Below are 144,179 nucleotides of genomic sequence, written 5' to 3'. Positions count from 1 at the left end.
ATCTATGGCCAAAATTGCTTTGCGAATGCTGCGGTCCAGAACATGACGCTCCCAGGCTGGATAGCGGTTCCTACAAAGGTCGATCTTGATGACGTTCTCCTCTAGGCGTGGAGCACGAGAAGATGGCGTTGATGGCACTGTGGATCGGACCTGAAACACTGGCATGCAGCCATCTCGCTCAGAATACTTGTCGTGTCGTTCCAGAGTTGTGGTAGCACCTCGGTTCGAACGCAGTGAATTGGTGGCACCTTCTGATGGCAGAGTGGAGAACTGAGCAGTAGGGTCCAGGTCAAGGCCTTGGCCACTTGGTGAGTGTCCAAAGCGTGGCCCGTTCGGGTGAAAAAAGGCATAGTACATGAGCATGAAAACAATGCCGGTGAGGAAACTGCTGAAAATGACGCAGAGTGCTGGCACTGCAAAGGCGTCAGTATTTTGAGGAAATCGGTAGAGATACCACAACGCACTGAGAGCAGTGTTCTCCATCAAGATTACCAGGTAATAGATAAAAAGCCGACACCTGCACAGAGACATGAGACATAATAACAACAAATAAATGCAAGTATTTGCAAGCAACTATCACTAAAATAAGCTGAAGGTCTCACAGATTGTTTCATGTAAGTCAGAGTTGTCAGTACTAAATGCTAAAGTTGAAACTAGCTCAAGAAACAGGAATGGCTGAATTTCTTTTGCATGGTAGTTTCAACTATTGCACTTACTGCAACCAAGCGCTTATAAATTTAAAAATGACAGAAGAGTTAAAGCATTGTTTAAAAATTGAACCACATCACACTGATGGAGAACGTCTTCACCTTGTCCGTCCTTCCTTGACGTTGAACCAGGAAAAGATGTAGATTATGCCCACCACCATGTCAAACACAATCTCTTCCCACTTGCTGATGCAGAAGTCTGTCTCACAGTGGACAATCCAAAAGGTCATGATGCACCAGTGCAGGACGATGAAGATGCCAAAGTAGAGTTGAAATACAGACGCAAACAGAGCAAAGGTGATAACTCGGGCTGCTATGGTGAAGAAGTGCCAACAGAACTGGATAATCACTGCCAGATAGCTGATGGGCTTCTTGTCATCCCGAGACTCTCGCAGGGCCTTCTGATAGGAGGCCAGGGCCCAGGCCATAGAGACGAGGGAGGCTGCAGCTGTCATTCCTAAAGAGACAGAGAGAAAACAACCGTTTTCACAACCACATAACGGATGGATTACAGAAGCACCACATGATGGATCTGTCTGGCACAGGCCCCCGCTGGAACGAGACAATTCTACTACAATGGCTAAAGCAACGCACAAGTCACCAGAGCTCTTTGTGTTACTCGTGCACGAGGGAGAGAACTGTGACGGGCGCCGTTCCTTCCGCTCGAACCCCAGTCGCTCTCGTCAGCTCCCTCGTAGCACTGCTCTTTATAGAGATGGAAAATGTGACGTCATTTCTGGGGTAAAACCGCAAAGGATTGTAGGTACGAGTGGCAAGTGGTACTAGTGCACGCAGGCTTTCATATGAAAACAGTCACACAGTGATAAAAAGAAACAAAGAATGGCAAGAAGCTGTTGTATTATTAACTGCAATAGTCAAATGACAGCCAGGGGAAGCCGACGGGTAAAGAGATCGTTTTTATCGGATTCCATCGTGGAAGAGAAATTGTTCAAGTCATGTTTCCGAAGTACCAAAGAGGCGACGGATGGCCTGGATTGCAGCCATTCGAAGACCAAATATAACGTCCCAGAACACTGCAGCTCACAGGTTAGTCTGCTCCAAGCATTTCAACATTTTTTGTTGATGTAGGTTACAAATAAATCTTATATTGATTTGAATTCGTTGCTTTGCTGCTTTGTTCACTGTGGTTTTGTGGACTAATGTTTGTTGTGTTTTGTAGGAAAACCAGCCTACAAAATGCTGGGATGTGATCCAGACTGGGCCCCTCCATCAGCCTGGGTCAGACCGAGTTTAAAGCTGCTAACACAGCCAGATTTGATCGGTGAAGAGAGAGCGCGAGATCAAAACAGCCACGAAACGTCTGCATACATGTGCCCAAGTGTTGTATTGAAGCAATCAAGTGATGAATAACGGTTTCAGTATGTTGTTTTGCATTGTTGATTTGTTTTTCACCGAAGCAGCTAATAAAGCTGATGGATTTTTACAACGTTGCCTCTTTCCTGTAAGATTCTGTAACAGAACGAAACAATAATGCCAGTTATAAATAAAGACAACAAATTGAATGAATTACGAAACACTCGTTTTATTTCTACTAGATCTGAAAATGTTGTGTAACACTACAACCTGAAAGGACAAATACATGGTGTTGGTCTGTAACAGCAGCTGTGAGATGGAATCGTCCAAATCACCAAAGTAAACTGGCCCTGGGCTTGTTGCAGGATCTGAAGTTACTAAACATGTTGAGTGTGTGCGCTCACACTTAGGACCACATAATAATAAATGTGTGCGTGATGAAAGTTGTGCAGCATGCTAACGTGCTTACTCCACTCTGTGCTCGTGTGGGTCTGACCCTTCCACTCCTTTCAGTTTTTCCTCCTACTTTTCTGTCTTCGTACAGAGGTGCCGTGTTTCTGTCGTTTTGTACAGAGCTGTTTTTGGGGGCAAATAAAATGCAAGTAGGGATTAAAACCACAGAATTAATGATTAGCGGTGCTGGAAATACTAGCGCTTGATGCAGTGTTTTGACTTTGCTGCCACTCGTACCCACAATGCAATGCACGAAAGTCACGTGGTCTGTCGATCTCTATTGTGGTTATATGAATATGCATAGGTTCATTAACATATGACGTCTTACATAGGCATACATGAGAACAAAGAGTACCTTGTCTGTGTGTCGTGTAGGTATGTGTGTGTGTGCGTGTCAAGATGTGATCCTGTGAATGACTCCCCAAAGCTGGTCCCAGGAGTCCAGCGGTCCACCTAAACAAAAGGCACTTATACTTAAGCAGATACATAGCAGGTGTCCTCCTATACCATAAATCAGTAAGAGAAGGTACGACCTCAAGATGTATGTGTATGCCAGAGCACTCTGGGAGGCTGTGAAGTAGTCAGACTCGAACGTCAAGGAAGGTGGTGGGAAGCCGACTACGCAGACATTTCAGATTTCCAGAGGTGAGCAATTTATTTACAGTGAACTTAATTTAATGTGTAACTTAACAACCCCCCCCCCCCAAAAAAAAAAAAAAAAAATCAACCTCCTCTCCGCTCCTCTCCGCTCCACTGCAGCTGGTAGAGACTGGCTTTAAATAGGGCCATCAATTTCCCTCCAATTGCCCAGCCAGTACCACTCACTCAAACTGAGGGATCTAAAGCTCTACACAGATGATCTAAAAACACAAAACCTCTACACACTTCTAACATGCACATTTACACAACTAAATGGCAGTGTTAACGAAAGGGAAAACATTCAACAAATCCCTTTAAACCTTAACACAAACAAAAGGAAGCATCTCTATGGAAAAACAAACCCCTCCACTTGGTTTGACCTGCTGATGTCATGTGTGACATCATCAGGACTTTAAAATGAGGAAATGCCAGGCGGGCGTTTCCCCACACCTGACCCTCATGAAGACTGAAAAGACAAACAAAGTAAGTATGAACAAATGACTTAATCTGTAACATAATAAAATATAAAGAAACATGTAACTGAGTATTTGCCTTAATTTGCAGCATGTTTGATTTTCCGGCAACAAAACGCTTCCACAAACAAACCTGGGATAGTGAGTGAAGCAATGTTACTTGACAAATAGCAAATCATAGCAAATACATAGAAACAGAATAATGTGTACAATGTGCAAAAAAAGATAAACACATATGGGACAAATGGAGAGCATTGCAACTGCTCCTCCACTTTGTCATAGAGGCACACAGAGTCTTTGCAGGCTGCTACGGATCAGACCTCTATCATTACGCATTCCATTATAAAACTCTAAGCATATATGAGTAAATTTTTCTAAGCATAAATGACAATCAACAATATAAACCTGACACCACACTTGGAAAGATGAATGCAGCAGGTACAGATACTGCTCCAGGGCATTCTTATTCCACCTTGAATCATTTGCATAATTAGAACCTTTGTTCTCATGATTTGGTGCAATATAAATAAAATATATATAAATAAAATTGAACTGTAACACATCTTGTCATGTTCAACAACATAACAAGATATCCAACGTCTTTGTCTAGAGAAACTCATTGGTTGTTTTTGCAGTAAGCGTTTCATCATGTGCATCTTGTTGTAAAAACCCTGATTTGTAGACTTTCTCCTCCAGAGTTTTCTAGTCATGGGGTAGATGCCGTAAATGTTTTTTTCTTGACCAAGTAAAAGTTCTTTGATTGTTCTTTTTAGCTATTTTTTAGCACACACTTTTCTTTGGGCCTCATATTTCCAGATTCAGTGCAAAGCTACTAAAAAAAAACCTCCTGATCTTTCATCTGCTTCACAGGTTATTGCATAATTAGGAAATGGACATTACATGACCATGACACTGCAGCAAGTCTTGCACATCCAGGATGATGAACTAAGCACCGGGTGAGAGAACTGGATGTTTAACTACAGCCATTTGACTGAAAAGGTTTGAAAGCTAACGGAATCAGAGAATTATTCATTTATATTATTGAGAATTAAAGTTCAGAGTGCAACAAATCAGAAATACTGGTAAAACTCACAAGCAGGTTCCCAGTCAGACTTGGCCATAACACCTTGGATGTGCCTGTGAGGCATCCTTGCCTGATGTCTGAACCACCTCAGCTAGCTTTCTTTGATTTGGAGAAGCTCATTTCTACCAAGACCATAAATGAGGGCTAAATAAATGGCTAAATGAAGCCAACAAAATCAAATAATCTGCAAAAACCACAGTTGTGATCTTAAGTCACCTGAACCACAAACCCTCTGCTCGCTGGCTGCACCTAGAAATTCTGTCTATACACAGAATTACAGACAGAATTCCAATTCACATGTGACTTTGAAGAATCATTTCTATCCATAAGATAGCATGTACACACAAACAAATAGCTCTGCCAGCTTCAGCTACAATCATGGCGATCGTGGCTCAAGGGTTGGGAGTTAGTCTTGTAACTGGAAGGTTGCCGGTTCGAGCCCCAGCTCTGACAGTCTCGGTCGTTGTGTCCTTGGGCAAGACACTTCACCCGTTGCCTACTGGTGGTGGTCAGAGGGCCCGGTGGCGCCAGTGTCCGGCAGCCTCGCCTCTGTCAGTGCGCCTCAGGGTGGCTGTGGCTACAATGTAGCTGCCATCACCAGTGTGTGAATGTGTGGATGACTGAATGTAGTGTAAAGCACTTTGGGGTCCTTAGGGACTAAGTAAAGCGCTATAAAAATACAAGCCATATATAAAAATGTTTGGCATCAGTATGGTCACACAATTGTGCAGCATTGTTTGAATGTGTGTGGGGCTACTACCTTGCACAGCCTGGAGCTTGTGTGTCTGGATGATAATGCACAGCTGAAGCACCAGTTGTGGAGCGCTCTCCAGAAAGGTTGCCAGTAGATGCAGCATGCTCACATCTGCAAACTCATAGACCATCCTCCAGTAGTAACGCCAGCGCTCCGTCTCAGCACCCTGGCGACTCCGAACACCCAGGTAGATGGTGTGGAAATACCTGAGGGGAAAAATACAGTGCTTGAACATCCACCATGCATGCTCAAACATTCAAGCACAGTACCAGTGTTGGGTAAGTTGCTTTAAAATAGTAACTTAGTTACATTACTAGTTACTTCTCTCAAAAGTAACTCAGTTACTTCAAGTTACTCGTTACTTTCAAAGTAACTAGTTACTAGGGAAAGTAACTTTGGTTTTACTCAGAATTCTCTTGTTAATGTGTTTCTTCCATAACTTTGCAGTCTTCTAGCTTGCTTACTTGCCACAGTGCACTGTGCCACCTACCAATAGAAAGGAAAAGATAATGTGCATATTTCCACGAGAGAAATCCCACGCCTGGACCGTTGTTGACCGCCGCCATGATTCTAGCCTACGTCACAGCGTCATGTGCGCCTTTTACATCCAACACAAAAACTGCAGTCGTGGTGCTTTGATTGTACTCAGAACTCTGAAATTCTGCCTTCTGAATAGGAAGATGTAGGTAACACCAGACTGCAGATGAGCTGCATACAGGGCTGGACTGGGACAAAAAAATCGTCCTGGGCATTTTGACTAGAGACCGGCCGCCATTATAGGAAAAATCATAAAGCCTTTGAATGAAAACAAACACTGCTGTGACAGTGATGTTCACTGTTTTGATGGTATATATGTATCAATCTATCAATCGTTTGTTGTAAGATTCAGATAATTATTTTTTAAAAGCGAGACATTTTAAATGAGAATAAGAAAGAAAAGTATTTCTTTGTGCCCCCCTTTCCCTGTTAGTGCCCTACATGCCCCCCTGGCCACACTTTGCTAGACCCGCCCCTGCACAGTTACCAGCTGTCAGCTGCTTAGAAAAGGATCCTGGGGTTATTTGTCTCTCAGAAACAGTTCATAACTTCCCTTCAGCTCATCCATGTCACCTAAAAGGTAAACCTGTTTCTCCATCACCTGTTCAGCTCTGATGATTCAGTAAGGACATCTCCTGGTTTCATCTTCATGTTTCCCTCTCACCACATATCCAAACCATATCATGACCAGCAGCTTTTTTGCAGCTGTGGCTCCAGCAAACATCAGCTGATACTAGAAATTAATATTAAATAAATTCGAACAACAGCTGATCAAGCTTAAACGTGCTGCTGTTGTTTAGCGCGACATCCGCTGGTTTCCTCTTTCTGCGCAAAGTGAGCGATAAACAAACGAGAGAGCCGATCAGCTGATCATTGATCAGTTTCATGACTGAAGTAGAAACGGGAGAGGGAGGGGAGAGAATGAGAGAAGAGGCAGCTGTGCAGCAAAGACACAGAATAACTCCAGCTTTGTGCCTTTTTCATTGTAGCTGAAGTCCGGGACAAACTGTTCCTTTTCACCTCAATAAGAAACGCGTAACATTTTCTCTGAATACCAGACGGGACGGTTGGCAACTCTAATAACTTATGAACAAAATAAAGTTCAACATCATTAACATCATAGCACCACCCAGCTGTATAGAAACTCCGTCATGCTAGCTAGCACGCAGTACGGAAAAAGTCAGAATAACGAAAATAAACTCCACCTAAACTTGATTTATATCTGACCCAGAGAGACTGCAGGTCATAACTTCTTACCTGAAGTTCAGTTCACACTTGGACCTGCGGCCGCCTCGGGTCTCTTTTCCTTCATCCACCTGCTGGCCTCCACCACTTGCTAATGTTACTGAATCTGTGGAAGCTCCGCGACAGCCACCACACGAAGTAACGAGTAACGACCCTATCTAAATCCCAGTAACGACTAACGCGTTCCTGATTTTGGCATAATAACTAGTTACCGTGCTCGTTACCACAATAATAACGTAGTTACTGTAACGCGTTATTTAATAACGCGTTAGTCCCAACACTGCACAGTACATCAACTCTTCTGAAATCCAAACTTTATAACTCACCTTCTCTTGGAAGTACCAAATGGAAGGAAATTTGGACAAATGTATATAATAATGTTATTAATTTCTAACAATAGAAACATTGATAATCTGTAACACAAGGCTGCTGCTAACTGACATATGAAGACAGTTAAAGGTTACTTTTGATAATCTATTCTGGTTCTATAGCATAAAACTTCATGGCAAAAATATTACTGAGACGTCTCATCCAGATCATTCAATGATTTTGTGGGAATCCGAATCAGAAAGGGTTTTAATGCCAAATGTTGAGCAGGTTTACACTTAAATAAACAGAAAAATTAAAAGTGCTAAGCAGATTAATATATACATGTGCGCAGGTGATGATCAGTGCAAAAATGGAACAGATGCACAGAACACAGTATCGGGTCATGTGTTTGTGGTGTATTGTTCATGTGTCCAACAGCAGAGGGAAAGAAACTGTTCCTATCCGGTTGTTCAGTCTGACGTCACTAGCCGTGTCGGGACCTAAACTCCGCTGCAGGTCCATATATCAAACGATCACTATGGCATTACTGAGAGTTGAAAAACTGTCTAAAGTCTTTCATCTTTAATAAAATGATCAGCGTTCTGCTCTACCAGGTGTAACAATTGAGTTTAACATCCAGGCATCCATGAAAACGGAAGTTATGACATTTAGCAGGAAGTTAGCTCGCTAGCTTCTATCTAAATACAATATAGCATGTCCTGACTGCGAGGTTTTGGAAACAAATTCAAACATACAGCTCTGCTGTCACTTCCAGCATAAATGAAGACAGAAAACTAAACAGCAGTGACGTTTGTAGGGTTACTGAAGTTTGGCTAGCTGATATATAATGATGTGCTACGTGACCGCTAGCGACACAGCTATGTTAGCATAATATAAACAAGCTAACTTTTTTTCCACTCGATAAAAGTTAACGTGAGTGTTCTCGGTGGTCAGGAACAAATGTAATCGCATGGCAGGATGCTGTAAAAGGACCAAACTTCAGCCAGGAGAACAACTGAGATAATCCAGCCACAATACGAGGTTAGTCATTCATATACTGCTGCATGGGCTGGGCTGTAGTTACATCCTAAGGTTTTAAAAACTGAGCTTAAATAAATGATTAGTGGTAATAAAAGCCGAGGGAGGTCAACAGGGATCACTGACTGTTTTAGGAGCTTTTTGAGATTAAATAGAAGAAAATACATAACATTAAACATGTTAACAACACAAAAGCCATATTAAACGCAGACTACTTTAGGCCCGGAAGTAGGATTCGTCACGTCATCACTTAACGACCGGATAGGAACCTCCTGCCTGAGGGGAGCAGGTCAAACAGACTGTCCAGGGTGAGAAGGGTCAGCTGTCATCCCAGCTGCACACCCCAGTGTCCTGGAGGTATACAGGTCCTGCAGAGATGGGAGTCTGCAGACAATCACCTTCTCAGCAGAGCGCACAAAACACTTTTCACAGTGTTTTTGCTTTATTTTGTTGTACTAACAGAATCTCCCAGTTTAGACTTTTCACTTGGCCTTTAATGTTTCCTGGATGCTTGCTCTGATGTGCATCACCTGTTCCTTCATGACCCTTAACAGCTTTTTAAGCACATCTCTCTCACCACACACACACACACACACACACACAGTGTATATACTGTATTGTGCTTTTCTTCTCTAACTGAGCACTAAAAATAATTTTACTACTATTGTTCAAACACCCAAGCACCTTCTGTTTTTATCCTTTAGCACCATGTTTTCATACAAATTGCCCTCAATGAAGCAGCTTGGGATTCGGTATCTTACACAAGAATACCTCAACACACAGACTCACACAGCCAGGCACTGAATCAATAGACAACCCACGCTATTTAATTCAATATATTTATACAGCGCCAAATCACAACAACAGTCACCTCAGGGCGCTTTATATTGTAATTGTATTGACATGCATAGAAAACCCCAACAAGCACTTTGGCGACAGTGGGAAGGAAAAACTCCCTTTTAACAGGAAGAAACCTCCGGGAGAACCAGGCTCAGGGAGGGGCGGGGCCATCTGCTGTGATTGGGGGAGGTAGACAGGATAAAGACATGCTGCTCTCCCTCCCATTCTACTTTTAAATACTCTAGGAACAACAAGTAGGCCTGCAGAGCGAGAGCAAAGTGCTCTAATAGGGTGATATGGTACTACAAGGTCATTAAGATAAGATGGGGCCTGATTATTTAAGACCTTGTATGTGAGGAGCAGGATTTTGAATTCTGGACTTAACAGGAAGCCAAAACAGGAGAAATCTGCTCTCTTTCTAGTCCCTGTCAGGACTCTTGCTGCAGCATTTTGGATTAGCTGATGGCTTTTCAGGGAGTTTTTAGGACATCCTGATAATAATGAATTACAGTAGTTCAGCATTGCTTTTTTTTCCTTTTCTTTTTTTTAAGTAAAGCAACAAACTATTTCTCCAGGCTAAATGATGATCTTCTAAATTTGTGACACGCCATTTCCTCTCCAGCTTACAGATTATCTGCTTTAGGCTACGTGTTTGAGAAGTACAGTGGTTCCTCGCTATAATGTGGTTCACCTTTCGCGGCCTCGCTGTTTCGCAGATTATTTTGGTTGTGCAATTGTGCATGTTTTTTTCTTTTTTCTTTTTTACAGCGCATTGTGCTCTGCATCCTGATTGGCTGTAGGTAGACCATTGCCAATTATTCTCGTGCCGTGTCTCCTGTACAGTACAGAATGCATTCAGCTTGTCAAATTCACATAAATCTTCGATCGTTAGCAGTGTGACTCTGAAGTGCTTTATGTTTGTAAGTTTTCTCCACAACAAACACAACAACGTCGGCGAAATGTCGTCACCTGCTGGTGCCTTTGGTTTCATTCTATAATACTGGACTTACTTTTCTACAAAGGTCTTTGAGAGTGTTTAAACAAGATAGAAAAGTGTGAAAGCGTTCATGCCTGTCTGAGAAAAGTGTATAAAGTTTGTAGTGAGGGCTTTTACAGCCTTAAAACATCAGAAATAACTGTAAAAAATAAAGTTGGCTACTTTGCAGATTTCAGCTATCGCGATGTTTATGGCAGGATGTAACTCCTGCCATAAACAAGGGACCACTGTATACCACGGAGTCAAATACTTGGTTTCTTGATTTGAGGCCTTAGTTTTCACAGGAGCTACAGTATCCAGAGTCGTACGTAGTGAGGAGGTGAAATTATTAACAAGATAATCGACCTCTGTTGGGGTAGTGTTCAGATAGCTGCTCTGCTCTGTGTTGGTACAGGGCATTGAAGATGATAACAGTGGGTGGATTATATTCTTAAACTTAGTTACAGCGCTTTCAGAAAGACATCTACTGTGATAAAGTCTACTCTCCACCGCTGTGTAATCAATTATTGTAAATGTAAATGTTATCAGGAAATGATCAGACAGGAGAGGGTTTTCAGGAAACACTGTTAAATGTTCAGTTTCTATGCCATATGTTAAAACAAGATCTAGAGTGTGATTAAAGTGGTGGGTGGGTTCTTTTACGTTTTGAGAGAAGCCAATTGAGTCTAATAACAGATCAAATGCCATGTTGAGGCTGTCATTTTCAGCATCTACATGGATGTTAAAATCACCCACAATAATTATTTTATCTGAGCTGAGCACTAAATTAGATATAAAGTCTGAGAAATCAGACAGAAACTCTGTGTAAGGCCCAGGTGGACGATAGATGAGAACAAGTAAGACTGGTTTCTGAGTTTTACAGCTGGGGTGGACAAGGCTAAGCATCAGACTTTCAAATGAATTAAAAGTCTGTCTGGGTCTTTGGTTGATTAATAGGCTGGTTGGAAGATTGCTGAAGATTTGGTGCAGATGTGGATACTGTATTGTTCTTTCTTTGTAAATGGCCTGTATTTGTATAGCGCTTTACTCAGTCCCTAAGGACCCCAAAGCACTTTACACTACATTCAGTCATTCACACGTTCACACACTGGTGATGGCAGCTACACTGTAGCCATAGCTGCCCTGACTTAAATATAAACACTGATTGTATTTATATTTAAGTTGTTTTTTACTGACCGGACACAGCCTGAGTCTCATGCTGATCAGTGCTGGTTGGGTCCCAACAACAGACTAGAAACAGGCTGACCAGGGTAAATGAGATGTGTCATCTTTTATAGGTTATTAGTGTATATATGTTGATGATACCTGATACTCACCACAGGAGGGAGGAAAGTTTTTCTACAGCACAAGAAACCTCTGACAGAACAAACCACAACCTGGATCTACCCACGTGTTCACCAGGGAAAGAAAAGTACGGTCGCAGGACACCAAACATGTCAAACAGTAAATGTGGCTGTAGCCGCAGATATGAAATTCTGAATTAGAATTTGATAAATTCTTGATATAAAGCATTATAACACATCCAATTTAACTTTACAAAAAAAGAGAGTGAAAATCTATTGTGTTGGGTTGCAGCATGGACAGAAGCACGCACACTGCAGCTCAACCTTTCCTGTCTTTACCTGAAGCAAACACTCTTTTGAAGAAATGCATCATTACTACTTTTCAGCTTGCCTCCAGCCTACATTTTATTCTCTCTCTGTCTGTGAAGCATTCATTTCCATTGTCTCTTTCCCATTACCACTACCACCAAAACACACAGTCATTTAGCAGCATGCTAATGGACTGTGAAATTAAGTTGCAGTAAAGAATTTTAGAATTGAATCTGAGCTGATAGCATTTAAGCTGCAGTCTATTCATGGTCAGATGGACCAGACACATGGTGAAGCTGTGGCTCCAGAGGAGACTGAACGGTTGTGTACTAGTGACCTTTTCACTTCTTTGGTCCTAAATGATGAACCTTTATCTAAAGTTCAGGATTGGGACCACACCCCAAACATATTCTCTCTGTCTGTGTCTGTTGTGTTCTCATATCTGTGTTTTATACATTGCCACATTATGTGGCACTCACAGTACATTTCCAACCAGACTTTTTAAAGTCTTATAGTCTATCTGCTTTTCTTTAATCATCTTATCATGGACCTCCTTCTCTCAGCCTATCAATTATAAATATTTCCAGCCCAGATCCTGCAGATCCTCTCCAAACCATTCCACTGAGCTTTAGCAGGTTTCCACAGAGATGCCACCAAATACTGCTGGGAAAGTAAGCTAACAAAATGACACTGCAGTTCATAACCTGCTCAGTAACCTCAGCTAGCAAAACTTTCTCTCTGCTCCAGTCAAAACCTCTGATTCATTTTGATTTGATTTGATATTTGATTTGATTTGATTTACCTTTATTAGTCCCACAAGGGGAAATTTCATAAGGCTGCCGACCTATTGCACGCAATGGCGGCACCATCTTACCCTCCGACCATACATACATTACACAAAACATCACATGGGGAAGACAGGTCAGAGAGGTATAACAATGGAAAATGCACCACATGAGGAAAGATAAGGAGAAAAAAATAACTCCCCTCAGACTGAGCTCCAACAGGGAGATCAGTTTGAGGACAGAAAAAAACACCTCTGCACATGAAAAACTCTTAATACACCAAAGAAACACATGACAAGCAACAGGGGGGGTAAAGGGTGAGAGACAGCCAGTATAGACAGCACATCCGGGCCTGCGTGCGCTGGTTCCTTGATCCCCGTCAGCATCGGAAGGGAATAAGCGTCAAAGGCGTTTGGAAAGGGAGGGGGGAGGAGTGTACAGGAACATCTGTGCCGAGTATAACCTGGAAGTCCCGAGGTCAAAATGGGAGTTATGACAGCCAATTTTATCGTTTTTTTCCTTTTCAAGCGTAATCCGACTTCACCTGGCTGCAACACTGATGTTGTTGTTCACTGACAAATCAAGCTGATAAGAGATCTGGAGCTGATTCCAAATGCTGAACACAACCAAGGTGTCCATCACTTTCATCATAGTGAAAAGGTACCAAATTCCAAATATACCAACTATGGAAAATGTTGACGCAAATGAATGAGAAACCCAACTAAATCAATCAGAAAGACAGAATAAACTTTATTCGAAGCCAAACAATCAATCAGTGATCATACTCCTAAAAAGCAGGAATGCACTGGTAAACTCAACAACAAAAGGTAGGAACAGTGCAGGAATTTCTCGCTTGTTAAGAGAAATGCCTTGCTAACACTGAGCCAGTTAAGAATACTCTTAAACAGGCAGGTGTATGAGTCTATAACTAAGATGTAAAGACAGTGCAAATCCACAATGACACAAAGTACGCTACAAAGCAACCCAAGAGTTTCTGAAGAGAAAGACATTTTTCAGTCACCACTTTTTCACAGCTAATTCAACACTTTGGCTAAAAACTCGAATTAAAACCTGAATTTTAATCATATTTTCATTACTTGATTAAAAACACACTATGTTAGAGTACAGAGGCAAAATCCAAAGATTGTGTCATGGTCCAAAAAACGACTAAATCAAACATTGAAACACTCGATGTCACATTGTTAGATGGGTAACTCGCAGCCCATCACAGGACGTCATCACTTTTTAGCACCACCTTACTCTCTGCCTATTGGCCCTTACAAAGGTGCAACGTTTCGAACCACCAGCCACGATGCAGTGAATGTGTCCACTATTTTGTATTTGTATTGTAGGAGAAAAAGCAGATGTTCTCTGCAGTTATGCATGTTTCTGTCCACAGGGGGCACCATCACTAAAAACATATTTCTTTATCGAAATTGTTGCATAACAGGGTGAAGAAGGTGTAACATTAAATTGATTTGAATCATTCTGTATTTGCAATAGTATCCATTTGAAAATGTATGTCAATGTGCAAAGCTTTACAGTTTCAAATGATTTCTAAAAGGTTGCTATATCCAGTGTCGGCAATGACTGCATGAATAAACATCTATTTATTTATGCCCTCAGAAAGTAAACAAATCAGCAAATAACACAAGAATAACCCTAACAGCTATTTCAACCCCTGGAGTCATATAGTTGTAATAGAGAAGTGTCATCCTGCAGTATAACAAATATATATATATATCTGGTGTTATGTACTTTAGGTAGTTTATGGATAAACTGCTGTCAAAGATTTCATATAACTGCGATCTTATTTTCATGAAAGCATAGAACTGGGGCCAGCAGTTTATTTTACAGCCTGGCTCACTGTCCATGTGCAGACTGTAGCTTTGCTGTTACAAACAGTCGACTCTGTAACCACACGAGCAGTCCCCCTCCTGCAGGAGGAGGAGCATGAATAATGTAAGCAGTCGATAAATAAGCCTTTGAATGTGAAACCCACAACAGACACACGGTTTCACAGAAGCTAACCTAAACTGAACCTGATTAAGCTTTAAGCCAAGTCAATGACGGTTCATGGTATGATGAACCGTGGACAGTTTTGTAGGTTGAAAACATCGATACAGTATTTTAACAAAAATAACATCATTAAGATTAGCCAAGAAGTCAAACAATGGTAAAGCAAATATGAAGCGTCCGTCATTGAAACGGTTTATGCAGGAAGGCGTCTTTGGGATGTTTAGAGTTTAGAATTTAGTTTGTATCTTTCATTGTTTGTACATGCTGCCTTAATTTAGATACGCTGGTATCAGGTCAGTTTGTTTTTCAAAGTGCTCTTGAATTAAACAAAGAAATTGTGTTCACTGCTGCGTATTTAAATTTACAATAACAGATTACACAGCAGTGGGGAACACATCACTGTGGCTGGTGTCTTTCTAAAAGTCAATTCCTCCACTGTTATCTTGATGCCATGTGCCAGCACAGTGCAGAGCAGCTACCTAAACTCTCCTCCCACTGAGGATGATTATCTTGTTAATAGTCTTAGATCCTCACTGCATGTAGGTCTGGATACTGTGGCTCATCTCATCTCACTAATGTAGAAAATCTTTTAGCCTAGAAAAACTGTTGCATTTTAAAAAGGCCCTCTGTAAAGCCAGAACATCTTACTATTCATCACTGATTGAAGACAATAAGAACAACCCCAGGGTGTAGCCAGGCTGACACTCAGAGCTCTGTTGAGCCAACCATCCCTTTAACCCAAACTAGTAATGACTTCATAAAATTCTTCAGAAGTAAAATTTCAAACACTAGAGAAAATGATCCATAATCATCCCACAGATGAAACATTGCATCCCGCTATTATTTATTAATTATTTCTTGTTATTGAGTTATATTCTTTCTCTCCTGTTGATATTTCTGGGTTAACTTCAGTAATCTCTTCCTCCTGTCTATTAGAGCAGGTCAGAGAAGGCCTACCTTTAGTCAAAGACTCATTCTTTCAATATCCGTTTTAAGAAACCTGACCTGTCTGACAGTTTTGCCAAGAGGATCTACCCCAGAGGAGCAGAGGGAGGCCCCAGATGGAGTGCCCACAGCCAAAAGGCAGGAGCACCAGAGAACCAGGAGCAGGAGGCAGCAGACTCCAGCCGAAGTCGGCCTCCCAGCACGAGCTGAGAACAGGGCCACAGGACCCTAGGTGCCCAAGAACTGCCTGACACCTGGCGGGAACCCCAGCATGCAACAAAGAGGTCAAACCACTTCAGACCACAGGCCTGAGGGCCAGCAAGTACCCACATCCAACAACCAGTGGAGATGGAAACCTCCCCACACTCAAGAAGAGTGTCCCACAGGGACCAAGGCCTAGTGAGCCACACACACACACAACAAAAAGATTGTTGACTTATGTACCTGTGCATTTTCAAATGTCTGTGTTTCAGGTGCTGCATGTTTGTTTTCCTTACAGGTGCCGTAGTTGAAGAGACATTGTGCATTTCTACTTCTACTCTATCCTTTTACTGCCTGTCCTGCCTTAGACATGGTCATACTGTGTACTACGTATAATGACTGAAATAACACAGATAGAAATGACAAAATAATCAGATAAGCCCTGAACAAGAGGAGCCTGTAGAGAATCTAAGGAGCTGTTCTTGGCAAAACAAAATGTGTTTGGCACAACAGTGGATCCAGATCATTCCACCCCCAATCAAAGGACTTCCTCTCTACACAGACTACACAAACAACCATCACTACTCTGTAAGAGTGAATTTACGTGCAATCACCTACACTGTAAATATATAACAATATTGTTTTCTATGTATACATTTGATATTGAAGCTGTTCAGATGTTTATGGTGCCACAGAACTGTGCACCTTACCCCCGTTTTTTCCACAGTTGCTCTGAATTTCATTGTACGTGTGTAGTGACAATAAAAAGCATTCAGATCTATAATTCTGATTGCAAAAGCTGTCATATAGGACAGGATTAAAAAGCAAACAAACAAACAAAAAGAAACAGCGTGAGACGCCCATGACACTTTTAGTCATTTTGAAGGTATTAAAGCATATTTGTGACCACAAGCTTTGATCTGTAGATATTTCTAAGTTCAGCTGATCGGGATTAAATCTTTCCTGCATAAAAGATTTAAAATGTCGATATTCAAGAAACCTGTTGTTGCCGATTCCATATTTTAAAATGTGTTCCTGATAAAGTTGAATAACATGTTCTAGATTTCTTTTATCCACTCCTGATGCCATGACAGAATGTTTTTTGATTCATTTTACTCATAAATATTTGGATTGTTCCAAATGGGTTTACAGGAGATAACTGAAGACAGAACAGAGGGTTTATGTTAAGCCATAAATCAATTATGATGCTTGATACTGTTCTGTTCTATTCTAGGCCCAGCCATGGGATGTATAAGCAGCTTGAGTTAATCTTTCTGAAACATAAAAACTTGGTAGCTCTCGACCACCACTGTGTTTAGACTTTTCAAACTTATTTGTGATGGTTTATTTTTCCATAAATATTTTCGGATCTTTGAGTCTAGTAACTTAAACCAGGCAGTGGAGGGTTTGTACGGGATCAGTGAGAGACGGTATTTTATTTTCATTTTAATTGTGGTAACTTTTCATATGCTTCAATTTTAAATACGATGAACCTGTCTCTATGAATGGGATACGTATTACAAGCCTTTAAGGTGGCAGTAATTAAACAATTACTTAAAAAGTGACCACTTCACCCAGCTTTTACTGATTTAACCGATCGTCTGCAGAGGAATGGTCTATTTAAAGAATTTCAGTTAAGTTTCATCGTGGAATTGAAACTGCTTTAGTGACGGTTCCTCGAGTAGACTCAGCTCTGTCCTGCTGGACCTCAGTGCAGCATTCAAAACTGCAGATAAAAGCATGCCAAAGATTTTAAATGTGCTGCAATGGTCTGAATTTCATCTAAATGGACTGATTCTTCTACTTCATCTGAGCACTCGAAGCGCTTTACACAACCAGCCCTTCAGTTTTTTTGCCCTGTAAGTTCTTTCAGGCATATTTGTTATGCAGACTGGATGAGATGGGGAATCACCAACCTTCCAATTAGTAGGTGACCTGCTCTACCACCTGAGCTGCGGCTGGTTGTAGCTCAGGTGGTAGAGCTTTAAACTCCACATAATACATTCAAATGTTTTCACGTAAACAGCGAGTCTTCTTCACACATACAGCTTTATTATGGCATTCCAGAGTTCTATGCTAATACCAGTTTTATCTACAATATATATGCTTCCCTTTGGCAGTGTTAATTAAAAGGCATAGCATAGCATTTAATTCCTTTGCAAATAATATCGATCTTATCGATCCGTGAAGTCAGATATGTCATGGTCCTGGGTGTTTCACAGGACAACACAATTAGTTAAACTTAAGACATAAAGACCTGGATGACCTCTGATTTCCTGCTTCTAAATTCAGATAAAACTCAGGTTATTGTACTCGGTGTCTAACTAGATACTCTGTCATTCAATGCACACGTTAAACAAATATGCAGGACTGCTTTCTGGCATTTGTTCAAGCTCACTAAAATTAGAAACGTGTCCTCTCACAGTGAAGCTGAAAAATTCATTTACGCATTTATTACTTCTAGGCTAGACTATTGAAATTCATTATTAAATAAAAACTCCCCGAAAGCCTTCGACCGATTCAAAATGCTGCAGTAAGAACCAACAGGGATTATAAAGACAGAGCATATATCTCTTATATTGGCTCCCTGTTAAATCCAGAATTATCTCTGCATTTAAAGGTCTTGAAGAATCAGGCTCTATCTTACCTTAAGGACCTCAGTGTGCACTATTTATAAAGTTATTGGATGGTGAATAACACCTTAGGTCCTCCCATCTAAAGTTACCATTGTGTTTATAATGACAGGCTAATATACTCTCTACATAAGGATTCATATAAGTCACAGTAATTCTCTTGGAATTTGTTCTTTTCCAACAGATGTTGAAAATGATAAAGTCCCACAAACTGTTTGTATATCAAACAACACAAAGTCCAAACCCCGTCTGAGATTTGGCTTTACAGCCCTGTGTCTGTCCTTCCACATTATACGTTGTAATGGTAATCGCCTTTATGGGTCCGGCACAGAAACAGCCGCCTTCAAAGAAACCGGACTGCATGATTTTTTTCAAATAAAAGAGTCAGACATTTTCAAAAGGAACTTTATGTTCATTTTAACCAGAAAGTTTGGGTAAAGGCTTGCAAAACACATTGTGGGAAAAAAACAAAACAATGAGAACTGATATCCAAAAATGTGTCCAAAATACAACCTTTCCTTTGTGGTTACTTTTCCAATACAAAACAGATGCATTAGCCTACCTGTGCATCAAAGGTCTGTAAATAAGGGCTCCGCCCTGCTCTGCACAAACACAGAGAAAGCAATCTCACCATGGAACAGGGCCTTTTCTGACAAGGCCAGTATAATACTTCACGATTTTAAAGAAAGAAATCTTTCTTCCTTTGTCGTTGGAGATATTTGTTATTTAGGTTACTTAGAATCCACTGTGAATAAACAAACACCAAACAACCTCGACAAATGATTTGTCCAGATTTTAAGGTGTTACTCTGACTGGTTTCAGGAAGAAGGCAGAGCCTCACAAACCGACAAATATTCAATTCAATTTTATTTATACAGCAGCAAATCACAACAGCAGTCGCCTCAAGGCGCTTTATATTGTAAGGTAGACCCTACAATAATACTGATTCAATGCAGAGAGGTCTATTAACACATAGTGAGTGAGAAAGGTGACTGGAAAGGAAAAACTCAATGCATCATGGGATTCCCCCAGCAGCCTATGCCTATTGCAGCATAGTTATGCTGCAAACTATATACTTATACACATACTTCACTCTGAGCTGAAAATGCATAAACCAATTCACAAGTTGCAGATTTTGTAAATCTGCATCGTTTGAATCTCTCTGCTGTTCGAGGAATAAAGGAGGAAAAATGTTAATGTTAACGGAAATAAAGTTTGTCAGAGGTGATTAAAGTGCCACAACACCTTCTTCCTTCAGGTCTATAGGTGCAAACCTTAGAACGTGTACAACAGATTCAGTTTAGTTCAAACTGTGAACGTATATTACAATGGTCTACTACTAATGAATGAAACTTTTCTTTCAGCCTTTTGCCTTTAGTAGATAGTGTAGTAGTGGAGAGTGGACGATGAAATGGGAGAAAGACACACAGCAAAGGACTTAAGCTTGGACTCAATATATCTACATTTGTTTTAAAGGACAACAGAAAGGAGCCACAACATTTTATGTTGTACCACAAAGGCACCACTACCTTTGTGACTGGGAGGCCTGGGCTAGTTTCCCGTGTTTTTAACACAGGGTGGAGAGGTAAACACAGGAACATGTGTGTGGGGGGCTAAAGATGGCAGCTGGTCCTAAAAGCAGCCCTCTGCTCTGTCATTTAAATATTTTAAACACATACATTTGCACGCCAGCCCAAGGCCTCCATCCTACCTCCATATCTGGCCCAGCTGCATGATGTGAATGACGGACTGGCCGAACCACACACAGAAGGAGTAGTAGGCCGAGCGTTTCCTATTCCTGTTTCCCAGCGCTGTGCTCGCCGTGCTGTTAGTGGTGGTGTTCTTGCTGGCGGTCGATGCCTGCCTCTGCGGCGTGGCCGGGTGGTGTTGAGCAGTAACATCACCGTGTGAGGCCGAGCCGCTAAGCAATTTATTCCCATCCATGAGGGAGCAATCGGTGACAGAATCGGCACCGTCCTCGGTGCTGAAGTCGTGGACGAACCATCTGAAGCTAAAGAGCTGGACCGAGAAGGAACCCAACACAACGAAAAAGAGCGTCGGGCCGAACCACCAATAGTCGTGGCGGAGGTAGTAGTCGACCGACAGCCACACGTCGGTGCCCACATCGGCCAAATAAACGGCCACGGCGGCTACGATCCACAAGCAGTCCCACACCGTATATTTCTGCTGCCCTTTTCCCAGACGAAGGCACGTCGAGTTTGAGCCTCCCCCACCGCAGCACCGCGACTCCCCGTTGGCAAAATCCCCGTCCCCGGTGCCCGCAGAGTCCAGCTGGCCGCCCGGGTGGAGTCCCTGCACCGAGCCAGAGTGCTCCGAGTTTTGCAGAGGGGTGAAGGCCACGTCGCTCTTCTTCATCTTCAGGACCCCGTCCGATTTAGCAGCCATTATCAGTATCTTGATGTATTAGCTAGTCTATTTCCCCCGGTTGCTCCCCGCCTTAGCTCCTCTGCTCCTGCCTCTCTCCGTCGACACCCTTGTGCGTGTGTCTCCTACTCCTCCTCCTCCTTTCTGGGCAGGACTAGCTCGTCCACACTGTCGTCTGGTCATAATACAGAATGAAGACAAAAGTGAAGAGCGATCGAAGCCCCGTGCTTGGTCCGGTATTTTCGTCCATATCAGATTTGGACTGGCCCTATGCTTCGAGGATCATTCGCTCACATACAGCGCACACGAGGACGTTTCCGCTTTGTGTCCTTCTAAACGGCTTCCGTTTCCAGCGCTTGTAAGTCACCGGAGCTGAGGCTGATGTTTGGGATGGAGATGGAAGCAGGAGCTAAGCGACAGGAGGACGGCTGCAGCCATCTGCTTGGCACAGACTAAAAACTATGACATCATCTCCCCCAACCCCCTCGACTCTCCCTCTCTTTGCTGTTTTCCGTCTCTCGGCAGTTTCCTTATCATTTGAGCGCTGTTACAATACAAAGACTCTCCTAAATCAGCCATGAAGAGCAAACATGTCCCTCTCAGTGTAACTAAAAGCATGCAGCTGATATGTGAACCAGGATAGAAACATCCGGAGGCCTGAACACGGTTTCAGCACCATGGACAGATCCAGCTGTTAACTCAGCAGCATCTGCAGGACGTTGCGGTCCATGCTCTTACGGGAGGTTTGCCTCCCACTCAAACCTTCCACATACTGTGGCAACAAAGTGGGAAGAACACAAGGACATTAACTACTCTGAGAAATATGGACAGGGCAAAGCAAATGTTTTCGTTTACATGGAGAGTTCTCACTGACCTACTAAGGAGAAAGCACTGTAAGGGCAACATTTCATCTTTTAATCTCTTGCTCCTTACCAGTTGTTAAAAAGGTAGCCTAAAAAAAAAAAGCATATAAGGAAGACTTAAAGTACACTTTGACTAATGAGCCAGTGTCACATAAAAGGCACTTGATTTTCATATACAACATTCAAAGTCTGGTGTGGTAATTCCTATGAAACACCACAATTAAAAATACAATAAATATGTGTCAGTGCTCAATCTAAAAAGAAATATCCCATGGTCACTGAGTGGAGGTGCTTGTGGGTCATGGAGTCACCGCTGAGTGATATTTTACAATGAAACATCAAACATCATGTTTATCTTACTCAAATCTTCTTTTCTTTTTTTTAAAGCTAACCATGCTTACATTGAACAGAGTATGCACTTAGCCCTTGTAGACAGTCATAGCTACACTGTGTATAGTGCAGGTGTAGTGCTGCTGACCTCAGCTGAGGATGTTGTCGGGCAGTGGAAGGAATACTTTGAGGACCTGCTTAATCCCACTGACACATCTTCTGAAGCAGGACGAGGGGATAAGGGGGCGGCTCATTCGTCACTGGGGGTGTTGTCACTGAGGCAGTTAAACCAGGCTGTTGCTGGTTGACATTCCTCTACAATGTAGCATGGATATCTAGGGTGGTACCTCTGGATTTGCAGACTGGGGATGTGGTTCTCATCTTCAAGAAGGAGGACTGAAGGGTGTGCTCCAACTATAGGTGAATCACATTCCTCAGCCTCTCCAGGAAAGTCTATAGCAGGGTACAGGAGGGTGAGTCTGTCTGTTGGTCAAACCTAGGGTTCAGGAGAAACAATGTGGTATTTGTCCTGGTTGTGAAACACAGGACCAGCTCTTTATCCACTCTAAGATATTTGGGAGTTTGCCCAACCAGTCTACATGTCAGAGAATTCTACTGGAAGTACTTCAGCAGTATGGGGTGTTCGGCCTGTTGCTACAAGCCATTGCATTTTTATTCAACTGTTGCAAGAGCTTGGTTCACATTGTCAGCAATAAGTTTCGCTCCATCAGGGCTGCCCTTTGTCACTATTGCAGTTCATTTTTATTGAAGAGAACAGAATTTGTACTTTTAGCCAAGTGGGAAAAGGCTTCTACTTGGATCATCTCAGATTCTCTTCTCTGCTTTTCACAGATCGTGTGTTTCTGTTGGCTTCATTAGGTGGTGGCCTCCAGCTCACACTGGAGTGGTTCACAGCTAAATGTGAAGTGGCAGGAATGAGAATCAGCACCTCCAAGTTTGAGGCCACGGTCCTCATCCAGAGTGGAGTGCTCACACCAGGTCAAGGATGAGTTGCTGCTCCAAGTGGAGGAGTTTAAATATCTTGAGGTCTTATTCACGAGTGAGGAGAGAGGGGAGCAGGAGATCGACAGATTTATCTGTGCTTAGCTGCAGTGATGCAGACCCTGTACCAGCCCATCGTAATGAAGAGGGAGCTGAACGTACAAGCATAGCTCTTGATTTACCAGTCGAGCTATGTTCCTACCCTCACCTATGGTAGTGACCGAAAGAACGAAATTGCAGACACAAACAGCGTAAATGAGCTTTCTCCAAAGGGTGGCTGGCCTCTCCCTTAGGGCGAGGAGTTCAACCATCTGAAAGGGGCTCAGAGTAGAGCTGCTACTCCTCCAAATTGAAAGGTGGCAGCTGAGATGGTCCGGGCATCTGATAAGGATGGCCCCTTGGTGAGGTGTTCCCAATGGGAGGAGGCCTCGGGTCAGAGAACGGCTTGATGTTCCCCCAGACATGAGGTCTGGGCTTCTGTGCTTAGGCTGCCGTTCCTCTAATCGCCCCCGGATAAGCGAAAGAAAATGGATGGATAGTCATAAGAAATGCAATTCACAGTAGTAGTTTTAAAAAGTATTGTATGCTTACAATACAATAAAATACATATACAATCTCCTCAGTTACAATAAAACTAGATATCACTGCCACTGGCTCCAGGTCAGTGCTAGAGAGCACCGCCTTCAGTCCTCTGAGTGACTCGTCAAGTTTCAGGAAGTTACCCACGAGCTAACTTCAAAATCAAAAGTTGAAGATAATCCTTTTAGTTTGATGAAACATTGTTACTGTTAACTAACATGAGAGTAGAAGCATTCAAACAATCATGACTGTTTATCAAGCCAGGATTGGAAATTTAAGGTGTAGAGAGAGCTAAAAACGGCAGTATTTGTTTTTCTGCTTTGAAAGATTAAATTAAATGTTTTCTATGTTTATGATTGTTTATCATCACAGAAATTGTTTTCCTGCTCTATTTACATTATACATGCTTCCCTTAGGCAATATCATTAAAAGGCATAGCATACATTTTCATTGCTATGCAGGTGACACCCAGCTCTATGTGTCCATGAAGCCAGATGTCTCTTCAGTATCACATGGAAGTTGGTCACAATGCCTGTGACCGGACTGGCAGATAAGTGTGGTGGTACCCCTTCTCAAGAAAGGGGACTGGAGCATGTGCTCTGATTTCCGAGGGCTCTCACTTTTCAGCCTTCTTGGAGGGGCTATGCCAGGGTGCAGCAGAGGGTTCCATTTGTTAGTTGCACCTCAGATTCAGCAGGAGCGATGTGGTTTCTGTTCTGGTTGTGGCCTTATCAGGCAGTGACCTCCAGCTTGCACTAGACTGGTTTGCAGGCACGTGTGAAGCACCCAGGATGGGAATCAGGAGGTCCAACCACTGTTATCAGCTGCCCATTCCAGGTTGTTGATGAGTTGTTTCCCCGAGTGGAAGATGTTAGAGAATTGTGGATCAATATGATTGTCATCGTGCAAGGTGATTAGGTCTTTAGCATGAATGCTCACCTGTTTCCTACACAGACACACATACACATATCACATCACATGCTCATAGACACACACACAACAGATGTTCACATGTGAGTGTTTTATCTGTTGCATGATTAATGAGATGATTGTGTGACCACCGAGTTAATAAAAGAGCTGCGAGAGGGGGCCGGAGTTTGGAGTTGTCTGGGATCAGGTGAGGAACTCGCAGCTCCAAGACCCTGGTCCGATCGGCTCCCCTTGCAAGTTAAAATGGATCGCGCTCTGTCTTGCTTTGTTCACGGGAATAAGTCTCTGAGTCAGCGAGGTCTACAAGTATAGACCTAACAGAAGAGTTTAAGTATCTTGGGGATGTGAGAGCAGAGCATGAGATTGACAGATGGAGTGAGATGGATGCTGTTCTAGGCTGTTGTGAGCATGAAAGTGAAACTGTCAATTTACTGGTTGATCTATGTTCCTACCCTCAACTGTGGAGTAGGAACATAACTGAAATAATCGTGGCTGTTATTAAGTTGGTTAGGAGCTCTGGGTAGTAACTGAAAGAATGAGACTGAAATACAAGAGGTGCAAATGAGCTTCTTTCGACGGGTGAGGTAGTAGGCTCTCCCTTAATGATGGGGTGAGGAACTCGGTTATAAAGGAGGGGCTCAGAGTAGAGCTTCCACTCCTCCACATCAAAATGTTGTGAAAAGTTTTCTTAACCCTGCGTCCTATGTCATAGTGAGAGTTTCAGTGAACGACTGCCAAATGCTAGTACTCCAGCCTAACATCATATATGCAAGACCTAGAAATGCTGGAGCCTTCTTTGGACAAAGAACCACTCAACGGTCCTGGACGCTACATCTTGGGTCTAGCACAGAGCTCGTACCCTATATTCTCAATGGTATGGGATTGTATTGATGACATACGACACACACATCTTACAGAACATGTTTTTAGCATGAATGAAAATGATAACGATTCTTCTGATCACTGTTTCCGAACTGGATTTGTTGTAAAATCACATAAATACAGGCTCTGCATAATTTGCAGATTGTCAAATTTTATTTCCATTCACGGCAATATTTAATACGGTTCCTCGAATGTCCTGTTTAGAGTCATGTCTGTGACTGTTGCTACGCACCACATCATATTGTATATGTTGTATGGTTCATCTGCTTCGTGTGTAGATTAACCAGATGATCAGCATAAACATTACCAAACTGTATAAAAAGGGTATCAGTCATGTTATGAATGCTTTATTAGACACAGTACATGACACAGAATACACTTTCACAGGGACTTATGTTCTTGCTTATTACAAACGGCAGCTTTTAAACTCTCAGTATGTTATTCATTTGGTCAAACCATTATCTGTCTGTCAAGTGTAAGCATTCTGATTTTTACATGCAACCTACCACTCTCAAATGGCCAGTAAAAACAAAGTTGTGGAAATGTAGCATTTTATAAGAAAGGAAATAAAAGATGAATTTTTATGTATCAATAGAACTTGTTTACTTTCTGCAGTAACAGCCTTTGCAAAACATGCAGTCACCTGTGGATTCTGAGTTTACAATCCTTCATTTGTTTTCATCCCTGCAGAGTGGACAACTTTTATTCTCTTGGCTCTTAACTTACTTAAGATTAATTAGGTTAACTTACTTAATCACTAAGTAAGCTCTTATGTGAGCTTACGTAGTGATGCAAGCACTTATAATTTCAATAAGATGTTAATTTGCTCCAATCAAATCCAATGTTACAGTCAAGCTGATTTCAATACATCTTTCAATAAACTTTGGTAACGTAGTAAAACAAAAAAAATATATCGCTACCTTAGTGATTCATTTGCTGCTGAAGCCAATTGAAAATAAAAGTATTTGCCCTTGTATTCACATCTGTGTATTATATAAGTAAGGCTACGTCTCACAGCTGGGGAGTGAAACAGCGAGTTTGAGAAAAGAGGAAAGTTTTGTTTTATTTGGTTGGCACAATAAAAAGATCCAGCCGAAATACTGGCTGTTCATTTGAGGAAAAAAGAAGCAAAGCCTCAGTGTACAGTACTGTGTAAACGTCTCAAAGCAACTCTCACTTCTTTGAATTTTGCGAGGAAAATGGGAGCAAGTGCAGTGATTTTTGAAACGTATTGAAACACACATGGAAGCCAAAAACAACGTCTGTACAATTCTAAAGTCCAAAAGCTGAAACGCGGCTTTTGGAACTAAACTCTGTTGATATTCACTACTGTACCTCCCTGATATCCTTCGTCCATATTGATGATGATTTAAGATCTGTTGCCACTCATTTCAGTCCGGTTCTTGTGTAGTTCGGCCTTTTCTCTGTTTCCCTTCCTTAAGAGAAACAAATCACGTAAATCACTCAGTTCCTGTGTCGGAGCTTTGACAGATTTTTCTTCCTTTTTTAGGACGTGATTTGTAGATGTTGTTTATCTGCTGTAGACAGTTTTTTGTAATTCCCTCGGCCATGATGCTGTTCTTTAGCAATCACCTTGTTGGTACAGAAATATTATTCTATGCCTGTCAAAATGTGATATCTTTGGCATTTTTCACAGACATACCTAAAGAAGGGGAAACACACTGTGTTTTTGGAAGGCTGCAAGTGTGCCTACAAATATGATTTAAAATTGATTTCTTTGTGACGTAGTTTGATATGTGAGGACACATCACTGGTTCATCTCTTGAGTTAGGAGCATTTTTTATGCTTGAATGAGTTATAGGTCAGTGTTACATAACTGTAAGTGAAAAGCAGGCAACATCCAAACTTCGAAAAAACTTGAGAAAACCTGAAGAACTATTGCTCAAGAAAGTCTCTCTGCGGAAGAAAAATGTAAAGAAATGTTGTTGCTCAACAGTTTTACACAAAAGAACATTCAGCTGATTTAAATGATTTAGTCAGAGCTTGTCTCATGTTCCAGCTCACATACGTTGATTTTGAAATGTGGTTTTCTGACAAAGTCAAACTATTTATTTACACTATCACAGAGGTATAAGTGAACACTAATACATTGTCCACCTGAAAAACAGGGATCTTCTGGATCATCTTGTCTTGTTGCTGAGTTTTAAGTTGAACGGTTAATGTAGTTACAAATGATATAAAACAGGAACTGAGCATCCTCTACTTCTTTCGTGGCACCTTATCACCGAGCGGTACTTCATCCATCAGTTTCTGAAAAGACACCACAACGGTGATTTTAACATACCTTATAGTCATGCAGATGGCCAAAACACAAAATACATTCTGGTGAAGCAAAGATGCTCTATGAAACACACAAAATGTCTTTAGAGTCAGTATTCAGTAGGGATGGGTACCGGTATCCGGTGCTACGATGGCACCGGTTCTGACATAAACGGTAGTAACCAGACCGAAAAGCAGCGCACATTTCGGTACTTTTTTTTGGTGCTTTTTTTCCTGAGCTGTGATACACTTCTAGCCAATCATTTTACGTTTCGAGGATAGTAGGCGGGCCCAGGTACGTACGTTCTTTTAGAGCAGAGCTACAGATTAAAAATGTCCAAGGCGAAGCGGTCAAAGTCTGGTCTTGATATTTGATAGCTTGCTGCGAGACCTCACACCGAGCACATCTACTGCGGGTGGGTTGCCTGTTATCGGACCCGGAGCAACATCCCCCAAAAACACGAAGAGGAGAGTCCTGGCCCCTAGCCCTGCCAGTGTAGCAGAAATGATGAGGATGATGATGCAGCAGCAGCCGTTCTTCTCTGCGTGAGTAGCTTAATGTTGTTCGTGTGTAATTTACGTTGAGTAGGCTAACCACGTTATTACATTAATGCATGTAAGGTGAACTAGCAAACATCATCATAGCTACATGCGGCTGTCTTCTTGTTTGATGGCAGATGCTCCCTTCACCCTGGCCAAAAAGGCTAAAATGACCAAAGAAAAAGTGGAAAACAGTTAAACATGAGAGGTTTTTGGACAAAATTTGTGTTTTTTCCATTGTTTAAGCACTGCTTCCAGCCAAGAGTGATGCCATATATGCCCCATAGCTGCAGAAAAGGCTAACATTGTTATCTTTTTACAAAAAACAGCTGAACATGAGAGGTTTTTGGACCAATTTTGTGTTCTCTATTCTTTAAGCACCGGTTTGAGCACCGTTTGAGCACCGGCACCGTTTCAAAAGTGCCGGTTTGGCACCGTTATCGGATAAAACCTAAACGATACCCATCCCCAGTATTCAATGTAGGTAATAAAAATACAAAATCATATTTCTGGGGCTACAGCTGCTGTGAGACAAAGCTCAATAAGCCAATTAAAGATTCATTCTCTGGCCAGCGTCTGTACCAGACACAAAAAAACATACTGTATAAAAACCAATACAATACACACGGATGACATAAGTACAGCAGCATCAATAATATGATGAGTGTGGATGCAAGTGTTACGGCTATATAAACAAAACACAACAAAACCAACCACGCTCACGCCTGCTTATGAAAACTAAAACAGAATATTTAGACCAAAACCTTTCAAATAACACCCAGCCTACTTCTAACTGGTGTGTCATCTTTTGGAACCCACCACTCAGTTAACAGGGAACAGGGAGAGGGGAAAGCTCACTGTGCTACTTATACAACCACTTCCTCATTAACTCGATGTCATTCATTTTTTCATTTAATTTTGGGTATTAAATTTTACCATTAACTGTGAAGGGTCCCCATTTCTGCCTGAACTCTGAGGTGGTTAATGAAAATATTCTACCAGTTGGTGTTTGCATGCTGGTGGTAGAAGTCTAACAGGGCAGTCTTACATGTCCCAAGTTGCTCAGTTAGGTTAGGATGAACTTTGCAGACTTGCTTTTTGTGAAACCAATTCTACATCTTTATGGTTAACGTGGCCGCTGCGGTCAGGATAAAAATGTTTTATATTGTAAAGGTGATAAGTTATTTACAGTGACCATTCCCAGAAACCAATGGACCTAAACAATAGCAGAATAACGATCCACATCTGAACTAAAGATGGCCAGCATAGCAATGAAATGAAATGATGAACTTATGTTCAGCAGTGAAATGTATATAGGTAATGATCCTCACCTCAAGAAGCCTGGTGTAGTAGGTGAAGGTGTCCTCCCCGTCCCTGTGGGTGTCCTCTACCTTGTACCTCCTGCAGGCCAGCAGCAGCTCGTTTGAGCTGTAGAGCGGTGCTGGGTCAATGGAGTGGCTATTGATCAGGCTCACCAAGTACTCCCGGTAATGCTTCCTAGAAACCAGCACACCACCAAAAAATTATTTATATATCAAGTGATATCAATGATCAATGAGTCTTAAATAGGGATTAAAAAAAATATGCCAAAGCCAACCAGAGTTGCTCATTTTGTGTGAATACATATATAAAAATTCCCCTCTCGCCCCTGCGGGCGGTTTATCCTTCAAGCTCGGGTCCTCTACCAGAGGCCTGGGAGCTTGAGGGTCCTGCGCAGTATCTTAGCTGTTCCCAGGACTGCGCTCTTCTGGACAGAGATCTCCGATGTTATTCCCGGGATCTGCTGGAGCCACTCGCCTAGCTTGGGAGTCACCGCACCTAGTGCTCCGATTACCACGGGGACCACCGTTACCTTCACCCTCCACATCCTCTCGAGCTCTTCTCTGAGCCCTTGGTATTTCTCCAGCTTCTCGTGTTCCTTCTTCCTGATATTGCTGTCATTCGGAACCGCTACATCGATCACTACGGCCGTCTTCTTCTGTTTGTCTACCACCACTATGTCCGGTTGGTTAGCCACCACCATTTTGTCCGTCTGTATCTGGAAGTCCCACAGGATCTTAGCTCGGTCATTCTCCACCACCCTTGGGGGCGTCTCCCATTTTGACCTCGGGACTTCCAGGTTATACTCGGCACAGATGTTCCTGTACACTATGCCGGCCACTTGGTTATGGCGTTCCATGTATGCCTTGCCTGCTAGCATCTTGCACCCTGCTGTTATGTGCTGGATTGTCTCTGGGGCATCTTTACACAGCCTGCACCTGGGGTCTTGCCTGGTGTGATAGACCCCAGCCTCTATGGATCTTGTGCTCAGAGCTTGTTCTTGTGCTGCCATGATTAGTGCCTCTGTGCTGTCTTTCAGTCCAGCTTTGTCCAGCCACTGGTAGGATTTATGGATATCAGCCATTTCTTCTATCTGGACATACCATACAAGGGCCTGTACTTCCATGATGGTTACTCTTGTTGCTCCTCTGATGTACTTATTGGTTGTTTCATCCTGGACAGGGATTCTGACACTCACTAGTCCTTGGGCTCCTTCCTTGTGATTAGCATACAGTCTCAGGGTGCGGGACTTGGGGTGAAACCCTCCATGCATGATAAGGGCTTCCTTGTTTTGATGTCAGTGGCTTCTATCTCCTCCTTTGACCAGCATTATCCCAGCAGGGTATGTGATGACAGGCAGGGCGTAGGTGTTGACTGTCCAGATCTTGTTCTTCCCATTACGCTGACTCCTCAGGACTCACCCTACTCTCTGCAGGTATTCAGTGGTTGCAGCTTACCTGGTGGCCTCTTCATGGTTCCAATCTGCCTGTGAGATTTCTAGGTACTTGCAGCTGTTCACAGTATCTGCAGTGTTGCCTTCTGGTAGTAAAATCATTGTCTTGATGTCAGTGGCTTCCATCTATCTATTCTTTTTTATTCTTTTTTATTTTTCATTCACTATTAGCATACAGCTTGTTGCCATCCATGTAGAGGAGGTTGCTGACGATTGCCTCATTTCGTAGTCAGTCTCCCTAGCATGTTATGTAGAGGAATTCACCAAGGGGGTTCAGGGCTATGCAGAATAGCAGTGAGGACAGGGCATCTCCTTGGTAGATCCCACAATCGGCTCGAAGTTGGCCTCTAGTGTTGTTTAACACATCCCCAACAAATTCCTGATTCAGGGATTCAGGATCGATGTGTGATGCATTGAGTAACAGGCTTTCTTGTGGTCATTCCAGGCAGTGCAGAGGTTGGTCAGTCGAGTCTTATAGTCTTGGGTGACTGCTCTATCTACCAGGAGCTGGTGTTTTGATGTCATCAAGTGCTTGCTCATTGGGGGTTATGTGATTTTTGGGATTTCTTTTTAACTGTAAGGTCTTTAACTTATAATGTAAACCGCATTGAGGCAAACGATTTAGCACTATAAAAATAAAATGGAACTTAACTGAATCATTTTTATGCATGGTTTAACAAGAGCAGTTCAAGTATTCTGGGACACAGACAGAGGACAAAGAACTGTGAATTACTTTAATTATCAATTCCCTTATTTCTGTTTGTGTTCAAAAAGTTTTTAGCACACTTTTTTTTAAACTATAGTGTTTTGAAGCCATTTGAAGCAACCAACAAGGGTCACACAAGATTAAAGACAAGTGCTCCTTATGGACTGCCAGAGACTCTGGGATCTAAGGAACATATTACAAGCAAAGCAAATACTACTCATTAAAAGCTCCATACTCGCAGAGTCCAGCATGTCCAGGTTGGGTCTGAGCTCCACAGGCTGCATCTGACTGCTGCCCGCCCTCATCTTTTTGCTCTATTACTCCACACAGATCTAAAAGGAAGAGAGGTACCCATTTAAAAATATAGAAAAACATCTGTGAAAATCAATACAAAAAATTCCTTAATTGAAAAATTCATTATAATATTCAGAACTCCATTAATTCAGCCAGGTTTCTTCCTGTTAAAAGGGAGTTTTTCCTTCCCACTGTCACCAAGTGCTCGCTCATTTGGAATCATATGATTGTTGGGGTTTTGTTTTCTTTGTATTATTGTAGGGTCTTTACCTTACAATATAAAGTGCCTTGAAACAACAACCGTTGATTTGATTTGGGGCTGTATAAATAAAACTGAATTCAGATGTATTAGTATTAATTTGTATGAACATTTCCTAAGATAGCCAGTCATGGTGTCAAATCAACAACAACGTGTTACATTCTTTAAAAGAATGACTAAGCTAGCCAGGACAGAGTAGAGATTTATTTACTTGCTAAATCCTGTCCTGTCTGCCAGCTTTTTGATCTGAATGCACTGTTGTGGGTTTATCTGTTTATTTCTTCATTTCTATTCATCAAGACATAATAGAGTTACAGTTGTGACATTATAAGTGGTATACTGTATGATATCTAAGGCAGGACAGGCAGAAAAAAAAGGGGGGGGGGGGGTTTGATAAAAGGATGGAGCATAAATACAAATGTTCGTGAGTGTGAACGAGAGAAAGAGCGAGAGCCCAAAGGCTGTCAGTCCCAGAGGGCCAGAAGTGACCGGCAACCAGCCCTGCTACGGGCCACCCACCCCCGTACAGTCCCAGGGCTCCAGGTGCCTAATAACCGCAGTATAATGAAACAGGTTACATTTTCAAGAACGCAAATATAAAAAGATTACCCTACAGAAAGCATGTCCCAGCGCCTAGAACAGGGGTGGGCAATCCCAGTCCACGAGGGCCGGTGTCCCTGCAGGTTTTAGATGTGTCCATGATCCAACACAGCTGATTCAAATGGCTAAATTAGCTCCTCAACATGTCCTGAAGTTCTCCAGAGGCCTGGTAACGAACTAATCATGTGATTTCATTAAATTTAAAGTCTTAGCTGTCACCTATAGGCCAAAGCGTCCCAGCTGCAAACTTTTTTAAACTGGTAGAAGAAAAAGACATTTGATGAACCACATTTCTCTTTCTGTACAAAGAGGAACAGACAAATGTGGAGTAAGTTTGCCAGAAGTGGAACAAATCCAGTTTCTTTGCAATAAGAAAGGATTTACAGAGCCCACCAAATTCCCTAAAATACAAATGGTAAATGGCCTGTATTTAAAACACTGATTACTTGGATTTGACTTTTTCAAAAACATCTTATTTGCATTTCACCCTTAGTTACTATAACGACCCAAGGGTCCAGCGCACCCTGCCTGGGATAGAGTTACTGGGAGTGGATTGTGTGTCAGTCACAGGCACTGGTCCTGGCGCTCCGATCCAGGCTTCTGACACTGGTACTGGAATGTCACCTTGCTGGTGGGGACGGAGCCTTAGCTAGTGGGTGAGGTTAGGAACTACTTACTAGATATAGTCGGGCTCACCTCAAAGCATAGCTTGAGCCCTCGAACAAGCTTCCTGGAGAGGGGTTGGACTCTGTTCCCCTCTGGAGAACTCGCTGGAAAGATTACATTATCACAGTCTGCTGTCCCCATGACTCAAACCCAAATAAGTGATTGAAAATGGATGGATGGATGGATGATGTGCATTTTGAGATACTGGTTTAAGTATTATCAAGCATCCCTGGTTCAAATATTCTAATCAAAGGTGGACGTTTGTCATTGATTGAACACCCTAGAAAAGATACAAGGTTTCAGGCACTCTGTTTAATTCCCAGATGAAAAGCAGAGTTATTTAGATTAAACGTTATGCACTTCTCTACTTGAGTTATAGCACTTACAAGGTTTTCAGAAAACACTGGGATTCAGACGTTTTAGTAGACGCATGGTAGGAATTTTGAAATCTTAGTTGGGCGTCCATGCCGCCTGCTCAGCATCAGCCTTTTACAGCTGAGTAGTTTAAAACACAGAGTTAATCCAGCTACTTCTGTCAGCAGTCACATGGTTTATTTTACGAGTTTCAGTCAGAATTCATTCGAGCAGAGGAAAAGCACTCGTGAAGGTTACAATGATCTTTCAGTGGCCTCTGACAGTGGACTCAACTCTCTGATTCTCCTGTGCCTGCACCTCTTTCACCTCTGCTGTATTTAATCATCAGTAATGACTAAACTTGGGCTCTCTCCTATAGTGTGTCTTTCCCTGTGCTGTTTTCCACTTACTTGTGGGGCCGTTGAGTGTGTCCTCACTAATATGAATGCCATGGAGAAAATATTAGAAAGAGCACAACTCCACAGCATCATCAAAAGTATTGAAACAAAAACTTTGATGGAAGAAACAGCCTACCTGTCTGAGTTCCAGGAGGAGGTTCAGTGTTGAAGGCAACTCCGTTATTCTGTCACGAAGATAAGATATGATGAGACGTAAAACAGGCACTGACCAGATAAACACATGAAAAAGAACGAAGGGTCTTTAGGATGACAGCAAAAACACAGAAGAGACAAAACGAAACGAGTAACGGCTCTAAACACGCTAACATCTCTGTCATGGGCCTGGGTCACATGACCCTGTGTTTTGAGTTTCTTGTGTTTTTATGTCATTTTGTGTTATGGTTTAACCCTTTAAGACCTACCATAGAACCAAGTCTGCCAGAGCTTATATTATATTTTTACATACTGTGGAGCCACTTTTGGGAGCATTTCAAGTTGCTATACATCAATACAACCATTAGAGCCAAAATTCTAATAATATGTATTCATTAAGTGCATAGTAATTACATTTATTGCAAAAAAGTGCAATAAACTACAAAAAATTTAAAATCATTTTTGTTTATTTTAACATATATTTCTAGTTAGAGAAATTTAAGAGGCTTATCCCTCAAAACTGTAAATACAAAAATGTTGCACAAAATAGTTTCCACAGGAAATTTATTTTGAGTGTCTTCATAGTTTTATTTTTGAAATACACCAATTTTTATATACTGCAGGAAAAACAAAAATAAATATTATGATGCAAATTTGCAAAAAAGCAGCATATGCATCAAAATAAACTATTTCCAGCAGTGCAATATGAGTCTTAAGCATCCCAGAAACGACACAGAAAGTCATAAAGTCAAAGATAACTTTTAAAAACACCAGTATAGGCTCATGAGGCCCTGATGGTAAAAAACTACATTTCTGCAAAATGACATCACTTCCGGTTTCGGGCAGGTCATGGCGGACATGTGATAGTTCACACTGACGTCTATTCCAATGTAGGAAGTGTTATGAACAGCTGATCAGATCGGCAAAGCGTGTTTCTGGAATATTATGTTTTTGTTCCTGCAAGAGCTTTTTATGCAGTTTTTGCAAAGCTTTATGTGGAAGGAAACCGTGACCGAGGACAAGCTGATGGCATCAGATGTAAGTACAACTCCTCCGGTTTCATATGCAAAACAAATTATTGCGCTAGCTTACGTGGTTGCAGTGCTACAAGGATTTAAAAGTAATTATGCAAAACGGAGCGTGCCCGCTCTGACCGGCTCTAAAGGGTTAAGGTTCATTTTGTAGTCCTGAGTTTATTCTATGTTAGCTTTTTGCACATTTAGGCTCCCCTTGTGTCTTTGTCCTCTGTGTCCTCTCTGTGTCTGTGTTTATGTGTGTTTGTGTGTCCTTGTCTCTTGTTTCCCTCTTCTCTTCCCATCCTTGTGTGTCATTCCACAGTTACATGTATGTGTGTTTACCTGGAGCAAAGCCTGCAGCCTGGATGGTTCCCAGTCTCTCAGATAGAAGAGACAGTCTCTAGGATGATGGGCATGCAGTCCAGACACCGTGCACTGGTCCACTGCACAGGTCTGATGGGAAACAAAAGAGAAAACGACAGCCATTTTTATTTTTCCCCTCAGTCTGCTCACGTAACACTGAAATTAATAAAAATTAAAAAACAAAAGGAAACTGTGACCCTTCACTAAACACTAATAGTGTTTTTAAAAGACAGGACATAAAAATGTGCAACTGAACTTCACACGTGTCATCATTTCGTCCACTTTCCCAGATGAAATACACGCAAAACTAAATTGTAATGAATGCATCAATGCTGGTTTCTGTTTACTGGAAAGATGTTGATGAACTTTTGCACCAAACACCAATGAATTGAACAAACACCGCAGCTGCCAACAGCTGTTTTGAATGTCTCATGTGAAACAGCCAAAAACAAGAAAACAAATCTGTGTGCTGCATTCGTGTCATCAGTGAATTTATGTCGGAGAGCCTTTTCCAAAGCTGCTGAGGTCAAAGGTTACACCTTCAGAACAAGAAATGCTGTGGCCCAGATCAAACATGAGGATCAGTGCCTCGTCTGCAGCGTTATGAAGTGCTTACTTTTGTTTCAGTCACTCAAGATTTCACACAAAACAAATCAAAAACAGTGTTTTAATGATCACATGCTGCTCTCCTTTTTTAGGGATAAAAAATAAATCTAAGAGAAAATTGCCAAAGTTGTACACGTGTTTTCACTACCCACAGTCTGTGTGAAATAATCAGATGTGGACTGGTTCTTTTTCTACTTCACCTGAGGACTCAAAGTGCTCTATAGAACTGGCCTAATTCACCCACTTACACTCTAATGTGTACATCGGAGAGCAGCGGGGTTAGTACCTTGCAGAAGGGCACTTGCATGCAGACTGTTGCAGCCAGGGACTAAACCACCAGCCTGAGCATTAGTAGATGACTACTCCACACCTCTCTGTCACACATGTATCCTAGGTAGAGTATCACATGGCTCAAATGACTCCTTGGAAAATGACACCATGAAGAGGACTGTATGTGACAGACTTACAGTGTGGAAAGGGTTGTTGCAGCCACTGCAGAACTGGTAACGACACTGTGAGCAGCAGAAATGCATGCAGCCTCCTTTAGACAGCGCATACTGAAAGCGACAGTTAGGACAAGCTAGAAGGAGGGAGGAAGGAGAGGACACACAGGTAGCATTACATTCAAGAAAACCATTTTAGTCTGACGTACTTTCAACACCTTTCCTGACATAAATGAGTTAACTTTACTTATATATACTTGTTACACAGTTAATGTCATGGATCTCAGCACTCGATGACCTTGCTCTGTAAGTTTATATGGCTGAGCTGCTTTGGCTCCTAAACGCTTTCATTTTGTAATAATAGCACTTAAAGCTGATTGTGGAATATTCAGGAGGGAAGACTTTCACCAGCTGACTTGTTTCAGCAGTGGCATCATGTTACAGCATCACACTCAAATTCAGGGAGCTCTTTAGAATAACACAAAGGCAAACTGCATGTCTAGGTGTCATATACCTGTGGCAACAGACTGAGCACACCTGAATTCAAACAGAGGTGCGGCCCAATACCTTTGTTCATATACTGTAACCTTACTCGGTTACACAGCATGGACAGGAGGATAACAACGCATGCATAAATGTGCATGTTTGTGTACTTACACCACAGACCTGTCTGAAACATACATAGACATCATGAGACATAGTTTGCAGAGCAGCAACACAACACAGAGTGCATTATGGGCTGTTCATGGGGCGATCGTGGCTCAAGAGCTGGGAGTTCGCCTTGTAATCGGAAGGTTGCTGGTTCGAGCCCCGGCTTGGACAGTCTCGGTCGTTGTGTCCTTGGGCAAGACACCTCACCCGTTGCCTACTGGTGGTGGTCAGAGGGCCCGGTGGCGCCAGTGTCCGGCAGCCTCGCCTCTGTCAGTGCGCCCCAGGGTGGCTGTGGCTACAATGTAGCTGCCATCACCAGTGTGTGAATGTGTGCGTGAATGGGTGGATGGATGACTGGATATGTAAAGCGCTTTGGGGTCCTTAGGGACTAGTAAAGCGCTATATAAATACAGGCCATTTACCATTTACCATAATGCTAAGACAGAGATATGCTCAGCTCTGTAAGTGTTTGGTTTCAGATTTGTACGTCCCACAGAAAGCTTCTCATGGTGGGTTTTTTTGGCCATGGATGAAACAAACTTCACGATGAGTGAAAACAAATGAATATCATATGAAACTGCATTTTATTTTTTCAATACAACATCCTATGACATCACAATGATGCGCCACCGTGACAGGCTCATGTCATCATATAGTAGTTATGATGCTTTAATGATAAAACGTTAAAGTTTGCTCTTGTTTTCCACTTTTATCAGAAAAATTACTGGCAGAAGCCAGGACTAAACACTGAAGTTCACACATGGCATCAATTTGAAAGACTTGAGCTGAGTGTGGTAGCAGGGTTTCGTTTGTGGCTGCACTGCAGCCAGCCCGGAAACACAAAAGATACAGCAAAAGAAGTGTTTGTGACCACCCCTGTGTTGTGTTGTGTTAACCAGCAGCACAAAGCTTGCCATAGTGGCGCTATCAACTACATGATGAGAGATGTTGGACCCACAGCATGTGCAGCCAGTCCAGGCATCGCTGTGAGGTGTGTCAAAGCTACGTAGAGCCATGGCAGTGACTGAGGGCAGAGTCAGGGCTGCGGGTCTCTCCCCTGCCCTCTGGGGAGGCCCAGACAGCAATGCTGAGCCTGCTGTTGCCCTCGTGGGGAGAGTTTGGGAACATCTGCTCCACAAGATCACCGCCGCCGGTTCAAGGGCTGTCAGATGGAGGCAAAGGATCACACGTTTGCCTACGCTTGGAGGCTCCGTGTCATGGCAGCCAGGTAGCTGCAGTCAAACCCTGGGAAGGAGGAAAAGGTGGCTGCTGGAGTTTGTCGTCAAGTACCAACTCATTGAGAAGACAGCAGAATGGGTCCTCGGCCATCGGCCAGGGAGCCTTGATGCAGCAGTGACTTTGGTGGACAACCAACTACTACGGTGGATGGAGGACCCTGGGTGGATACAGTCGTCGGTGGGGAATCTGCCTGTGCCGGCCCCGAGGAGAAGAATCCTCGGCTCTCCTCCAGCACCACCGACTGTTGCGCCCCACAGAAACTCCCTACTGACCTGTTCTCCTCTGCTTCCCCTCTGCAGGTCCTGGGAGCTACAGGCACTGGACCCATCTCACAGGAAGTCACACAGACGACAGGGCAGGAGTGCTGGTGCGGGCATCCACACGGAGTGCCCACTGATGGAGGTGGGACAGGTTTTCCGTGTCACTGGCCTCCCAGCACCTTCCCCTGGCCTGGGAGTGACGTACAACGTTCCAGTAAGGCACCAAAGGGCTGTACACCAGGCTATGGTGGACTCAGGCTGCATGCAGACCTTGGTCTACCAAACTCTGGTTTGACTCTGGGTGTTGTTGGAGAAAGAGTGGGTTTAGATCCCGTGTGTGCAGCCATAGTGCCCGTTGAAATTAGGTACAAGGGCAAAAAGCATGGAGTCAAACCTGCTGTTAGCTCATGCCTGAATCTTGGGAGGTGGGGGCTATGATTTCTGGCTTAGTTCAGTGGGTTCAGGGGTGGGAGGCTGGGTAATGTAGCTCCCATCCATCCATCCATTTTACACACCAAAGTGTTCCCAGGCCACCCGAGAGATATAATCTCTCCATTGTGTCCTGAGTTTGCCCTGGGGCCCCACTGAGACATGCCACGAGGAGTCATCCTTGTCAGATGCCACTACCACCTCGACTGCCTCAGCTCTGGCCAGTTGGTTAATTATGCCTCCCCTTTCCTTAAGATATGTAGTATGCAGTGGTCCCAGCATACTACATATCTTAACTAGGGGTGCAACGATACACAAACTTCACGGTTCGGTTCGGTTCGATACTTTGGTGTCATGGTTCGATATTTTTTTCAATACAAAAAAAAAATGTTCATGCTTTTTTAATTTGTAATTTATTAAAATTATAAATATATATTTTAACTCAAAAGTACAGTTTTTAAATTTAATGTTGCTGAAACAACAAAGTAATAAAAAAAATAAATCTAAGATCGAGAAATCACTCATCTTTGGAAAAGAGAGTTTATTACAGAGAAATGGCTCTTTCCAAAATAAAAGCTGTACTATACACTTCTTCTGGGCTATATTCTCAGCAGCATATTAAACATATCAGGTCCCCATAAGGAGAATCCTGTGCTAACGGCTGTCTAAATGACTCGGGTAAAGTTTGTAGCATGCGTGCTTGTTGTTTTTGTCTGCTTCCACTTGTCTTTGCACTAGGATGATGTCGGAGTAAATGTGCAGTCATATTCGTTGTGTTCCCACTAGTGCTGTCAGCGTTAATCTGAAATGACGTTAACGCCACAACACGGCAAATCTCCGTTAACGAGCTACCGCGGATCGCCCCGTGCGTGGGGCTGGACGGCCAACACGTTAACGAGCTAACTGCGCTAACGCACTAGTTCCCACCAATGTAATTGAGCATTGCATGGCACATCCAACATACTGTTTTACTTTTGACCTTCAGGGTCATGCTTCACATGAAGACCAAATTAGTTCCAAACGCCAGATCTGAATGAGGGTGGGGGAGGTTCAGTTTGCTATGTTGCTATGAGCTTAGCTTCTGTCTTGCTAGCTTGCGCTGTGCTCAGTGGATCTGCGCTCGACAGTGCAGCCTAGGCGGATAAGTCGAACGCAGATCCACTGAGCGCTCAACACAGACAGCATCGTCAGAAGAAAAGTTGATAAAATAAATTAAACATTTTGTATTGTTCGATACATATGCGTACCGAACCGAAAGCACTGCATCGAACAGTTCAATATCGATACGAGTATCGTTGCACCCCTAATCTTGACCTCTTAAGTACCAACACCCCCAGATACGGGGGCAAAAGCGAGGAGATCGCATTTAGGGTTAGGCATGTATGCTTAAGAGGTTAAGGACAGTCCAGTCAGAGGACTGGAAGTGACAGCTGAAATAACTGGAAACACAAACGCAACAAGCTGACCGCCCCCGTGTTGTGTCGTGTCAGGTGAACCAGCAGCAAATTTTTAGAAAACTTGACCTCTGCCCTTAACCTTAAGGTTGAGGTAACCAGGATTGTCTTGCCTCATTTTCAAGTTATCACATTCACAAACTTGGCTGCCCATGCATCACAGGACTTTAGTGAAGAGGACTCCATGGGTTACGTTTACACAACTAATCAGAGTTTGTGTGTGTTCATATGTGTGTACTTACTGATGCCGTTGTCTCTGAGGTATCCAGCCAGGCCCTGTCTCTGATATTCTGGATCATTCTCTCTTTTCCAGGACTGGAACTGTTCACAGGACAGACCAGCATGCTGAGACTCCCACTGCACACAAACAATGTTTACCAATGAGTACAGAACAGAGCATATAAAAATGAATTACTATTGTAACAGTTACATAGAAAGATATTTATAAATCACATAATATTTCATTTTCTTTTAAATTAGAAACATTTATAATATTTATAAAGGCTTGGATTGCACACAAGCACAAGTCTACGAGGACTACTTCACAAAATAAAATATTAGCCCAGGGGTGTCAAACTTATGAGCCCCATCTAGCCCATAATATAATTATATATACATCCCACCACGTGTCACTTATTAACAGCCTGGAGGCAGGGGTGAGACTTTATTTTGATGGGCACACCGTGCTGCCCATTACATTCCTAGACAGACTGGGATCATACCATTAGGTGAAAGAAGGAAGGGGGGGGAGTAAGTATAGTGGTACAGCCAGGGTCTTTGAATCAGACGTCGTGCATGAGATCACTCTGCAGCTTGTTGTCTCAGTAAATGATTTCAAATTCTCAGATGAGTCCACATTTCCATCTTTCACTCGCTGCTGCCACATCTCAAGTTTTCTGACAAGTGATGTGAGTTTATCTGCCAGATGTGGGAGCTGAGCGTTTGTGCCCTGCATCTGCACATTCAGTTCATTGAGTTTCAGGAACATGTCACTGAGGTATGCCCGTTTCATGAAAACGTTGTTACAGTTAAATCTGTTGGTAAGATCACTGCCCTCTTCATTCAAAAACATGCAGACCTCCTCTCGAAGTTCAAAGAGCGTGGACGGCACCGTCCCACGTAACAGCAGGTGGAACTCACTGTGATGCAGAGCTGTGGCCGGAGCCCGTTTCTTCACACAGTGAGGAGAAAATCCAGGCTTTCACAGGTCGTGTTTTGATGCAGTTGACTGTGGCGACGACATCACTCATTATGTCATTCAGCTCAGGACTCAGCTGTTTAGACACTAGTGCTTCGCGGTGTATCTTACAGTGCGTCCGCTGCACATTGGGGGAGACGTGTTCGATTAACACTTGCAGCCCTCCTGGCTTCCCAGCCACAGCCGTCTGTGCAGATCCCCACACAGTCCTCGATGTTTTTGAACAGTTTCTCTGCGCTGGCTCTGGCAGGAACTTGTTTGCAGAAAAGCAATTCCTCCCTCAGCATCTTCATCAATGAATCTGACATACGTTATCAGCAAACAGTATTAATTCCTCCGTAACTGTGTGCGGTTTTTCACACAGTGCTCGGTAGGCAACTTTATAGGAGCTGAGCTGAGCATTGCCAGCACAGATGCAGCTTTAGTAAAGAGACACTGTTGAGCAGTTTTTGTCTGAAAAGGTCAGCTGACTTGTCTTTGTGCTCTGGATGTTTTGTCTCCAAGTGGCATCTTAGCTTGTTAGGCTTTAAACTGTCACAAGCTTGCACTTTAAGACAGACGACACACTGCTGCCTCTCCTCATCACCCACCGCTGTGCAGGTGAAGCCAAAGGCGAGATATGCTTTATCATATTTTATAGTCTTTGGCTTGGAAGCAAATTTGATGATGCTTCATCCCCGTCAAAACCCGTCCATTATGCTAGCAAGGCCCAAGCATTCTTTTTTCTTTCTTTATTCATACCAGCCCCCCCCCATCGCACACTGTTATTATGTTTTCCCCACTGTGAGGGGGAAATGTAATGATTCCTTCAGTTTCGTATTTTTGGACTATTTAGGACATAACTTTAATGTTAAGGTTCTTAAAAGAGTTGTGAAGAGCAGATGTGCTTGGAATGTCATATTTTTATGGCTTAACAAATGGATAAGACTGCAGCTCTGCAGAAAAAGTGAAACCAAACATAAAGTGGTAAGAAAACAAGAATACACAAAGAGAAACTTACAGGCTTTTTACAGTGAGCACAGAAACTGTTTCGACATTGAAAACAGGTGACCTTCAACTGGTCTCCATCATAGATGAATCCATATGAGCACTGAGGAGAACAAACACGAGAAGGGAAAGGAGAGGACAAGATAGAAATTTCATTGTACAATAACACTATAACGCAATCATAGTCCATGAAAATGACTTCTTGTATTCGGTTGAGTTGTTTAAGTAAAAAGGTGTTTTTAATTAAATCATTTCAATGGATCTTGAAAGCTCCATGACACAGAGTGCACAGACTCTCATGTAGTTACCAAGCACTCTGCAAGCAAGAACACAGGGTAAGATTAATTCATTCATTACAGCCTTTTCAAAATAAATTGCTGAACTAATAACTGGCAATGAGTCAGTCATATTGTTGAGGAAGAATTTTGTCCCACTCTTTGCAGAATTGTTTTAATTCAGCCACATTGGGGTGTGTGAGCATTTTTAAAGGTTATGCCAAATAGGAACATTTTTCTTCATTTGTAGATATTGACCCTGTGCACGAGAAAATGCTAACTTCCTGGTTTGAGACCGGATGTGGGGTTGTATATTTCCGGTAGCTTTACTTTGCGGTCAATCGCTACTGCGAAGATATCCTCCAAAACCATGTCCAAAACTCGAAAACAGAAAGATGGCGTTAAGTTACAAAGAGCAGAGGTGGGAACACTCACCGCTGTTGTGTTATACAAAATCTAATGATCAGTTTTGATGTTTAAAGCGTTTAGATCGATCAGTTGTTTACATCACTCAACACAAGCAGAACTGCATCACTGCAGCAGAAGACACATCGTCCACATTCAGAAGCACATCTCTGTATCGTGACTGGTCTTATGATTTAAACAGGCAAATGTTCAGCATTCAAACTACAGGTGAAGAATAGTCAAACCAGATGTTTCCCCGTTATGTCGAGATCAGCTAGTCAAGTACACACCTACACAGCATGTTAACAAACCCTGAAAAAAGCCACACAAAAAAATGAATGACTGCTGGTAACGGTTTCTATACATTAGTATGTACGAAGGGTATGTTGTGACTTGCCTTCAAAATTACAGCGGTCCCTCGCTATAACGCGGTTCACCTTTCACCTCGCTGTTTCGCAGATTTTTTAGTGCAAGTTTGCACGTTTTTTTTTACGTCACATTGTGTCCTGCGTCCTGATCGCTGCAGACGATCTCCTCCGTGAAGTCTCTCCTGTACAGTACAGAATCGCTGCATCCATCGCTAGCAATGTGACTCTGAAGTGCAGTGCTTTATGTCCACGATGTCCACCAAACGTTTTGCACCGTCAAAAAATAAAATCGGCTACTTGATTTCACCTATCCTGGTTATTTTTAGAACATAACACCCGCGATAAACGAGGGACAGCTGAGAAATATAACATTTGAATCCCTTTTCTCTTTTGCTCTGAGGCGCAGGAAAAAATATCAACAAGTCGATGAACATCATTTACAGATATATTGGGTAAATGCCCGAGACATCTATAGAAATGTAAATCGCCGCTTGATTCATTCATTTGCTTAACTTGTTTTGGACCGTAAACCAGGCGCGAATAGGACACCGGAAACAAAGCTCCCCACAGGAGTTTCCGCACCGGAAGTAGCATATGCTAACGTGCACATAGTCCATTGGCTCTCATTATGGTTTACTGGAGTCCCAGTGCCTCTGAAATGGTTCTGTACCCTGTTCCAGACTGACAGACATCAGTGACTTTGTTTCTCACCTGCTTTCCTTCTCATTTTTAACCCTGTCATGTCTAGTACAGCAGTGAAATTGGGGAAGAGGTAAATATTTTTCCCAGCACTGGAGTTACATATAGAACCTTCTCCCTGTGAGCCATTGTGATGGGAGTGTTGGGGTCTGTTTTGCATCTGTGTCACGGACTCTGAAGTTAGTGTTCATCCTCCAGCTTCACTGTGTTTATGTCATGCTAAAATAGCTGTGTCGCTAGTGATCACGTAGCACATCATCATGTACCAGCTAGCCAAACTTCAGTAACCCTACAAACGTCACTGCTGTTTAGTTTAATGTCTTCATTTATGTTGGAAGTGATAGCAGAGCTGTACGTTTGAATTTGTTTCTGAACTCCCTCAGTCAGGACATGCTATATTGTATTTAGATGGAAGCTAGCGAGCTAACTTCCTGCTAACTTCTAACTCTGTCAAATGTCATAAATTCCGTTTTCATGGATGCCTGGATGTTAAACTCAATTGTTACACCTGGTAGAGCAGAACGCTGATCATTTTATTACAGATGGAAGAATTTAGACAATTTTTCAACTCTCAGTGATGCCGCAGTGATCGTTTGACCTATGAACCTGCAGCAGAGTTTGGGCCCAGGCACGGCTAATGACGTCAGACTTAAAGACTATAGCTTCCATCTGGGAAAAGTGAGCTCTTCACTGGTCACCAATTCAATTTCAAAGTTTGCAAAACTACTTACTGCACTATTGTTTCATATAAAGAAAATTGAATCTTTAACACATGTGAAGCATCAATAATCCAAAAACGTGTACTCAAACTTGCATCACTTTTAAATAGAAATTAAGTAATTACATTAAGTAACTTGTTCATTGAGATTTTGTTGCAAATATTGATCCTGTACTCACGTGACAGCACCAGAGAAATTTGGGGTCCTTGATTAAAGCCTGCTCTGTCAGCTTCTTGTGAAAAAGCTCGTAGACTTCTGGCTCTAGACACTCTCGCAGCTGTGAAGACCAAGTTTTAGAACGTTAACTTCACAGAATGTACATGTAAAGACTGATTTACCTGTCACGACTAGTCCTGTTCTTCCTGTAAAAACATTTGTACAGAGTAGAAGATCTCTGGAAGATCTTCACCAAGTATGGTGTCGGTCACTCTTTCCCAGGTTTTACTCATACTGCAAACAATGCGTTGTATGTTTGTCACTCTTAAATATGAACACCTTTAATAAAATAACACAAGTAAAGACAAAATGCCGTTTCTAAGTGACGTGTTTCTTATTAAGAGGAAAAAAATCCAGACATACGGCGGTGGGTGAAAAAACTCTTGCCCCCTAATAACTGGTTGAGGCAAAAACTGCAATCAGGAGTTTCAAATAAGTTGTTAGGATGCCTGGGTCGTTGTCCCAGGGTTTTTGAGTTTATTATATTATTTATTATTTCTAGTCTTGCTTTCTTTGAGTTCTGTCTTATGGTTTATGTCTGTCTTCTCTAGTTGCTCTGTCTCCCCTGTCAGCTGTATCCCCTTGTCTAGTTGGCGTCTCTGTGTATCCTTAGTTGCTATATCCCCGTGTCCAGTCAGTGTCTGTGTCTGCCCTGGTCCCACGTCTCTGTTCCCTCTGTTGCAGTGCGTGCGAGTCTGTGTCTTTAGTTCAGTTTGTGTCATGTTTCCTGTTTTATTTTGAAGGTCCTTGTCTGAGGTTAATGTATCTGGTTTTGCTTCCCCTTGTCTCGTTAGGCCTGATTTGCCCCAGCTGTGTTTCCCTCCTGTTATTCATTCCCAGATTGCTCCCTCTGTGTATTTAAGCCCTGTGTTTCTCGGTGTCTGTGTCGCGATTTACCGTTTATTTTGCTGTGTGTTCTGTCAGTCCTCTGGTTTAAGTTTAGTTTGATTTTTTCCAGTTATGTTATATTTTGAGTTTTACATTAAAGCTGTTTTGAGTTCACGACTGTCTCCGGAGTCTGCACCTTGGGTCCTATTCCTGTCTGAACACAGCCACACATAACATAACTGGCATGAGTCGTTAACAGCGCTGTGGAGGAATTTCGGCCCACTTGTCTTTGCAAAATTGTTGTAATTCAGCCAAACTGGAAGGTTTTTGAGATTGAACCTTTTTAAGGTCGTGCCATGGCATCGCAATCATGTTCAGATCAGAACAGTGACTCCAAAGTCTTCATTTTGTTTTTCTTCAGCGACTCTGAGGTGGACTTGCTGGTGTGTTTCGGATCATTGTCCTGCTGCAGAACAGAAGTGCACTTCAGCTTGAGGTCATGAACAGATGGCTGGACATTTTCCTCCAGGATGTTTTGGTAGACAGCAGAGTTCATGGTTCCATTTACCACAACAAGTCTTCAGGTCCTGAGGCAGCCCCAGACCATCACACTACCACCACCATATTTTACTGTTGGTGTAATGTTCCTTTTCTGAAATGCTGTGCTACTTTCACTCCAGATGAAATGGCACATCACACTTTCCAAAAAGTTAAAGTTTTGTCTTGTCAGTCCGGAGAATATTCATCAATCATCAAGATGTTTTCTGGCAAAACTGAGACGAGCCTTTATGTTCCTATTGAGTCAGTCCTGGTGTAACTTTGGTCAGCCGGCCACTCCTGGAAAGGTTCACCACTGTTCCATGTTTTCACCATTTCTATGTTTTTATACTTATTTTTTATACAAGAGATATCAATTACTTATGTTCTCATTTGTTCCTGAATTTCCTTGGATCACAGCAGGATGTCTGGTCCTGTTTAAGTCTTATTTAAGAGATTTCTTAAAGTGCTTTTAATTTTTAATCACTTTTTCCACACAGGGCCACAATAATAATAATAATAATTATTATTATTATTATCATAACAATAATACTAACACCCTCATTTTGTGTTTACTTGTGTCATCTTTGTCTAATATTTAAATTTGTATGATGATCTGAAATATTTCAGTGTGACAAACATACAAAAAATAGGACCTCAGGAATGAGGCAAACACCTTCTCACACCACTGTGAATAAAAACTGGTGCTGACAGTCACAATCACAGGTATTAATATAATATTAATACTTCATTTCACCCTTTGTCTCCAGTAATAGAAATATAAAGATTCCAGACCTCAACACTGATTGTAACGCACTAACTCTAACACAGGTGTTCCACAGACTGACCTGGACATGCACTGCATTAGGACATAATGATATGACCAAAATGAAAGTGATTACTACCCCTCTCTTACAATATTACTCTCATGAATGTAAAAAAATCGGAATAAAAATTAAAGTTCTGTATAATTAGTAAGCCTAGAAAAACAATATTGCAATAACTAAAGATACATGTCGTGTACATGTTCAGGTTTTTGATATTTTATGGGCAGAACTATAATCGATGACATAAATAATAATCTGAGAAAGGAATGAAAATATGTTTTACTGTTAAACAGGAGAAAAAACATAATCAGTCCCTCCAAAACTTGCAGGAAACAGCATTTTGAAACTGCTGCTCAGCAGCCTGTAATTCATTTTCAACCCAAACAGCAAAGTTAGATGTTGTTTGTCAACTGAATTTTCTGGCAACCAAACGTTTGTGTACAAGAATGTTGGTACATTAACCTCTTGTATATTTTGTACATTGTCCAAAATATTGGATTGGAAATAAACTCAAAGAAGTAGAGACACTAAATCGTACCCTGCTCAGCTAACAGCTAACAGAGTGAAGCCAATGTTCTGCTCATTAATATAACATCAAGACATTTAATCCATTTTAGAAAAGCTCTGCAGAGAAACAACAACTGAGCAAAGAAAAAACAAAAAAATGCAGTTCATTGTTTTACTGAACTGTAAGTGATGGCAGGCTTTATAGTTGTGGTTGACAAGATGACAATGTAGCAGTCAGAGAGAGGAGAGACATTCTCATTCCTTTCCCGGTTTATTTGCTTCCTACCTGGATGTCCAGGGTGGAGAAGTAGCTGTTGAGGTGTTCGGGGTCATTGATGTCAGGCTCCCAACAGACTGGACACACCATGTCTCTGATGTGTTTGTCCCTTACAGCGATGGTAAAGTGCTGCTGAAAACAACCACAGCACACAGAGCACTGACACGACGTGAGAGACTGCATCTGAGAAGGGGAGGTGGGAGGAAGTAGAAAATCAAGAAATGGAAATCATTCAGAAAATTATTTAGTGACTCAAAAGCATCTGTCAAGTAACCCTAACTTTGCTGTGAGGGAAAACCGAGAGGCAGATGGGACATTCTTTGGCGAGCACTCGCTTGATAAATTCCCTGTCGTGGGACTCTTGCACTGCCTGCACCACATCTTCTAGGGAATAGGGGGCGCTGTGCTCCAGAAGAAGCGACAGTGCCAGCTCACAGCGACCCCAGCTGGGTAGATCGTAGACTGCTAGAAGCCACCGACATACACGCTGAAAAAACAATAAAATCATGTTAAAATAGACTTCACATTTTCTACCAGTAATGCCAAACATGGTGTCTTTGTAAAGTACTGTGTAACAGTTGCAAGTCACTCCTCATTTCTGTGAAGAGAAGCCTGAAGGCTTCTCTTCACTGGCTTCCTGTTAAATCTGGAGTCTTAAATAACTAATCCCCAAAAGTGGATTTTGTTCATCTGGACGTAGCGTTTTCAGTGGGAGAAATAATTTGTTACTCATCCAAATGACTTCTTCAGTCTCAGCTGACTGATCCAGCTAAATCCAGTGGAGTGGTTTGGTTTAAACTAGATTAAAGCCAACAATGGTCTTAAAAAATTCTATATTTTAAAATAAAATGATCTCCTCCTTGAATCGCTACCTTATCGTGGTGGAGGGGTTTGTGTGTCCCAGGGATCCCAGGGGCTATGTTGTCTGGGGGCTTTTGCCCCCTGGTAGGGTCTCCCATGGCAAATTGGTCCTGGGTGAGGGACCAGACAAAGAGCGATTCAGAAGACCCTTATGAAAAGAATATCGAGGGAACAGTTTAACCTGCCCGGGATAGGGTTACCGGGGCCCCGCCCTGGAGCCAGGCCCGGGGAGGGTGCCCGAGGGCGAGCGTCTGGTGGCCGGGCCTTAGTCCATGGGGCCCGGCCGGGCACAGCCCGAAGAGGAGACATGGGCCCATCCTCCCGCAGGCCCACCACCCGCAGGAGGCGCGCCATAGGGGTCGGGTGCATTGTGTGCCGGGTGGCGGCCAGGAGCGGAGGCCCTGGCGGACTGACCCCCGGCTGCCAAGACTGGCAATAGGGACATGGAATGTCACCTCTCTGGTGGGGAAGGAGCCTGAGTTAGTGCGTGAGGTTGAGAGGTACCGGCTAGATATAGTCGGGCTCACCTCTACGCATGGCTTGGGCTCTGGAACCAGTCTCCTAGAGAGGGGCTGGACTCTGTCTCAGTCTGGAGTTGCCCCTGGTGAGAGGCGGCGGGCTGGGGTGGGTATTCTAATATCTCCTCGGCTTGCTGCCGGTACGTTGGGGTTTTTCCCGGTGGACGAGAGGGTTTGTTCCCTGCACCTTAGGGTCGGGGAACGGGTCCTGACTGTCATCTGCGCTTATGCTCCGAGTTCGGAGTACCCAGCCTTCTTAGAGTCCCTGGGGGGGGGGTGCTGGAGGGTGCTCCACCTGGAGACTCTGTTGTCCTGCTGGGAGACTTCAATGCTCACGTGGGTAACGACAGCGAGACCTGGAGGGGCGTGATTGGGAGGAACGGCCTCCCTGATCTGAACCCGAGCGGTGCTTTGTTATTGGACTTCTGTGCTAATCACAGTTTGGCCATAACGAACACCCTGTTCGAACATAAGAGTGTCCATAAGTGCACGTGGCACCAGGACGCTCTAGGCCGTAGGTCGATGATCGATTTTGTAATCGTATCACCAGACCTGCGACCATATGTTCTGGACACTCGGGTAAAGAGAGGGGCTGAGCTGTCAACTGATCACCACCTGGTGGTGAGTTGGATCAGGTGGCGGGGGAGGACGCTGGACAGACCTGGTGCACCTAAACGCGTAGTGAGGGTGTGCTGGGAACGTCTAGCAGAGGCCCCAGTCCGCGAGATCTTCAACGCACACCTCCGGCAGAGCTTCAACAGCATTCCGAGGGAGACTGGGGACATTGAGTCCGAATGGACCATGTTCAGCGTCTCCATTGCCGAAGCTGCTGCATTGAGCTGCGGCCGCAAGGTGGTTGGTGCCTGCCGTGGTGGTAATCCCCGAACCAAATGGTGGACACCAGAGGTGAAGGGAGCCACCAGGCTGAAGAAGGAGTCCTATCGGGCTTGGTTAGCCTGTGGGACTCCGGAGGCAGCCGACAGGTATCGACAGGCCAAGCGGAATGCGGCTCGGGCAGTGGCTGAAGCAAAAACTCGGGTGTGGGAGGAGTTCGGAGAGGCCATGGAAAAAGACTTTCGGACTGCCTCGAAGAGATTCTGGCAAACCGTCAGGCGTCTCAGGAGGGGAAAGCGGTGCTCTACCTGCACTGTGTATAGTGCTGGCGGAGCGCTGCTGACGTCGACTGAGAAAATTGTCAGGCGGTGGAAGGAATACTTCGAGGACCTCCTTAATCCCACTGACACGTCTTCCGAAGAGGAAGCAGAGTCTGGGGATGAGGGGAATGACCCGCCAATTTCCGGGGGCGAGGTCACTGAGGCAGTTAAACAACTCCTTGGTGGCAGAGCCCCTGGTGTTGATGAGGTCCGCCCCGAGTTCCTGAAGGCTCTGGACGTTGTAGGGCTGTCCTGGTTGACACGCCTCTGCAATGTTGCGTGGAGATCAGGGGTAGTACCTGTGGACTGGCAGACCGGGGTGGTGGTCCCCATCTTTAAGAAGGGGGACCGGAGGGTGTGTTCCAACTACAGGGGGATCACACTCCTCAGCCTCCCTGGGAAAGTCTATGCCAGGGTGCTGGAAAGGAGAGTTCGTCCGCTAGTCGAACCTCGGATACAGGAGGAACAATGCGGTTTTCGCCCTGGTCGCGGAACACTGGACCAGCTCTTTATCCTCTCGAGGATACTTGAGGGTGCATGGGAGTTTGCCCAACCAGTCTACATGTGTTTTGTGGACTTGGAGAAGGCATTCGACTGTGTCCCTCGGGGTGTCCTGTGTGAGGTGTTGCGGGAGTATGGGGTGTCTGGCCCATTGCTACGGGCCATTCGATCCCTATACAACCGTTGCAAGAGCTTGGTTTGCATTGCCGGCAATAAGTCGGACTCGTTCCCGGTGGGTGATGGGCTCCGCCAGGGCTGCCCTTTGTCTCCGGTTCTGTTCATAATTTTTATGGACAGGATTTCTAGGCGCAGCCAAGTGGCGGAGGGCTTTCGCTTTGGTGGCCTCAGAATCTCATCTCTGATTTTTGCGGATGATGTGGTTCTGTTGGCTTCATCGGGTGAGGGCCTCCAGCTCGCACTGGAACGGTTCGCAGCCGAGTGTGAAGCAGCGGGAATGAGGATCAGCACCTCCAAATCTGAGGCCATGGTTCTCAGCCGGAAAAGGGTGGAGTGCCCACTCCGGGTCGGGGATGAGTTTCTGCCCCAAGCGGAGGAGTTCAAGTATCTCGGGGTCTTGTTCGCGAGTGATGGGAGAAGGGAGCCGGAGATCGACAGACGGATTGGGGCTGCAGCTGCAGTAATGCGGACGCTGCACCGGTCCGTCGTGGTGAAGAGGGAGCTGAGTGTAAAAGCGAAGCTCTCAATTTACCGGTCGATCTACGTCCCTACCCTCACCTATGGCCACGAGCTGTGGGTAGTGACCGAAAGAACGAGATCGTGGATACAAGCGGCAGAAATGAGCTTCCTCCGAAGGGTGGCTGGCCTCTCCCTTAGAGATAGGGTGAGAAGTTCGGCCATCCGGGAGGGGCTCAGAGTAGAGCAGCTGCTGCTCCACATCGAAAGGAGCCAGCTGAGGTGGTTCGGGCATCTGGGTGAGGTGTTCCAGGCATGTCCCACCGGGAGGAGCTTGTGAATCATGATTCACGAGTCAGTAAAGTGATTCTCAAGTATTGAACGATTCGTTCATGATTCGCACGTCACTATTTGAGAGTGAGAGTGACACACCGAGAGCCGGTCTGCAGATGTCTGTGAGCACACAGAGCAGAGATCTGAGCGAGAGGGGCTGTTATTGTGTGTGTGTGGATAATAGCAAACACAGAAATTAATTTTGTTCACTCGAATCGACTTTTCTGCACTGAAAATCATTTTCTCCTCAAAATACAACATTTGCACTTGCATTTTTTTTATACATGCACTCACAATAGAGACACAAAAATAACGCTGTAGAGTTTTTCCTTCCCACTGTCACCAAGCACTACTCATAGAGGGTTTTCTCTGTATTACTGTAGGGTCTTTGGCTAACAATATAAAGCACCTTGAGGCAAATGTTGTTGTGATTTGGAGCTATATAAATGAAAGTGAACTGAACTGGACCTTAACACTGAAAATGGTCAAGAACAAGGACAGGACTGAAAATGAGCGAAATAACAGCAATGTCCAAAGAAAACCTTTAAATGGCCTTCAGAAAGACAATGACCACTTTAAAAAATGCCAAGAAATCCCGACTCCTTGGAAGCAAAATATAAAGAAATGAGGATGACCCATTTGAAAAAAACCTACAAATTCCAAAATAAAAATCCCCGGTGTGGCCATAAACTAAAGATCTGGGCTTTAAACTGGCCCCAGCGTAAACCAGTGAGTGACATCACACGGCTGTGGTTTTACCTGCTTGTCAGGATGGTGGATATCGACAGGAGGCTCAGGTTTCTCACTCCAGATGCGTTTGTGGAAGGGCTCCAGAAGTGGTCGTTGTAGCAACGCCAAGGCTCCTCTTACCTCACCACCACTCTGCCGTAAAACCTCATGACAGTGACTTTCATCACTAAAGCCGAGTGCACACAGCTCCTTTACCTGATAGGATAGAATGAAGAAATATAATTGAATGTCTACACAGAGGGTGGAGTCATGAAATATCAGGGAACAATGCTAAACGTTTGACCAAACATCACCTTGGCGAGTCGGTCTCTCAGAGCTTGTTTGGCAGCTCTCTCTGTGTCACCCCCTGCTGTAAGCCAGGCTTGTTTAGCTTCTGCTCTGGAAAGCTGGATCACACTTTCTGTTTCTGCAAGATCTACCACTTTGCCAGCCTCCTTGGTGAGATCCTGTGTTATGTTATTCTGTGTAGCAGGACAGTTTCACTTTCAGAAAACACAGAACTATAGTCAGAGTGATTTGTCAGGTTTAACAGGAGGTTACTGACTTTGTCTTCAGTTGAGGTCTTATCTGAAAATGACTGAAAGGACGATGTCGCCACCAACATCCTGATCTGGTCTAAAAGCAGGGGAAGTTCAGTCTTTAACCACTTGCAGGGCAGGATGTTGCTGTCCCCAGCTACCCTCATGCTTGTGTATACTTCCTCTGGACTCACTCCTTTCTTCTCCCCATGCTGACACAGACATGAAGATCAAACGAACTTGTGTTAAGACTAGAGATGGACCGATCCGATATTACGTATCGGTATCGGTCCGATACTGACGTCAATTACTGGATCGGATATCGGAGAAAAATAAAAAAGTGTAATCCGATCCATTAAATATCAAAAAAGCACCTCACAAAACTTGCGACATGGCGTAACTCGGCTCATAACCGTAGCACATCGCAGCAGAACGGGTCACGTGATAGAGCGGCTGTGTGTATTTGCAGCCTCGCTAGCAATCCGGCATTTCATCTCCGAGGAAGTGATCCCAGAGAGAAGTAAAGCAAGTGTGTAAGTTCATCTCTGAGTGTTTGTAAAGCATTCCAGCGTTAAGTTTAACAACCAATATATGGAGCGACTGCCTCTTCTCTCTCCTGCTGCTACTTCAATCGAAACTGATCAATGATCAGCTGATCGGCTTTTCTGTCGCGAGTCCGTCTCTCTTGTTTGTTTATTGTTCACTTTGCGCCAGAAAGAGGAAACCAGCGGCTGAACAACAGCAGCACGTTTTAGCTTGATCAGCTGTTGTTAGAATTTATTTAATATTACTTTCTACACCAGGATCTTTTTCTACACCAGGATCTTTTTCTACAGCTGACGGCTGGTAACTGTGCAGGGGCGGATCTAGCAAAGTTTAGCCAGGGGGGCCGATAGGGCATGAACAGGGAAAAGGGGGCACAAAGACATACTTTTCTTTCTTATTCTCATTTAAAATGTCGAGCTTTTAATAAATAATTATCCGAATCTTACACCCAAAGTTTTAATCTGATGTAAAATGTATAGAAGTCTATTACTGTATATAGTAACTATTAAGTCTAATATACCCTAGTAAGCTATAGTACTTTTTCCTTTGGAAAGATACCATCTGTGCAGTCTGCAGTTCTGTTAAAGAAAGATGTTGAATCTATTTAATTGTTCTTGAAAAATAATTGATTTCTGTGTATTTTTTTTTTAAACTGCATCAAATTATAGTTGTTTACGCCAATTAAGCATTATGAGGTGGGGGGTGGTTCCCTTTTTTTTTTTTTTTTTTTTGCTGGGAGTTTGCAACCCTATTAGTTAGGTTGCTTAATATTTCTGCTAAGTACTCTTCAAAATACCAGAATAGGGAGGATGGAGCAGGTTTAAGTTTATTAGATTGATCAGTTTTGCTGAACTATGAAATATTTTGGGTGCAGTGTATTTTTTACATACAGGTTTAACAGAATAGCTTTAGTGTGTTTTTTTTTTTAACTTGAGTATGAACTTATACAAAAAGCAGCAAGATATTAAAAAAACAGTTTTATTGATTAAAAAATACACTATATCGGATTCATATCGATATCGGCAGATATTCAAATTTATGATATCGGTATCGGTATCGGACATAAAAAAGTGGTATCGTGCCATCTCTAGTTAAGACATGAAAAGAATTCTGTATGCAGATATAATGACAGTACGGTGACTTGCTCTGATTAGTTGAATCAGCTTTAGCCCCTCCTCCTTTATCAAATTCTGCCTCCAGGAGTCCAGATCTTCAGGAGCAGGTTCCTTCGGTTTGATCGGCAGAGCAGGGACACGTCTAACAGGAGAGGGAGGGCGGAGCTTCACTGGCAGCGGTGCAGGCTCTGGGCGAGCCAGGTCACACATCTCACACACCATAGCCGGAGAGTAGTTCAGATATGTGCAGAACTGACACACCCACTGGAGCAGAGTTACAGGAAGAGAGTCACTAACCACGGTGAACCATACTTGCCAACCTTGAGACCTCAGAATTAGGGAGACATTGGGGAGGGGGGCGTATATATATATATAAAAAACATGAATTTTACAGTGTTTATTTAACGGAGAAAATAACTTAAATAAGTTAAAAATAATTTTAAGTTATCTTAAGTGACTTATATATCATGTTTAACCTGAGTAGACCGCGGGGGGTCTGAAAACGATGTGCTGGGAGTTTGCTGTTCTCTCCGGCTCAGATATTTGAAGTTTACTCAGCTACATTCTCGCCTGAAAATATGTTAAAAGTTTATTTTACGACCCAGAAAGAGTAACAAGAGTAATATTGAAACTAAGTCGCTGCCGCCATTGTTGGAAATCGGAATTGGAATTGGCTGGACCGCACTATGAAATCTGGGATATGGTTTTTTAATTTTGTTGTCCCGGTGGAAAATCGGGAGGAATGGTGGCTTGGGGAAATTTTTGGGAGGGGCACTGATATTCAGGATTCTCCCAGAAAAATCGGGAGGGTTGGCATGTATGCGGTGAACAGCCACAGCATTAAACGGCTGATGAAGAGTTATGATCAGGAACGATAATCATATCTAACTCACACTATTAAAGCCTCAAAATTACAACCGTAAACCTGACAGTGATCACTCACCTCTGTACATGTAAATTATTGTACTGTAGTGTAGGTCTCGGTACAGGCATGAAATGTGGGGCCTGCCTGGAAGCCCCACTATGGGGCCTGGGTGGGGCCCCTGTAGGGAAGCTCCTGTCTACAGTATGAGCATGTGGCACTTCATACTGGCATACTGGGGTGGCTGTAGCTCAGGAGGTACAGCAGGTCATCTACTGATCGCAAGGTTGGTGGTTTGATATTTGATGAATAAATTGGAGTCCTCATCATGTCATGTGATTTTCTGGCTTTCTTTCTATTATTGTAGGGTCTTGGCCAACATAAAGAGCCTCTAGGCAACTGCTGTTGTGATTTGGCACTATAAAAAAATGAATCCTTAAACAGATGTGACTTAAACCACTGCAGCGCAGTACCTTTAATAATTACAGCATGCTCTAATCGCTGTAATGAAATGTTATTAGCAACAGATAGCTAGCAGGATGAGCGCAGAAATGTGACCACACTCACACACCTAACCTGACTGTCAGGGTCACCGGGCATCCCCAATACTGGTGCTGGAGGTCTGGGTGGGGTTATGGGTGGGTGCGACGGGGTCACTGGAGGTCGCGTCGCCAAACGAGGTCGTTCACAAACCTCACACAGAATACTACTGGCTGCATTCACCATAGTGCAGCTCTTACACTGCCACTCTAAAAAAACAGCGACAAACGTTATTACTCAAACTGAGCTTTACAACAAAATTCTTACAGAAGCCTTTGTGAGAATTACTCTGTTACAAAGGAAAAAAATGATCACGACAAATAATGGAGGTTTTTAATACACACTAAACATAAACAGATCTACATGTAGATCTTATGTGTAGTTTTTATGAATATTTTATGTTCTTTATGAATACTAACTAAGATAATGACAACATAGTATAATAATAATAATGGCGTTTTCCTGCTTCAACAAGTCGTAGATTACTTGTTTATGTTCTGCCCGACAACTCGGATCAGAACTGCCAGCAGGGAGGCTGCAGAGCGCACCCTGGTGGACAAAAACTATGTTATAATAACACTGGTAACATGGTTGAAGGAGGTTTCCTCTATGCAGTTACTAATATATTGACTATTGGCCGGGCTATGGTTCAAACCAAGAAGCTCCATGTCATTTGGAAACAGTGCAGCACTGTGCCAGCCATCAGTTTCTATGTTGAGGAAAAAAACCCAGAAAAATAAAAGATAACAACATGCTATTGCTAGAGCCTGAGATACACCAAAGGATAACAGACCGATGATAGTAGCAGGCTGACATTCCTCTTCTTTAGAGCCAAGGGGTTCCAAGCGAGGCTGCTCACACTCGTCACAGAGCACATCCTGGATAGAGTTGACTTTAGTGCAGTGAAGGCAACGCCAGGTGGAAGAACTTGAAAAGTAAAAAGATCTAGTTTAGGATGAAAAAAGTTAAACCAGCAATAGTCGTATATATGTATGTGTATATATATGTATATATATATATATATATATATATATATATATATATATATATAGTCGAGATGAAATATTATTTTACATCCATAATCCTTATTATTGCTGTTGCATCATTTATGATTTATCATTATTGTCATTTCATGGACACATTTATTGAAACTGGTGAGGTTATAGTAAAGTCTGTATTTCAGGTGTTAGCATAAGCACATAATAATCTTTCATTGCAGGGGCAACTGTAATCATGTTATACACATATTGCATAATTAAAGGGTTGAAGCTCGGTCAAGTTAATTAATGGTTTGAAGCTACGGGCAGCGCAATGTCTGGCCGATCAGTGGAGCAAAGTTCAGCTATTGAAAGGTTGCCTACATGTTTACAGTATAATTTACTACATATTGCCTGTGTGCATTCAGCAGGCTGCACTGGAGTTTGCCTGGTCACAGATGACGTAGAGGGGGGTCGTGCACTTAGATTAACGACACAGACACATAGCCTGTCTGGGTAAACTGACTGCAAGTGTTGTTTAAGTCTGGACAAGTAGAATAAGTCTGGACAAGTAGAATAACAGGATGCATCTGGAGGAACTGAAAGAGGAACTGTTCTGTTTTAGTGACGCGAGGTACTGGTCATCATAAGTATAAATCACCTCCACAGGACAAGACTCAGCAGTCCATCTGCATCTTAAGGATAAAGGACACTCTTTGAGGATGCCAATGTTCACATTTTGGACAGAGAGGACAGATGGTTTGAAAGAGGAGTGAAAGAAGCCATCTATGTCCACTGTGAGCGACCATCTTTGAACAGAGGCGGGGGTTTACGACACCAACTCTCTGCCATCTATAATCCAGTTTTGAGATCCCTTCCCAGACGCCTTAACGCCCACTCACATCCTGGGCCATCTGACCTCAGGAATTCGCATGATAAGGTGGGGCCAGGTTTCACAATGAACACACCCGAAACTCTGGCTGATTGGGACCCACACCCAGTTTCACACCTTGGCTCAGGCGATTAGAGGATCATCAGGGGGTCCTTTTGTCCCTCTGTGGGGGGAAACTCCCACTAGGTTTATATCTGGGACTCTCCACCATTTGACCTTAGAACTGAAGAAGCTTCTCGGATGAGAGGTGAAACGTCTTAAGCAACTTAAAGAAGTCCAGACGCTTTTCTTTGCAAGCTCCTTTGACTACGATGACCTGGATGACTGAGAACCTTCACAGACACAAGTATAAATATTACACCCACCTATTGTAAGGGGAGATGGAGCTTGATGTTTTGCAGAGCCTATCTTCACCACATATATGTGTTTTAATAAAATAATTTGTGTTGACCCACTATGGACTTTCAGTCGTATGTCTCTTCCTCAAAATTCGAACCGCGACAATATATATATATATATATATATATATATATATATATATATATATATATATATATACACACACACACACAGTGGGGCAAAAAAGTATTTAGTCAGCCACCGATTGTGCAAGTTCCCCCACCTAAAATGATGACAGAGGTCAGTAATTTGCACCAGAGGTACACTTCAACTGTGAGAGACAGAATGTGAAAAAAAAATCCATGAATCCACATGGTAGGATTTGTAAAGAATTTATTCGTAAATCAGGGTGGAAAATAAGTATTTGGTCAATAACAAAAATACAACTCAATACTTTGTAACATAACCTTTGTTGGCAATAACAGAGGTCAAACGTTTACTATAGGTCTTTACCAGGTTTGCACACACAGTAGCTGGTATTTTGGCCCATTCCTCCATGCAGATCTTCTCGAGAGCAGTGATGTTTTGGGGCTGTCGCCGAGCAACACGGACTTTCAACTCCCGCCACAGATTTTCTATGGGGTTGAGGTCTGGAGACTGGCTAGGCCACTCCAGGACTTTCAAATGCTTCTTACGGAGCCACTCCTTTGTTGCCCGGGCGGTGTGTTTTGGATCATTGTCATGTTGGAAGACCCAGCCTCGTTTCATCTTCAAAGTTCTCACTGATGGAAGGAGGTTTTGGCTCAAAATCTCACGATACATGGCCCCATTCATTCTGTCCTTAACACGGATCAGTCGTCCTGTCCCCTTGGCAGAAAAACAGCCCCATAGCATGATGTTTCCACCCCCACGCTTCACAGTAGGTATGGTGTTCTTGGGATGCAACTCAGTATTCTTCTTCCTCCAAACACGACGAGTTGAGTTTATACCAAAAAGTTCTACTTTGGTTTCATCTGACCACATGACATTCTCCCAATCCTCTGCTGTATCATCCATGTGCTCTCCGGCAAACTTCAGACGGGCCTGGACATGCACTGGCTTCAGCAGCGGAACACGTCTGGCACTGCGGGATTTGATTCCCTGCCGTTGTAGTGTGTTACTGATGGTGACCTTTGTTACTTTGGTCCCAGCTCTCTGCAGGTCATTCACCAGGTCCCCCCGTGTGGTTCTGGGATCTTTGCTCACCGTTCTCATGATCATTTTGACCCCACGGGATGAGATCTTGCGTGGAGCCCCAGATCGAGGGAGATTATCAGTGGTCTTGTATGTCTTCCATTTTCTGATGATTGCTCCCACAGTTGATTTTTTCACACCAAGCTGCTTGCCTATTGTAGATTCACTCTTCCCAGTCTGGTGCAGGTCTACAATACTTTTCCTGGTGTCCTTCGAAAGCTCTTTGGTCTTGGCCATGGCGGAGTTTGGAGTCTGACTGTTCGAGGCTGTGGACAGGTGTCTTTTATACAGATGATGAGTTCAAACAGGTGCCATTCATACAGGTAACGAGTGGGGGACAGAAAAGCTTCTTACAGAAGACGTTACAGGTCTGTGAGAGCCAGAGATTTTCCTTGTTTGAGGTGACCAAATACTTATTTTCCACCCTGATTTACCAATAAATTCTTTACAAATCCTACCATGTGGATTCATGGCTTTTTTTTTCACATTCTGTCTCTCACAGTTGAAGTGTACCTCTGGTGCAAATTACTGACCTCTGTCATCATCTTAAGTGGGGGAACTTGCACAATCGGTGGCTGACTAAATACTTTTTATATATATATATACACACATATATAGTTGTAAATTCTGAGGATTACTGCACCCTTGTAAGACAAAGTACATTTTGCCAAGAACTGCTTATCCTGACCCTTCATTGCTCCTGTTTTTGGATGAAGTTGATGACGTGACAGCTGTTCGATGGTGGTTGGCTCTCTCAGGGTAGGAGTGATACAGTCTGTCACAGTCTGAGCACAGCCCCTGGAGGCAGGTGAGGCAGTGGGCTGAGATGCGAAATATTCCGCAAATAGCGCAGTTCTCTGTGAAACAAAACAACAATGACACAACACTGCTTTCTGCTATAATTTGTACCCACTCACAGCAAAGATTCACCATTGTTTTGCAATGTAGCACATGATACGCTGTTAAATCTAGACTTAGAAAGTGTAAAAATACAACGTAAAAATTCATAATAACTGGAATCTTTCCTTCCAGAAGTTGAGGCTCAATTCGCACATCTGGCCTTCAGGGTAAATGGACTGCTTTTCTAGGCCTACAGACTGAAGCTATATTTCCAAATCATATGTCACACACTCACATCCACATTATGATGACACATTGATGGAAGTTGAGTGTCTTTAGCATCAAGACTGAGGAAGTCAGACATCAATTTGTCAGCTAACCTGGATGTTTGCTTGAGAAGGTGGAAAAGACCTGAATGGACCTGAGGCTTTGGTTGTTGGCAGAGAGCGAGTGGCTGCGGTTGCTCTCCCTGGAGGATCGACGGTATAGGGAAAAAGCTAGAGACTTGGTCTGGCTGTCTGCATGGCGTGACGAGATCACAGCATCAGTGTTGAGTCCCACATCCTAAGAAAAGAGAAAAGTGGCTGAACGCTGGCTTTAAAACTAGAGATGGTTCACTGATGGTCTGATAGTATATTAATATCAACATGGCTTCATTAAAAATGCAATCATAAAGACAACGTATGTAGATAATAAGAGGATGCCAATAAAGCTGGAAATCTGAAAGTCTCTATTTAAACTGTGGATGTATGGACAGAATTCCACCCCTCACTTGTGAACAAGACCCCAAGTTTGTCTAGGGAGCTTGGGAAGAAAAGCGTCTGGAAGTTTCTTGAAGATGTGTCAGCTCTCATCCGAGAAGCTTCTTCAGTTCTAAGAGGAGTTGGCGGAGAGTCACAGATTTTTAGCCCTACTGGGAGTGTCTGTAAGAGGGCCGTGGATCCCGTATTGTTCCTCTGCCTAATGATGGTCGTTCATCTTTGAACAGAGGCTTACGACACCAACTGTCTGTCATTTTGGATTATAGCCCACTCACATCTTGGGCCATTTCATCTCAGTACCACAATAGGGTGGGGCAGGGTCTCACAATGGGTTCACCTGAAACCTTAGTTAAAATGCAGGAGTTAACAGACACCCATTTTCACACCTAGGCAGAGGTGGTCCTCGACCCTCTTAGGGATACTCCCAATAGGTCTTAAAAATCTGGGACTTTCCACCAAATGCTCTTAGAACTGAAGAAGCTTCTCGATGAGAGGTGAAACATCTTCAAGAAACTTAAAGAAGTCCAGACGCTTTTCTTTCCAACATACCACGATGACCTGGATGACTGAGAACCTTCACAGACAAGACCCCAAGATGCCTAAACTCTCTCATTTGGGGCAGCAAGTCCCTGCCCTGGCTAATTCTAATGCTAATTCTCATATCGAACACTATCGAAGCTGAAAATCTCCACTTGAGAAAGCCAAAAAAGCCAACTGTTTCAAAACCACAAAAGAGCAAAATAATTATTAATTGTGGACTATAAACATTAGGTCACTCTGTTTCCATTTGTAAAAAATTAACAATTGATCAAAACCTGGTTACAGGAGCAGGTATTAAGGTTCAACATACCCAAGTCAGTCAAAATATTGGTAAAGTTTATTTGAAGGTTTATTTGAAGAGTGTAAGTCAGCATTTAAAGGCAAGAGTGAAACTAATGACTAATCTGACAGAGGACTCATCTCTGTGCTTGTCCTGTTAGACAAACGTATAGCCACATCGACCCACAGTACAATTACACCCAGCCCGAATAATTATATTATATCATTTCAATAATTTCAAATGTCAATTATTAATGGCCTGTTGGTATATGGCATCCGAATCTTCAGCCCTGCTGAGAATCTATGTAGCCGGGGTCAGACTTCATTTTCATGAGCACATAATGCGGCCAATCACATTAAAAAGACTGAGTGGGATCATACCACGATGTGAAAGAAGGAAGGTGGGCAGACGTCCTGGAGACAGCAAGTGTAACGGTACAGGCTGGGTACGCCGAGAGACATGGGAGAGGGATTTGAATGCAAGCATCTCAGGGAAAAATGAGCAGCATCTGGCCGCATTTCAATGATACTGGAGACTACAAAGCTGAGTGCAGAATTTATAAAATTAGGAGCTGGCTTAAGTAATACATGTTTTTATTTCCACCGTGGAGGACAAAAAGGTTTCAAAGTTGCCGGGCCTTAAACCTCCTGTGTGTTCTCCCTACTAGTATGAAATGCATCAAAACAAGGCTTTTATGAAAACACTGAATAAAAATTGCTTCCGTGAAAAAAATCAAAATTTACAGTTCAGTATTCAATATTACATAAACTACATACAAAGTGTCTTTGATTGGCAGAGATGCAGAAATGTGTGCATGTACCACAGAGCCATGGCTCAGTGTCCTAGTATCTAAGTACTCCGACTTCAATGTGTTCATGAAGCCATTTACAATTCTTGTTTGAGCTGCTGCTCACCACAAGCAAGCGCAGGCATACATTTTGGACTTTTCACAAGTCTTACAGCTTTTCCTACTGATACAAACTTCCCTTATAGCCATGCATACTACACAAAGTAATTAAGCAATAAACAGTAAAATAACAGAAACCTTCCTGTTTCTATTTTCTACTACAGAAATTTTAGTTTTGATTAGTAAGGTACCAACCTTAGGATTAGTAGATGACCTGATCTACCTCCTGAGTTACAGCCACGCCTTAAAAATCTGACAAATATGGTGTCTAATCAGGATGGCATTAACTTGGATTCTAGTAACACTGTGAGGAATCCTGGAGTAGTTTTGACCAGGATATGTCCTTCAATGTGAACATTAAACAAATATGTAGGACTGCTTTCTTTAATCAGCACAGGGCAGGGATAGCTCAGTAGGTAGAGTGGTGGCCCTCAATCCATTTTGGACAGAGAGGACAGATGGTTTGAAAGAGGAGTGAAAGAAGCCATCTATGTCCACTGTGAGCGACCATCTTTGAACAGAGGCGGGGTTTACGACACCAACTCTCTGCCATCTATAATCCAGTTTTGAGATCCCTTCCCAGACGCCTTAACGCCCACTCACATCCTGGGCCATCTGACCTCAGGAATTCGCATGATAAGGTGGGGCCAGGTTTCACAATGAACACACCCGAAACTCTGGCTGATTGGGACCCACACCCAGTTTCACACCTTGGCTCAGGCGATTAGAGGATCATCAGGGGTCCTTTTGTCCCTCTGTGGGGGGTCACTCCCACTAGGTTTAAATCTGGGACTCTCCACCATTTGACCTTAGAACTGAAGAAGCTTCTCGGATGAGAGGTGAAACGTCTTCAAGCAACTTAAAGAAGTCCAGACGCTTTTCTTTGCAAGCTCCTTTGACTACAATGACCTGGATGACTGAGAACCTTCACAGACAAAGAGGGAGCATATTTCACCCATACTGGCTTCTCTTCGATGGCTCCCTGTTACATCAAGAATTGAATTTAACCCTTGTGTTGTCCTTGGGACATTTTTGTCCCTGAGGTGTAAGGAAATCGGGAGGACATTATGAGGGTTACATTCACCACACGTGAATTTGTTTAGTATGTAAAAGATGGATGAAGCCACTGTGATGTCATCCAGTGGTCTTTGGACTGTTTGTTTTATGGAGATAACTGTTTAATCTCGGTTTGCTGCTTCATTTGGTCCCATTTCCTTAACCCTCACAATGTCCTCCTGATTTCCATACACTTGTGGTCCTCAGGGACAAAAGGACAACACAGGGGTTAAGTAAATAAGTGATTTATTAAACGATGAAATACAGATTTAAACAGTTTAGTGGGGATGGGATAAAGTAAAGAGATGCACCTGAAGCTAGGCGAGTGGCTCCAGCAGATCCCAGGAACAACATCTGAGATCTCTGTCCACAAGAGCACAGTCCATTAACAGCAAAGATACTGCTCAGGACCCTCAAGCTCCCAGGCCTCTCGGAAAGGACCCCCAAAAGACCAAAGGATAGATAGAATGTATATAAAAAGCATGACATTAAGAAGTGCAAGTTGAAATTGCAGGAAGTAATTTCAACATTAGTGGATGGAGACAGGGTGGGTTTAATGTGTGTGGGAGCAGAGGGTCTCTGAGGTGTGCTTATTGTTGTTGGTGACTACTCTACTGTGATTATTATTATTTTAATGTGAGAAAGTGGTTTATGGAAGTTATATAGTGATGTATTAGCAAATGTGAGGAGTTCAAGAGATTAAAAAGAAGTAGCTGGTTCCTTATCACAGCATGAAGCGCTCCCAGTATGGAAAGTCATCATGTTTATAGAGGGTCATCTATTCTATAGGGAGTGCACAGTGTGGCGTAGGTCAGCACAATCTTAACTAAAAGGTCACGAGCAGCCTCTCCTCCAGTTTATTCCTCTTTAAAACACCTCATACCTACATACAGACAAATGGAAAAACTTCTAAACCGGAGGTTAAAGTAGTAAGGACTGGACCGAGGAGGAATTACAAGCCTGCTACGCCTACACAGCCTGGAGTGTTTCTGAAGCTGCAACCGGGGGGGGGGGGGGGGGGGGGGGGACGACCAGAAACCAGAGGTCCAGAAACAAGCTGAGCAAGGAGATCAGGGTAACTAAAGGAGTTACAGTGAAAAGCTAGAAAACAGCTTCTTAGCTAATGACCGTGCATCAGCTTTAAGAGTTGTGAGAGTGCCTGTGCTGTATATATGTATGATCTATAGCAATCAGAAATATTGTGTGAAGGCCAAGAAAAATGCCCGAAAAATGTTTTTTCCCAAGTGGATCATCACGGCTTTTGCCTTCCTTCTATCTTAGTCCTGAGTCTGTTGACTCAGTGGTTTTGATTATTATTATCTTATGTTTCAGGTTAATTCTTAAGGCTTTCTTGTTCTTAGGGTTTGGTTTCTGTTTTGTATTTTGAGCGCCTTTGGTTCTGTGTCTCTGTGCCTGCCCTGGTCCCACGTCTGTGTTCCCTCCCTGTTGCCATGTCTGATGTCTTTGCGTTAGTCTTACGTGTCTTGAGTTGAGTCTGCGTTGATTCCTGTGTCTCGTTAGCTTTGATTTGTACCTGCTGTGTTATCACCTGTTCCCCATCCTCTTGTTGTCCGTCTGTATTTAAACCATGTGGTTCTCTCTGTCTGTGCCACATCGTCAACGTCCTCCATGTTCTGGTGAAGTTCTAGTTCCCAGTTCTGCTCTCCTAGTCTATGCTTCCTAGTTCTAGTTTCCTGAGTCTAGTTAGTTTTAGTTTGTGTTTGAGGTTCTTCATTTGTTTTTTGTAAAGTTTACTTCTAACAAAGAGTGAGTCCACATCCTGCCCACACACAGCACTAGCCTGACACCTTCCTTCTTTCACATAATGGTATGATCCCAGTCATGACCTGCTCCAAATGACATGCCTCGTGCTTTCTTGGCATATATAATTTTTGATCACTGCTTGCTTGAATCCGAATTATTAAGCTTCATTTCAGCGTAACTGTGGTCAGCACAGTAGCGAGCTCTTTTTGATGACACCGGTTTTATTTCCTGCAGTTTGAGAGCCACCAGTTTAACCACTTAAATGTAAGAGAAGAGACTCACCTTGTGTCTGAGTGTAGGAATGATTCTCTCATAGAATTCAGGATGGGGATGAGCCTCCTGAGATCAAACCAAACAAGTCATAATTAATGAAAAAACTACAGTGCATGTACAGTAGTGTGTGTGTGTGTGTACACACACACACACACACACACACACACACACACACACACACACACACATATATATACATATATATATATATGTTTGCAATAGCTTGACATTTGAAAGTATGTCCTGTTAATATATCTCTCCCAAAGATGGAACAGTCATTCTCCTATCTGATGACGAGCCACTCTCCATGCTGCATCATAATTGACTCGTGTTCCTCAAACCAAACATCATAAAAGGAGTTGAGCGGTTCATTTCATCCACAGAGTTGCTTCACTTGATGCAGTCAGTATAAAGTCCTCCAGGAAGTGATGGTGATGAGTCAACAACTAAGTTATGTTTCTTTTTCTTGTTTTGAAGCGTTTGCCATAATTCTGGGTTGCTTCATTCATGATTTTTACTATATGATTAATAGGAAATGAGAACACTGTTTTTTCCCCTCAATTTAATTTGTTTGATTTGTGCATCTCTGAAAGATTGAACTGACTTTTGGCACAACTATAACAAGAGTTTCCAGTTAATCACGTCACTCTTAGTCATGAGCCAGTGACCACAGAATAGCCTCCTTGCTGTTGCTGGGAAATGTGATGCCAAGATTGATGGATATACTTCTGCTCTTTTATAAGGTAATTCAAATATTAAGGTGGTTATAATAATTTGTTACGTCATCTTCATAGCTATATACACTGTCACCACCAAAAAAAGGTCACAAACTCTAATATTTCGTTGGATCGTCTTTAGCTGTGATTACGGCACGCATTCGCTATGGCATTGTCTCCATAAGCTTCTGCACTGTTACAAGATTTATTTCCATCTATAATTTTTCACCAAGAACTGCTTTGCTTTGAGGATGATAGAGTCTGAAAGCCTTCTCCAGCACATCCCAAAGATTCTCAATGGGTAAAGGTCTGGATTCTGTGGTGGCCAATCCATGTGTGAAAATAATGTCTCATGCTCCCAGAACCATCTTTCACAATTTGAGCCCGATGAATCCTGGCATTGTCATCTTGGAATATGCCCGTGCCATCAGGAAAGAGTATAGTATAGTCAGTATATTCAGGTAGTCAGCTGACCTGTTTTGGAGCACATCGTGGCTCAAGAGTTGGGAGTTCGTATTGTAATCGGAAGGTTGCCGGTTCGAGCCCCAGCTTGGACAGTCTCGGTCGTTGTGTCCTTGGGCAAGACACTTCACCCGTTGCCTACTGGTGGTGGTCAGAGGGCCCGGTGGCGCCAGTGTCCAGCAGCCTCGCCTCTGTCAGTGCGCCCCAGGGTGGCTGTGGCTACAATGTAGCTGCCATCACCAGTGTGTGGATGGGTGGGTGAATGGGTGGATGACTGAACGTAGTGTAAAGCGCTTTGGGGTCCTTAGGGACTAGTAAAGCGCTATATAAATACAGGCCATTTACCACATACTGTTGGTGAACCTCGACCTGACCAACCAGACCCCGATCATAGCACTGCCCCCACAGGCTTGTACAGTAGGCACCAGGCATGATGGGTGCATCACTTCATCTGTCTCTCTTCTTACCCTGATGTGTCCATCACTCTGAAACAAGGTAAATCTGGACTCATCAGACCATATGACCTTCTTCCATTGCTCCAGAGGCCAACCTTTATGCCCCCTAGCAAAGGGAAGCCTTTTTTTCCGGTTTGCCTCACTGATTAGTACTTTTCCTACAGCTACACAGCTGTTCAGTCCCAATCCCTTGAGTTCCCTTTGCATTGTGCGCGTGGAAATGTTCTTACTTTCACTATTAATCATAGCCCTGAGTTCTAGTGTTGTCTTTTTCTTTGATTTGACTTCAACGTGTAAGTGATCATGATCATTCAGGATTTTTTTCCGGCCACATTTCTTCTTCTAAGACGATGGGTCCCCACTATCCTTCCACTTTTTTATAATGCGTTGGACAGTTCTTAACCCAATTTTAGTAGTTTCTGCAATCTCCTTAGATGCTTTCTATGCTTGATGCATGCCAATGATTGACCCTTTTTAAACACACAATCATCTCTTCCACGACCACAAGATGTGTCTTTCCACATAGTTGTTTATGAAATGAGAAGCAACTCATTGCATCAGTTAGGGTTAAATAACTTGTTGCCAACTGAAAGATAATCACCCACGCAGTAATTTTCAAGTAAGAGGCTCATACCTATTTGCTTAGTTAAATCTAGGTGGCAGCTTCTTTGGGGGCCAGTCAGTGTATATTGTAGGGTCTAACTTACAATATAAGGCCTTGAGGCGACTACTGTGTTGTGATTTGGTGCTGTATAAATAAAATTGAATTGAAATATAAATAATAACATGAAATACTTTACTCTGGCTGCAGGTTATTCTGATGTCTGACGTAGAGTTTCCTTATCACAACCCTAGTTGTGTTGAAGTTTGGAGGAACTTCAACCAGAGTTTGAGGGTTAGAGCCAGACTGCTGAAGCAGCCAGCAGCACTCATACTCAGTGCAGGGCTCGCAAAATCGCAAACCCAACGTCCCGGGGCTAGCAATTTTTCCAGTCGGGCTACCAAAATCCATCTCAGCCCTGCCCGTCAGGCTATCGTAGGAAGGAAAAATATATGTCAATGCTTTTGCATTCTTTCGCAAATGTAGCTGGGTAATTATGTCATTGGCATTGATGAGCCACTGTCAACATATTGAAATCGCGTTTGAATTTACGCTAGTTTTTTGCTTTCACTTTCACTTTGCGATCACGCAAACTGTGTATATGTCACACAGTGGAAAATTGTGTTTTTATAGTTTGTTTTGGATCAGACTGTGTTGGTACATAGTGTCGATTTTATTTGCATGATTTTATTGTAATAGTGATATTGCATGTTTGTTTATTGATATTCCTATTGCATGATTTTATCCCCATATTTATAGTGTGTGTTTAGTGTTGATTGAACAATATGCTTTTTTTATTCCACTGTGGATTAAGCGGACAATTGTAGGCACCTGTGAGGTTGGGGCGTTCCCTGAGGTGGCCTTTCAGCCGCCAAACTGACTTAAGGGAGATAGTGAGCGCAAAGACTGAAAGAGAGACACACGAAAAGTGAAGAGCTGGAAACAAAACGTGTGCAAGCCAGCATATGAACAGAAGGACCTCCGGCCTGACTGTGGGGCGCCACGAGACATTCGGCGATCGGCCAGCATAACCCGGCGATCCAGTCCCGACGGACAGAATAGCGACCGTGGGAGGCGACGCGTGAAATCCACAGTAGGGCAGGGGTACGCCTCTGCCTGCATCTGTGAGTATCGCTTTCCCACTGTTGGGCGCTAGGCGTAGCTTTGCCGGGGAAGGGTAACAGCGGCTGCGCCGACAACGTTGCTGGCCCGTGTCTGTTGTTTCAGGGCGGAGCTACGAGGGAGGCCGTGCGAGGAGGTGGAGAGTGGCTGGACTGCACGATTGCGCACAGTCAGGTGGAGATAGGAGCCTCCTCCCTGGTCTTCTGCTGGCGAGATTCCCCATCCCGGAAGAGGAGTTCCTCTCCTGTCTCTTTCAGCTCAGGAGAATTTGCCCGCGTGTTGCTGGACTGTGAGAATTAGGACCCTGGGGGGAGTTTTTAGCATAAGGAAAAACATTCATTTAGCTTTGTGTTTTTAGTGTTTAATCATTCCTGCCGGCAGGGTTTTTAGCAGGTTGCAAACACTATTTTTATTGTATACGGGGATTTTAGCTTGTATTCGGGGCTCTGACTGTGTTTTATCCTGAAAATAAATGGTGTGTTTGAAGCCAGCTAAGTTTCTGTGCTCTGAGCGCTGACCCACTCACTCCCCTTTCTGCTTGTATGTATACAGACGTGGTGGTGAAGATTTAGGTCCACCAGTTTAGCGGCTACATATAGAGAGCGGCAGCACTGATTGGTGAGTGACAGATCAATTGCACACCAATTCCTCTGGCATCGTCTTACCAATCGTTAGATTACTATTCAAACATGACAAGTGAAATCTCCTGCAGCAAGCTTAAACATGTCATAGAGGTTCATTTCGCAGAGAATCGCTGACTGTTATGTAAGTACGTGTGTAAAAGCAGATGAATTTATGAAGGTATTTTAGTTCTGCAGAGCCAAATGAGACAGGTCAGGGTGAAGACGGGACAGCAAAGAAAAGCTGATCACAAAACAGAAAACTTATGACAAATCAGACAATGAGGCAAAAAGAAAGCGCAGCTTTTTTTGTTTCATGGACAAAAGAATTTCTGTGGTTGGAATATGATGAGCTAAATAACATGATGTTCTGCCAGGTGTGTCATGAGTTTCCCTCCATTTCTGAGTCGACAAGCGCCTTTGTTACTGGGACCAGTCATTTTAAGAAAGACCCCATCAGAGCCCATGAGAAATGCAAGAAATGCATTATTGCTCAGTCTGCAGTATCTTTCCCAGAACAAAAAACAATTGCAAAAAACATACTAACAATAAACAATAAACACAGACTGATTCATGTTCTACAGTTCTTACAAGTTCATAGAAATTTCTGTTCAATTAGAACCAAGTATTTGAGTTGATGATTGTAATTTTTATACAGTTGTTGTAATTTGTGTTTTAACTTTTTTTTGATTGATGTTTTGTTTCCTTTACAATATTATACTTTAATGCAGCAGTCCCCAACCTTTTTTGCGCCACGGACCGGTTTATGCCCGACAATATTTTCATGGACCGGCCTTTAAGGTGTCGCGGATAAATACAACAAAATAAAACTAGTACCAGTACCGAAAAAAGAAGATTTATTCATAACAGACGTGAAAAGACCCAGGAAAACCGAGTTAACGATAAAAACGATAACAAAATAACGCTGAAAACCGATAAAACCCTGAAAACTATACATTTCACACCTGAGCCTCAACTCTCGCGGCCCGGTACCAAACGACTCACGGACCGGTACCGGTCCGAGGCCCGGGGGTTGGGGACCGCTGCTTTAATGTATAACATTGTAAAGGAAACAAAACACCAATCAAAAAATTGCTCTTTTTTTTAAATTCGGGCTACTTAAATTTATTTTGGCTACCAAAAGCTGAAGAGTGCCTGCCCGAAAGGCTACTAGGGATTTTGAAATTTTGCGAGCCCTGCAGTGAGTGAAAAGTATGTGACCTGTTTCATGTGTCTGTATCCCAACAGTCAGAAGTCAACTTCACATTTAAGAGTTGAACATTTGAAAGAGCCAATCCCCTCGGCTCCAGACGTGGAATTCACAAAATTGGCCGAGTTTATTCTGCTGTAAGACACTTGCCTCCAAAATTTAATTTGGTTTTGAATAACATTCATTTGGGATCACTTTTTCAGAGGTGAGATCTCCACAAGTACGGTTTTTATGTTATACTGGAACCATTGATCAATGATATAAACACTGGACAGCTAAGGGCTAAGTCTTCCATTATCTGGGGAGCAGTTCTATGGTACAATCTCACAAATCACTGGAGATAATCTAGGGATACACAAACGTCTTGGCTTAAACGAGTCATTCAGGAGCCGTCATTTCTGTTGCCTTTGTTTAATTGAGAAGAGTGATTCTTAAACCGTATACAGTGAGGATGATCCTTCGTGGAAAAGATGTGTTTGAAATGCATTGCCAGTCTCTCCAGGAAAACCCAAGTTTTTATATGGTTTGAAAAAACATTCACACTTAAGTATTTCAATGTTTGTAATTCCGACTTATTTGATATAATGCATGATATTTTTGTGGGAGTAGCTCAGTACGAGATCAAAAAGCTCTTTGAATATGTCACGCATCACTTAACATCAGAACAAGACTTGCTTTCCAGGATTTAGGGTTTTGATGATGGAGTGATTTTGGAGAGTGCTGGCAGTGGCATTGGTTTGAGTTCTATTCAGTGTCTTGTGACATTATTATTCTTGCAGGACATGAAAACTGGAATTTGTTTTTGTTGTTGTTACCTCAAATAATGAACATAGTTTTTCCACTTTCTATCACAATGACAATATTTGACTGCATTAGAATTTGTTGACCACCACAAACTATTTATCCACATAGAAACTTGATACGTAAGCATGATTCTATGATCCATTATTGGCCCCCTTATTACACATGTGGAGTATGAGGTTTGAAAAAAATTGGGAAAAAGGGCTTAAAATACTTCACTTTACATGCAATTAATGCAGAATTTATAAATGTTTTATAAATGTAGAATTTATAAATGTTTTATAAATGTAGAATTTATAAATGTTTTATAAATGTAGAATTTATAAATGTTTTATAAATGTAGAATTTATAAAGGTTTTCCTATTATAAACCCAGTACAGATTCATATACAACATTCAACTTTTCCCGATATTTAGGAACACTCACTGTTTCCTCAGGGAAAAAGCAAAGAGTTCACACTGACCAAAAACAAGAAAATGCAACAAGAGACTTTGTTACATATAAACTAGGGCTGCCACGATTAGTCGAATAGTCACGATGATTGTCGACGACTGATTTAATAGTCGACGCATCGTTTGAAGCTTTTGTAAGATCCTGAAAGACGCAGGAATAAGTAGCAGGAGTTAAGAGTGTAATAACGGACTGAAACAGAAGATGGCAGCACAGCACGTACAAGGATGCCAGCTGCCGTTAAACCCCGAAGAAGAAGAAGAAGCTGTGTCCCAGAATTCATAGCGCAGCCCTGCTCAGTTTCCAACAATGGCGGCAGCTAGTTAGTTTTAATATTACTCTTATTATTCTTTCTGGGTCACAAAATAAACATTTAACATATTTTCAGGCGAGAATGTAGCTGTGTAAACCTCAAATATCTGCTCAGTTTATCAAGACACCGCATACTTTCAAAAGTGCTCCGACGTTTTTGGAGACGTCTGTTACCCACTAGCTCGATAGCTAGCCGGGGGCTAGGCTCACTAGAGCCGTGAGAACACCGGACTCCCGGCAAATCGTTTTCAAACCCACCGCCGTCTTTCGCTACTCAGGTTAAACATGATATATACCGTATTTTCACGACTATAAGGCGCACATAAAAGTCTTAGATTTTCTTCAAAAAGTGCGGTGCGCCCTATAGTGCAGTGCACCCTGTGTGTTGTTGTTGTAAGGAGGACGTAGTAGAGAACACCATGAGAACGCTAAAGGGGGAAGTGTGGGCGTTGATTGTATACAAAAGAACAGGTATGTGCGTTATGCAGAACCTCGTTGTTTTAACAACCCTGAAAATGGAAAATAGACACGCTTATGAAGCACTGTTTAAACTGAAGGCCATCAGCTACGCGGAGGAACATGGAAATCGAGCAGCCGCGAGAGAATTTAAGATTAATGAATCGATGGTTCACAAGTGGAGGAAGCTAGAAAACAAGCTCCGACAGGTCAAGAAAACGCAGCTGAGTTTCCGCCAGAGGTGGGACCAAGTCATTGTTTTGCAAGTCTCAAGTAAGTCTCAAGTCTTTATCCTCAAGTCTCAAGTCAAGTCTCAAGTAATGTCAGGCAAGTCAGAGTCGAGTCTCAAGTCACTGGTGTAAAAGTCCGAGTCAAGTCACAAGTCTGAAACTTTGAATTTCAAGTCCTTTCGAGTCTTTAAAAAAAACAAAACGAAAAAATAATGTTGCAGTTATGCTAAATGTAAATATTAGACCATGTAATTTTAAAATCTGTGTTTTTCTCAACACATGACAAAATAGTGAACTTAGAAAATATACACAAATTGTGAAATTGCACCTCTTTAAAATGCAGCTCAATTAAACCTAGCTCCAAGAATAATTTTCACCGACAGTTCTGAGATAAGCTGCATGTTATTCTTGGATGCGGTTGTAGGACCAGCTTTAAAATCGCATGACAAAAATATCATACACATTAAAAAAAACTGTATCACCAACGTAGCCTGGACAACATTTGCTAGTTAGATGAAGTCAGCTATCTCATCGTAGCATATTTATATGCATATTTATAATCATACGGTTCTTGGAGTGAGTGCACACACTCATGAAGTTTGGTAACTTCAGGTCACTGCAACAAGCCCAGGTACAGTTTACCGACGGATGGGTGCAGGACCTTGAAATGCACCGTGTAGAACGAAAGACCATCGTACGTATCATAAGTTTACCAGTCTCACAAATTGTCTTCATAAATACACATTCCTTAACCGTTTATTAATAGGACCTTTGAGCTCAACGGTAATTAATTAGTAGTGGAAATAATTTCTGGTAGCATCACAGAAATGTAGCAGTGACAACAATATTGTATGCTGTAATCGTACTGGGCAATTAGTGATACAAAAAACCTGTTTTATCCTGTGAATAAAAGCATATGTTTTTGTCAGTGTACCATAATAACAGAAGCGAAACGCAATATTGTGTCAGGACAATTCACTATTTATGCACAATAAACAAAGGAGCATAGCGCGACAATTTCTGTTCAGCGCCAGACTTGCTTGTAACCTATATCACCAATTATGTTATGAAAATGACGTATTAACTACTAAAAAACACTGACCTTCGTGTAAATGCTTGGAGCAGACTAACCTGTGAGCTGGAGAGTTCTGGGACGTTATATTTGATCTTTGAATGGCTGCAATCCAAGCCATCCGTCGCGTCTTTGTTACTTCGGAAACATGGCTCGAACAATTTCTCTTCAACGACGTAATCCGATAGCAAAGCGAACAATAAATGAAGAAGCAATTCATGCCTTCAATTTCGATTTAGCACAACAAGATTGGAGTTCGGTGTATGAAGAGTCAGATGTGGACAAGGCTTATGATAATTTTCTAGATATTTTTACTATGTGGTACAATAAACATTGTCCTGTAAACGAACACATGACAAAGAAAAAAAAGATAAAAAGTCCTTGGCTCACAAAAGGAATTATTAATGCTTGCAAAAAGAAAAACAATCTGTATAAACAGTTTATCAAAGTAAAAACAAAAGAAGTGGAACAAAGATATAAAGCATATAGAAATAAATTGACTGATATTATAAGAACGAGCAAACAACTTTATTATAGAAGAAGATTATATGAAAATAAAAACAATATAAAAGGAACTTGGGATGTGTTAAACAACTTAATTAAACAAGGATCTTCTGGAACATCATATCCTGAATATTTTACTGATGCAAATGGTGAAAATCACAACATGAGTAATATTGTCGATGGGTTCAATAAATTCTTCATAAATGTTGGCCCTGAACTAGCAGCGGACATCCCGTGTCATAAAAATGAAAATATCAGTAATATAAAATCAAATCCCTTTTCACTGTTCCTCTCAGCTACAAATGAGCAAGAAGTAATAAATATCACATTAAAATGTAAAAGTAAGTCTTCAATGGATTATCATGACATAAATATGTCTGTAGTTAAACAGGTTATTCTGAATATTGCTAGTCCCTTAACATATATCTGTAATTTATCATTTCAGTCCGGTTGTTTTCCAAAAAAAATGAAAATTGCGAAAGTAATACCACTATATAAAAGTAATGACAAACACAGTTTTACCAATTATAGGCCTATTTCTCTACTGCCTCAATTCTCAAAAATTCTAGAAAAACTTTTTAATTCAAGATTAGAAAAATTCCTTGAAAAACATCAAATAATAAATGTTGGTCAGTATGGTTTCAGAACGCAAAGAACCACTTCAATGGCGATAATTGAGGCAGTAGAAGAAATTACTGATACACTGGATAAAAATAAATATGCAGTTGGTATTTTTGTTGACCTCAAAAAGGCCTTCGACACAATCAATCACTCAATTTTACTGGATAAATTGGAAAGATATGGTATTCGAGGGAAAGCTGGTAACTGGTTAAAAAGTTACCTAACAGGTCGGGAACAATATGTTAGCATAGGGCATTACCATTCAGAGAAACTTGGTATTACATGTGGTGTTCCCCAAGGGTCAGTGTTGGGACCAAAACTTTTCAATGTATACATAAATGATATTTTTGATGTTTCTCAAGTACTTAAACTCATACTGTTCGCAGATGACACCAACATATTTTTCAGTAGCGATGATTATACTGATCTTGTAATGACTGTAAACAGGGAGCTAAAATTAATAAAAAAATGGATGGACATAAATAAATTATCATTAAATATAAATAAAACTAAAGCAATGTTTTTTGGTAATTTAAAATATAATATAGAATTACCAATTATCATTGAAGGTGTACCAATTGATAATGTGAGTGAAAACAAATTTTTGGGAGTCGTAATTGATAACAAAATTTCATGGAAACCCCACGTCAGACACATAAAAACCAAAATTTCCAGAAGCCTCGCAGTTTTGAACAAAGTGAAACAATTCCTTGATAAAGATGCACTTCGTACTCTGTACTGTACCCTGGTTCTTCCATATCTTACATATTGTGTGGAAGTGTGGGGAAACACATATAAAAATACAACTAATCCATTAGTCACAGTACAGAAACGAGCACTGCGTATTATTCACAAGGCTGGTTATCTAGATCATACTCACAAATTCTTTCTTCAGGCAAAGTTACTTAAATTCCAGGATCTGGTTAATTACAATACATCCATAATTTTGTATAAAGCTTTTACTAAACTTTTACCGGCAAATTTACAAACTAGATTTGAAATTCGAGAAAAGGTTTATAATGTGAGAGGCTTTGGAGAATTCAAATTACCCAGAACTCGAACAACCCGTAAAGGCTTTTGTGTGTCTGTATGTGGTGTGAAAATCTGGAACAGTCTGAGTTTACAATTGAAACAATGCAAAAATATTCATAGATTTAAATTTCTCTACAAACAGTTGGTCTGGTCACAGTATACTCAATGATGGGTTTTAGTGTGCTCTGTAATGTCTGTCCTCTTACCATTGCTGGTATGGATTCCAAAATAAAAAATAAAGTGTGCGTATGTATGTACATATATGTACTTGTGTGTGTAGATATATATGTATGTATATGTATGTGTGTCTGTTACTTGTAGTTATTACTGCCTGTTACCTGTGGTAATGCAATTTATAATTTATATATTCTGTATTCAGTTATGAAGGCTCTAATTGTTGGTTGCGAGCTGCCGCTTAGATGCTTGTATCTGCCCGGGGCTGTTGATGGGTCTGTATGCAATGATGGGCGTAGCTGCGGGAAGTTTATTGTTTTTTTTTGTTGATGAGTGAGTATAGGGGTGGGATTTAATAAGTTTTCTTCATCCCACTCCTTTTTCAGGCAAGTTTTGTTTTTTGTTTTGTGTATTTTATGTTCAATATAGGTATTTGTTGTGCCTGAAAATGAATAAATAAATGAAATGAATGAAATGATAACAACCGATCTCTTTACCCGTCGGCTTCCCGTGGCTGTCATGCGACCGGCTATTGCAGTTAATAATACAACAGCTTCTTGACATTTTTGTGTTTCTTTTTATCGCTGTGTGACTGATTTTAATTGAAAGCCTGCGTGCGCTAGTACCGCTTGCCACGAGTTCCCAGAATCCTTTGCGGTTCTACCCGTGAATGACGTCACATTTTCAATCTCCATATAATATGCATGTTAAATTTTATATTTGGGGTAAAATATCAAGTCTTTTCAAGTAAACCGGTTCAAGTCCAATTCAAGTCCCAAGTCATTGGTGTAAAAGTCCAAGTCAAGTCACAAGTCTTAGAACATTTTTTCAAGTCAAGTCTAAAGTCATAAAATTAATGACTCGAGTCTGACTCGAGTCCAAGTCATGTGAATCGAGTCCACACCTCTGGTTTCCGCGGACATAAGGCGAGGTGGCCCGAGTTGGAGGAAAGACTCGAGCGGTGGATCATCGAGCAAAGAACGAGTGGGAGAAGCGTTTTGACGGTCACCATTCGACTAAAAGAAATGAAAATTGAACATTTCCAAGGAGGTCCGTCTTGGTGCTTTCGTTTCATGAAACGGTGCCATTTTTCCATCCGGACCAGGACTACGGTAGCGCAGCAACTTCCAGCGGATTATAAGGAAAAGCTGGCCATCTTCCGCTCCTACTGCAGCAAACACATCGCCGCCAAACACATCCAGCCCAGCCACATCACAAACATGGACGAGGTGCCGCTCACTTTCGACGGTGAGTCACACTGTGGAGAAGCAGGGGACCAGCACGGTAGCGATACGCACAATGGTCTTCTTTTACTGTTGTGCTTGGCTGCCATGCTAATGGACAGAAACTGCTGCCTATGGTGATTTTTAAGAGAAAGACTTTGCCTAAAGAGAAGTTTCCAGCAGAAATCATCATTAAGGCAAATGAAAAGGGCTGGATGGATGAGGAAATGATGAAAGAGTGGCTGAGGGAGGTGTATGTAAGGAGACCAGGTGGTTTTTTCCACGCATCACCATCGCTGTTGATCAATGACTCTATGCATCTCACAGCCGATGTGAAAAAACAAGTGAAGCAAATGAACTGTGAGCTTGCTGTTATTCAGGAGGCCTGACCAAGGAACTCCAACCGCTGGACATCGGTGTGAACCGGCCGTTCAAAGTAAGGCTGCCAGCGGCGTGGGAGTGATGGATGACCGATGGAGACCACAGTTTCACTAAGAGTGGAAGGCAGCGCCGGGCGAGTTACGCCACAATTTGCGAATGGATTGTCGATGCTTGGGCTAACATGTCTGCTGGCACTGGAGCAGCCAGTAATCGAAACGCTAACCTTCCAATTACTGGATGACCTGATCTACATTGAACTGACAGATCTGGTCAAAGCCAACCTTTTAAAACTCTCTTTGGTTCTGCAGCAAACTCACGTCGGCACAGGGACAACTAGTAATACGCATACAGAAAGTTTACACAAACCTTGATAAGCATTTCTAGTTCCATTCTCAGGCTCATCACTTCCAGAGTTACCGCAGCAACTCTGCCCACATCAGGATCTGTAACATCATCAGGGAAACTGAGTCCATCTGGCTGCTGATTAGAGTAACCATAGAGACAGAGTACAGCGCGTCCTCCCTGGGAATATAACAGACAGGGTAGAAGGTAATGAAATGTTAGTGGTTAGTACCAGCAGCGGTAACTGGAACATTTCTGTCACTTCCTACTAGTCTGCATCAGTAGGACCGGGCATTTTCACACAGAGCTATGATCACATCAATCATAAACATTAAAACAAGAGAAAGAGGAGTCCACAACTAATTAGTCTCAACCGGGCAAACATCACACAATTATAATAGAAACATAAATTATTTTGAACACTAAGACACACACAGCTGAACAGCGTGCTGAGTGATTACAGCTAGCATAGCAGTCTGTTGGCACGGGAACTGTCACTACATTGAAGAAGAGTAAGGACAGATGGAGGGTGAAGGAAAGAGATGCTGCCATTAATCTGTGATTGGGGAAGGAACTGCGCCTGCTGACGAGGTTTTGTACCTTAAAAAAATGCTTGTTTTGCCATCATCTTTGGTGGTGGTGGACTTTCAGTGTGGGTGGGTCCACCCACCTCCTCCACACACACCAACAAGAAACTAGGAGAGGTAAAGGCTGGCTTTTGATGTCTTAGCAGGAAAAATGTGCACCTGCAGCCCTCAGAAGCTCATTACTCTCATCTCCTTGGTCATTGTTGAAATTGCTTCCTTGTGTTTGTGTTTATTTGCTGATCTGTGGAGATTTTCTCTTAACTCTTCGTTCTCCTTTTGGAGTAACTCATATGTCTCATACTCGCTTATTTGACCCTCCGAGAGTGTGTGCTCTACTTTGTCAAGTTTCTTGTTGCATCCATTCAAGTTTCCTGTCATCGAGTGAAGCTAAAGCTTTGTCGGTCACATAATAATCAACATTTTATGTTGTTTTGCCTCTTTGCCACTTTCCCACTTCATTGTTTGCATCTAATTCTCACATGCTCCCTGGACTGCTCCACCGATCTGTCAGCTTTTCACCACAGCCAATTTTCACTCCTCTTTTCAGTAAAACTTGACCTCTGACCTTTCAACCTGGCAACTGAGGCCATTGTAATTCAACCTTGTTGTTGATGGTATTGATTTGAAACTAATTCACAAACTCGGGAAACCACACCGTTCGCCACCCCGTCAGCCTTTTACATGTGAGGGGTAAAAATGTCTGTATCTGTCTCACACAGCAGCCTGACAGCCAATGAGCTCTTTGTATTCTTTCCCTTCATTCCTTTCCTTTTTTTTTTCCCCTGTCCCGTTTGCTTTCTTAGCCGTCAGAATTAATGTCTGAAAGCCAACAAAGATACCCAACGGATTTACTTTGCAAAGTGGATCCGCACAGCCTTGCCGTTTGGGTCCATTCGATCAGCCTTTGTTTTTATTATTTATTTTATTTTCAGTTATTACAGACGGGATAGGAAAGGGAGAAAGAAAGATGAAGGAACAGAAAAACAGAGGGGAAGAGGGACAGTGAGTGATAATACTTTATCATTACCTGGATAGCATCAACTGTGGCCCTGAACACTGGGTTGTTGTGTTTTACAGTCCTCCAGTACTTTGGCCTGTTGGGATTTGTCAGATTACAGCCATACTTTTCGAGGATGTTAAGCGCTGTAGATAAGCGCTGAAGAGATCCAAGAGTCTGCAAAGGAAGCAGACACATTTTAGCATCAATTTTAATCTGAAACGTGGCCTGTATTTGTACAGCGCTTTACTCGTCCCCAAAGTGCTTTACACATCCAGTCATAGAAGAATACAGTTAAGCTGAACCCACACTGTTTCGGTTGTAGTGGTGTGACATACTACAACACTGAACACATTCAAACATCTATCTTCCTGTCGACCCTTACATCACATTTGTAACTGCCTGTGTGTGGGGGGCGGTGTACCCGCCGCAGTCACATTTAAGATAAGATAAGATAACCTTTATTAGTCCCACACGTGGGAAATTTGTTTTGTCACAGCAGGAAGTGGACAGTGCAAAAGTTATGACGCAAAAATTAGAATACAATAAGAATAAATACAGTACACAGCTGTACAGAATAGAATAAAATAATATACTATATACAGTAGAATAAAATAGAATAAAAATATACAATAAGATAAAAATAGAATACGAATGCTATATACAACTGAGTAAAAATACAACGATGCCAGAAAAGATTATTGCACTTAGTGTTATTGCACATGTGTGGATGTGTGTGTTTGTTCAGTTAAAGTCTTTGTTGTGGAGTCTGACAGCAGTGGGGAGGAAAGACCTGCGAAATCTACTCACGTAGGAAGCCGTTGCAGTACTCAGCGTCACCACTACTGAGCGTCGTCACTCGGACAGTTTTGCTACATAAGTGCTATAGGAGTAGTAGAAGTCAAAACCAGAAGCCTTTGTCGAGTGTTCAGAGTGTTCAGGTCATAAACTCAGCTGTCTGTATGTCTCTCAGCTCCTGAGCTGGAGCATCATTAAACCAACAGGATCACACAATCATAGACAATCTCAGGACACCTTTGACACGTTCATTTTTGGGACTCTGGCCTTGTGAAGAAGTAAACCTGATGATTTAGTATAAACCTCTTTGAAAGCAATCATTTGAAGTGCATGCCTTTATCAGGCTCTCACAGCATGTCGGGGGAACTCTGGCCCCCTCAACCTTCGCTGAGGTTTTCAAAACTTTTATTAAGCTCCCACCACAGCATATCAATCAGGCTGAGGCCTGGGCCATTGCAACATCTTGATTACATTCTTTTTCATTCATTGTGTTGTCTACCTGCTATTCTTTGGATCAAGTCACGATCCAAACAACAGAGTGTGAGATGTAGCCAAATCCTGAAAATCTTGGTCTCAGTCTGGATTGAGGTTAGACATATTTCCAGATGGGACTAATAAACATGCAGTTGATCTTTCTCACCTCCTTCCTGTTTCTGCCAAAGCTGTTCTCTATGACCATCGTTTCTGCAGCAATGTGGTGGTATTTAGAGCAGGGTGGTAAGGGCAGATTAGCCATGGCCACTACCCCAGCCCGCAGATCCACCACTCTGCCCCCAGAATACAGACACACTTCAGCCTGACTCCGCACATCCTGCAGCTGCTCAGAGAGGGACGCCATTCTGCACACACACACGGTTGATGCATGCCGTTTAGTTAAAACAACAACAAATAAATCTGACGACATGCATGCACAGTATCTCAGATCAGTGTATTCAACATGAAATATGAATTCCTTTGGTCTCATATTACTGCACAAATTGGCACTTTTGTTTTGTTTAAAGTGAACTTTTTTTGGAGTGCTCTTCTCTGGAAGTTGGCACAAATGACTGTAACTGAAATGCTGTTGTGCTGCCATGCCCACATCAGATTACGTAATTTTCTCGAGTGTTCCTAAAAAGTCCTTTTTCAATTTAGTCGTTTAGATAATGCAGTAAAAACTCTTTATTCCAAGTAAGTTACATTTGTCATTGAAATGTCAATTCAAACATTCTGCTGTGCTGTTGCTGTTCCTACCATCTCTGACTTCTTTATATTTGACTTCTAAAGAGACAGACTTGCTCAGCAACAGTTCTTCAGGCCTTTTTCAGAGTTTGACTTTGACATTGGCCTTTTTCAGTCATGGCAGTCCAACCTTGTACCTGACCATTTTCACTTTTGTATTATTTAAAGCCTCTGAACTGGAAGAGTGGCTGTCAAGACACCATTCTTGAGAAAGAGAATTAATTTTTACACAAAAACTGGAATGATGAATCCAAATGTCAAATGTTTGGTTCACATCTCGAGTATACAAATACACCAGTGAGTGCCTAAGAGCCAAGTGTAAAACACGGTGGAGGCTTCGTCATGGTTTGGCGCTGCATTTTAGCCAGTTGTGCTGGAGATCTGGTCTAAATGTGTGATGGAATGATGAATGCAGGAAACGTACTGTCCACTTTTAATCTGCCCTCTTGAAAGGTTCTTACTGGGAACAGCTTTCATAGCATGCATGGACTGAAAAACCCCACACAGTGGAAACGATGTGGGATCATCTCGACAGAGAACAGAACAAAAGGCAGACACATCTGTTAATATGGTTTAAGAAGCCTAGAAACTTCTATGAGCCGCTAATATGGTTCAAACTGTACAAACTCACTTTTTGCTTTATATGCTGCATTATGTGTTGGCACATGTTTCAGTAAATCACTGTATCCACATTTTCCCAATTAAATATAAAGAAATTGGGAGTTTTACACAGTCCTGATGATAAAAGTATATTTCACATGATGTTATCAGACTCCAGGTGCTAACACGTATTTGACCACAACACAGACCGGTGACTGTCTGCAGGTGTTCACTGCATCCCTGAGCTCCGGCTCCATCCGTGAGATGAGCTGGAACAAGTCGCTGAACATGCAAAGCTGCTAAATCTGTTTTCACGTGCAGTACAATTGAGTGCACTTTGCTCGAAGAGCTTGTTCTCTGATTGCAGACCTCCTGGTTACAAAACAAAGACGCAGAAGGACGATGCGCTATTTCCAGTAGTCAGTGCAAAGCAGCAGGTGCGCCTATGATCAGCTCATAGCGGCACAATGTCCTGTAAACGATTCATTATTAATGATTAAAGCAGCAAAGCTGTTATTAGCGAGGATCGGCACGGTGAGCCCGCCTCCTACCTGTGCTGCTGTCCGGCTGCACTGCGGTGGAATCACTGTTACGGCACAAATGTCTGTTTGTACCGCCGAAGGAAGCCCCGCAGAAACGGCAAAACACTCCCGCAACAGCGCGGTGTGCAACTGCTGTACTGGAGACACAGCGGCAGGGCCTCCCTCTCTCCCCCTCCCTCATCGGGCAAAACGTGGAAGCGGCGCAGATTACGTCACCAGTGGACCCTCTGCGGCGCAAACGCAGCAGCGCCAGCTGCTTTCACATTCACGTTAAGGATGCTGCACCTGATGTCTCCAGGTTATTGCATTATTGCACAAGGAAATGTTAAGTGACCATCCTGTCAGGCACAGTCAAATGTGTTTGTTGCAGCAGGCTGTAAACATGCACAGTGTTTTCATGAAGGCCAAAAATGTAGCATTAAATATTCAGTCCTGTTGATGGGAATCGGAGACGATGGATGGTCAGTGTTCCGTTTATTTACTTTTTTCTCTGAGTAGTTGGTCTTTCTCTTTCACACTGGCCACTTCCTAAAGAGCAGAAGGAAGGTGCATCTGTCTCTTCAACTCCTCCCAGTTGGATGCACGTGGAGTACTTCCTTAGGGAGGTATCAGGTGGCATTTAGGTGCTCCAACACCTCAGGTTTATCACCTCATTCTGTGATAAACCCTCGCACTACCACTTATAGGGATGCCTCCCCTGCTCTTTGTGATAAATTCTTAAAGTATTACTCTGAACAAATCTCAGCTCTAAGGGCTTCTCATCCATCTCATCCATCATCAGTTTTAGACCCAGTTCCAGCTTCTGAATGCTTGACTGTCCTTCAACAGTTTGAGCCAGTGTCTTATTCTGCTTTAAAACATATAATTGATCATCTCAAAATCTCTGGTTCCCCGCATGATATTCTTCCTTCTCGTTTCTTTAAGGAAGCTTTACATATTATTGGTCCTTGTATCTTATCTCTGCTGAATGCATCATTGTCATCAGGTTGTGTACCGTCTGTCTTTAAGCATGCTGTTGTGCAACCTATTATGAAAAAGAAAAATCTTGACCTAATTGGTCTCACCAACTACAGGTCAATCTCCAAACTCCCTTTTATTTCCAAAATATTGGAAAAGGTAGTTCTAAAACAACTTCAGGCCTTTTTAGATGCAAATGGTATTAATGACAAGTTTCAGTCTGGTTTGAAACCTCGCCCCAGCACAGAGACAGCCTTACTTAGAGTTTTTAATGATCTTCTTTTAACTGTTGACTCTGGATATTCTGTGGTCTTAGTTTTACTTGACTTGTCTGCTGCTTTTGACACGGTTAACCACAACATTCTTCTATCAAGATTGGAACATGTTGTTGGTCTCAAAGGTTTTATCTTGGTTTAAATCCTATCTCTCAGAGAGGTCGTTCTCTGTTGCTATGGGGCAACACTCCTCGGCTTCTGCCCCTATGTATTGTGGTGTGCCTCAAGGGTCCGTGCTCGGTCCTGCTCTCTTCTCTTTGTACATGTTGCCCTTGGGATTAATTTTTAGTAAATACAACATCTCCTTTCACTGTTATGCCGATGATATCCAGATTTATTCACCTTTGAAATCCGATGTGACTGCTTCTTTGCAACCTCTGTTCAACTGTTTGCATGAAGTTAAAATTTGGTTATCACATAATTTTCTTACATTGAACGAGAATAAGACTGAAATCATAGTCTTTGGTAGTCACACTCCGCTAGACCAGTTAGCTGATGCCCTTGGCCCTCTCGCTAGCCATCTTTCGTCCACTGTAAGAAACCTCAGAGTGTTCCTGGATGGCTCTTTTAAACTCGAGAAACACGTCTCCACTGTGGTAAAAAACAGCTTTTACCAGTTGCGTCAGATTTCCAAAGCAAAGCCGTTCCTTCCTTTAAAAGATCTTGAAACGCTTATCCACACATTTATTACATCCAGATTGGACTACTGTAACTCCCTCTACTCGGGCCTCCAACACTCCTCTCTTTGCCGGCTCCAGTTAATTCAAAATGCAGCTGCGCGTCTTTTAACAGGTACGAGAATTCATGAACACATAATAATAATAATGGATTGGATTTATATAGCGCTTTTCAAGGCACCCAAAGCGCTTTACAATGCCACTATTCATTCACTCTAGCATTCATACACTGGTGGAGGCAGCTACAGTTGTAGCCACAGCTGCCCTGGGGCAGACTGACAGAAGCCAGGCTGCCATTTCGCGCCATCGGCCCCTCTGGCCAACACCAGTAGGCGGTAGGGTAAAGTGTCTTGCCCAAGGACACAACGACCAGGACAGAGAGCCCAGGGATCGAACCGGCGACCTTCCGGTTACAGATACGCTTCCCAACCCCCTGAGCCACGGTCGCCCCGTCCAATTTTAGCCAAATTACATTGGCTCCCTGTTAAATATCGTATAGATTTTAAAATTCTTTTGTTCACTTTTAATATTTTGAATAATTTAGCGCCCAGTTATCTTTCTGATTTACTCCATTCATACAATCCCAACAGAGCACTTAGATCGTCCAATCACAGGCTCCTAGCACAACCTAGGACTCGAATGAAGTCGAGAGGCGACCGGGCCTTTGCATCCGTGGCACCCAGACTCTGGAATAACCTCCCCGTTCATATTCGCACTGCCGAGTCGATCCAGTCTTTTAAATTACGTCTTAAAACTTATTTTTTTACTTTGGCTTTTGATTCAGTCTAGTTGGCTGTTTTAGCTTGTTGCGTTGTTACCTATTGTTTGTTGTCCTCTTTTATTGTTTGTTTAACTGTCTCATGTTTTTATTGACTGTGAAGCACTATGGTCAACACTGTTGTTTTAATATGTGCTATATAAATAAATTTTGATTTGATATTATTCCACGCTTTTTTGTCTTAATTATGATCATTATCTCATATAATTATTGAAACATTCATTTTAGTTTAGTAGTATTTAATAAATTATAAATACCATCAATTTTACATGTAATGAAAGTACAGGATATATGAACGCTGACCTTTGGTTGTTTGTTGTTTTTGAATATTGAATTACTTGTTGTTATGTAATGAAAACAATCACATTAGTGGGAGTGGAAGGCTGGCCTGTTTCTGCCAAACAATAAAAACTCAAAGATTAGAAACTTGAGGACATTATTTCATCGTTTCAGAAAGACTCAGCCAACACATGAAAACCGTAGGAGTTAGAATTACTGTGATGCTGCAGAAACATTTAATTAATCTAAAAGTAAAGTACTATGTTTGAGCAAATAAAGTTGAAGTGTTTTGATTTGCAGAATTTGTAGTGGTTATATTAGCAAAACTACCTGATGTGGCACAAATACAGACACAAAAATACACACAACAAGATGAGGTCACATGACCACATTTATTTGTCTTGCATTTTGATAACTGAATCAAAACTCTTTATCATTTACTATCATTACACTGAGCTATATATAATAACTCATACTAATCATTGCACAGGCTACAATTCAATAAAGTATATGAGGATGGACGAGTGGGGCATTAAAGAAGTGGAGCTGGCAGGACAGATCGAGAAGCTTTACAGTTGTATGTTTACTGTACACAATCTGAATGAACAAATATAAATAACAATTCTCCGACAAATGAGTGGAGATGAGGTTGTGAAAGCCATAACGCTGTTCTCATGCTTCCCGACCTGCAGCAGCGACAAACCAACATTTGTTAGAACCGGTGCTCTTTTTAAACTTCTCTGAGTTTGTCTTGATCTACGTTAGGCTGGATATATACTTGGGAAGAATTAACATTTAGTTAATGTTGTGCAATTTATCATAACATAAATCTAGCTGAGTCCAGTTGCACGACATAAAAAGCCGTGTTTTTAGACGTTATGTCCGTTTGGCTGTCAGTAATCTGCTGCTGCACTCGAGTCACACACCGAACGTGCTGCTTTCAGCTGATGAAATCAAATGACAGTGTGGCACTGTGAGGTTGGAACGATGAGCTATGGGGTGCGATAACGTTGATGAGATAATAATACAAAGTTGTAAAGGTACGCAAATCCAGAAAATGTGAGGATTTTCATTTAACTACATCTACTGCACAAGGACAAAGAGACAGCACGAGAAAAGAAGACAAAGAAAAAGTCGGGCCACATCTAACAGTTTTTTTCACCTTCTCATAAATTATCTATTTATGAAAAGGCACATATTTTTAAAAACTTCATGTACTGAGATGTTAAGAACAACACACAGCTCAAAGTTTTAACCAACAACAAAAATGTGAAACAACTGATAAGCTCATCAGGGAACACAGATAAGACAGTACCATTCCCCTGTTAGCATGTGACCTAATCACCACCTGCTCACTCTGCTCTATTCACACAGTTAAATGTGCATTTGAATCTGTCAGGTTCATTCACATGAATGCAAATCTGATCTTTAAAAACACAAACAAAAGAAAAATGTCAAAGGTTCCCAAAGATAATGCTTAAAGTGACGTCAGGTCTTTTTACTCAAGTGACTCCCTGCAAAGGGAACTATTGTTCTACCTTTATAATACAGTCAGCACCTAAAGGTCACACAGACACACTCCCTCTATTTATCTCTCTGCACTCATCATATTACAATTATTCTTGGTTTAAAGCGATGTGTCTTTGCAATAACTGAAGTCCAGATGCTTGAGCCTGCACCTCCTCTCACTAAGAAGACCTCGTTTGTCTCTTTCCACATGGTCTTACTCTGGCAGCTGTTGTATAACTCGTGATACGACGAGTACAGCTGCTGAATTCTGCTAGCATGCTGACATCGATGCAAGAGATTTTCAGAAGTGTGGTCAAAATAGCATGCTAGCTTGCATGCTGCAAAATGTGACCTGTTGCAGAAAGATATCTAGTTATCTCTGACATGCTGTTCCATGTATTGGAACATACTTTTTTGTGTCATATTTATTATACGCTTAAAGCATGGAAGACAAATGGTTAATAGCCACAGTATTTTCTATCAGACAAGCCATTTGAGTCGTCTCACTGTAAACCAACAGCTTCCAGTTTTCTAAATTCTTACTTTAAGTCACATTTTGGCCGTTTTTACTCCGGCTTGCTGTTACCGTCTCAGTGAACATTTTTAACAGCGTGGCCAAAAACAGCCTGTTGCTGTACGGCACTCAAATCAGACACATTCTTTGAAACATGCTAAGACTAGCTAAGTAAACAAGGGCAATTGAATATGACTCCTGATGGCTGACTGGTTGGCCTTTTTATTTTTTTATGAAAGTCTCCATGTTACCAGATCTCATTCTTAGCTTGGTGAGTACACTAGCAAGATTAAAACGATTAGATAGGGCTGATGTTATGATAAGACACTAGTCTCACAGAGACAAAAATAAAGAAAGAAGACAATGGTTGCTTTTCATGAACTCTACTTCCACAACTCATTTTCCTGAATACACTATGCGCCTGGCCACTGTGTTGATAAAGAATCCAAAAACAAAGTCAGATCTGAGGTTCGTCAAACCTTTATCACGCACACAGTATGTGTGGGAACTGGGAATTAAAGCAGTGTATGATGAACCACAAGTGAGTAATCATGGAAACTGTGTGAGGTTTCCTTTCTGTCTTTCTGTCTCAAATCGTGTGTCTCAGTATGGGTTTGTATTGTTTTTGACTAATGTTCGTTGTTAGGATATTTCATGCTGGACATTGGTGGAAGCCCTGGGACAGACTGGTGGCCTGTCCAGGGTATACCCGACCTCTCACCCGCGACAAGGGACAAGCAGTAGAACATGGATGGATGGAAATTTGTGCAAACAGTGAATATAGTAGAGATTGTATCTCCATTTCACATATTTAGGAACAAGAAAAATGAAAAGAAAAATACAACAAAAAGTAACCAAGAACAAAAACAACAACATAAAACTGAAATATATAGAAATACTTAAAGTTAGAGCATAGATCACAGTGCTCAACAGCAGATACATATGTTCTTTTGGACAATGCAGTACTATGTGGGACTTTTGTCTTGTATCATGTGCTTGTGGTTGTCCCGTTACAAGAATGTAATAATGAGTAAGGAAGATCTACAACACAGAATAATGACTGATCATTGATTTTTCTTGCAAGTCTTGCAAAAGATAGATTTTTAAAATTTGTAAATATAAAAAATATAATTTCCTTTCACGGTCTGTCTTTCCTTGGTATAACTGTCCATTCAAATCCGGCCTTGGGGAGCAAGTGTTAGGAAACTGAATATCTGACTCTTCAGGATAGTCCCGAACATTATCATTCAGACAAGGCCTAAAACACAGGTCAGGTTGCCACTGTTCATGTCTCATTTAAACAAAATCAGTCAGTAACACTGACACCACACGGTGTCACTTAGACTCAAGTTCAAACAGTGCCCAGTCAGGCATGCGTGTGCTTATGAATGTCCTCCAGTAATAAAGTCATGACAGCAGAACCAAGGTCAAAAAAGGAACGACCGTTCGAATGTGTCGTGAGATCGGAAGAGTTGCAGCTTTTATGATAGATTTGTTTAATGTCTTTGTCAAAAAGTCCAGTGCTCACACACACAGCATCTGTCACAGGTTATTCCTGGTACTTCCTGTCAAGCATCCCATCAGCCTTTGCTTTGCCTTGGCCCTGTCTGCATTTTTCTTTAAAGCTCACATGCTCGTTTCACAGGGCGGCGTTCGGCTTCCATCCAGAACAATGTGATTTTCTCGTTTTTCTACTCTCTGTTCTGCTTCCTCTAATCCTCCATCGGCCACTCCTTCCTTACTTACTAGGTCTTGGGTGCTGTTGAGTGAGCATGCTTTTGACAATGGACTAGCACCACCACCCGAGGCAGCAGTAGATCTCTCCATGTGATTCCTGCCCAGGTGGCTTAAGCCAGTGAGCTGCCCTTCACCTTCTAAGCTCCTGCCTGCTGAGCTTTCACCTCCCCCCTTGGGGGTGCTGGGACTGATATATTGCTGAGCCAGGGATGGAGATTGCAGGATAGCCAGCGGAGACTTAGTTTCCTGTGTTGTATAACTGGGAGATGGAGAAAACCTGGAAACCAATTCGTCAGTAAGTAGTTGAGCACACTTTGCAGAGCCAGTGGGGATGGGTGTCGCCACAGGTGTCATCACTGTGTTTTGAGGGCTGCCGTGATCTTCCAAAGCTGTGCCGGTGCTATCATAGGTCATCCCAGAGCTTTCTGCACTCTGTGAGAACAAATTCAGATCCCCAGTCAACCTTCCTTTGGGGTTAGATGTGAACTCATACAAACCCTCTTTGATGAATGTCATTGGCTGAATGCTGTCAGGGCCCTGCTTTACCTCCATATTGCTGATCTGACTTAGGTCCAAGGGAGGTGGAATACACTGATGTTGAGTACCAGCTTGACCTCCTTCAACACTGGGGAGCAGTGAGCTTCGCTCCCCTCTTTCCAGTGCAAAATTATCCGCTGCAGTTGAAGATTCCCTGGAACAACTGACTTTAGGTGATGCTTGCTGGGCCAGAGTGGATGAGAACTCTTTCATCTCAATCTGTTCTTCTCGAATTTTTTCCTGCTGCTCTTGAATGGCTGCTGTCTTGTTGTAAGTATCTTCTAGCCGCTTTGCACTGAGGTGTTGAGGAGTAGTTTTATTCGACGTGGGCTTGAATCGCTCTGGGGAGCCCTGCCGGGCCACTTCTTGGTATTGTTGAGACCTGCCAGGGCTACCTGCCTCTGCATTGTGGTAGTGCTTGTGGTAGCTCCAGCGACTGGGTGACAGGTGATTTTCAACGGGACATTTACTGTCCTCTCTTTTTTCTACCAACACATCTGTTAATTCCATACTGCGGGCAAAAGCATCCTTTAGGTTAATAGAAACAATGCTTCCACTCCGTTTTGCTCGTTCTAGAGCTTCCCTCCTCTTGATGGCCTTCTCTTGCCTCTTCTGCTCTCGGTAGAACTCTGAGAAGTTGTTCACAATGATTGGAATAGGAAGAGCAATGACAAGCACGCCTGCTATGCAGCAAAGCCCTCCTACAATCTTACCAAGCAGGGTTTGTGGGTAAATGTCACCATACCCGACAGTCGTCATAGTAATGGTTGCCCACCAAAACGAAGCAGGGATGCTGGTGAATTTTGTAGCATCTTCATCCTTTTCAGCAAAGAATACCAAGCTAGAGAAAATCATGATGCCCATGGCTAAAAACAGGATCAGCAGTCCCAACTCGTTGTAGCTCCTTCGTAAAGTGAAGCCCAAAGACTGGAGCCCTGTCGAGTGCCTGGCCAGTTTCAGAATCCTCAAGATCCTCATAATACGGAAGATTTGAACCACACGCCGCACATTCTGGAACTGCAGCACGCTCTTGTTAGATTCAGTTAGACAGAGGGTCACATAGTAAGGCAGTATTGCCAGCAAATCAATAATGTTCAGTGGTGCTTTCATGAAGACCCACTTATTGGGTGCTGAGAGCAGCCGTAACATGTATTCCATGGTGAACCAGGCAATACAGACGGCTTCGACGTGGGCTAAACTGGGGTTGTCACTGAACTGGCCAAATTCATCTACAACCTGCAGCTCTGGCAGAGTGTTGAGGGACAGTGAAATTGTGGAAATGATGATGAACAGGATGGAGATCATGGCCAGGATCTGCAAGACAAAAGCAGGTTATTACATTAGCTGGGCATAGTGTTAGCTTCATACATGTCTTCTATTACATCTGTTTCTGTGCCTGTAAACAGTAACACGTTCTTTAATAAGACAAACCCTGTTTGTTGTTACTAATCACTGACGTGTACATTCTAGAGTAGAAGTTTCTTAGACTACATGAGACATTTTTGAGACTTTTTTGTTACCCTTCATGGTGGTACCAACTTTGTCCTGAAGGTGGTGCTATTTGAAAAGCTACTAAAGGTCAGGCCTTTTTGATTAAGGCCCTTAAGAAGATTTAGCTTTGGAAGTTGTGCATCCACAGTGACAGTCAGCCCTTAACTTTCATCTGTTCATTATGTCCAAGCAGAAATGAAAAGCTCTTACGATCCACACATCACCACATATGGGCATTTTCTGCTTTTGTCTTTGTAAGCCAGGTTACAGCAAACAGACGCTGACTTTAATGTTTTAAGCAGCTTTGTGAAAAATTCTGGCACGGACACTTTCACGTGGAACTTGTCATGTAGGAGGAGACCTGCAGCGGTGATAAGACAACAGCTTTTATTCAACCTGCAAAAAAACATTTTACAGTGTTTCCTGTGTCTCTTCAGAAAATCACGGCGATGTGCTCACATGATGTCAGATTTGTATTTTAATGAGAACACAAAAACACACAAGACTACAAACCTTCTGACATTAACTGCAACTGGAAATGATTCCAAAATCTGACAAAGCACTACAATACACGGTGCAAAACAAAGTGAGTAACACCTAAAAACACTCGTCTCTTTCTTTTTTGGGGAGGAAAATGGAAACAAAAGTTAGTTTTTGCTCCTGCGTGTTTAGCTTCACACTTGGTTTCCTAGGGTTTGAAACAATTTTGTCCTTTTTGTCGCCTTTTCAATTCAATAAAGATAAAACCTTCTTCTCAGAGAATGACTGAATGGAAAAAGGGGCCCAGGGGATTCAACTATTACTTATAGCCAATTTAAAAACTCTAACTGGGAAAGCAGAGTAACGAAGCTGAAGGATGTGTGTTCTGAGTCCTCTCAGTGTAGCCCTTGGTAGGACATTTCAGGTTTATTGTAATAGGATTGCGCTGCTATACATAGAAAGGATAGAGAGGAAGGTTAGAATTGGTTACTCATTCTTTCCTCCCCCAACAGGAAGAATCAAGCAACAGGCGGAAATAGACGATGCAAGATTATTTTTTTGTCTTTAAATACATCTGACGTGATATCTGACAAAAGACCACTGCACTGTTCTCTGGGGACAACTCAATTTCCTGTTAGCTTACATTTCAGTGGCTTCAACACATAATACGTATTGTGTGTCAGTGGAGTAGATAAAGGTACAAATGTCACACGAAAAAACTGATTACTTTTAAAGTATTTGCATGTTATTATTGCAAATCATTGTTCATTCTTCAGGTGAAAAATTATAATGATCATTATGATGCAACTGATTACAAACTGAATGTTTTGTCATTTCATAATTGCTTAAAAAGACTAAAAGTGAAATCAGCTTTGAATCCTTATCCAAATGAAACACAACAAAACAAAGATTTCATTCCACGCTTGTCAGCAGCAGAGCCATGGCTGCTGCAGCTAGCATGTTTGAGTACAGGCAAGACACTAAACCCAAGAGTGCTCCAATTCATACTCCACTGGAGTGCGAATGTGTGTGACTGTCAGAAAGCACTGAGGTGTAGAAAAAAGTGCTTGTATGAACGAGTGAATGAACCATGTTGTATGAAGCACTTTGAGTGATCCAGTAGAAAAGCACTATATGAGAACCAGTCCATTTACTGACAGGGTTAGTGTGTTTGAAGAGTTGGGAAGTGATTCTAAAGCCACCAAACCCAATACCTCCGACTGTACCTGGAAACTGTGTCTTCCAAAAAACCAGATCAGAATCAGCCCTCACTGTGGCTTTACTGGGACCCAACAGCCTGTAATAACAAGCCCAAGAAGCCATCCTCCTGAAGCACTGCTCCATGAAATCAGACAGAGCGACTGGACAAACTCCCACACCCCCCCTGCATTTATCTGACCTTTATTTAACCAGGGAGTTCTACTGGGACCAAATCTCTTTCACAGGGAGACCAGTGTTGCCAGTATAGCAGCCATACAAACTCAGAACACAATAGAAATGCAGCATAAAACACGGTAACTGTTAGAACAGTGACAGAAAAGTGGAGTTGACCACTGTAAATGACCACGGCAGACCCGGGGGCGAGTTCATGCTTTGCAGCATACTTCATTGACTCACACGGTTGCTGTTCACAGTGCTCACAGAGCTGCAGCTCTCCCGCTGCCCGCTCAACATTATCGCAACAACCTCAAACACAGCACCCGTTACAATATTCGGCGGGGCGTGATTGCAGATGCCGTGCAGGTGCGTCCGTCTTCCCTGCACGGCACCGCAGGCCACGCCCCGCCACATACCCCCATCGCCCGACTGAGGCTGGGGAGCCATCCGGCCGAACCTACTCCCCCCACCGCGAGCAGGAGAGGGGATCAGCCCGGACCGTCGGCGCCCCCGGGCCCTGGCCAAGCGACAAGGAGTTGTGAGTTCAGGTGGCCGCCCGGGAAATCAGTCTAATAAACTTAAACCTACACCATCCTCCCTGTTCTGGTATTCTAAACAGTACCCGAAAGTAGACTGCTTGGTCAGTTAACCTCCTGAAATCTCTACAACACATGGTGAAAACCTGAAATTAAGACAGAGAAGGCTAGAGGTGAGACATGATCATTACTGATGACAGATTTAGATATATTTTCATAAACTATTCATTTGCCACATCAATAAACAGCACGGCAGGGCAAAATATTTTTTCTAACATGGCAACCTTTAAAAAGTGAAAGGAGACAGAAAGACAGGTGAGAAAGAATAAAACTTAACTGACTTTTTGATGCCATTTTACACACAGTACTGGTGCAGTATCTAGAAAAAGTGGGAAATACTGGCACCATATACAGTACTTAGTTACTTCTGAAGAAATTATGATGGGACCCTAAAAAAATTACTATGTACAATAATGATTTCTATACATTTTACATCAGATGAAAACATTTGTTGTAAGATTCACATAATTATTTTTTAAAAGCAAGAAATTTTAAATGAGAATAAGAAAGAAAAGTATATCTTTGTGCCCCCCTCTCCCTGTTAATGCCCTACCTGGCCCCCTGGCAACACTTTGCTAGACCCGCCCCTGCACAGTTACCAGCTGTCAGCTACGTAAAAAAAAGGATCCTGGTGTTATTTGTCTCTCAGAAACAGTTCATAACTTCAACTCATTCATGTCACCTAAAAGGTAAACCTGTTTCTCTATCACAGCTCTGATGATTCAGTAAGGTCATCTCCTGGTTTCATCTTCATGTTTCCCTCTCACCACATATCCAAACCAACATCATGACCAGCAGCTTTACAGCTGTGGCTCCAGCAAACATCAGCTGATACTAGAAATTATTATTATTATTATTATTATTATTATTAAATACATTCTAACAACAGCTGATCAAGCTTAAACGTGCTGCTGTTGTTTAGCGCAACATCCGCTGGTTTCCTCTTTCTGGCGCAAAGTGGACGATAAACAAACAAGAGAGCCGATCAGCTGATCATTGATCAGTTTCATGATTGAAGTAGCAACAGGAGAGGGAGGGGGGAGAATGAAAGAAGAAGAGGCAGCTGTGCAGCATAAACAAAGAATAACTCCAGCTTGGTGTCTTTTTCATTGTAGCTGAAGTCCGGGACAAACTGTTCTTTTTCAGCTCAACATAGGGTTGCCAACTCCCTGAAAAATAAATAAGGGACACCTCGTGGCCAGGGCCGGGCAACCCAGTTGTCTTCACCCTTCCCAGTGTGGTAGCTCTTTTTTTTGTGTGTGAAATTATTTTTTAACCATTTGACTTGAATTTGATTTAAGCAGATGCATATTCTTTGTGATATGACCATATGGGAAACAAATGATCATTTAGCCGTTTATTTTTAGCTCACAATGACAACATTAACACAGTAAAACAGGGGCCTGTTCTTCGTACCTCGCTAAGTAGGTTAGCCGGATTAGATTGTTGACGATTTCGCGTGATCCTGGATCAGTCGGTTCCCCGAAGCTCATCCGGGACTTGCTGTCATAGCAACAGAGCCGTAAGCGTAAACCTGCTCGGGAGCAGGTTTACTTTATGTAAACAGGATTAGATCGCGGCCACGCAGGTATGTCCGCTTCATTTATACGAAAGCAACAGCGATATTCCACCACTGTTTCACCATAAATAAATATTATCAATGTAACTAAAGATAATGCAGCACCTGATCCATTTATTGATTTCACACAGATACATACAGGTCATTTCCTAAAAAAGGGAAATGTACTATTAACATTCTATTACATGTATGTGATTATTACAGATGTAATTCATATTTCACAGTAGTAATTGTAAATTACTTCGTGTAATCAAGATGAGAGACCACGGCTATAAAAGCGAAGGTGGATTTGGGAAGCCTGTCGCAGCCATGTCCTGTCCGTATACGCGACCAACCCATTGCGGAAGGTGCAAGATTGATAAGGAGAGTCCTCAGAATTCAGCGTATATTGCGGGACAGACAGGATCCTTTAGCTCAGCGCGACAGTGTGCTCATAGAGAGATATCGATTTTCCCGTGAGGGTATTATTCACTTAACCAACTTGTTGACGAGGGGGTGCAGGACCACCACCTGTCTTTTTTTGCTCTGCCCTTTTCTTGGTTGCTGTTATGAACAAACTAACAGAGTATTACAGGCCAGTATTACCTTGCCAAGAGACGCAAAGCAATCTAAGAGATAAATATTACCATTCTGTAGAATACTCCTGTATTCCACTTTTACTTGTTCCCATGTTCTTGTGGGTCCTGTTGTGGCTCTAATGTGAAAGGGGATATAATATAACATATTATAATATAATATAATGCCATATGATATTGGACAATATAGTGTCATATGATAGATCTACCCTACCGCCTACTGGTGTTGGCCAGAGGGGCCGATGGCGCGATATGGCAGCCTGGCTACAACCGTAGCTGCCTCCACCAGTGTGTGAATGTGGGAGTGAATGAATAGTGGTATCGTAAAGCGCTTTAGGTGCCTTGAAAAGCACTATATCAATCCACTCCATTATTATTATTATTATTAAATTACCTACGAGTTTGATTTGTCAGCAACTTTCTGCCAGCCCTCTCTCCTTGCTTTTGCAGCCTTTGCAGTGTTCTCTTGCGTTTTAATTAAACTCTGAAACTCCTGAAATCCCTCACTCATGAGTTCTTGCTCTGCTGCCGGAAAATACCGAGCACGCCCCTTGGACATTTTCGCCGACCAATCAGCGGGTTGCCGATCAATGTTTCTACTATCGATGCGTAGCCCCTTTTACGACACCCAGTGATGTCACATTCCTGCGTCCAGCTGTAGTAATCGTCAACAGCAGGTGTGTTCGGGGAACCGGATTAGCGAGCTCACGGTTAGCGCGATGATTTGATCTTGGATGTGTCATTTGATCTTGGATGTAGTAAGCGACGTACGAAGAACGGGCCCCAGGTCTCTTTCTTAAACAGAAGCCTGTCATGCTTAACTTTGGAGAATATAAGTAAATCTTTCTTTAAAAGAACTCTGTCCTACTTAACTTAAACTTATATAAATTAATAGAAAACAATAGAACAAAATCATTCTTTTAACAGTGCACATTTAGTGCATTTAGTACAATTGGCTTCAGTTGAGGTATTATTTCAGCTTTTCTAATGCTAATCAGCTGCTCCTGTTTGTAAACCCGCTTGTTGCCATGATTACGCATCTTAACTCATCATCATTATTCATCTATGTATTACTTTTATGTATTAGTCATCTATTTGTTGTAATCATCTATCCTTGCAGTTGTTTATTACACAAAATAAATTATATTATCACACTTCTGGCCACATAGCGCTGATATTCACCGCACATGCCCATATTAACCTTAACCAGAGGGTTTAAACAACAAACCAGTGTTTACATACCATATCTGCTTCTGCCGTGGCCTGGCGGACAAAAAAATGGTTAAGGGTTCCCCGAGCTTTCACGCCCCTCATGTTCTTCATGTGCCCACCACTAGAAGCATGCCTATGGAAAAAGTGCGCCGGCACACAGTGCAGTGCGCTTTAAAGGTGTTATCGTGCACTTTTCCAGCCAGGTGTTTCCCTTTTCCCATTCCTCCTTTTTTTCTTTCTCTGAGCAACAAACATTGCTGCTCTAATGCTGGGCTTATGCTGGGCTCACACTGTGCCATTTTTGGCCCATTTTGAGCCGATTTTTGAGTGATCGGACCGATTTTGGCCTTCATCGTGCGTCGTGTAGTATACGTGGGGTAACGAGAAGCGATTAACACCTCACGACCAGCTCCCGATCATCAATCGCTCGTGAGGGTGTCGCCACAGGCGCTCACACTGCGCACGCGCAAACGTCGGTGAAAAAGACGGAGCAGCACGGCTGTGCAGCGTGTGATCTGGACACAAGCGATGGAGGCACAACTTGTAGAACTTTGGAAAGCTCATCCGAGCCTTTTCCATGTGGCATCACAAAATTATCACGACCACAACAACCGTGAAAATAGTTGGATTTACACTGCTGCTCAATCACAGCTGCCTGATCATGTTTTTCATTAGCAATTTAGCAAAGTTGATGGTGGTGGTGTGTCTGTGTGAGTGAAAGACAGAGCGAGCGACAGATTTTCTGTTATAACCTTCATGTTATGGACGCACAGTGTGAGCACTCAGGTCGCATCAGAGCATCGGGCGGTATAGTGTGAGACCTGCATCGTGACCTACCAACGTCTAACCCCTGCGAGTCAATCGTGCAGTTTGAGCAGGAGCTGAATAACGTGACTGAAAAAAATCGCACAGTGTCTGCCCAGCTTTAGGTGTACTGTCGTCCGAGACTTGCACCGCAGTGTCGGCGTTTGTTTCCCTGTTGGCCATGCTTCTTGTTGTTGTCATCTGTTGTCTTCCGGTATTTTCTCCGCAAGCGACCTTTCCTCGACCAATGAGATGAGCGGTAATCTGAATTGTCATACTCGAATTGTCATAAGTGTGCTGTCAGCTCATTGGTCACAAAGCAGGAGAGGGGCTGGGAATTATGTTTTCAAACAAAGTGTTAATTCCATTAAAAGTTATAGACTACTTTTGATTCTCACTGTATTACGGGACAAAGTGCGTCCCTTATTAGCTCAATACGGGACGTGTACTTTTGTTTCGAAATACGGGACGATTCCGTATTTTAAGGGACGGTTGGCATCTCTACTAACTAACCTTCCAAATAAAATAAGATAAAAGCACCCGCCCAGCAGTATAGAAACTCCGTCATGCTAGCTAGCAGCAGTACGAGTTATTGTAACTGACTGTAAAAAGTCAGCACAACGAAAACAAACTCCACCTAAACTTGGTTTATATCTGACCCCCTCTTCAGTTCACCGCCTCGGGTCTCTGCTCCTCCTGCCTTTCCGTCATCCACCTGCACCTGCTGGCCTCCACCACTTGCTAATGTTACTGAATCTGTGGACTGAGCTCGGTAACAAGATTAGCAACATTCATTAAATAGAAGCTTGTCATCCATGCTTGTGTTTAACATCACTTGCAACAGTGCTGAAAGGATCAGCCCTTGTGGACAAGCTTCTGCAAAGACCAAACTTTGTCTTGGGAACATTTAAAACTTCTTGCACTGTTTGCCTTGCAGCTGGACGGTGTGTGTAAATGATGCTGATTATCAACGATGCTTGAATTCCCAGGACGGCTGCAGAGCCTAATCCTCCTGCACTGTTTGCGACTTCAGTGTGATGTGTGTTAACCAGAATAGGCTACAACATGTAGAGTTTTATCAGAGTCAGGACGAGCCTCATTCAGCCAGGGGCCTGGACGAGGGCACATTTTGTAACTACCTTGGAGAAGCCTCTATGGAAGGCCTGACAATCCCAAAGCATGACAAGAGGTCAGCAGCACTCCAACCCCAATAAATATAACAGTTTTTATGCTTGTGCAGTTGTTTTAAACTTTATAAAAGTGTGTAGGCCACATTAAAGACGTGCTGAGTTATTTATTTAAACACTGGAACATGGACTGAGCGCTCTACTGATAGCTAACACTGTGTGACTGATGAGCAGGAAATGATCAGTTAAAAAAGGAACATCATTAATCTCTGTATCTGTAGTTTTGTTCTTATTCCACCACCACAACTGTCCTGGTGTCTGTGAAACCATGTGATGGATTATCTGAGCTATTTTCAGTGGGGGAGCTTCTGGCCAATCACGGTAACGATAAAAGACACCGAGCATTACATCATTACAGAGTTTAGACAAAAGTAAAAACTGGGAATAAACTACGAAACATTGAGAAAGAAGAAAGAGGAGATAAATAGAAAGTCAAAGAGGGACAAAGCACAGGGGAGTATAAGGCAGATATATCAAACGGTGTCCACCCTGCAGCGTCTTAATGGCTTAGTGGCTGCCAAATGCTGTGACCTTGACACTCAGGGAAGATTCTAAGCAGTACCAAGAACAGACAAGCTGCTTTAGAAGCCATATAGTGAGTCTCCACGTTTGACATTCAGGTGCTCAGCAACACTTTTTTACATAAAAGTTTGAGTCGCTGACAAAGAAATGGACTCCACTCGTCACCGAGGCGAGAGCCCGTGTTGACTGCCGTTTGATTGTCTTTTTAACAGAATTACCAGACCAGTTTCATGAGAAGACATCACTAAATTCTGGTGCAGCATTGACACACGTTCAATAATACTGCATCGCTTTTTACTTCATTCTTGTCCGAGTGTGAGGGAAAAATGTTCACGGCCGGGGTCGACAACAAACGAGCGAGACAAAGAGAGGAAAAACGTCTCTCAGATTGTGACCAAAATGGAAATCTGATAGTTTATAGAACAAGAAGACGAGCTGCAATGAAAGACTGGATAAAGCGATTGAGCAGAGAAATCCAAGCTGTGATCAATACGTGGAGTTATTTGTGGAACAACAGGCGCAGGATCTGTTGGACAGTGGCTGTTTCTGCAGAGGTCAACATGGTTTCTATTTGAAGACGCTGCTTTCATGGGTCACATTGTTTTTATCTCTTGTTACACTGAAGTTGATTCTGAGCTTCACTTATTTCCACATTCATTACTCGAGATGTTCCACAGCCCTCGTTTGATTCTTCTCAGTCTGACATAAAAACAAATAAAAACTATTTGCACGTGTGATTTTGTGAACAAACGGTAAAACAAGTGACGCTTCATTTCGTCTTAGGGAAACTCTGTGCAGTGGGCTAATATCTGGGGCCACAAACCAGTTACATTTAAAGCAACTGTTGCCCACGATGCATTTAACATAACTGAACTCAAGTCAGTTCAGTTGTTTTGGAATAATTACTTATTGGCTGGCCGTGATGCTGATGTGAATGTAGCCCAGTCCAGACCACAGATATGAAGCTCAGGCTGAATAAATGTCTCGGCTTTGTCTTTGTAACAAGAAAGAGGAATAACTCCCATTTTTCCACATTTTGAAACCACATGTTTCTGTAAGAGGATTCATTTATTGATTTTCACTATTTTGGTCAGAATTATGAAAAGTTCTACGCTAACATAAAATAATGATTTTTTTGAAAAAGTCCTAGCCCAGTTCTGGCGTCACGCACTGAGAGGGATGTGTCGTGTTAGACGTGTACACACAGAAAGTGTTTTGAAAGAGAAAATGGTCAGATGTGTGAAGGTGAACTTAATAAGCTGCGTATGTTTCGAGGTTTGTAAAGTACTCCTTGGTGCACACATTTGTAAATCTTACTTTGAGCTGGTGGAGCGTATCATATCCATCATGAGAGACGGTAATAACCACGTTTCAGAACAGGCTGCTGTGGCTGAACTCACTGCTCGACTCTACAGCAGGAAACACAAGGACTGAATACATCAACATTTTCTCAGTAAACTGTACATAAAGATGTCTAATGGGCCCAAGTAATCTACACATACAAAGAAATCTGAATCTAAAAAAGTCCATAAATTATGTGGAATAAAGTGGAAGAACAAGCTTCTGGAAGTACTTTGACTTTTAGGAGTGAATTTGATTTATTTTTTCTGTACTGCAGTAACATTTTGTAAGCAGTACTTTGACTTGAAACCAAATATTTCTAAATAAAAGATCTGACTACTACAGGAGATGCAGGAAAGATTAGTAATGCCTCGTGGCTTTTGTATACTGATGAAACTACAGTTGCAGAAAGAGGCTGCTAGCACGTTAGCTCTGCACACTCACGGTGGAGATGTGCGCCAACCAAAGACTTACAGCTGACAGGCTGAACTTGGCTGAAGAAAAACCACTTTGGCTTTTGGGCTTCGTGCTGCCACAGCCATAAATTCCCATCCGAATGGAAGCATTTCAAACTGAAAGCTACAGTACATTAGTGAATCACTCTACCGCTCCTATGTGAAGGCACAAGGCCAGTAAACTATAGACCTCTGAGTAGCTGCTTATAGCTGTCAGGCAAGCTTATTTAGCTGAACCAGACACTTTACACACACACGCAGTGACTCAGTGTTGTCCTGCATTTCACTCAGGATTTCACTGTGAATATTACATTTCATTCAAGTGTTGAAATGATTACTAACTGCTACATGAACACAGGTATTCCATATAAAGTGGCTGTGGGTGTGTTATGACTCGTTTCTCTTTAAGCTCACAGGTTGTTGTGGATTATTCCTGCACTTCCACAGTGTTTTACATGAGTCCACACATCATTAACAAACTGTGTGCACAAAAAGACACAAACAAACCCATAAAGCAGAACGCATCCTTTTTTAGCGAACCAGATTTACAGCCTTCGTCTCACTTTGAGACATGCGGATCAGACACTAATCCCATCATTTTGTATTATTATATAATCTACTTAATGGAGACCTAAATGTAAGCAAACGCAGTTTAAAGGTTTAAATAGAAAAATGCAAGTACAACGTCAAAGATGAGGCAGGAAGCAGCTGTCAAAAATCGAATGGACAGTCTTTTAATTCTGTCTCTGACTGATCCCGTCGGCTTAAAAAGCCTCTGTGTCATATCATCGACGGGTTTTCCTCCTCTGCACACAATACAACGTATACACAGCTGATATGCTAGTGAGGCACATCAGTCCTGAGCAGAAACGCTGCAACTCTTCAAGCTGAAATATAACATGCAACCTATTAGCTTTACATGAAATACAAATTCCCATTTTTGCTAAATAAAGAACACATTTAAGTCAAAGTGGACAGCTGAGACCACTGAAGCTCCCTGCAGTAGGCCTCTGACTGTGAGAAGTCATTGTTGAACATAAACTGTTAAGATCACAGACTTTCCCCTTGTGTGGTCCAGCAAGCATGCAAAAGGTCATAAAGTACAGTAACATTTTAAAAGTGCTGAGATGTGGACCCGTGGTTTATCAGAGACAGGTATTGTGTGAACAGGTGAAGCCAGTATGTAAAGCATTAACATACTACCCTAAACAGCATGCGGTGTCTCTAATGTCCTGACTACAAAGTGAGCAAACCATTTTCTCCACTCCAAAAAAGATCTCGTTCTTCTTATCAATCAGTTTTTCTAGACTGGATTTCATCCAACCAGTTCTGAGTCAGGCTGGAGACCAGATGAGGTTTGGATTTGAATCCACGGGCTAGCTGAGGCCTTCCCCGTGTCTGAACGAACGTGTACCGCTCAGCGTCATCAGTGATGCTGAACGGACAAGCAGAAGAAAATGGACGAATGCTGAAACTGCACAGCCAGATTGAGTCTGTGACTTTATCCAGCTCCACCCCACCACCTTCCCCACTGCAGGTCAGACAGTGGACAGGACAGACTATCCAACCTGCCAACAGTTAGTCTATTTGCAGCAGCAGCAGTCCTGGTAAAAGCTCCAAAGGAGATTAAGCCGTACTCCTAAGTCAGACTCATAGTTCTCTATGGACAGTTGCATTACAGGTGTGCTGTCATAACTGTCTTTTAATCTCAATGAGATTTTACCTGCATAAATAAAGGACTGATAATAATACATCACAAAACTGTGTGCAGGATAAGTGCATGCACAGGTGATCATATAACAATGGAGCACAAAAAGCTTTAAATACATGTGGAAGAGATGAGAAGTGAACCCGAACAGCCCAACACTACAGCCTGAGTGTGCGTCAAACAAAGGATGCAACGAGGACATGCTAAAACATCTCTGCCAAAAATAAGAAGATTATACAGATTATGTAAAGTTTATGAAACTAATCTCTATTATTTAAAGATTTAATACTCATATTATCCAATAAAAGTACAACTATTGCTGGTGGATATACAGCTGACCATCTGGACATGACAAACTGTGCGCAGTGGTTTACAAATAGCCAGGTGATGCTTCTTTTCTAATAAGCAGCAGCACTGAGCCGCTCACATCACCGGAAAGAGGCCCTCCTATTGGTTAAGTGCTGCTGCATCACTGCCACATGGCTGGTGTCACTGCAGAGTGGCCTAAGCGGCTTCCCTCCTGCTGACACTACGGTTCCAGCCGGGTCACATGGCTCTGCTAAAGGCCAGTGCTGTTATATTTTTAGAAGGAAGAACTAGCTGTCACTAACTTGGTTAGGTGATTAGGAAATGATTATATAGACATATATAAGACACCTTAAATATTGTGTAGAAAATGATACGAGTATATTAAATTGAATGTTTCTGTTCTTTTAATTGAATATAAATAATCAGTCACTGTTGGAATTCAGTTCATAGATTATCTTGGTCACTATAAATGTTTCCTAACCTTATACTTCCTAAGTCTGATACTTCAGAAACGAATCAGCTAAACGTTTGTGATGTTGCAGTGAGATCTGAATATAATATCTGCACCGAAGGCAATAAAAAGAACAAGAGTTCGGTCCAGTCCTAAAGGTTAAGCATCAAATTATTGAGGCTGAACTTTGTTCATGCAGTACGGAGGCTACAGCTCCAAGTCCCAGTCATATAGAGGCACTTTTGTTCCACATAACAGAGGACGGTGCTTTGAGCTTCCAGAGCACTGAGGAGCACAGATTAAAATACTCTGTGTGATTGCTACTAACGCTGCTGCTTTGTGCACAGTCAGCCATTAGCACCCGCACACACATGTGCGACATAAAGCTTGGTTTGTTTGATCGCCATGTAATGAAACTAATTTTACTCAGTCCTGCATCAGCACATCAGTGATGTCAGCTATAACTCGCTATGTCTCGAACTGGTTTCCACAGTGTGTTACTTTTATCTGATTGATGGAAATCAGTTTAAAAAGTAACAAGACTGTTTATAAAATGAGCACAAAAACATGACAACAAAACAAAAAAGTCTTCCCAGGTAAAATGCACGTGTCACAGCGACTCGGCTCACAGCTATTATAACGATGCTGTTTCTTTCTCACTGCCTCCATCATGACCTCCTCCTGCTGTGGAGGATAAAGAGGTTCTCACTGAGTCTAACTATGAAGTAGCCATCTCCCTCCATCTGCTCGACACGATCTAAACACAGGGAACTCTGATCAGCTATGCCAACCAGCACTGCCTTGTCTCTATACTTGTATTTGTCACTTACACGTTGGGTTTGCTCATGTTGACGGAAGCAAATAAAGCCCAGTTAGTTGAAGCTGCATCTACGAAAAGTCTATCTTTGTCCTGCTTGCTTACTCTTGGCATGCAAAGCTCTTCGGTCAGTCAGACAGAAACTGGGAGTCACTAATAAAATCCACCCCCCGATTTCTTGGCTCCCTTGCCCACTGACTTCTGTGTATGAGCTCCTCTTCACTTATAGCCGTTTGTTCTTCACATTTTCCTACAGTTAGATCATATATATATAATATAGAGTTGGAGGTATGTCACCATATGTGAAGGTAACATCCTTTCCCCACTACCCTAACACCCTCAGACAGGTCTTGACAAACTACCAGCCACCTCCCGTGTGGATGACTTTAAAGTGTACCAGAAGTCAGAGAGACGTGGACTCACTGATAGAGGCCGAGCTGTAAGAGTGGCTCCAGAACAACATCTGAAGTCTCTTTCCAGAAGGGTTCAAGCTGAGATCCTGCTCCAAGGACCTTACCTACCACAGCAGCTCATTTGTGCTGCAGAACCACTGTCACTATCTTTATATCTTTATTTTGGACTAAGTGGGTTTTCCTAAGCTTACAGTGACTGTGAGCTATATTACAATATCTCTTTTAATTCTTCTGTTGTGTTCTTGCCTCTTCTTCTCGCAGGTTCACACACAGTTAGGTCCATAGATATCAGGACAGAGACAATGTTTTTCCTGATTTTGGTTCTGCACATTACCACAGTACATTTTAAATGAAACAACTCAGATGCAGTCGAACTTTAGACTTTCAGCTTTCATTCAGCGGGTTGAACAAACAGACTGTATGAAAACATAAGTAACTAAAGCATTCATTTAACATCACCCTTCATTTCAGGGGCTCAAAAGTAATTGGACAAATTAAATAACTGAAAAGAAAATGTTCATTTCTAATACTGGGATGAAAACCCTTTGCTGACAATGACAGCCTGAAGTCTTGAACATCAGCAGATGCTGAGTTTCCTCCTGACTCTCCCAGGCCTTTACTGCAGCAGCTTTCAGTTGCTGTTTGTTTGTGGGCCGTCTGTCTTCTACATGTGAAATGCTCAGTTGGGTTAAGATCAGGTGACTGACTTGGTCATTCAAGGATATTCTACTTCTATTCTACTTCCAGCACTGTTGTCTTCCACAGACATCCAGGTCCTTTTGTGTTTTGGAGCTTTCCTTCTTCCTCAGGATGTACCAAATTGTAAATTTTCCTACTCCACTATTGTAGCAATTTCTCCGATGGATGTTTGTTTCTGCTTTCGCAGCTTCAGGATGGCTTGTTTCCCCTGCATGGACAGCTCCTTTGACCACATGTTGTCTGTTCACAGCAAAATCTCCAAATACAAGCACCGCACCTCAAATCAGCTCCAGGTCTTTTACTTGATAAGGACATAAGGAAGGAACTGCCCACACCTACCTGAAACAGCCTTTGAGCCAACTGTCCAATTGCTTTTGGTCCTTTTAAAAAGAGGGTACCACATGTTAAGGAGCTGAAATGTCTAAACTCTTCATCCAATTTGAACGTGGATTCCCTCGAAATGAAAGCTGGGAGTCTACACATCATGTCCATGTCTGTTATAGAACTATAACTGGAAAATGTTTCAGTAAACAGGTTAAAAAACGAAACGTGTGTCAGTGTCCTAATATACAAGGACCTAACTGTTGGACTCTTGTTGTATTTCTTAAACTGAAGAAGAGACTAGTTTTCAGCAGAAGACACTGCTGTCACATCGTTAGTAATGAACTGATGCTCTGCTTGGAGGAGCTGTCTGTCTCCTCTGCTGCAGACAATAAAATAGGCACAGCAAGGCTGCTGTGGTAAACCTGCAGTGTGTCCGGCACGAACTCAGTGAAGAACATTACTGAACAGAAACTGCGCAGACACAGTTGTGAACCTCACTCACTGGAAATCCACTTTCTTTCTTCCTGAAAACAAATTATTGACTCTTTTCATCAGATTAATAAAAACATCTGCTCGATTACAAGCAGAAACTTTGCTCTCACTGGTTATACATAAATCTTTCCCTCAAAACATGAAGCACACCTATGGTGCAGCAACTTTGAAGCTAAATGACAAAAAACTCGAGCTGGAGTACGGTTTATTATATCGCACAACCTTTTCATGCACCAATGAAATAAAGAGCTGTGGTAAAGGAGAGATAAGATCCAGAGGTTACTGGTTATAATAAAACTCTTTGATATTAGCTCTGACAGTTGAAAGTATTGAGAATCATAACAAAATCAAGAAAATGTGCATTTCTTTCATAACTGTGCTTCTGCTTGCTTCTCATTAGCGTCATCACAGATTCAGTAGATACTGAAGGGTAGCGTGCAGCTTCCTCTGTCTTATGTCTTCTCTCTATTATCCAAATAACTCTTCTTTGTAACAGACCTAATCTGCCCACATATCATCTTGTGCACTTTTAGGAAACCTGAATGTGACCTGAGACATTATCACAGGTTTCATTCACGTTCTAGCATCAATCATGTGTGCCGGCTGTGTTTAGCTCTTGTTACCTTTGCAGCTATAGAGGAGCTGGGCTTCTCCAGCAGATCCCACAGCTTCTGCCTCTTGTCAGGACAGCAGCCCTGCTCCTCCTCCTCTCCCTCCTTGTCCCTCAGTGTCTCTGCCTCCCTCCTCAGTTCCTCGTTCATCTGCTCCTTCTTCTGATGGTAGCGTGCCTGGCAGCAGGACTCCAAGTAGATCTCATCAATGCCCCAATAGTCCAGCTCCTGTCCAAAAGACAGAGCGCACATCTCCTCCATCATGTGAAGCTTTCCTGTTCTGTAGAAGTTGAGGATGGAGGAGAAGGCCACCGGGTGCCGGTCGAAGAAGTATTCGTTCTCAGTGAGGGTGTAGTCATCACAGATCTCCAGCAGTGACTCGTGGGTGTTGCAGTCCCTTAGCTGTCCCAGACGAGTTCGGGGCAACCGGTCAAGTGTTCTCCATAACACTTCATGTGTAAGCCCACCGACGTTGAGTCTGACCCGCCGTGAGCGGGCCTTAGTGCGGATGATGTCCACTGGCTGAGGGGGGAGCAAAGGAGCTGCAGCGGGTCGGGGGTTGACTTTGGGCATGCTAAAACTCACCTTGTCTGTCATGTTTGCTTTGACTGCTGTCTTACTGTGGGGGTGGGTCACCTCAAACACAGGCTTTTGCAGTGTGTGCGTATGTGCGTATGGAGCTCGATAAGATGATGGCGGTGGCTGGTCAGGGGAAGATTGCCCAGGCCCACCAGGCCCACCTCTCTGTGTTCAGGCCAGCAGAAGTCCTGGTAAGATCCATGGCTGGAAAAAGAGACATGAGCCATTACACCAGTACGACCAGGTTATTCTATAGAAGATCTCCTACCGAGGAGAATAGATTAAATAAATTAATAAATACAGAATTATTCTGAAGTGGCACAGTATAAATAAAACTGAATACACGCTTTTTATGTGCATATACATTCAGGAACTCAACGATTGGAGCAGCAAGTTTGAAGGTGTTTCTCGGACACTTTGCCGAGCTGTCACTTCCCTGTGCTCCCCGTGCTGTTGTTTTTATCTCATGTCTGGTCAGCTGGAATCTAAAATTGCTAAAAACACACGTATGTGCGTTACATATGTAATGTGGGATTGTAGAATTTACTGCAGCTTATGTGCTCCCAGTAAATGATTTTGCTTTGTTTTAAAGCAGATAGATCGCAGAGTTTTACAGCAAATTAAAGTCATATCAGAATAGTTATTTTGAAAAGCACATCACATAATCTAATATTTGCTAGTCCAGGAAGTTTTACTATTTTAATTACAAAGAGTTCTCTGATGAAATCACTAAACAGGGAAGAGCAATTTGAATCCACCTCCAGGGAATATCTGGAATCTAAACAGTGCTTTTTAGAAAAGGGAGCCATTATGCAGTTAGTCTTAGAGCTTATGCTGCCATTAGAAGTCCTTTGACTCTTATCTGATTGTGTAATGGAGTTCCACAAATCCCAGTAGCGGCATAAGGCCTCGTCTCTCCTGGCTCAAGTCTACCTTAGTTAATTATAGACCGTCTATCTTCTCCTGGGACACTCATAGGACACAGAGCTGCTACGTCACGACTAGAAGAGCATCTTTCGCGTTTTCCCCCCAGAGTCCGGGAGAGCTGATGTCTGCAAACAAGCACTGACTTCATTAGAATTATGAGATTGTGCGCTCACTAATGATCACGTAAACTACTTTGAACTGCTTCCGCGTGTTTCTTCTCTTCCTTTTCTTGCACACCAGCCGCAGTCCAAAGTGAGAACGGTCCTTTCTGTCAAGCGATTCAAGAGACTCAGGCTTAACTCGTGATTATGCGCGAATGCACTCCAAGTTTACAAAGTACAGAAAGAAAGACACAACTGCTGCGCTCTCCTCGTGTCAGTGATGATACATAAAAACGCTCGTGGAGCTTACCTCTGTGGAGCAAGCTGACATGGCGGAGAAGTCCAACTTTTGGCTTCCCAGGAGGTCCCACCATAGTACCCTGTGAGTTACCCCAGCTGCTGCTTCATATCCCCGCCGGCCATTAATTCGTGAATCCCGTCGAGAACACGCAGACCGGCCCGTGGCCACATTTTGCCCCAAAACACACCGTCAGAGCAGGAGGGGAACACCCGAGCGCTCACGGAATATCAAATACGAGCGCGAAGGGTCTGGGAGCGTCGCCGGACTGAAGGAGGAGAAATAGAGGAACAGAGGGGGGTGGGGTTGGGGGTGGGGTAATTGGATTGAGGTGTTTAGCACCAAGGACAGCTCCAGATCAACGGCTTGCAGCTGAACTGCTCGGAGCGTCACTGAGCTCTTCTCTCAGTGTTTGACAGACCCGTGGAGACGCTACGGAGAAGCCTCTGGTTCAGTCCGTTCATTCGGCACCATTTACAAGGCTGTGCAAGTTTTTCTACAGGAACCTCAAACTGAAGGGAACGTGTCCACGAAATACGTCACAAGTCACAACACACACACAAATCACAGAAACACGTCATGGTAAATGAATGAATGTTAATCATGTGCGTCTATATCTCATAACACGAGAACATTAATTCAACAACTAATCATGTCTAAGCTGTCATGAATTATGCAATGTCAGCACTGTCGCATCTTAGTCTGGCCTGTAGTTTCTTTGGACTAAAAAAACTCCGCTTTTATTGTTTATTTCCAAAAGATTAACTAGAACTAAAACTTCTCTATGACTGCACTGTGTGTGTGTGTGTGCGTGTGTGTGTGCGTGTGTGTGTGCGTGTGTGTGCGCGCGCGTGTGTGCGTGTGCGTGTGTGCCCTTACACAGTGGTGGCCTTTCCTTCAGTAACTCGGATTAACAGGTCATTCATGGCAAAAGACTGTGACATGTGATCACCACCAGTAGGATGATGTTGCAATACTCACACAGAACGCACTGAACATACTGAACATCACATTTGTAACAGAAAGGATGAAGCTCAGCAGACAGAGATGAACTTCTTCCTCAAAAGATGTTGATGTGATTTCCTGAAGCTGGAGGATCACAAGGAGCTACCTAGTTAGCTCACTGCACTGGTGGTTGAACTGGTTGTGTGATGCAAGCGTAGCGAGTTTCTCTTTCACCTGAGAGCAGCTGGAAAGCAAACAATCTGTGGTTGAGCTCTGACACACTGCTGCCCTCTTCTCTGCAATCTACCCTTAAGCCAGTTAGTCCTAACAGTAAATAATGCAGAGCACGGCCAACGTGATGCAGCTGATATTGACAAACTCCTCGATACTAATCAGATCTCTGAACACAAAGACCCACAAACACAAAGTTATGTACATTTTTGCTACAAATACATAAAAATAAAAATTGGGGACAGGAAACAGGGAAGCACGGGGAAAAATTCAACACACTTGAACCACAAACTGTAAAGTATTCATTAAACTCAATGGATCCATCAGCCGCATGGAGGAACTGGACAATGTTGTCCATCATATACTGGAATGATGAACTGACGTGACCACAACAATCATAGGGCACCGTCTGAAAGAACGTCATCCACCTCTGGCAACAATAACAATATCATTCAGTGGAATTCTGTATATGATAAATGGGATCATTTAGATAAACAGACCATAACGTACTGGGCTTTGAAAAAGACACAGATCCAGAGAATAATTTCTTGTCTGACATCAGTGACAACTGTAGCTCAGGAGGTAGAGCAGCTCATCTACTGATCCGAGGGTTGGTGTTTCCATCCCTGGCTCTCTTGGTCTGCATGCCAAATATCCTTGGGGAAGATACTGACCGTAAGTTGCTCTGCAATACATCCAACAGAGTATCAATGTCTGCGAATGTTAGTAAACACTTAAAACCATAGAAGAAAGTGCTTGGGTGAATGTGGCATGTTGAATGAACAAGAGGCTGTGAGGTCAGTTCCTTGATCATTAATATGCAAATCCTGGACAGGGAGGAACGCTGGTTTGAGTGAGGAACCAAGGAGGCCATTTACGTGAAAAGGAAAAGACCATCTCTGAAAGGAGGAAGATGTACCTGAGGGTCCATCTGCCACCATCTTACAATGCTGTGATTGCAGCCATTCCCCAACTCTGTGTGAATGCTACTCACCGTCTTTGATCAGTGGTCATGACAATTTGCATATTAATGATCCAGGAGCTGACCTCACAGCCCATTGTTCATTCAGTGGGCTGGACCAGTTGTGCAAATGTACTGTTATAAGGTTGGAAACCTGCAGTCAGCTGAGACCGAAGAAGCCACCTGGATGAGTGACGAAATGTTTCTCCCACTGAAGACGTCCAGGTGGACAAAATCGACCTCTTGGGATTTACTTACCTGGAGGATTGAGCATGCATAATGACAAACGCATTGAATGTTTTTCAGTGTCACACAGGATGTTCACGATGAAGAAGACAGTTCTGGACAGCTGCTGCTGTGCCAGTTAAAAGAAAAGGATATCCCCCTGAAGGTGCTGGTGCAAACAGATCACGTCAGCAGACAGGTATGCTTCTTTCGTTAGGGGACTAGAGTCATTTGGCACAACCAACATGTTTTTGATTTTTGTTCTAACATAAAATAAATAGTCAACTCTGAGGCAGCTCAGAGAGAGAATGTGGTAGGAATATACTAAAATACTTGATGTACGTTTTCACTGCGGTCACTAATACCCCTTTAAGGTTTAAGACTAAATGTGTGGCCTGTTTTAGCTCCAAAGAGGAAGGAAACCACAAAGTTCAATGGGAAGATTCATTTTTCCTCGGTTCTCAGGCCGAAGATGTGATGTAATCCAGGCCTGTGTAACGACGAGTAAATCACTAAATCTGCAAGCAAGGAATTAAACTACTGTAAACTATTTCATGGTGGTACAATCGTTATAATACTGCTGACCGATACACCTGAGAAACTATTCATTTCAACACAGACTGAATAAAGAGACCAACGAGTTTTTAACCACGATGGACACTGAAACAGAAGCTGTTCATCTAAATCCCTGAAAACTTAAAGCCAGAGCCAGCGAATATTTCAACATCCTGAAAACAGGATGAAACTCAAGATTTATTGGTTTACAAAGTACACAAAATTCCTTCCATATTCATTTGTCATTTATGGAACGCCTTCCATCAAAAGCTTTGACATTAAGACTTGACATCAACAGGTATACATGCATCATTAAATAAACAGAAACACAGGTATTAGAACATATAAAATTGCAAAACACATCCTACCAGCATTGTGTTTTTAATAAAAATAAATAAATTAAGAATCGGTTAGACACGCAATAAACGTGGGGTGCTGGGATAGAAACTTCTGACCCACGTTTCGAAATGAGAATCTTTTTTTTTCCGATTCAGATGAAAGAGCAAAGTCACGCCTCGTTGTGGATGACGCGAAGCTCAAAGTACTGAAATGGGGAAGAACATCAAAACAATACTGTGGTCCCAAACGTTAAAATAACACCACCCTGAGCAAAAATAAAGGACGGCTTCGATTCATAGACAACAACTAAATGCATAGAAAACCCTTGGAGTCAAAGTGTTGGTTAACAAATGAGAGTCAGCAGGGGAAGGACATGAATGGAACAGCACAACGTAAGTAACCAACTAATGAAACACAGCTATTATTACATTGTTTTGTTGCTTTGTTTATTCCACTGTGAGCTCAAGTTTTATTGGGATCTCGGTACTGAGGTAACACGTCTCCAGTGGAGGATGTTTGCGTGTCTTCACTTGTGTTCCAGTCGCAGCAGCTGCTCTTTGCCATTAATGGTTAATGAGCGTAGCCGGCCGTCCTCTTCCACCTCAACTCTCTCCTGACCGTTCTCTACAATTCTGCAGAAACAGAGAGCATTTACACCATCTTAATCGTGAAAATCCGTTTACACGTAAATGGGAGCAGCATTCGTACCGCTCGTCTGCTGGTGCAGTGTTTAGTCTGCTGAGATGTTGCTGAGATGATGATTAGGCCGGTGTAAACATGAGTCTAACTAAGCCTCACCTCCTACTTCCTTCCTACTCTCCTTAACTCCTGCCTACACTTCAAAAAAAGAGCTGTTTTTTTTGCACACTGGGTTTTTTGGAAACTTCCCTCCAAATTAAATGGCAAAAGTGTGTTTGGCTCTTTCTTCTTGATGCTGTTGTACTGAACAAAGTGCTGAAAATTACACCGGAAACACCTCTGGCTGCTTCTATACACCGATTCAAGCAACGGATCTTTTCCACTCCGAGGTCGCAATTTGACAAATGTTTCATGGTAAATGGTTCTTATATAGCGCTTTTCTGCTCATCTGAGCACTCAAAGCGCTTTACACAACTAACATTCACACACATTCATTTGGGGTTAGTATCTTGCCCAAGGATATTTGGCATGTAGACTGCCAGGAATCGAACCACCAAGCTTCCGATCAGTGGATGACCGGCTCTACCGCCTGCTACAGCCACCCCATGTTCATGTTGGTTCAGTTTGAAATGAAACCATCCATTTGTCCTATGCACTGATTTGATGTGTCGTTTGCAGGCAGAAGTTGGAATTGATTTAAACCAATAAAAAAAGAAACTGTGTGAATGTGAGCACCTGTATGGAAAGTGTAACCTGCACACAGGAACACCGTGAAGAGTTAAAGGCACAAATGTACAGGACTGGTCCAAGTCTCGATTTTAAATTCACAGTAAGACTGTCCAAAAACATTCATTATCCATCATCTATCAGACCACGTTTAGATCATTTTATAAACATCAGGGATTCAAAATGCAATAAGCCACGTCTGATTAAACTGTGACTCTGTGGAAAGGTAAGAAACAAAAAATGTTAAATAATGGTAAGTAATAAGGCGACCTTAAACTGGCAGAAAGCATGAAGCATTTATTCATATCATCTCCGATCATCTGGCTTTTGCGATGCAAACATCCGTACACGGTGCTGATAGCAGTCAGGAAAAACCTGTGGCAGAAAGCTTAGACCTTTTTCTGATTGATACGATTTCCACAGCAGTTCACAACTATCAGTGACAAACGTGCCACTCAAGGGGTCCAGAACAGAACTCAGAAAACATAGAGCCAGTTATGTTGTTGGACATCCACACAACAGGTTACATGCACTGGAAACACTGGAAATCTTCTGGGTTACAGAACGCGAACGGTTTGTTTACATCAAAGTGACTGTAAGTATAAAGATTGTGGGCTTCTTCCCGCTCACAGACCAGGAACACATGGACATTACAAAGATGGCTGCCATGTGATGAGACTATTACTACAAGATCGCCGCTGTACTAAACCTCAACCAACGTCTGCAAAGCTGATACCAGGAAACCTTCAGCCTAATCTGACTGATCTCAGCTGTGATTAAAAAGCATTCAGTTTTCATACAGTACATCCAGCTGAGGACGTTCCTAAAATTCCTCAGAATTCCTCTGAGAATCGGTGTCGGCCAGCTGCTCTCGCTTCATTTTTAACCTGTGAAAAGCTGCTCAAACAGCTGCTTCCCTGACAAGTGATGCATTGAAAGGCCTCACTGTGTTGCTACACCAGGACGCGGTGATTTGTGTTCATCTCTCATTAAAGTTCGCACGACTGTTTGGTTTAGAATTGGGCGACACGGAAGCTGAGCTCACTGATGACACCACAGGATGGAATAAAGATTTGTGCACGATAACTAAGAACACGTTAACCGTACGATGCACATCACTGCTATGTGAAGATTTTGTCACATGCTATCTGGCAGGTCAGTACCTTTTAGTAGTGATCTTCCTGCCGTTGACGGTCTTGGTGGAGGTAGACACAGATCGAAAGTTGCCCATGCTTCCTCCACCTCCTCCTCCAAAAGAGGTTGATGAGAAAGAGGTGAAGCCGCCTCCTCCCATACTGCCCATTGTTGTCATGTGACCCATGTGACCGATATGACCCACGGCGCTCATGGAGCCAAAAGAACCAAAGGCTAAAAGTAAAAAGTTGATCTGTTTAATTCATTTAAGCAAAAGATCAACGTTGCCAACAGTTTTGGAGCCACTCTGCAGCAGCGGGAGCTTTACGCTGGCTAACAGCTTACCTGGGTCAAAAGGGGAGAAGCCGGCACCGAAGGCTGGGAAACCAAAGCCCCCCAAAAAAGGGCCACCTGTCCGGCTACGACTTGCCCGGCTTTGGTGCCGCCGGCCACTACCAAAAAACGAGTCATCACTAAATGGATCTGCACCTGAGAGGAGAAAGAGTCAGAGCGCAAGAATAACTGAGAACCACAGCAGGAGGCCCAAAGTCTTCAAACATGCAGCTCAAAGCTGGACGCAGTCACAGACTCAGTGATGCAGCTTTGTTCAGCTGAACGGAGGTCTTACCAAAAAAGTCTGCAAACGGGTCTCTGGCACCAAAGAATTCCCTGAAAACATCTTCTGGGTTACGGAACGTGAAAGGTTCATGGAAATGCTCTCCATTGTGGAAGTGCGCCCCTGAAACATCAAGTCAGTCAAAAGTGATGTTAAAAGTGTACATCCGGCCGGAGCCGGAAAATAATTCCAATTCCTTGGAATCGTTAAATCTGCCCGCCTAACGATGCCGCTTATCAGGTCTCGCACTCTCGCTATGATCAGCTGATTTCGTGTGTCGCTGGAGGGAAATAGTGACGCAGTCTCCAGCGTGGACATTCATTTTTATTATACAAAAGGATGAGAGTGCATGAGTAGTGTACTGCATTACTTTTAAGAAAAGTGTGTGTAATATGTGCAGTAATGACTGAGTGATGGGCCCAGCACTGATCACAACAAAGAGGGGAAGCACCTCCAACATGCACAAACATTTGAAACACAGCATGGAATTATTCTGTGGAAGGGAATTGATAACGGGAACTGGAAGTTCCATCCCTCTGTGCACGATTTGACAATCTCCATGGAAAATGTTAAAGTGAACGCGATCACATCGTAAAAATGCTGTAAATGTGATCTCGTGCCAGTGTTCAAACCAAGCAAACAAAGTTACAGGTGCATTTAAAAAGAGACGCTTACCTCTTCCACCGTTGCTCCCTGTCAGCCCCTCTTTGCCATAACGATCATATATACTCCTCTTGTTTGCTAAAACAGGAAAGTGACAAGTTTCAAAAGCTGAAAACAAACTGTGGGAGAACAGTAATAAATACAATACAGAAATACAAGGATCACCGAAGAGACAGTCGTGTGTTTTCACTGAGTCGACCTCAATGAAAACACACCGTCACACACAGATGTGATACAAACCATCAGACAGGACTTCATAAGCCTCCGACAACTCCTTGAACTTCTTCTCAGCCTCCTCTTTGTTCTCTGGGTTTTTATCTGGGTGCCACCTCAGGGCCAGCTTTCTGTACCTGCACACCAGAAGTAAAAGGTGCTGTTGCAGTGAAAACAATGAAAGCATGGCTTTTACCATCAATGAAAAAGTACAGACGTAAAAGAGCAAAACATGAGCACTTCTGATCTGAATTTTCTGACCAGATTTCAAAGTGAAATGTGCCGCCATGTGCCAGCTGAAGCCTCGAAGCACGCAGCACAGCGCTATGTTACGCGTCACGTTATTCATGTACATGTCAGAGGGGAAACTATTACTCTTCTCACAAAGGATAGTTCATTCAGCTCCCAGGTGGTGCAGATGTGACGCAGCTCTGCAGCATTTACCTGTTAGCTTGAACTCCTTCAGCAGTTCATTAATAAAGAACCAGACACAGCCTGAGAAAACTGCAGGCGATGGCATCTCTGTGCAGGTTCTCAGCTAGGACCACATTTAAAACTTCAACTCACGCTTTCTTTATGTCATCTGCAGACGCATCCTTCCGTACTCCTAAAACCTGGTAGTACTCCACCATGATGAGTGGATGACTGGAGAAACTTCAGAGAGCCTGGTGAACCTGAAACAGTGAAGACAGCCACTGCTTATTAGCTTGATCGACTTAGCAGTGAGAAAGTCTGCAGAAATGTTGAATTCATGCCTCTCTGGAAGACTTTGGATTTGAGGAAGTCTTTTTGTGGGATCGCAGTCAAACAATCAATTTGTTAAGAAATGTTCCAGACCGAGCCGAGTGCCTGAGATGTGTTTGCGTGGCAGCTGTAATAAGATTAGATCAGATTCTCTTAACAACAGATACGAAACTACACTGGCTCCTTCATTACCTTATTCAGCAAAGAGGCACTTCCAACGTGAAGTGCGTGTTGCATTAGTTTCTAGAGAAACCGAATGCTTTAATAAAAGTCAAGATGAATCAGGTTTCAGAAGTATAAACAGCTGGGTGCTGAAAGGAATTCTGTGAAACTCCACACAGAAATGGTGGTGCTGGTTCCCAGGATGTTCCTTCTGTGAGGCAACAGTGCACCACCATGCTGCCTCTGTAATTCGTTATTATCTGAAAAGTCTTCAGCTGATCCAAAAAGCTGTACTAAGAGTACTGACCGGGACTAGAAAGGGAGCGCACCCTTCTCATACTGGCTTCCTGTTAAATTCAGTGCTGAATTTAAAATCCTGATCCTCACATACAAGGTCTTGAATGATCAGAGCGGATCTCAACTTGAAAACCTGACAGTACCGTATGAGCCTGATAGAGCCCTTTGCTCTCAGGCTGCAGGCTCACTCGTGGTTTCCAGGATGGCAACTACGTCCTTTGTGTGACTGTTGGGTCTTTACCCACAACACGAAGCTGTTGTTGTGATTTGGTGTTTTAGAAATAAAACAGAATTGAACTGAAATTGAAAACTTTTTTAAAATGAACATTTGTGCATTTCTCTGGCACAGGGCGTTTCCAGGGGTAATGGGTGGGACTGTGTGATATGGTGTTTTTATGCTCACTGTACACAGAGCGTGACGTGACATCAGCTGGTGCTTCGACCTCTTGACTTTTGTAACCTGGCACGTTGCGCCATGGCCACTGCAGCCGGGTTGAAGATACGATCGTGTTGGTTTTTATTACCATTTTAATGATATTCCAGCTCAGGAGTTAAAGGGGAACAGTTTAAAAAGTTTGCAAAGTCCTTGCTTCCAGTTGCGACTTCTTCTCTTCCAATATCAGCTCTCATGTGGTGGTATTATCTGAGGCGTCCTGCGCCTTAACCACGGGCAGCGATAGAGCAGTACAGAGGCTATACTGCCGCCCTTAGCCCGATCCCTGCTCTGGTACAAAAGGATTAAAAATAAAAATGACATTATCAACAAGAACCTTTGTGGTAATTTTTAAGGTCCCACCTGGTGAGAATTTAGTTAAAATAACAGGTTAAAACTGGCCCAGTAAGTGGAGCTCTTCCTTTAGAGAGGCAGCGAGGATCACAAAGCAAACATGAGCGAATGCTGTTGATGGCTGTGGGACACTGAATCAGATGCTGTGTCATAAGGTGGAAAAGGGCTCCCCCTGGTTCAGTGTAGGCAGGTTATGAGGTCTTCTGATCATTTTGAGTTATAATTCTGTGGATCAGTCATAATGTTGTACTTTATAGTTAGTTTTCATTTGGACTTTTTAATCCAGTTTAATTTGGAGAGCGGGCTTGCTCGCTTCAGTTTTATTGGTTGTAAACGTTTCGTTTCAGTTACTTTAGTTTAATTTCAACCTTAGTATTAGTCTTTTTATATGAGCGTTATTAAAGTATGGAGGGCATATGCCGTGATTCAGAAAAATCGGTGCAGGTATTACAACAAAAAACAGAACTTTTTGAAAGCAGCGCCACTCTTCAAATTAAAAATAACTGAAAGACTTTGACTCTTCCGAGCTCCACCTTTCAGTATTCTGAACATAAAGATGTAGTTCAGCCCTGTGAGCCCCTCCTGTGCACAGACGTGTGGCCTGAACATGAAGACCAACAGCTGTGTCTCGACTTTTATCTGCCAGCTACATAAATAGTCTGAAAACAGGCAGACTGAGAAGATTTAAACGTAAAATGGAAGAATGCCTTTCAGTTACCATCTGAACCGGACGAAAACTCACTGGGCTTCACTTCTCTGAGCGGAACCCAGAGTAGCTGCTGCTACCCGGCTAACAAGGGCTGAAAGAGCCGCTAATGGTAACAGCGAGAAGACTAAACATAAGTATATTCAACAGAAAGCGACCTCACTGAAACACTACTCGTACCAGTAGCTGCTTGGCGAACCTAAAGTAAGCTAGCTCTGGCCGGCAGTAAACAAAAGTCGCCATATCGTGAAGGCTATCAGTCTTACCCAGCGGAGGATCGGCAGCCTGCACTCTCAGTCGGTTTGTCGAGCAGACACACGGTCTGATAATTGGGACGTGACAGAAACTAAAGAGGTTTATTCATCTTCAGCAATCTGCACATTCTCAGATTTAACACAACGTCCTGTTTCTTTCTTCTTCCCCGCCTCGCGTCTTCTTTAGCTACGACGCTTAACAACAAGCTTAGCGTCTCTATACCGCCGCCCACCGGACACAGGCTGCATAGCTGCTGACCACTCGCTGAAGTGTCCAGGATTTGGACAATCATTAAACATTTCCAAACAGACGTATGGGAATTCGTCTGTCGTATACTTTTACCCACTGTCAGTATTCACAGCATGTTCCGTGTCTAACACCAGCACTGTACAGAACCTGGATACAGAAACTTCTTGAACACGCATGCCACAAAGACATGCATGCTAGGTTCATTGGCTGTAGGTGTGCACAGTTGTCTCTCAGCAACAGATTGGTGACCTGTCCATGGTGAACCCCACCTCTTGTCCCACAACATCTAGGATGGGGTCCGGCCGAAATATGAGAGTGAATGAATTACACTAGGAGAGCATCAGCTGATTCTCTGGAACCTTTGTCTGGTTGGTTCTAGCTTCTGGTGATTACCAGAACTTTTTGATCCAGGTGTTTTTCATGTGAACTTTCTATGAAATATATTAAAAAACAAACACTTGAATACCACGGCCTCTTGAGTTATTTTTCTCTTAAGGTATCCTGCTTTTGTTCCATTTCTTTTCATGCTCAGTCCATACAGGTAATGTGAAGTATCGGCTATTAAAAATGAAACGAAGTTAACTGAATGCTGTACACAAGTCAGGGGACAGCTAAGGTAAAGAAACATGACTGACAAGAAACAGAGTAACACAGGGAAGTTCAGTAAAAGGAGAGGACATAAAGTCTTGTGATGCAGTCCATTTATACAATACAAATTGTATTTGTTTAAGCAGGCATGTGATCAGGAAAGAAGGAACAAAATGAGTGAATACAGAAAACAGGCTGCAAGAACCAGTGAAAAATAAAGTATCCTTTGTTATGCTAGTGTGACCGAAGGAGCTGGACATGGAAATAGGCTTTATTTTAGCAGCTTTGAGGTTGCCATGGAGGTCATTGTAGTCATGGTCGTCATGGCAATGGTGGGCACAGCGACGTCTTTAAAAATGGACTGTGTGACACCAGAATGTGACACTTTATTCTCGCTGAGCGTTCCGATGATCATCTGCCGCATCTCCCTGCTGGCATCACCACGCACAGCAAGCAGCGCCTGGATGTGCTCCTCCCTACAGAGAGCCGGAGGGACAAACAACCTCAGCCACGTATAGGCAAACTCATTATAGACACATGCTGTATTCCGCGTGGTGTTGATGGCCTTGGTAGCACTGTCACGGCTCACTCGGTGATCAGGCACACTTCAACATTAGTTGAGGCACTCTCTTTTTAAACTAAGTCTGAAAAGCTTTTTTCTCATGGCACGGTCATGCTTAACAGAAAGAACACCAACACGATTCAGCGTGCACGCCCTCATCAAGATGTGTAAACAGATTGCATGAAAAACTCTCGTTTCTAACGCTGCGACGTCAGGAGCAAGTTCCCACCTGGAGTCAGAGTGGAATATTAATCAGTTCATGTTTTAACTTTGTATGTCTTCCTTCCAAAGAGCACTTTAACCAGAAGCATTTCAAAGTGGACATGAAGCACTACATGTACAAAGGCGAACTTACACCATGGAGCTCTGCTCTCAAAGATGTGATTCTGTCTGTGAAGCTGGGTTTAAGAAACAAAGTTTATAACCTTTATAAAATTTTATAAAGGTTATAAACTTTTATAAATAAAAGTTTATAACCTGGTGATGTAACCTTGTGTACTGACAGAAGATGGCGCCAAACACTCAGAAATGTAAGCACTTCTTAAATCCAGCTACACAGACACTGTTACAGCTCTGTCAGGTTTGGAGAGCAGGGCTCAGTAAATGAGCTTTATACACTTAGTGCTTAATGTGCACTTAAAGCTCCAAATCAGTAAACACACAGCATTGGGAACAATAAAACTGATAACTAAAATGTATCAAATGAAAAAACTATACCTGCACACGAGAGGCAAACACTTGAATATTTAATCCACTATAAGTTTGTTAGAAGCTGCTTGATTTCTTTGCCCTGGTTCCCAGCACCAGTTCTGGATCTCCATTGTGGTTCCCTATAACTGCCACGGAGTCTTTCTTTTAAGTCTGTTTCCTGCAGCCCGTGTTTGGGTCATCACTCGTGGTGGTCTAATGGCTGCACTGTCGCAGCAAAAGTGTCTTGAACCCTGGCTGGGGCCTTTCTATGTTCTCCCTGTGAGCGTGTGGTTTCCTCTGACTACATCCTCCCTCAGTCTAAAGGCATGCATGGATGTGAGGTAGATATATAGAATAAAGTGTTGGTTAAGCTTAAAAACAAATAAATACTATATGAATGTGAGTATGTTGCATTACTCCTACACTAAACACACACCTAACAATAAGTACTTTGATGACACGTTCAATACTTCCAGATAAATCCAGCGTTACATCTATATCAGTCTCTGAGAGCAGGAAGTACTCTCTGTGCAAACTGTCCCGTTTCATTTTACTAGCAGACTTCACAGCTTTTTTTTTTTTAACTGTTAATTATTGTCAGCCACTCCTTGGCCACGAATGTCATGTGACACTGTGCAGCTACAGTAGAAATGTATTGTGGTGGGTAAAAACCTTATTTTAAGGAAAAGCAACCTAATGTCTTTTATTCAAACTCAGATCTGACTGGTGACACTATTTGTGTAGGTTTTTTCAGGGTAACTACTGCAATTAAAGCTTATGCTATTTCCTCAAATGACCATGAAAGCAGCAATGTGAGAGAAAAAAATGTTTAGTGTAAATGTGCCATATAAAAAACGATCCCATCATTTCAGTTCTTGTATACAGTGGGGCAAAAAAGTATTTAGTCAGCCACCGATTGTGCAAGTTCCCCCACCTAAGATGATGACAGAGGTCAGTAATTTGCACCAGAGGTACACTTCAACTGTGAGAGACAGAATGTGAAAAAAAAATCCATGAATCCACATGGTAGGATTTGTAAAGAATTTATTCGTAAATCAGGGTGGAAAATAAGTATTTGGTCAATAACAAAAATACAACTCAATACTTTGTAACATAACCTTTGTTGGCAATAACAGAGGTCAAACGTTTACTATAGGTCTTTACCAGGTTTGCACACACAGTAGCTGGTATTTTGGCCCATTCCTCCATGCAGATCTTCTCGAGAGCAGTGATGTTTTGGGGCTGTCGCCGAGCAACACGGACTTTCAACTCCCGCCACAGATTTTCTATGGGGTTGAGGTCTGGAGACTGGCTAGGCCACTCCAGGACTTTCAAATGCTTCTTACGGAGCCACTCCTTTGTTGCCCGGGCGGTGTGTTTTGGATCATTGTCATGTTGAAAGACCCAGCCTCGTTTCATCTTCAAAGTTCTCACTGATGGAAGGAGGTTTTGGCTCAAAATCTCACGATACATGGCCCCATTCATTCTGTCCTTAACACGGATCAGTCGTCCTGTCCCCTTGGCAGAAAAACAGCCCCATAGCATGATGTTTCCACCCCCATGCTTCACAGTAGGTATGGTGTTCTTGGGATGCAACTCAGTATTCTTCTTCCTCCAAACACGACGAGTTGAGTTTATACCAAAAAGTTCTACTTTGGTTTCATCTGACCACATGACATTCTCCCAATCCTCTGCTGTATCATCCATGTGCTCTCTGGCAAACTTCAGACGGGCCTGGACATGCACTGGCTTCAGCAGCGGAACACGTCTGGCACTGCGGGATTTGATTCCCTGCCGTTGTAGTGTGTTACTGATGGTGACCTTTGTTACTTTGGTCCCAGCTCTCTGCAGGTCATTCACCAGGTCCCCCCGTGTGGTTCTGGGATCTTTGCTCACCGTTCTCATGATCATTTTGACCCCACGGGATGAGATCTTGCGTGGAGCCCCAGATCGAGGGAGATTATCAGTGTTCTTGTATGTCTTCCATTTTCTGATGATTGCTCCCACAGTTGATTTTTTCACACCAAGCTGCTTGCCTATTGTAGATTCACTCTTCCCAGTCTGGTGCAGGTCTACAATACTTTTCCTGGTGTCCTTCGAAAGCTCTTTGGTCTTGGCCATGGCGGAGTTTGGAGTCTGACTGTTTGAGGCTGTGGACAGGTGTCTTTTATACAGATGATGAGTTCAAACAGGTGCCATTCATACAGGTAACGAGTGGGGGACAGAAAAGCTTCTTACAGAAGACTTTACAGGTCTGTGAGAGCCAGAGATTTTCCTTGTTTGAGGTGACCAAATACTTATTTTCCACCCTGATTTACGAATAAATTCTTTACAAATCCTACCATGTGGATTCATGGATTTTTTTTTCACATTCTGTCTCTCACAGTTGAAGTGTACCTCTGGTGCAAATTACTGACCTCTGTCATCATTTTAAGTGGGGGAACTTGCACAATCGGTGGCTGACTAAATACTTTTTTGCCCCACTGTATGTCTAAAGTACCATGCTGAAAATATGGGAATGATGCTGGCAACAGCTGGAATGCTAGCCAGCGTTAGCATGTGTCTGTGTACCTGATATCAGGATATTTAGACACCAGCGTGGAGACCTCCAGGAACAGCAATGTGGGGTCAGTCAGCTTGAACACTTCTGCAATAGCAGTGATGGCACCACAAAGCCAGTCCGTGTCCTCACCCTACATGGTTAAAAAACAAAAGAGAACCAAGAATATTTTCATGTGCTGCTGTGTGAGGATCGTGTGTATCATCTGCTTGGCTGTTAAACTCTTCACAGTACATCAATTAGAGTTAGGGTAGAAAATCCACACGAAAACAAAACTTGAAAGAGTCAAGTCTGAGCTCATTTAGGTCAATATAAAAATGAATGAGGTATTATGTTAAATTAATATACATTTGAAATATATTTTAGGAAGTCAGACATTATTGTAGTTCATTGTTTTGATTAATCTGAAACATTGTAGTCACTCGAGATCCTGGATTTTTGATTTTCATGAGCTACAAGCCGTAATTATCAAAATGAGAGAAGAAGCACACACTGTCCACATATTTCCATACCAAAGAGCACTGCACACATGTGAACTTACCGCAGCCAATTTTCTAAAGAGGAACTTGAACTGATCAGCTTCCTTCATCATCCTTTCAGCTCCCTCCTTTCTCTCGTCAGGGTTTTTAAAAGTGATCCTCTTTTGCATCACTGCTTTAATGTACTCGACTACCACCCTGCGCAGGGCCTCACTCGTCATCTCCTGCACACAGCACATAGAGCAGGTTAGTCCTCAGAGTAGAGTTACACTACAGCTGTGGAAGCTACGCAAACAGCTCAGACCTACATGCTGAAAACATCGTTATTCAATTTCACTGGACTCTACGGCTGTTTGCAAAACTTCTACCTGATTGAAAGGTTTCTTAATCTTGTTGAAGTCATTGAAATAGTCCTCCACCGTCACACAGATGGTATCCACAGCATGAGAGCCTGTCAGCCACTTCCTGGTCAGCAGTTCGTTCAAGTGACTCTGGAAAATGCAATGAGAGAATAATTTGTAATCAGTATTTAAACATCAGAGGAAATTCTTATCATTCATTCGTAATGCTAAAATAAATCCTCAGTTTAAGAGGTTTCACAAGTTCCTGTGAAACAGCTGCACCAGCTGTTTCACAGGAACTCAACTGCACCCTCGACTCACTTTCAGCTGATAAATCTGTAAAGTTTTTGTGTTGTTATTGTTACAATGTGTGAGCAAGGAGAGCAGGCTGCTCATTTACTCGCTCAAAGACCCTCGAAGCAACAACACCTAATATACAGCAGATTCATTTGTCTCTTATTGATCAACAGGAAATATATAATGGATTTAAATGTGATTATAAACACCTATATTCCTTTGAAGTGGACACCAAAATAGTAGCTAAATGCTTTGCTGCAAGACTAGAGAAAGTACTTCCTCTGAAAGCCGTGGACTGAACGTGACAGGCGTGTTTTCTGGACCACCCAAACAGTCAAACACTACTTTCAGGCTCCGTGCAATGAACACGACTGGCATCCTTTTATAATATATTTAATAAAAATCTGATTACAATATCAGACCGGAGTTTTGTTTTTTTTAATAGAAAATGAAACTAGAAATACAACAAACAAGATATAAACATGTAGTAACTATAGTATTATTAAAAATATACTTTGTTTTTTTACCTCAAGATCAAGGAAAACTTCATCTAACAGGAACTGACAACCCTCCTTTGCCACCTCATTGAGCGTCCTCTCTATGGCAGCATCACTGTCAGTGGGCTCTGATGACTGAGAGTACTTCCTCTTCAGACTGTTGATGGACTCCCTGAGTGACAGATGGGACTGTTTACAAATGAATCTTCATAACATGACTGAGCCATAAATCAGTTTCACTGACAGACAGCATCAGCGGTGAGCCGCTTTCACCAGCCTGTGTTTACAGAACACATCACACCCTAGTGGCTTATATTAATATTGGCATATTTTTGCATGTTTTCTCACCATAACTTCCAGAACACCACTTCTGAATTTGTGATGCGAAAAAAAACAGCATGCAAAGTTTTGAAAACGAATTAAAACATAATAAATAATACAAGGACATATAACCTTATAACTGTTTAAACAGTACAGTCATTGCTAAATGTAATAGCAGTAAAGCATGAATTTGGGTAAAACCTGTGCAACAATAAAAAACATGATGCAACATCTTCCAGCTGACTGCAGTTCATAAAGAGTGACGGAGGACTCTACGAAGGACTGAGTAGCACACATTGCTGACAGTGGCTTATACTGAACATTTCACAGCATCAACCAATAAGCAGAGGCCTTTGTTATGAAAAAGGGACAATCCTGTGAAATTCTTATAATGACTGTCCCATTGCTTTTATTTTGAAAATCAACACATACCTGTGGTCAATAAAATAACTTCCTGTATAACACTAAGGGCTTATATTTTGAAAATCCAAAAGTGTCTGAAGCACATTTTCCTTCTATTAGGAAACTGAGGGCTTTTATTTTGAAAACTTGACACACTTTGTCCCTTCTGTTAGCCGCTGCTGTCTCTTGTGCACCAGGATGTGTGTAACAAACAGGAGCAGCTGATGAAAGTGATTTGCCTTCATTAAGATCTCAGCACATCACAGCTTTGCACAGCTTGAGCTCAGTGTCGCTGAGCTCTTACTGTATCAAGCACAGGTAAAAACAGAAATCTTCAACAATCTTTGCCAGCACACTGCCAGCCAGTGTGATTTGAACTTGTCTGAGATCATTCGTAGATGCACCTGTGGTGTCACAATCTTAGGTGTTCATGCCAAGCGCCTGCCCGCCCAGCGAGCTGATGACAATACCCCATCAGTCTGTTATGGCTGATGGGGTGAATTAGAGTAATCCACCTCTTATTTGGATAATATGTTAACACTAGTTCATGAATGAAATTACAACTCACTTAAATGTCTGGCAGTTGTTAATGATGGCTATCATATACTGCACATAGCACTGAGGCAGCTGCCTGTCTCTCAGGTGCTCTTCTTTGTAGCTCACCGCCTCCTCCCTGTACCTGCAAACAAAACACACATAGTTACTGGTAAAGATGTTCCCGTAGTTTGTTCTCTTACTTGCTCTCTAAATGGATGCAATTACTATTGATTATTAGCTACTTTTAATTTGGAGAACCGGGGACTTTTATGAACCACGTTGAGGGTGTTCATTTTGGGCCCAATGTTGCAAGATGCACTTGTAGCACACTTCCCAATGAAGTGAGAACAGAAACAATTAGAACCGGATTCACATCACAACAGGTTTATTCATCACAATGATCCGGATTCTCTCAAATGTTTAACAGCTTCTATTCAATGATTAATGACGAAGCCTCATCACGCTGGTTTTAACTGCTCCACAGTTTTTCAGAGAACTGTGTGAATTGTTTCAATCTGTCAGTCTCACAATAAGTCAACACTAGGAAATGCAGACTAATAATTCTCGCACACATTTTAAACAATGGTTATGTTGTGTGAAACTGTGATGTGAGGGTGCGCAAAAAGACAGCAGATGGAATAAGAGTGCTAAAGGGCCATTAGTATATAGTGCTGTGCAGCGTCAGTTCATTAAAGTTGCTGGTGAATGATTTTACCTGCAGCACCAGAATGGAAATAAAGGTATTTGTCAGTGTAACTACATGCAGTGAGTTGTCCCTTAGTGTACACCTCAGTGGAACTATTAAGTCCTCGTGAAAAAAGTGGTGCACACAAGGAAATAGCTGCAGGAAAATACAAGTTTGTTTGCACAGCGCTAGGGTTTGCATATGTCTGAGCATGAAAATCAAGGCCTGCAACTCACTACTCCAGGAGGAGCTTATCATAAAGCTGTGGTTTAAATGACACCTTCATAAAATTCAAAATCACTGACATTTTTCTTGAACTGTTACAAGAAAAGTTAAAAAAGCGTATGACAGAAATACCTGAGGAGGAAAGTGTTCATTTGTTTCAGGCAAAGCTTCAGAACCTTTTCTTTGAAATCTCCATCAATCTGTGCAGCAACTTGTAGGTTCTGCTCAAACATCTGAGGAGTCGAGACAGAATCAGAGGAGCACTTTCAAGAAGCAAGTACAACGTAGCAGACATCACACAGTACACTGAATGTCACAGCAAATCCTTCAAACTGCAGTCAGTGAGGGACAGCTTCAGTCTAACACTGTGCCTGAAAAGTCTCCATGACCTGATCAGTGTGACCCCGATACTTCCCCCACCACGCTTTAGATCTCATTTTTTCTTCATCAAGCGCAGTGAAAATAAACTGCTTTTAACAATGAGCAGTGTTGGAGAGTAACTAGTTAAACATAACCAAGTTTAATTACAGTCGTATAAAACTATCTCCTCCTTTCTGTGCTCTGCCTCTTCTCTGCCAACCAAAGTGCATTACTGCAGCAGTGACCCAGGCTGAGGCAGGTGAGCATGCCAGTGAATAAGCAGAGACAAATGTTTACAGGAATAAAAATGGTGCAATATCAAAAGACACCAACCTAACAGAACGTGTGGAACCTGTAAAGGATCCTCTGCTACTGTTGAAACATTTTTACAAATAATCAAGTGCAGTGTGTTTCTAGTAGTTAAACTAATTAAAATAGTTACTTGGCTTGTTACATTTTAAAGAGGTAGCTAGTAATGCTATTGAAAAAACAGGCGTGGTCTGTAATATGAGTGTTGACGCCAAGTTAAAAAAAACAGTGCGGACATCATCTGGCTGAGAACATTCACACGAGGCGTGTTATCAACACGGCTGAAAATCTTACAGCTCTGTACGGGCTCACTCCTCACGGGGGAGCTGCGTGTTACCTGAAAGACGATGGCCGGCAGTGTGGTCTGATAGTATCCGTCTTGATCAGCCTCAGGCTCTGTGTCCTTTTGCCAGTCTTTCTTATCCGTTTCCAGGGCCTTGCGCAGCCAGCCTGTTATATTAGACTAAAGACATGAACGTCAAACAGAAACAGGAATTGACTTGATTTCTGTTGTTTGTCATTTTTAATGAGATGCTGACATTACAAGTTACAGATATGAGGACATGAGGAGTTGGTTTCTTTTGCAGTTGGATGTTCAAGGAGCCGGCCTACTGTAGTGCAGCACTCACAGTTTTTAATTGCATGAGAACTTAAACTGCACAATATACTGTATAAATAATTACAGGCACAATAACTTGAATGAGACAATCCAGAGAGTTCCTGGTAGCAACTTACTGTAAAGGTCTTCACATATTTGCTGAGCAGGTCGTCCACCACCTCTCGCGGCAGCAAAGGCTCCAGCTGGTGGATGTCACACTCTGAACAGAGCTCTGGATGGCCCATCATCTCCACGCTGGGACAAACACACACACTCGTTGTATAACAGTACATCTGTCACACCTGCAGATTCCTCATGAGTTTTGCTCAGCAGTAGTAAGATGCCCCAGGGTTAGGTCAGTTTACATACATGCTTCCAAGCAAAGACTCACAAAGTGTGCTTTGTGTGTGTACCTCTTATATGTGTTGAGGACCCACGTCAGAAGAGACACAATCTCATTAGCCTCCAAGTCCTCAGAGGCCAGTTCTTTGACACGCATGGACACAGCATTATGGTAAAGACGGAAAAACCTGAAACACGCATACAGGGTGCACATGTGGGTGAGCACGTCTGTGAATACGACACACAAAAGCATATATGTAGAATATATCGTTGACTCGTGTTTATTTAAAAAGGACAATGCATACGAATGAACACGAGCACTTAAATATACCAGATTTAGCCAGACTCATTTTCACATGTAGTCCTGGCGGGGGGCTACTAAATGTACAAAGCCCTTTACCTCACTATGGAAACAGTTTGATAGATCTGCAGATCTTCAGTTTTTTAGTGATGTACAAATAAGCTGAGGATTGTTGGGACTGAAAGACATTTATAGACATTTAACATAACTGCGAATTCACACTCTTACAAGAAATGATATGTCTGACCTGTTGAATGTGTTGTAGTGTGGAGGGAAACACTGCACCATGAGATTTTTGACAACAATCAGATCATCCAGAACATATTTCCTGGTTATTTCTAGAAGACGAACCAGCCACATTTTATCAGCCTCTCTTGTGACTGCTTGTGTGCCCTCAATGCGGGTGCTGACTGTACCCTCCAACACCTGCAACAGAATCCACCAAAGGCTTCATAAATGCTCACTGGCTTTGTGGCTGCGTCAACCATGAGTGCAAACACAGGTTTAAATGAGTCAAAGGGGTCTCCATAAGTGGATGGAGATCACTGTAGACATACACCAGTCCTACAGCTGACAGAATACTAACCACATGGTCAGAAATACAAAGACTGAAATATTTTATGAAGAAAATGAAAATAAAAGCAAAGGCTAGGGCTGCTCGATTATGGCAAAAATGATAATCACGATTATTTTCACTGAAATTGAGATCACGATTATTTGACGATATTTATTTAACCCTTTAAGACCTACTATAGAACCAAGTCCACCAGAGCTTATATTATTATTATTTATTTTTTTTACATGCTGTAGTGCCATTTGTGGGAGCATTTCAAGTTGCTATACATCAATACAACTGTTATAGCCCATATTTTAATAATATGTATGCATTAAGTCCATAGTAATTACATAAATTGCAAAAAAGTGCAATAAACTACAAAAAAAATTGAAAATCGCTTTTGTTTTGTTTACATATATTTCTACTTGGAGAAATTTAAGAGGTTTATCCCTCAAAACTTTAAATACAATAAAGTTGCAAAAAATAGTTTCCCACCACAGGAAACTTATTTTGAGTGTCTTCATAGTTTTATTTTGGAGATACAGCAATTTTTATATACTGCAGGAAAAACAAAAAACAATCCTATGATGCAAATTTGCAAAGAAAACAGCATGTGCATCATTTCACTGTGGGAAGTGTTACGAACAGCTGATAGGAACGGCAAAGCGTGTTTCTGGAATATTATGTTTTTGTTCCTGCAAGCGCTTTTTATGCAATTTTTGCAAAGCTATATGTGGAAGGAAACCGTGACCGAGGACAAGCTGATGGCATCAGATGTAAGTACAACTCCTCCGGTTTCATATGCAAAACAAATTATTGCGCTAGCTTACACGGTTCAGGTTCTACAGGGATTTAAAAATAGTTACGCAAAACGGAGCGTGCTGCTCTGACCGGCTTTAAAGGGTTAACAATGACTTTAAAAAAATAATATAAAATAGTGTGCAACACCACTGAAGTTTTTTTTTTTTTTTTAAACTCTCTTTTCAGCCAACGGCAGTCACTCTCCAAATAACTTCTGCTTAGCTTTCCGAGCTTCCCTCGGGTCCTCTTAATCAGCGGTCTCCACCCTTTTTTGCGCCACGGACCAGTTTATGCCCGACAATATTTTCACAGACGGCCTTTAAGGTGTCGCGGATAAATGAGGGAGGGGCTAATAATCGGCTCAGTCATTTTTAATGATCGTTGAAAGCCCAGATCGTAATCGTGATTAAAATTCGATTAATTGAGCAGCCCTAGCAAAGGCAAATTAAATGTAAACAAGTTTTGGATAAGTACTCACAAACACAATGACTGATACGATTTAAGAAGAGTTGGCAGGTACTTAAAAAGATGTGGAGAGTTTTCAGACCCTTTGAAATTGTTTTTTCTCTCAGTATTTACAAAGTATTATCCTGTTCTGACCTCAAACATCTTGTCCTTCCACTTTTTGGGCCGCCCAGGCGGGATGAACCCAGTCTGCTTTTTTCGGTCAACCATACGCCGATCAATCTTCTCCTCCCGCTCAATGATACGAACTACTGACACCAGCATGGTGGGGTCACGACGAACTGTTACCATGGACCGCTGCAGTACCATCCATAATTGTTTAGCCAGCTCGTCTGACAGTCCCTGAACCTGGAAGAGAACAGAGAGAGCGAAAGCTTTTTGAGCGGCTTCTCTACAACTACCTGTGTTGAACCAGGCCATATTTTTAATCACAGGATTTTTTTGTCTGGTTAAATAAAGGTTAAAAAAAAAAAAGAATGAACACAAGTTTAAGGCATTGGTGTCCCTTCATGAAGCCAGTCAAACGATTTTTTACTCATAAACTGTATTTTTTTAAACACTTTTACTATCGGAGATTTTTATTCACTTTTTTCAGACGTAGCTCTTTTATGCCTTTTCAATGCTTTCAACATTCAGAGTTTTCAAATGACAAAAGCACCTGCACTGTGTGTGAATGACACTGACTTGTCCAATCAAATTCTTAAACAAGGCAGGTACTGCCAGTTGACCGGGATGCACAAACTTGTACCCAAGAGGACAATTCCAAGTGACAACTGGAACTCGGCTTTGCATGTATTCCACATGCATATTATTTGCATGAACTTTAAGCACACTGTAATGGAGTTTGACCACCAAATGTATTCTAGCAGGCACGTGCGCGCAACCACACAGGTAGTCTGAGCAAACTTATTTGTAACGTTTGTTGTATTTTGTGATGGATTTTGTTCCAAGCTATATTTTTAGGGGCAAGGCTGCCACTGGTCCAACTCTCTGCATCGACTTTGCTATGTTCGCTTACATCTTCAAAGTAGATGGAAATGAGATGCATGTCACTGGTGTTCCTGCTGTCCATACGGTACTGCTCATACATGAGGTCATCACGTGAACACTCCAGCTCCATCAGCTTCCTGTGGGCCTGCAGCAGCTCTGCCTGCTCTATCAGCTGCTGTGTCTCTCCCACTATCTCTGGCACTAGACACAAAGCAAAGGAAAAAGACACCCATGCCAGTAAAAACCAAGAGCAGATAAGGTTTCTATAGTAACAGAATATTGTTGGCATCTTTTAGATTGAAGTTTTTAGGTTCAGCTAAACTTACCAGAGAAGATATTTTTTAGGTTTTCCACAGCAGCAGCCAGCTGGCTGTGCTGAACTACAGCATCCTTGACATCTTTTAGGTTTTCAATGGTGTTAATGCTCTGCCTCCAGTCTTTACTGACATCAGCCAATGAACTCTGGATATCTTTGACATCTAGCAGAGCACTGTGCAGCTGGGTCAGTCCAGTCCGAACACCATCCAACTGGGACTGAATGGCTGCCTGAAGAACATCAAGGACCACCAGGAAACATTCATGTTCAGCATCATTGTTGAATTACTGGGACTTAATAACCTTGTGCTATATACAAATGCTTTGCTTTCTTGTTTAACGTGTATCCATCTACTGTGTAGATTACTAATGAATACATTCTCTATAAAAAAGCATACCTTTATCTTAGCTGTTATTGAATTAAATAGTAGACATTGCTAAGATAATAACAACAGTACACACAGAGGAAACATCACCTTGAGCCGCGCTTCCACTGACGCCTTTTTACGGGCTTCTCTTCTTCTGTATTGCTCCACTTTATCCAGCTGATCTGACCTCTGCAGCATCCCTGCCACACGCTGCACTGCAGTGGCAACTGCCTCCCTGCTTGTTTCCTCCATAGTCCTGCTCAGCAAATAAGGTGTCAGGTGTGTCCAAAGGTTTCCACACGAGGACCTGCTTAAAGAGAGAAATATCGAAAGGGCTGATCTTTATGTAGCAATGCTTTGCTTTACAAACTTTAACACTCATGACTGGTTTAGATACCTTGATTATTGTGGACATTAAACACTACGTGTATAAAGGCTAATTTACACCATAAAGCATCTAAAACCTGGCAGGAATTTTCACACTGTCTGGATTTAAGAAGTAAGTTTTTTGAACATGTTTAGCACCATCGTGTGCCAGTAATTCAACCTAATTCAATCTGATCTACAGATGCTCTTATCACTGTAATAACATTTTGAACGCTGTAGGCCATAACAAGATCATCTGTATCCTTCTCTAACTCTGTTTCTGTTTCTGTGATGAGCTCTGAAACTTGACTGAAACGCTTCAAATAAGCGATTCCTCTGCAGATGATCAGTTGGCTGTTTAGCAACTACTTTTTCAAGAATTTGCGATAAAAGGAAGGTAGTTAGCCACTGGTTTTGGGGACTGTATGCTGCGGGTCTAAGATGGTATTCCACTTGTGAAGACACATACAGATTTCAAGGTCCTGTTTATAAAACCAACAATGCTGTGCAATTATTGAAGGTAAAGTCTAATCCTGACACATCACATGCACGTGAATGTCACGTCCATTATTTTCTTCCGGTTATCCCATCCGGACGAAGGGGCGCTGGAGCTGTCACAGAGCAAGAAGCGGACTAAACTCTGCTCTGCCGCAGGGATAGAAAGCCATTTCCAAATGACAGTACTTCATTGGCAGACACTGTTAAATGGCTTCTGTGGTCCTAATGCCGCCGCCTAACGTTAATGCAACACAACAAAAGCTAGTGTTGCTTTTGCACTGACAGCTATAACACCGCATCAGAACACAGTCGTGACTGGATCAAGTACACAATTCAACTAACGGTGAAATGAAAACAGATGATCCAACGTAGTAAATGGATGCTAAGCTAACAACAGGCGAAAACGTCCCAGTGTCAGCGACAATACAACAAGCTAGTTCTTCAGAACCGGACACTTACCTCACTTAAGGCAAAACCAGAGGGGAGACAAAAACCATATCTACCAGTATTAAATATATTATTATTTCAACTAACACAGCCTTTGTTGTCGTTGTTCAACTTCCTGCTCCCAGCAGCGCAGGAGACGCCTGCTGCTCCTTCTTCTTGGCTGTTGACAAACAACGAATTGGTGAAATACCGCCACCAACTGGTATGGAGTGTGGATCCACATGTCACACAAATGCGTTTGTCCAAGATAATTAAATATGGCCTGATAACTTTTGCTTCCTGATTTATTTCTAAGTCAATCAATTAAATCTAGTTTAAGATTAAATCCATTTAGGCTTTCAATCAGTTTTCTTGCTTCTTCCTCATACAGTGTAATATAACATTCTCTATTGTCTCATCAATACTCACATTTTTCATTGCAATGTTTCCCTAAAACGAATAGTTTAGCCCAGTGTGCCGAAATCTTTTTTCTCCTCCTTCCTGTCCTTTCTTTCTCCCGTTGTTTTTGTCATCTCTCCTTCATTTTGTGTTTGTGTTATATTTTATTTTTATTGTACTAAAGCTGAACAAAAACAGTTTTTGGTTGCACATTTTTTTAATGTGTAATCCAATCCAAATAGAGCACGATTTAAAAACACAACTTCGGCGTGCTGTGCAAAGCACCCCCAAAGATTTATTACTTTTTTGACAATATTTGCTGTTTGTGTGACACACTACTAAAAATATGAAAAGCATACAGTACTGTACTTGGTTGAGATGTAATATTTTAACAACAAAAGTATAGATATCCCCTCTCCCAAAATGGTTTGTTCCAGCTCGCCTCTCCCCTGCTCTGGCTCTGGTGCCCTTTGTGCCAGAGCGATGGTGGCTGAGACGCAGCAGAGCGGAGGTGTGAGTGCCTGGCTTAAGACAGGACATATCAGCTGCATGTTCCTCTTTATATAGTTAGGTAGGAGTCAGAGCATGTTTCTTTTTAGCTGAAAAACATTACACCAGGTGACCTGCATTGTTGAAAACGTGTTTTCCGATTATGTTTGCTGCCCTACAATCTGTCCTACTCTGTAGTAAAATCAGCGCCATTTGACCGTCCTGTTGCTCCCATTGAAATGTATACAGCCTATTTAAAAGCTAAAACTTACAATTGTTCGTAGCCTGCTGTTGTTACCACTGTCCTGTTTGAAATGGATACTTACTAGCTAACTGACTGGATGCCCATTACTCCTGTTGTGTGTGTGTTTGTGTACAGAGAGACAGCCAGGTTCATAATGGATATAAGGAAGTTTTTTTTTTTTTAAAAAGGAGCGACATTCAGGTAAAAGTGTAAAATCAAATGATCTGTAAATCAAGAATAATGTTGGATCAGTGTTTCAATATTTATATCCTTTATTAGATGTTCGTGTGGTTTAGTTATTTGCCTTTTGGTTGAAAGTACACTGAGAGAGGACTTTTTGTTAGTGATCTTAATAGTATTTTTTTCATATTAATGTAATTTTTCATCTAATTGAATAAATTCTATTTGTGTATGATTGTCAGTCCAAAGAGGGAGAGAGGAAAGAGGGGAACGTAAGGAGAAAGTACAAGGTGAGGAAGAAACAGGTAAGAAAACAGACAGGGAGCAGTGGCAGGCACAACAGAAACTGTTAAACTGACAAAAAGAAAAAAACTGATTTTATTCATACAATCTGGAAGTTGTGTTCTCTCTATATTAAAGCTGCTATACAGAATCTGCAAAACAAACTGGGTTGAAACATTTTGACCCTCTTTAACAACATTCCAACATAACATTATAATGGATTGGGGAGATTAAAATTAATGATATATTTTTATGTGGTTCAGCCACAACTCTACTAAAACCTCAGCCAGTAATAGGTCGGCCAACTTTTGGACCATCCAGTTGTCTGTATGACTGCTGCAGTACATACATCACATTTGCTCACTATCAGAAAGTGCCAAACAGCCCTGGTGGAGTGAGGAGCTGTAAAGAGAAGCAGAGTGCTCTGTTTATATTCTACAAATGTTTTAAGCTTGCCCTCATTAATGGGCAGCTGCTTTGGGTCTTTCAACACCCTCCTTCTCTGGATCAAAAGCAGTTCAATGACATGAAAAGCTAACAGCACCTGGTATCCCCAGGCAGTCTCCCATCCATTTACTAACCAAGTCCAACCCTGCTTAGCTTCCGAGCTCAGACGAGATCGGGCGTGCACAGCGTGGCATGGCCGTAACCTGCAGACCTGAGCACAAAGTGTCAATTTATGGAATCAAGTGGTGAGTTGGGCAGTACTTGAAGTTGCGAAACACAACCCTCCAATTTAACTACAGTCTTAACGGTAACTGCATGCTTGCCTAATACCCTAACTCAAGGACTCAATTTAGCATTTAACCAGCAGCACAGGACCTGGTGTGGTGTAGGTGGCCTCAGCAAGAAGCACAGGCCCTGGTGTGGGGTAGTTGGCCTCACCCAGCAGCGCAAGCCCGCGTGTGATGTAGATGGCCTCATCCAGCAGCACAGGCCCTGGTGTGGGGTAGGTGGCCAAAGCCAGAAGTAAAGGACCTGGTGTGGTGTAGATGGCCTCAGCCAGAGCCACAGGCCCTGATGTGGTGTAGATGGCCTCATCCAGCAGCACAGGCCCTGGTGTGGGGTAGATGGCCTCAGCCAGAAGCGCAGGCCCTGGTGTGGGGTAGATGGCCTCAACCAGCAGCAGAGGACCTGGTGAGGTGTAGGTAGCCAAAGCCAGAAGTAAAGGACCTGATGTGGTGTAGATGGCCTCAGCCAGAGTCACAGGCCCTGGTGAGGTGTAGGTGGCCAAAGCCAGAAGTAAAGGACCTGGTGTGGTGTAGATGGCCTCAGCCAGAGCCACAGGCCCTGATGTGGTGTAGATGGCCTCAGCCAGAAGCACAGGCCCTGGTGTGGTGGAGGTGACCTCAGCCAGAAGCGCAAGCCCTGGTGTGTTGCTTTCAGCCTCAGCCAGCAGCACATGACCTGGTGTTCTGTAGGTGGCAAAAGCCAGGAGCACAGACCTGGTGTGTTGTAGATGGTCTCAGCTTGCAGCACAGGACCTGGTGAGGTGGAGGTGGCTTCATCCTACAACTCAGGCCCAGGTGAATTGTAGTTGGCCTCAGCCAGATGCACACGCCCTGGTGTAATTTAGATGACCTATGTTAGCAGCACAGGCCCCAGTGAGGTGCGGATGGCCTCACCCGGCAGCACAAGACATTGCTGAAAACAGCCAAAAAGAATGTCGATTATGTGCCCTCATTAATGGGCAGCTGCTTTGAGTCTTTCAACACCCTCCTTCTCTGGATCAAAAGCAGTTCAATGACATAAAAAGCTTACATCAACTGGTATTCTCAGGCAGTCTCCCATCCAAGTACTAACCAACCCCAACCCTGCTTAGCTTCCAAGATTAAACGAGATCAGGCGAGCTCAGGGTGGTATGCCCCTAAGGTGCAGGCCCTACCACAAAGAGTCAATTTATGGAATCAAGTGGTGAGTTGGGCAGTAGTTGAAGTTACGAACACATCCCTCCAATTAAATTACAGTGTTAATGGTAACTGCATGCTTGCCTAATACCCTAACCCAAGGACTCAATTTAGCATTTAACCAGCAGCACAGGCCCTGGTGTGGTGTAGATGGCCTCCACCAGCAGCTCAAGCCCGCGTGTGATGTAGATGGCCTCATTCAGAAGCACAGGCCCTAGTGTGGTGTAGTTGGCCTCATCCAGCAGCGCAAGCCCTGGTGTGGTGTGTATATGACCTCAGCCAGAGCCACAGGCCCTGGTGTGGTGTAGATGGCCTCAGCCGCCAGCACAGGTCCTGGTGTGTATCAGTCAGCCTCAGCCAGAAGCACAGGCCGTGGTGTGTGGTAGATGGCCTCAGCTAGCAGCACAGGACCTGGTGAGGTGGAGGTGGCTTCTTCTTGCAACTCAGGCCCTGGTGTGGTGTGGTTGGCCTCAGCCGGAAGCACAGGTCCTCAGCTAGAGACACACGCCTTCGTGTAATTTAGATGACCTATGTTAGAAGCACAGGCCCCGGTGTGGTGCGGATGGCCTCACCCGGCAGCAGAAGACATTGCTGAAAACAGCCAAAAAGAATGTCGTTTATGTGCCCTCATTAATGGGCAGCTGCTTTGGGTCTTTCAACACCCTCCTTCTCTGGATCAAAAGCAGTTCAATGACATAAAAAGCTTACATCAACTGGTATTCCCAGGCAGTCTCCCATCCAAGTACTAACCAACCCCAACCCTGCTTAGCTTCCAAGATCAGACGAGATCGGGCGTGCACAGCGTGGCATGGCCGTAACCTGCAGACCTGAGCACAAAGTGTCAATTTATGGAATCAAGTGGTGAGTTGGGCAGTACTTGAAGTTGCGAAACACAACCCTCCAATTTAACTACAGTGTTAATGGTAACTGCGTCGTGGCCTAATACCCTAAACCAAGGACTCAATTGAGCTTTTAACCAGCAGTACAGGCCCTGGTGTGGTGTAGGTGGTCTCAGCCAGAGCCACAGGCCCTGGTGTGATTATGGTAAAATGGCCTGCATTTGTATAGCGCTTTTCTAGTCCCTAAGGACTCTAAGCGCTTCACACTACATCCAGTCATTCACACACACATCATGGCAGCTACATTGTAGCCACAGCTGCCCTGGGGCGCACTGACAGAGGCGAGGCTGCCGGACACTGGCGCCACCGGGCCCTCTGGGCCTCTGGCCACCACCAGTAGGCAAACATGGGGTTAGTATCTTGCCCAGGGATAGTTGGCATGCAGCCAGGAGGTAGCCTGGGATCGAACCACCGACCTTCTGATTAGTGGCTGACCTGCTCTGCCACCTGAGCTACAGCCACCCCATACATATATTAAAATGGCCTCAACCAGCAACACAGGCCCTGTTGTGGGGTATATGGCTTCAGCCAGAGCCACAGGTCCTGATGTGGTGTACATGGCCTCAGCCAGAAGCATAGGCCCTGGTGTGGTGTTGTTGGCCTTAGCCAGCAGCACAGGACCTGGTTTGGTGGAGGTGGCCTCAGCCAGAAGCGCAAGCCCTGGTGTGTTGCAGTCAGCCTCAGCCAGTACCACAGGCCGTGGTGTGTTGTAGATGGCCTCAGCCGGAAGCACCGGTTCTCAGCCAGATGCACACGCCCTGGTATAATTTAGATGACCTATGTTAGCAGCACAGGCCCCGGTGTGGTGCGGATGGCCTCACCTGGCAGCAGAAGACATTGCTGAAAACAGCCAAAAGGAATGTCGTTTAAGTGCCCTCATTAATGGGCAGCTGCTTTGAGTCTTTCAACACCCTCCTTCTCTGGATCAAAAGCAGTTCAATGACATGAAAAGCTTACAGCACCTGGTATTCTCAGGCAGTCTCCCATCCAAGTACTAACCAAGCCCAATCCTTCTTAGCTTCCGAGACCAGCCCTGTTCAGGGTGGTATGGCCATAAGCTGCAGGCCTCAGCACAAAGTGTAAATTTATGGAATTAAGTGGTGAGTTGGGCAGTACTTGAAGTTCCAAACACAACCAATTTAACTACAGTGTTAAAGTTAACCGCATGGTAACCAGAGATGGGCAGTAACGCGTTAATCCGATTACTTTTTTCAAGTAACGAGTAAAGTAAGGGATTACTATTGCAAAAACAGTAATTAGATTACCGCTACTTTCCCGTAGGACCGCTGCGTTACTAAAACCATGATTTTTTTGCGAGAATGTCTCACAACAGTGACGTAAGCGAGTGCGACGTTGGTGACAACAGCTGTGTGCAGATCAACAATGGATCATATATCGAGTGCGGCAGAGAGTATGAGCGTGCAGCGTTTAAAGCGTGGAAGTACTGACCTTACTTTGAGTTTGATTCCATAAAAAGTGACAAAAACATTAGTGTCCGCTGTGCGTGGGAAGAAAACTTCTTTTTACAGTGAAAAAACCCCTAAACTTCCGAGCAAGCACCGAGTAGCTACGACGTAATGGGAAACTCACAGAGAAACTCACGGATTCTTCCACTGACCGCCGCGGCACACCTGCACCAGGGTAACCCTCCGCCTGCCCAACTCCGGCTTTACAGGTGAAAATAGAGCAAAAGGACCGCTGAGTCTTTGACTTTATTTATTTTCTGCTGTGTTTTACTTGCATCTATTTGAAAGATTGAGTGTAAACACAAAAAATATTTTATTTTATGTGCTGGAATGTGCAGAAAATAGGTTTAAATGTTAAACTAATTTCTTCCAGTCAGAGAATGTTGCATATAATTACATTTTTGCTTGATGCATAAAGTTAAAAGATTAAAACTAATAAAACAAGTTTTAAAAAGAGACTTTTCCATTTGATTACATTTTGTGTGATGGATTATGTAGAAAAAGTAGAATTGGGCTGAAAGATCTATCGCTTTATCACCTCTTCAGGTTGTAAATCGTGTTTTTAAAAAGTAACTAAGTAACTAAATAACTAAGTAATTAATTACTTTTAAAAATAAGTAATCAGTAAAGTAACGGGATTACTTTTTGGGGAAGTAATCAGTAATTAGTTACTAATTACTTTTTTCAAGTAACTTGACCAAAACTGATGGTAACAGCCCCGCTGGTTTAGAAACTTATTTCCGTTAACAAAGCAAGGAAGCAAGACGAACAGCTTTAACCGGTTTTACTTGCTAGCAAGGGAGGCTGGTCGGAACCAGGCTCTTGGAGCTGAACGCTCCTCACCCGCCTCCTAGCCAGCATCAAATAAAACAGCCTTCCTTGCAGCCTTTTATTGAAAACAGTTACATTGTAAAATCCCCCTGTGGTTCTAAAGGATAAGGTACCATGTGTGTATGTGTGTGCACGTGTATGCATGTGCGAGAGTGTGTGTGTGTGTGTGTGTTTGGGGGTGCGTTTGTGTGACCTTCTGACCACAAAAGGGTCATAAAGGCAGGAAGCTTACTAAACAAGAAAAAATCTTCACATAGTATGTGCCTATAATAAAACACTACAGCCTCCCCCACCAACAGACTGGCTGGAGAGGTGGTCAGAAACAAAGGAATGTCTTTGATCATACAGCTTAAACCAAGACTTTAAATTTAAGTGATTTACGTAACACAATGACAACATTTAACAATTTGACTCCAACATCTGTATTCTGTGTGTGTGTGTGTGTGTGTGTGTGTGTGTGTTTCCAGCCATGCTATACATAGACATACGACCTTTCAGTGAACTTAAACTGTGTGTGTGAGGTATGCAGAAAAGCAGAAGTAAGCGTCTTGCTAAACTATAAAAACAGGAACTTGCAATAGGTCGTATCTCAAATGACCATTTAAAGGTTTGAAGTCTTGAACTTTAATAGAACAGTCTGGTTTCTAAATCTATAATGGAACATTATAACATCAAGGGTGCATGGTGCACAGAGTCCACACAGAGCTGCACACATGCACAAATGATTATATGTTTCTAAGCATAAATGGCAATATAAAAAATATCAATCCCAACAGCCGGGTAGAATGGAAGTGAGCGGCTGTGAAATTGGACAGCCTTCTAGCCTTCGTTCAAGTCTGCCCTTACTTCCGTGTTTTTCCGCTCGCTAACGCCACAGTGCAAAAACTGAAAAATGGACCAAGAAATGTTGCTCCGTGTGTTGTGTACTCTTTTAATTTTGAGGAGCTACAAAACCTGTAT

General features: G+C 42.7%; 5 protein-coding genes and 2 pseudogenes across 7 annotated transcripts in view; all 7 read right to left on the bottom strand.

Moving 5' to 3' along the window:
• The window catches only part of xkr4 (XK related 4), a 21,052-nt gene extending 81 nt beyond the window's left edge, over positions 1-20,971 (bottom strand). The window contains exons 1-4 of the mRNA XM_085377567.1: positions 20,277-20,971; positions 5,431-5,630; positions 810-1,164; positions 1-517 (exon numbers count right to left, since the gene is read on the bottom strand). The exon at positions 1-517 is cut by the window's left edge and continues 81 nt beyond it. Coding sequence (XP_085233693.1) covers positions 1-517; positions 810-1,164; positions 5,431-5,630; positions 20,277-20,971 — 1,767 coding nt within the window. The remainder of the gene's footprint in view (positions 518-809; positions 1,165-5,430; positions 5,631-20,276) is intronic.
• Positions 20,972-27,756: 6,785 nt separating this feature from the next.
• On the bottom strand, positions 27,757-83,060 carry rnf31 (ring finger protein 31). 2 transcript variants are annotated; one of them, XM_085378049.1, is made up of 23 exons: positions 82,863-83,060; positions 81,455-81,601; positions 79,865-80,020; positions 67,066-67,122; positions 61,856-62,039; positions 61,324-61,492; positions 57,988-58,121; positions 57,231-57,403; positions 55,823-56,056; positions 54,158-54,343; positions 53,907-54,074; positions 53,623-53,808; positions 49,144-49,350; positions 48,873-49,046; positions 45,850-45,948; positions 43,219-43,308; positions 41,263-41,377; positions 37,012-37,124; positions 35,918-36,028; positions 34,543-34,591; positions 32,071-32,167; positions 29,688-29,853; positions 27,757-27,807 (listed from the first exon to the last, which is right to left on the bottom strand). In XM_085378049.1, exons 1-23 carry the CDS (start codon positions 83,058-83,060, stop codon positions 27,757-27,759), a joined length of 3,264 nt encoding a protein of 1,087 aa, XP_085234175.1. The 2 variants fall into 2 exon arrangements, with proteins under 2 accessions (XP_085234175.1, XP_085234176.1); XM_085378050.1 differs by having other exon boundaries at positions 53,907-54,059.
• An 8,140-nt stretch (positions 83,061-91,200) lies between these two features.
• On the bottom strand, positions 91,201-109,888 carry LOC146614201 (potassium voltage-gated channel subfamily B member 2-like). The gene is made up of 2 exons (XM_085377273.1): positions 109,304-109,888; positions 91,201-93,162 (listed from the first exon to the last, which is right to left on the bottom strand). The coding sequence occupies exons 1-2, from the start codon at positions 109,886-109,888 to the stop codon at positions 91,201-91,203; spliced, it is 2,547 nt and encodes an 848-aa protein (XP_085233399.1).
• A 4,603-nt stretch (positions 109,889-114,491) lies between these two features.
• On the bottom strand, positions 114,492-121,554 carry dnajb6a (DnaJ heat shock protein family (Hsp40) member B6a). The gene is made up of 8 exons (XM_085377912.1): positions 121,406-121,554; positions 119,011-119,117; positions 118,471-118,580; positions 118,243-118,308; positions 117,580-117,690; positions 117,297-117,440; positions 116,981-117,185; positions 114,492-115,084 (listed from the first exon to the last, which is right to left on the bottom strand). The coding sequence occupies exons 2-8, from the start codon at positions 119,073-119,075 to the stop codon at positions 114,979-114,981; spliced, it is 807 nt and encodes a 268-aa protein (XP_085234038.1). The 5' UTR covers positions 119,076-119,117; positions 121,406-121,554; the 3' UTR covers positions 114,492-114,978.
• A 785-nt stretch (positions 121,555-122,339) lies between these two features.
• On the bottom strand, positions 122,340-136,690 carry exoc3 (exocyst complex component 3). Of its 2 annotated transcripts, none has more exons than XM_085377759.1 (16): positions 136,556-136,690; positions 135,341-135,542; positions 134,876-135,095; positions 134,578-134,750; positions 133,695-133,907; positions 131,985-132,163; positions 131,508-131,624; positions 131,232-131,349; positions 130,834-130,959; positions 129,960-130,060; positions 128,949-129,059; positions 127,688-127,829; positions 126,891-127,013; positions 126,585-126,746; positions 126,055-126,176; positions 122,340-122,707 (listed from the first exon to the last, which is right to left on the bottom strand). In XM_085377759.1, the coding sequence occupies exons 2-16, from the start codon at positions 135,482-135,484 to the stop codon at positions 122,503-122,505; spliced, it is 2,256 nt and encodes a 751-aa protein (XP_085233885.1). In that variant the 5' UTR covers positions 135,485-135,542; positions 136,556-136,690; the 3' UTR covers positions 122,340-122,502. The 2 variants fall into 2 exon arrangements, with proteins under 2 accessions (XP_085233885.1, XP_085233886.1); XM_085377760.1 differs by having other exon boundaries at positions 135,341-135,539.
• A 1,958-nt stretch (positions 136,691-138,648) lies between these two features.
• LOC146614198 (5S ribosomal RNA) lies at positions 138,649-138,767 on the bottom strand (annotated as a pseudogene).
• A 1,957-nt stretch (positions 138,768-140,724) lies between these two features.
• Positions 140,725-140,843, bottom strand: LOC146614197 (5S ribosomal RNA; annotated as a pseudogene).
• Positions 140,844-144,179: the final 3,336 nt, after the last annotated feature.

This window comes from Diplotaxodon limnothrissa, linkage group LG18 (assembly GCF_057381915.1).
Source record: "Diplotaxodon limnothrissa isolate DT_005_m linkage group LG18, D_limnothrissa_male_GT1.1, whole genome shotgun sequence".
Lineage (NCBI taxonomy): Eukaryota > Metazoa > Chordata > Actinopteri > Cichliformes > Cichlidae > Diplotaxodon > Diplotaxodon limnothrissa.
Note: the sequence above shows the minus strand (reverse complement) of the source record. Positions and strands in the feature narration are given on the sequence as shown.

Coding starts and splice junctions, on each gene's coding strand:
- exoc3 (XM_085377759.1), bottom strand. CDS start 135,484: ATGGAGGAAACAAGCAGGGAGGCAGTTGCCACTGCAGTGCAGCGTGTG. Junction 134,751..134,875: donor CCTAAAAAATATCTTCTCTG/GTAAGTTTAGCT, acceptor CTTTGTGTCTAG/TGCCAGAGATAGTGGGAGAG. Junction 130,061..130,833: donor TGCCGGCCATCGTCTTTCAG/GTAACACGCAGC, acceptor TCGACTCCTCAG/ATGTTTGAGCAGAACCTACA.
- dnajb6a (XM_085377912.1), bottom strand. CDS start 119,075: ATGGTGGAGTACTACCAGGTTTTAGGAGTACGGAAGGATGCGTCTGCA. Junction 118,581..119,010: donor GCAGATGACATAAAGAAAGC/GTGAGTTGAAGT, acceptor TCTGGTGTGCAG/GTACAGAAAGCTGGCCCTGA. Junction 117,441..117,579: donor CCCGTTTGCAGACTTTTTTG/GTAAGACCTCCG, acceptor TTCTCCTCTCAG/GTGCAGATCCATTTAGTGAT.
- rnf31 (XM_085378049.1), bottom strand. CDS start 83,060: ATGGCGTCCCTCTCTGAGCAGCTGCAGGATGTGCGGAGTCAGGCTGAA. Junction 57,404..57,987: donor TCAGCCTGCTACTATCATCG/GTCTGTTATCCT, acceptor CTGTTTTTTTAG/AGTGGCAGTGTAAGAGCTGC. Junction 41,378..43,218: donor GTGCTCACTGTAAAAAGCCT/GTAAGTTTCTCT, acceptor GTTTGTGTGCAG/TGGGAGTCTCAGCATGCTGG.
- LOC146614201 (XM_085377273.1), bottom strand. CDS start 109,888: ATGACAGACAAGGTGAGTTTTAGCATGCCCAAAGTCAACCCCCGACCC. Junction 93,163..109,303: donor GCTCCTCTATAGCTGCAAAG/GTAACAAGAGCT, acceptor TTTGTCTTGCAG/ATCCTGGCCATGATCTCCAT.